Below are 138,593 nucleotides of genomic sequence, written 5' to 3' on the forward strand. Positions count from 1 at the left end.
GAGTCAGCCACCCCAGAACACGCCCTTGCCGGCCAGGTGGCCTTTTTGTAACAAAGTTTCTGTTTATCTGCTAAGCCGCTCACCTCCGGGAGACGTGGCAGCCAGGAAGTAAGCAGCCGACACCACCACGGGGATGTTTGCTCAAGTTACTCAGACTACAGCTCAATTACAGGTTCTTCGAAAAAATGATGACTGTCAGACCGATCTCACCGAGGGCGCAGGTGTGTGGAGCTAGACATCATGCTAGGGAGGGGGCAGGTCAATTTCAAGCGACAGGTCTGGGGAAGGAGGGGAGGCACCGAGAGGCCCTTTGGGGCCAGAGGATTCTTTCTGTCACCAGCACTTCTCCATCAAACACAACACTCATTTCACTTCCTCTGTTCTCAAGTTTAGCGAGTTCTCTCCTGCAAACCCCTCCTCCCACCCTCTCACCCTTTTGATTACAGAATGCTAGGAGGTTTTCACTTTCCCCTTAATTACACCTTCAAGACATTTCAACTTTTCCTCAAGATTCAGGCAGCAGGACTGTGGCCTGTTTCCCCAGAAAGATGTACTGAAAGTTATTTCTGTAGCTAGTCTCTCCAGTTCTCCACCCCCGCCCCCACCTTGGTATCTAGGTTCATTTTATGTTTGCATAACATTTTAAGCCAAAGTTACCCAAACACGGATATTCCACGGATAGCAGCCCAAATTTGCTCACAAGGTACACCTAGAACAGTGCTTGGCATGTAGTCGGTGCTTGATAAAGGTTTGCTCATTTATTCCAAGTCCTCAAAGACCACTGAAAATCAAAATAATACAGGACCAAACAAAGTTCAGCAGCTCACGGGTTTTTCACTGGAGGACCGCCAGACCCGTTGGGTCGGGTGCGGCAGGGATGTGCAACTGTTCTCCAAAGGAAGGCTCAGAGACTGCTGGCTCCTCCATGCCCAAGTGGGGGAGGGGGAGAGGGGAAGGGGGGAGGGGTGGCCCCAACGGTATTCCTGAAGGCAGGGCCCCAGATTTGAGGAGGGGGTGGTGAGGGGGTAGGGCAGAACGGTGGTTTTCCTTCTCTCCTCTTCCCACAGTTTGCTCCCCGCGGTAGGACAGCTACCCAGGACCACCCACATTCAACTTGCCAAGCCCCCGAGCTTAGGGTCTCCACCCCACCCCCTAAGTTGGTGGGTCTTCCTAATTCCCCGCTCCTGTGCCCCTGCCCCCAGCCGGGAAATCCTTGAAACAGCCCCTGCCCCTGCCCCACTCCTAGGCACCTCGGTAGTTTTCAGTGCCTTCTCAAGGTCAGGTTCACTCCACACCCGCTCCCAGGTCCTGCTGATTCATTCCCTGCCTCCTGGATCCTCCTCTTCCTCTCTCTCAAAACCGTCATCCCAGACCGCATCCTTATCTCCCCACATCTGGAGGCTCAGCAGAAGCTGCCTGCCAGCCTCCTCTGCCTCGTGCCCCTCTCCCTTCCACAATCTGAGCGGGTCTGTATTTGATCCATAGCAGAACCCTGGCCTAAGCAACAGACTTCTGGTTGTCACTTGACCCTCCCTGCCTTACCTTTTCCTCCTCACCACCTTTCCCTTATATTCTTGCTAAACAAGCAGTGTTCTTTTCTCTTTCAAATTCTTCCTCAGACTCCTCCCCTCCTCCAAGAAGCCTTCTTAGACTAAGGTGCATCAGTCTTGTCCTCGGGATCCCCCGGTATATTTGTTACTAAGTTTCACTGCCCACACTTCCCGCTGTGTGGGACTTCCCCACTAGATTTTGTGAGAGAGGGAGAACCAACAGGTCTAGACTCAGATTACCTAGATCCTGTTCGCCTTCTCCTTCCCTGTCTTTAAACGTCCTCATCCTCCATCTTTGGCCTCCAGAATGCTTTTCCTGACCAGCCCACCTGGCCTTCGCAGCCCCACAGCATCCTACAGCCCTGAGGAATTCAGGCCTGCTATTCCACGTCCTTGGTCCGTCTGTCCTTTGTTCTCTGTTAGAGGTAGAGCTGAGGATGAGGATTGGGTTTCTTCCTTCCTTCAAACCTACCTAGGGCTCAGGACCAGGTTGCACGGAATACAGGAGAATAACCTAGCCCCATGGGGCTCTCAGGTGCCACAAAAGAGTCTTCTAACCGTCCTCTTTCTCCCCAGACTGAACCCAACCTTGTTCACTGTGTGAGCCTTTTACACAGCACAATTACAGCATTGAGCTCAACACAGAGACAGGCACTGCCCTGCACTTGACCTCTCATTTATTCAAACCCTCACTCTCATTCTCATTGAATGAGAGCGGACATTTTGGGCTTTCCCAGAGTGGGACAGAATGCCGTGTGAAGGACCAAGTTCACCCGCAAGTCTTTGGCACGGCCCCTTGCTGGCTCCCTCCGGTACACAGACACGGTCTCTGACTCTCAGCTTCACTTCCAGAGCTGGGGAGGTCTGTGTGAGCCGGAGGAGGCTTGGGGCAATACCACCACCACGTTTGATATCACTGCTCACCCTGGCAAGTCAAGTGACCATTATGTTTTCCATTCTACAGGTAAGGAAACCGAAGCACAGGGAGGTTAAGCGACTTGATCACGGTCACATAGCAAGGAAGTAGCAAAGGTTGGATTTGCACTCGGTCCTAGGTCTGTCCAAAGCCCACTGTCTTAACCATGACACCACGCTACCTCTTACTTGGCTGTTGCTTGGAGCTTTGCCAAAGCATTTTCATGGACACCTTCTCATCTGCTCCCCACCCAGGGAATGTTTATGTGATTTGGCCAAGGTTAGACAGCTAAATTAGAGACAGAGCTAAGTCAGCGGCCTGGATTCACGATACCCAACTGCTTCCCAAGTTTTTAGGGTTAGCTACCCCTCCTATTCCTAACCTCCATTCTAGGCAATGGCTACCGGGACTAAGCCTATGGTCCTATGTCCTGAACCAGACACCTGAAATTGGGCTAAGATGTTTCTGATCTCAGAGGGGATCCAACATGCATCAGCACCTCCCCTTTCCAGGCGTGAGTTATTCCATGCTGCTCTGGGTGGGTGTGAGCTGTCCTGCCAACTGTGGGCAGTGATTACCAAGGATGAGGCCATCTCGGGCAGCTGGGGGTTCCCTCATGGTTCTACTGGCTCCAGACTCTCTCTTCTCTTTGACAGTCCCGCCCTTTCCGTCCTGATGCCCCTGAAAGTAGTTTTCTGCATGCTGTGATACTGGTTTCTGCAGGATAATAGGAACCAAATTATACTTCAAACCCCTCACCTTACTTTGTCCGTGAATTTGTCTGTCTCACCCTTTTTACACTTCCTCTGATGGGTAGGGACGGGGCTCATGTGCTGGAGAGGTGAAAAGTGCCTGTGCCGTGCATACACATCTTTGGTAAAATGAGCAGAAGCCTACACATCTCTTTAGTGGTCTAGAGTTGCTAACCTCATCCAGTGCCTGTAAACTGCATTTGTGGAGTCCGGAGGGGCAGTGTTAAAACCCTTACTGGGGCTGTTGCAATGAGCGTCAGCCAATAGAGTGGGTCCGTTTTAAGTTTTGCTGACAAACTGAGTCCCCTTTCCGCCATACACACAGGAGAGCCCTGTCCTACCCTCTGCAGAAGTCAGAGTCTGGGATGACTTGCTCTGGGGGCAAGTAAGGAACGGTTTCTCCTTTCAGTTAGCCTGGGGCTTGTCGGAGCAAGTGACGGGGAAATCGGGAAGTTGGTGACAGTCACAGTCATGAACACCCATGAGACTCCCTTCCCACAATGCCACACAGCTCCCACTCCCAAAAGGCCCACGACACCAGAGAGAGGTCATCTGAGACCCCACCTCTAGTCAGGAGCAACGTGGCACTGGCAGGAGGATATCTCTCCGAAAGATTTCCTGTACCGAGCACGTGGGGTAGCCCAATCTGGGAAGAAGGGGAACAGAAGGGATGTGGAGGCACGAGTGGGTAAAGGGAAAAGGCTGTAGAACCCTGGAGGGATGGCTACGGCTTGTCCCTCTCCTACCCACCCCTCCAAGTCCCAGAGGTCTGAGCCCTTCATTCATCTTCAAAGAAGGCGGGGGCGGGGGTCCTACCGAGGGAGGAGCTAGAGGCCACCACGACAGATCAGGAGCAGTCTGGCCCAACCCCTTCATTTCACTACGGGGGGTGGTGAGGAGGAAGTGGAAGAGGAGAAGGTCGGCGGAGGAGTGAGGAGTGAGGAGGAGCAAGGACCTGGCAGACGCGAGCTCGAGTGGGGGGAAGTCCCGAGAAGCCAGAGAGCTCTGCGTTCCAGGCCCGGGGTGGGGGGAGGTCGGTCGCGGGGGCCTGCGAGGGTCGCCGGCTGCTTCGGCCACTTACCTGTCGCGCCAAGACAGAGCAGCAGCCGCTCGACCGCGCGGCTCGCGGGTTTCCCGACGGGACGTCCTGGAGGGCGAGGGCGGGGCCGGGGCGGGCCCTGCACGGCCACTGGGGCGCGCCCTTCGCGCCCCTCCCCGGCGAGGTGCGGGCGGCCACCCGGCGCGCCCCCGAGCGCTGCCGCGGGCGGCGGAACGCCGGGCTACGCCTAGGGCCGCCGGGAGGCTGGCGGCCGGGAGGAGGGCGGCCCCGGCCCCAGGCATCCCCCGTCCCACCGCGGCTAGGAGCCGGGCTTCTCCAGCTTCTCCAGATCTCAGCCCACCCGGGGTGCAGTCTGGGCGGCCAGGCCCTCCGCGCCGAAGGAGATTGGAGCGACGTCGTCACCCCAAAGACGAGAGCTTTTAAGCCGAGCCACGGGAGGCGCGGAGCAGCGTGTGCAGGGAACCGCGGCGGGCGGCGCGTGGGCTCAAAGCGCTCCGAGCCGCGGGGCAGCGGCGCTGGAGGGGAGGAAGGCGGCCGGCGGATGAGAAGCCCCGGGGCTCCGTCCCAGGTTTGCTTCTCACTGGCGGGGTGGTCTTGGGCAAATGACTCCTCCCCACCCATCCGACGACGAGAGCAGGTGGCACCTGCGTGCCGCCGACCCAAAGAAGGGCTTCGTCGGCCAGGTCTCGAGTATACCCCCGGGCTCAGCAAACACTACGGTTGTTAGCCAGAATATGCATGGGGGACCGCTGAGCGCACAGCTAGAGTATGGCTCTAGGTGTGGTTCCCGGACCAGCAGCGGCGTCATTACCGTCTGATACTTTGCTAGAACCGTAGATGGTTGGGCCCCAACCCAGACCTGAATAATACGAAACTCTGGGGATGGGGCCCAGCAATGTGCATTGTTAAAAGAGCTCCGAGTGATTCTGATGCCTGCTCAACTTTGAGAACCACTGAACGGGTAGTGGCAGGGCTGGAATTAGAATCAATAAACTCAGTTGGGAAGCCCAGGCTCTGAAGCCTCCTGCCATAGCCCCGGGCTGCCCACAGCTTCTCTCCAGCTCTACGGTTCTGGGATGTCATCTTTTAGGTCCTTATCTCAGTCCTAGAGAAGTAACGGGGATGACTACAAGTAGATGGCAATTTGGAAATTTTCTATGGTAGAAGCTTGGACCACTGATTCGGTTTTCTTTTTTGCGTTATTAAATGCGCATGTATTTCTAAGTCTCTAAGACGTGGGGGCACGTGTGTGGGTGGGTAATTCTGAGCCAGGAGACTGCCCTCACATGAACTGGGAAGGGCAGAGAAGCCAACTGGGGGCTCCACAGTTGGCCTCAGGGAAGTAATCTTATTTTCTAATCTGGGACCCCGAGGTAGGATTGAGCTGTTTATTCAGAAAGCCGGAGGTTTTCTGGTGATGGAGTCTGGAGAGAGGAGGCAGGCCAGTGGAGCCTGGAGAAGACTTTGCCTGGCTACCCTAGATCAAGGGGCCTGGAAGGACGGACTCTCCTCAAAGGAGGAGAAAAGAGAGGTGTCCATAACGCCAATCCCTCCGCGCCACCCCCAGCTCCCTTGCTTTCACACTAGACTATCTCTGGGGTGTAAACTCCTGAAGAGAGAGACCTTCTCCAGAATTTACCCGGATCATCCCTTTTAGCCCTGTTACAGACCCTCACAGCCCCAGCTGCTTCCATTCTTGTCGCTGGCCTTTTCAACAGCTGTCTTACTCAGACTGAGGGCATTTCCTATGGAAGATTGTGGGCTGCTGCACCTGTTTTCGCTTTCTGGGGGCTAGACACTCATATGGTCTGAGCCTTCTGTCTTTGCTCCACCCATCCTCCAACTCGTCTCTAGGACCCTTGGGGTTGTGTGATCCCTACTGGGCCCTTGAGCCTTAGTCTGGACCCATCTTGACCTCAGGGTGACAGGGGAGGCTGGACTCACAGCCTCTGTTCTTCCCCAGGTCATGGCAGAGTCATGACCACCAACCCTAGCCTGGGGTTCCCGAGAGGGTGGTGTCCGGCTTCTCAAGGAAGCTGCATCTGTCTAGGTTGTGTGCTCCACGTTCCGGAAGCAAATTACTCATCTCATTTCACTTCAGCTGACTCAAATTTTAAACATGACTTTGAGTCCTTAGAATAATTAGCTGCCTATTTTGGAGGTGCATATAGACTGCAGGATATGTGACCCGCCCCTGATGTGTCATACACCGAGCTGTCTGCTAGCTGGAAGGACAGTTTGGGATCCCTGCCCTCCACTCCAGGAAGGTCTGGAGGTGAGCCACTGCACAATGGTGACTGTGACCTCAGCCTGTCACTGGTGGCAAGCCGCTTAAAAATAATAGTTTTCTTGAATTGAAGAAGTTATATAGGCATGTGGTCAAAATTTTTTTCAAGCACTGTAAAAAGGAAGAGACATTTTCTCCCTCCCTAGATGTTTAGTCCTCTCCAGAAATCATCTGTGCATATGCATGACCGAAACCTTTCCCATCATTAAGTTCTTCTGCAGAACATGCCTGAATTCCTTTCTCCTCGAGAAGTCCTATGCATTTCAGTGTTTTCTCAAAGTCTTATTTTTATTTCTTGGTTGTTTCAGATTTTGTGTCTCGGTGTTCTGAGTCTCGCCTTTTACATCAGTGTGCTTTAGGGAGTTTCCCCATAAGGCAGGAAACGTGGCGGGCAACAGATTGGTTGAAGCACGTGAGACAAGGGCCGCTCTGTAAGGCTATTGACATCAGCTTTGGTCCTTATCAAGTCTCTTCCTGCCACATGTAGTCCCAGAGGAGGGGACGCCCAACTCTAGATGGGGCAGAAGGAGGGAGACTTTCCCATTAGGCGGAGATGCTGCCTCCGCTCAGTAGACAAAGTTTACAGAGGAAGCTGCCTTGAGTTTTCCAGGCAGGTGGTTGTGGGGTTACAGATGGCCTGCCCGATAGCCCGCCCACCCTAGCTATCATGCCGCCCCACCTCCCCCACCCGCAGGTGGCTAGCCAGCAGAAGGAACCGAATGCTTTCCTTGAGCTTCTCTCTGTCCCCTTTCTTATCTGGAAAGTGAGGTTAATGATGCCTAGTGTTGTTGTAAAGCATGAGCAGATAACTGATGTGAAAGTGCGATAATTTGGTTCTCCTATGACATCTGTTTCTTTTCTTTACCCACATTTCCCCTTCCTCCTTCTCATTGCATTTCTCTCAGGCCCCAAAGAGAAACCCTCAAGGCAAAAAATGTTTTAGGAACCCAAGCAGAGCTGACCCAAGTTCTGCCATCATCTGCCTCATGCATTACAATTCACTCACCTCAGTGTGCCTCAATTTCCTTACCTGTAAAATGGATATAAATATATTATTTTTATTATTGAGCTGTTAGATTAAATAAATAAAATGTTTAACCCAATGCCTGGCACACAATAAGTGCTCAGTCAATATTAGAATGTTAGCCATTATCATTAGCTGTTTTCCTTCTTGTTCTACCATTAGTGAAACGACGGGGAAACTCACCCACATGCCAGTATCCATATGGGGTAGGACACAGAGATACAATGGTAAATAAACCCATTTCTCTGTTCAGGACACCCACAGTATGGGAAGGGAGGCTGATAAATGTACACATGTACACAAACCATTTTACAAAACAGTTTTATAAAAAATGAACTTTGTTAGTGAGACAGGAAAAAAATGTAAAAAGATCCAGGACTAGGGTAAAGTGAGTGAGGTATTAGCCTTAGGTGCAGAATTGAAGGGGACACTGAAAATATCAGTAATCAAGTAATATTTAGTGTAATATACACACACACACACACATATATATATATATATATATATATATATATATATATATAACATTCTGCCTGGCCACTTGTTCTTTTTTTTTTTAAGATTTTATTTATTTGACAGAGATCACAAGTAGGCAGAGAGGCAGGCAGAGAAAGAGAGGGAAGCAGGCTTCCCGTTGAGCAGAGAGCCGATGTGGGGCTCGATCCCAGGACCCCGGGATCATGACCTGAGCCGAAGGCAGAGGCTTTAACCCACTGAGCCACCCAGGCGCCCTTTAGTGTAATATTTTAATATACCCAAAGTAATACAAAAAATGTGTCTTGGACAAAATATCAACAATTGTTTTTTTTTTTGAAATATTAGAAATTTTAAAATAAGTATTTATTCTTATTAAGCACCAGATTTTTTAAAAAAGATTTTATTTATTTATTTGACAGAGAGAGACACAGCAAGAGAGGGAACACATGTAGGGGGAGTGGGAGAGAGAGAAGCAGGCAGGGTTCCTGCCCAGCAGGGAGCCCAGTGCGGGGCTCCATCCCAGGACCCCGGGATCATGACCTGAGCCGAAGGCAGACGCCCAGTGACTGAGCCACCCAGGAGCCCCAAAGTACCAGCTTAATATTGCAGAAAATCTCAGTTTATCCTTTAACAACCCCTTCTTCCCACTCCCAACCAAATTCTTGATAAAAAGCTCTTAAAGAAAAGATACCCTATCTTCTCTCTTCTGTATAAAACTTTATCAAATAAAGCCAAAGACCTGTGTATATCTTGCTATAAAAAGCTGCCCATGGCTGTGGAGATGGTGTCTGCCCAAGCTTCTTTTCACTATCCAGATCCTGAGACTCTTCGCTCACGAGACAGAAGGAAAAGGTGCACATGCCCCGTACACATTTTAAAATATATTTTTCAGTGTTATTTTTTCTAGAACATTAAAATCATTGAAAAATTGAGAAGTAGTATATTAAAATTCACATAATTTTCAGTTTAAATATTTAATTCATACCAAAAGAGAATTTACTATGATCTTACTTCAGTGGAAGTTAATTAAAATTTATTTGAGATGATCCCCTGGTCAAAAGAAATTGTCAAACATGACAGTCTCTTGGGGTGCCTGGGTGTCTCAGTGGGTTAAAGCCTCTGCCTTTGGCTAGGTCATGATCTCGGGGTCCTGGGATCGAGCCCCGCATCGGGCTCTCTGCTCGGCGGGGAGCCTGCTTCCTCCCTCTCTCTCTGCCTGCCTCTCTGCCTACTTGTGATCTCTCTCTGTCATATAAATAAATAAAATCTTAAAAAAAAAATGACAGTCTCTCAGGGGGAAGTGGAATAAGCAAGGCATTAGATTTTGAAAACATCACTGATAAGTTTGCTTGCACCAAAGCCAGTTTCCTTTTCCCTCAGGCTCCCATTCGCTCAGCATGGCCTGAGATTGGGGGCTGGGCAAAGAACCCGATGACAATGGAGCAGGGCATATGAGAGAGAAGGATTAGAAGAGTTGTAGGGGTGGGTAATATAGTGTGTGTTGTTTTCTCTAATTATTCAAATGTCGTATGTCCAACATACAAAATTTAGAAAACACAGAAAAATCACAAAGGCAAAAAATAAGCTATTCATAATTAGGATACCTAAATGTAATATGTTCTGTTTTTTTCTATGTATGTATAAGTCACATGCACATATGTATTTTTCATCAATTCTGAAATGCACGTTTTTTTCACTTTTTAACATTTCTCAGATCAGGATGTACTTTTTTTAAAGATAGAGAGAGAGAAAGAGAGAGAGAGCTGGGTGGCGAGGGGCAGAGGGAGAGGGAGATAATCTCAAGCAGACTCCCAGCCAACCGCAAGCCCGCTGTAGGGCTTGATCTCCCGATCCTGAGATTATGACCTGAGCCGAAATCAAGAATCAGATGCTTAACCAACTGAGCCACCCAGATGCCCGTAAACCAGGATGTATCTTAAATTGATGATGTCATAATTTGAATGAGGTGATGGCTGCGTGGTGGGTCCAGGAGACCCACTTGTATTGGGAAGGGGCTGTGATGACTACTTTCTGTGTCAGCCTGACTGGGCTGTGGTGCTCAATTGTTCAGTCAAACACTAGTCTAGATGTTGCCGTGAAGGTATTTGTGGATGTCATTAACATCTATTAAGTAAAGCAGATTCTCCTCTCTGATATGAGTGGGTTTCATCCAATCGGTTGAAGGCTGTAAATGCAAAGCCTAGGTTTTCCTGGGAAGAATCAGCTCTGCCTCCAGAAACCTTGCCTGAGTTTCCAGTCTGCTTCCCTGCCCTGTGGGTTTCTGACTTGCCTGCCCCCACAGTTACATGAGCCAATTCCGTAAAATAAATTTCTCTCTCTCTTTTTGTATATCTTGTTCTGTTTCTCTAGAGAACCTGACTAATATGTCAGCCATGCATGAGGTGAGACTGTGGACATTGGGCAAGTATGAAGAACCTGCTAGAAAATACAGCTTGGGGTGCCTGGGTGGCTCAGTGGGTTAAGCCTCTGCCTTTGGCTCAGGTCATGATCTCAGGGTCCTGGGATTGAGCCCCACATCGGGCTCTCTGCTCAGCGGGGAGCCTGCTTCCTCCTCTCTCTCTCTCTGCCTGCTCTGCCTACTTGTAATATCTGTCTGTCAAATAAATAAATAAAATCTTAAAAAAAAAAAAGGAAGAAAATACAGCTTATTCCAAGTTTAGGCCCAACTTGTCCAGGCTTCTGCTCCATTTATTGCAGAAAATGCTGGCATCTTTAGCCTCTGTGAAGCCTAGCACACCATAGACTACATCACAGGTAACAGTGTCCCCTCTCTGTCCCCTCTCTGTTCTTTGCTGTAGAGGGTACTAGGAACCCCCTCATTTTTACAAGTGAGCAGTTAATAAGCTCAGGAGGTGCCTGTGATGCCAGGGTCTGAGGTCTTTAACATTACTTTCTGCAAGTCCTTCCATTTATTCAAGGCCCTATTTTATGACACTCAGATTTTTTTTTTTCCTGGTGTTTTCCCACCCTGCACAGTTCTTAAAATTATTTCTTGGTCTTTTGTATTTTAGTTGCTGATGTACATGTTATCTATTCCAGGGGACGCTTGGTCAGTTTCCTTCTGTATAACAGAAGCCACCTTCTATGTTACAATGAATAGTTTTTCATTCCTTGGAAAATCACATAGGATTGGCAAACTGTGACTACAGACTCTTCTCTTTAAAAGCACTCGGGATGTCCAGGATCTATGTGTACCTTTTGCAAGAGAGAACTTTAATAATTGGAAAGAATAAAGCATCTAAATGCTCGTAATGTTTTACTGCAAAAACTCTTTCTGCCCCCAAATTAATACTATTTTATTGTTTAACAGCTTTTCTTTAAAAAAAAAAAAGAGAGAGAGAGATGCACCTTGAACCTTGTGATACAGAAGAAATAGGGGTAAGACAGAGGGAATTGTAACCTGACAGTCATTTTACCCAGAGTAAAGTAGTAACAGGAGTAATAAACTATCCCCCAGAGCAAACTATCCTCCAGGTAACAGTAAAACCTTTGTTAATCTATCCCTAAAAAATAGGAGAAGAGGTTTCTATCTTCTTAGATATTTGAAAAAACAGTGAATTTCATTAAGGGGTTGAAATGCTACCTGATAGCATTTGAGTATTGTTTAATATTATTTTATGTTGAAAATGATTGAGACTTGTTCTAATGTCTTGATGTTTCATGTCCTGTTAATATCCGGAACTTTCTAAAATTTTTAAAAAATATTTATTTTATTTTTTTTAGTAATCTCCACACCTAAGGTGGGGCTCGAACCTAGGACCCTGAGATTCAGAGTTGCATACTCCTTGGACTAAGCCAACCAGGTGCCCCGATATCCTGAACTTTTTGCCTCACTGCTTATTAATCCCACAGAATTTTGATTTTCAATAGATAACATGTACATATGGCAAAACAATCAAATGTTGACTAGTGAGGTGTAAGTCTTCCTCCTACTCCCATTTCCGGTCACTTTTTTTTTCCGGTCACAGTTTTTTTCCTCCCCAGGGCCAGCCTGGTTTCTTTTCTTCTCTCTCTCTCTTTTTTTAAAGATTTTATTTATTTATTTGTTTGTTTGTTTGTTTGTTTATTTATTTATCAGAGAGTGAGAGAGCACAAGCAGGGGGAGCGGCAGGCAGAAGGAGAAGCTGGCTTCCTGCTGAGCAAGGAGCTGGATGCTGGGCTCAATCCCAGGACGCTGGGATCATAACCTGAGCCGACTGAGCCACCCAGGCATCCCTGTTACTGGTTTATTTTGATTCTTTCTAGAAACATAGCCCAGAGAAGGAGTCACCCTGATTTTAGTGGGTACCTTAAGTAGCAAATTATTTCATTATATTGTCTGAAATGGTTAAAGTTATTTTAAAAGCAGTCAACTTACTGAGCTGCCTTTGTGGCTCTGATAGATTTTTTTTTATTTTAAAAGATTTTATTTACTTACTTGACAGAGATCACAAGTAGGCAGAGAGGCAGGCAGAGAGGGAGAGGGATGCAGGTTCCCTACTGAGCAGAGAGCCTGATGTGGGGCTGATCCCAGGACCCTGAGCTGAAGGCAGAGGCTTAACCCATTGAGCCACCCAGGTGCCCCCTGATAGGTTTTTAATTGATTCTCTTGGGTTTTATAAGTGGACAGACATATCAACAACATATAATTGTGGCAAAGTGAAAACAGTTTTGGAGTGAGACCTAGGTTGAATCCTGGCTCTTCCAGCTACCAGAGGTCTGATTTTTAAATCCAGCCTTTACAAAATGTAGCACCCTCCAAAGGCAGTGTGTAGGTATGAAGTGGTCCTTCCTTCCCAGATGTGGTGGGTAGAGGGGACAGAGGCCACACGGAGCCAAGCACCACCCTTCTGCTCTCGCCTGGGTTTGTTCTACCTGGACCAGCAGACGAATCTAGAGGGCTTTGATTCCGGCGATATCTAAACACCCAGAGATCAGGAGGAGAGACTGAAAAGGAAGCCCTAAACCAGAGTAACGTTTTTTCTCTCTCTGTGAAAGGACTGTGGCTCATATTTGCTGAAAGCAGGTTAAAATAGCTTTTATTGTTAAAAATTAGAGATTTACAGAAGCTCTTTGAAGAAGTACTGATTAGCAATATGGGCTCTAGAAACTCCCCAGAAGTAGTGGGTAGAACAGTTGGACACAGTAGGGAGGTGCATAGGTTTTCTCAGAGGTGGGACCTACTTCCAGCAGGGAGTTGGTATTTGATGAGGCGTGGTACCAAGAAAAATCTGTGCTTAGTGAGGGAAAGAAAAAACATATTCTTACTTGTCCATGGTGTCTTAACAACTTGAAGGAATGCTCCAGAACATCTCGGGGACCCCTGATCCATTTAACCACTCCATGGTAAAGGCAGTGTGGGATGTGGATTATCTGGTTCATTTCCATGACCTAATGATGTTACCAGAAACGTAGAGGAACAGGAATGAACTCCTTTATATCTTATGCTACCAGGAGAGGGCAGACCCGAAGTGGTGCCTTGAGGTCTCCCCATTCTGCCATATTACAGTAAGAAGTGTCAGGTATTTTTGCTGCAACAAAGGGTGAACTTGAACTTCAAAAAGATACTGGCTCCACTCATGAATTATCAAGACTTAAAATATCCTGGGGTTCAGCTGTTCTCGGAAGTGTATGAAAACTACTCCAGGCTTACCAGGTACAAAACAAGGACGTCTCGAGAATAGAAGCGTCACCTCTGTAGGGAGCTGGGGATGGAGTTTTAGGACCCCGATGGGCTCTGTCACGTGCTATCCTGTCCTGGCATTCAATACTCTGAGGAACACTCATGTTCTAAAGTTCAAGATAAATTAAGTTCTGGACCCACTTCTGACATTCTTGCATATATGTGTGCATGTGTGAAGCCCCCGCCTCCAATTCGAATGCCAGTTGCAAGCCCATATGGTTACCTATGCTTTGATAGACTGGTTATAAGCCAGAGGTTCCCAAGACCCCCTTTTTGGATTCGATTAATTTGCTAGAACAGCTCACAGAAAATCGTTTTGCTTACTAGATTACTGGTTTATGATAAAAGGATCTAATTTAGGAATAGCCAGAAGGAAGAGATGCATAGGGAAAGGTATGTGGGAAGAGATGTGGAGCTTCCAAGTCCTTTCCAGGCATGCCCCTCTCCCCAAATCATGTGTTTGGCAATGTGGAAGCTCTCTGAACCTTGTCCTTTTGAGTTCCTATGTAGGCTTCATTACATAGGCATGATTCATTGAAAATCACCAACCCTTGACGAAATGATTTAATCTCCAGTCCATCCCCTGCTCCCTGGAGGTCATAAGGTAGGACTGAAGGTTCTAACCCTCCTGATCACATGGTTAGCTCCCCTGGCAACCAGCCCCCATTTTTAGGTGTGGTCCAAAAGTCACCTTATTAACATAACACAAGAGACACTTTTAAGTTCTCCACACTTTCAGAAATGGCAAGGGTTTGGGGAGCTGTGAGCCAGGACCCATGGGTGAAGACCAAATATATATTTTTTATAAATCATAACATCTCATAAGGCTGGAGTGGTCAGGGGCGCTTACCTCTTGGCATTTATTGGTTCCTGGGTGATTAATCGAAGTTCAATATGGTGATCCCATTCTCCCTGCCACAGATGGGCAAAGAAGAGTGTCTGCTGGGGACCTCTGAGAAAGCTCTCACTCCTTCAAAACAAAACAAAACATAAAACAGTTTCAAAAATAAGCCCCTCAGAAGCCTCCCTGAGAATATAAAGCCCACACAGTGACAGGATGGAGCAGAAGGACACAGAACCTGGGGACAGTGCTGAGCTAGAGCTTCTACTTCTCATGAGGTCCACCCCACACTGGCGTCTCTTAATGGGACAAAGTTCAGTGGGTTGACTGGATCAGGGGAAAATAAGGGGCACCAGCGTACAGGGGCTCGGACTTTCTCTAAGGGCTTAACGATTTTTTTTTTATTAAAGATTTTATTTATTTATTTGACAGACAGATCACAAGTAGGCAGAGAGGCAGGCAGAGAGAGAGAGGGAAGCAGGCTTCCTGCTGAGCAAGAGCCCGATGCGGGGCTCGATCCCAGGACCCTGAGATCATGACCTGAGCCGAAGGCAGAGACCTTAACCCACTGAGCCACCCAGGCACCCCTTAAGATTTTGCTTTGAGTCTACCAGAACTAGAATTTTCTATAGAACTCAGAATGCAACAGGGAAACAATCCTACCTGGGGAGTCAAAGAACCTTAGAAGTGACCCAGAAAGCCATGTCTGAATGGAAACTGCTGTGGCCTGCTGCCCATGTGAGCAGCTTCTCTGAGACCTTGCAGAGGGAAAGGTCCCGCAGCTGGAGCTCATGCACTTCTTGCCCTTGGAAGCAGGGAGTTCGAGTCCAGGGAATGGTCTAGAGGAGCCAAGTCACTTCGTCTGGGTCACCCCACGACTCTGCTGTGAAGAGGGACATCTCAGTATATGGGACACAGAGGCCCTCATAGAACTCCCTCCAGTCAAAGGACAGACTCCGAGAGTGATTGCACGAGGTCCCTCGGTAGCCAGCAGTTCTATAAAGCAGGCACCCTGCTTCACCTCAGAGATGATGGGGGTCAGCTGGGAAATATAGATGAGATTACATATACAGATCACTAACTTGCTCAGAGAGGACAGACACTCCACGTTCAACAGCGACAACAGAGGCCCCTAAGGCCACGCCTGTCTGCCACCAAGGAGAGCCACCGAACTCTACTAAAGCATTCTACAAGCCTGAGTAGAAGGATGAGTGGAGCCCACGTGTAGCTTTCTTGGTGTGAGCCTGTAACTCCACCTGAAAGTTTTATTTACTCACTTTCAGAGCTTGGGCAGGAGCCATGCAGCTCCATGAACTTGACTGAACCACGAAGTCTGGTCTGGGCTTGAGGATGGGCAAGAACGACCACTTGGATCCAGTTCAAAGTTCTTTCATCTTGGTTTACTCCTAAAGCTGCTGAAGGCTGGGCCCAGGATGGAAATGAGACAAAAGCACAAGCCGGGTGTTGGGGTGTGGGGTGTGGGGCGGTGACTGCCACTCCCCACAGCCTTGGGCGTCAGTTCACAGAGAAATGCCCCACTCCAGAGTCTGGAGGCATTGGCAGTCGACCGGGAGCAAGGTGTCCAGACCAGAGCAGCACAGGACTGTGGGTTCATTACCTTGCTACCCTAGCCACATCACACCCAGGAACAGCAAAGATCTCATAAAGCAATCATGCTGATACCCAGTCCATGCCACTTGGGTCTAAGTCCAAGCCTTGAAATTCTTCCTGTGTCAGCCTTGCGGCAAGCACCCCTTATCTGTCCCTGTGCCGCATGTGGGGCTGTTAGCCTGTCAGAAGCCTGAGGAATTCTTGAAAGCTGTCAAAATCGTCCAAAGAGCCCCCTTCCTCTGGGCAGATGCAGACCCGGGTCAGGACACAGGCTACACGATGACGCATGCCAGCCACAGCTGCAGGGCCTGGGAGTCCCCCTTTCTGCCCAGGGCCTGCCACAGGCCTTCCGGTAGATAAGGGAAAAGGACTTGACTCAGGGTGAAGCCTGACTTATGGACGAAAGTCAGGACTCTTCGCTGCTTGGCCACTGTTGCCGTTTCTCTAAGAACAGACCCAAAGCTGATGTCGGGAGCTGCCTGGAATCTGACGACAGCTTTGGAACCTGGGGCTGTCTACTGAGTTTAACATTGTCAGTCTCTGGAAGTTGATTCCTGACCAGATGTTGGAGAGACTGGGGAGCTTAACACACAGGGATGGAGACGGTCAAGTGTAAAGAACCACCTTCCTTATCTAGCAGAGCATCAAGGGACTACCTCCCTTTGGTTCTTCATCCATGAAGTTCAGATGAGTCCCAATGCACTCCCCAGCACTCCCCAAGAGTGCACCTGTGATCCTTCGGCCACAAGCAGTTCAGGGTTAGGCACCGTACCCAAGCCGGACTCCTCAGAGCCTTCTCTGAGCTATTTCCTAGAACTAGCGTGGGGGGAAGAAAAAGGACCCCTCCCCCACCCACACTTCCTATCTCCCACCCCCAGGACTAGTATGGAATCGTTAGCTGGGACAGGGATGTCAGTTGAGAGCTGCTAATGGCTAGCTTGGCCATAGCACGAGGAAGGAGAGTCAGCCTGAGTGTAAGCCAACACTGAGAAAGCAGAGACTAAAGGTAAAGAGCAAGAGGACTCCAGTGATGTATCTTGGACTCCTGGATCCTGCTGTGCCTGAAGTCATTAATTCCTGGATGTCTCCTTTTTGCAACTTTCTTTTCTTTCCTCTCTCTTCCTTCCTGCCTTCCTCCTTCCTTTTCTTCTTCTTATTTTGGTTGGATTTTTTTTTAAAGATTTTATTTACTTATTTGACAGAGATCACAAGTAGGTAGAGAGGCAGGCAGAGAGAGAGAGAGGGGGGAAGCAGGCTCCCCGCTGAGCAGAGAGCCCGATGCGGGGCTTGATCCCAGGACCTGAGATCATAACCTGAGCTGAAGGCAGAGGCTTAAACCACTGAGCCATCCAGGCGCCCCTTTGGTTGAAATTTTTTGAGTGTGTTTTTGTTACTTGCAACCCAAAGAATCCGACCAACAGATAGTATGTGCACTGAATTAACTTATTGTGAGTGGGAGCAAGTAAAAGGGCTGTCTGTGGTCACTGAAAACCGGGACTGGCAGGGGGAAGGCAGAGAGAAACCCCCAAGAAAAACTTAGAAAATGGTGTCTTTGGATATCTAGGGAGCACAGAAGGGGAGCCGAGTGGTGACTCATAGTGGGGAAGGTGAGGACATATTGGATTGGGAGGGATGGATCACCTGTCCTTCTAGACTTTATCCTATGAGATGCCCTTGAACCAGGCCATCTCCCTGGTAGGGCTTAGAGATACATGAGAAACCAGGGGAACTGGTGGACTTGCCCTTGGGAGACAAGGTGACCCTGAGCCTAGAGAGGCAAGAGCCTGGTCAACTGTCTGGTTTATCTCCAACCCTCTCAGGGCGTGTTGCACCCCAGTCCCTGTTAGCGCCGGCTCAGCTGGGGACATCACCATTTCTTCACTTCGTGACAACCTTGGGCCCAGGCCCATTGATGTTCTGTGGCTGAACATGTCCCTCATGTTTGCTTTGGAAAGGTTACACCCGAATTCCCCTGTAGGGCCTCCACTGTCACATGTCAGTAGTGCTGCTGAAAACCCCCTTCGTGCACAGCTCTGGCCATTTTCCTAGGGTAACCTTCTAGAAGTGGAACTTGCTGGGTCAAAAGCTATGAACATTATTAAGGTTTTTGATTCTTATTCCAGGAGGAAATATTATTGATTACCAGAAAAGAGACATAAAACGTTTCCACCCTTGTCCACAAAGAGAGGGCCGATGGCTAAATAAGTAACGTTAAGAGGTGACCTGTTTTTCCGAAAAACAGACTCATGTCACAATGTCTATAATAAATTAAGACCATAAAATGTGCTGTGGATGCTGCCAATCACATGGCATTCAACAAATTGGGTGGCCTGGTTCCCGGGAGACACGGGCCAGAAAGCACCAGAGAGAAGTAATGGGGTTATCAGTGTGCTTCCTTGAAAGTAGGAACTGTGACGGGGGCAGCTGCTACGGTTGCATTTACGGAGGGCAAGTTCAGTGTTAAAGGGGGTTAGGGCCAGAGGAAGGCAAAGAGTAAGCCTTTCTCCCAGGGAACTCTTCATTTAATGAGGGAGATCACCAGCTACAAATAAAATGACCTCAGGAGAGAGATTTCGTCCTGGAACCAGCAAGAACGTTCTAAACTTCTACCTGCAGTTGGAAAGCTTAGTGCATTTGGAAGCACGGTGGAAGGCAGAGAGTGTTGTCAGTGCGGAGCGTGGAGTGCAGTGCCATGTGCTAGGGAGGCCGAGATGGAAGACATGGTCCCCCTCCATGGAAGGGATAGAAGACAGAAGTCCCTATCTACTGAACCATTTCTTTTTTTTTATTTTTTAAAGATTTTTATTTATTTATTTTGAGAGAGAGAGACAGACAGAGTGAGGGAGAACACGAGAAGGGAGGTCAGAGGGAGCAGACGCCCAATGGAGCTGGGAGCCCGATGTGGGACTCGATCCCAGGACTCCGGGACCATGACCTGAGCTGAAGGCGGTTGCTCAACCAACTGAGCCACCCAAGCGCCCTCTACTGAACCATTTCTTTTTGTTCTGTTGTGATTTCTTTACAGTGTCCAAGAAAGAGAGTGGGGCAAGCCACAGAGACCACAGGGCCGTCCTGTGGCCTCTGCAGCATCTGCTGCAGTGATCCCATTGGCCTCTTTCTCCTTAAAAACCGTTTCTTCCTTGTCCTTAGCGTCTTGATCCCGGGGCTTTTCCCCCTTATTTGTCCAAGTGGTCCTTCCCCACCAGGTTCGTTAGTTGGCCCCTTTCTTTGTGTACGCCTTTCTGTAGGACAGAACCTCATCGGACTTGATTCTTGGTTTTATTCCTCTTGCCTTTTACCCTGGAGTATATACAACATTACAGAATTACAACAGTCACAGAGGAACATATGTCGGAGTTCCGGGGGGCTGGGGGGGCACAAAGGAGGGAACCCTTCATTTCAGCAGCTGGTGGAGAAGGCGACATGACCTGGTTGGTGAGGAATGAGGAGATTTGCCGGGTGGGTGACTGGGAGAGATGCAGGGAGAGGGGCGTAAGTGTGACCCAGGTGGCCCTCACAATTTGGAGTACAAATAATGTGCCCAGCTGGCCCTCAGGATTTTGTGCTCGGGGCCCTGTGTGCAGCGAAATCCAATCCAGAAGTCTGGTCTGTGGTCCCCTGAGGCTCCACCCCCTCGCCAGGACCCCTGTCGTCAGGAGTGTTGAGGAAGCACAGAGCCCTTGCAGGGCTGGCTCCACAGGCTTGTGACCCCACAGGACTGGGAGCCCAGACCAGTCAGCCCTTAGGCAGAAGCTGGGAGAACTGGAGGCATTTGAAAGGACAAGGGTACTGGGGTGGTGCCGGGCTCTGAGGGTATGTCCCTCCAGCCTGGGCTCCTTGCTTGGGAAAGCATACTCCTAGCTGAACTGGTGAGAATCCTCTGAGGAAACCCCCTTGTTTTTCTCCTAGGCACTCGGTTTCCTGTCCCATTGGTGTGCAGGGCACAGATTCCGATCATAGACGTCTGTGTTAGTTTCCAAGGGCTGCAATGACAAAACACCATGAACGAGGCGCCTTCAAACAGAAATGCATTGTCGCATAGCCCTGGAGAGATCTTCAGGGCCATGCTCCCTTGAAAACCCGTGTAGGGAAACACTTCCTTGGCTCTTCCTGGCTTCTGGTGCCTTGCCAGCAATCTTGGTGGCTCCTAGGACTGTAGACAGGACAGTCCAATTGTGTGTTCACAGGGTCACCTCCTTGTTTCTGTCTGTGTCTTCAATATGGCTGTCTTCTCAGGACAACAGTCATATTGGCTCAGGGACCCACTCTACTATACTATGACGTCATCTTAAGTAATCACACCGGCAATGACTCTGTTCAAATAAAGTCCCTTTCTGAGCTACTGGGGGTTAGGACTTCAACATATTTGGGGGAGGGCGTGGAGGGCACAATGAAATCCCTTACAGCATCTCTCAAACGTGTGGCAGAGCTCTCAGCCGGTAAGGACCAGAGCCCTCAGGGCTCTGAAGTGCCCCTTGGGGTGTGGCCGCTCAGGAACTCGGAGTTTCCATGTCTGCTTAGAGACTCAAGGCTGCCCAGGATTGTGTCCGTGGGAAGGTGTGGGCTGCACAGGGAGCTGGGGCTGCCAGAGCCAGACAAGTGGGGGTGGGTCTGAAGGGAAGGGGTAGACTTGGGTTCCTGTCAAGGGAGCCGTTGCAAGGCCCTTTCTCAGCTGTTCTTCAGTGAAAGAGGCTCCCAATATGCTCATTCTGGAGCATATTCCTTCCCAGAACAGGTAAGGAGTGAGGAAGGGATCTAACCAGCCACCAGGTTTTTTGTTTTTGTTTTTGTTTTTTTCTGAGTTTCCCTGAATATTTTTGCTTGCCCTTCAAATAAATGAACGCAAAGGGTAATTTTATTGTCTTCAGATTTATAGATGAGTAAACGGAGAATTAACACCTTTAATAAAATAGAGTTTGTCCTACCAAACACAGGGTGTGTCTTTTGATTTACTCTAGGCTTTTGTGCCACTGAGCCTTAACTGATTTTTTTTTCATATAGTTCTTGCATGTTGCTTATTTGCCAAAACCTTTTATCTCTTTGCTTATTACTGTAACAGAAATCTTCTCTTGTTCTATGATCCAATCAGTTAAGCTTTGTGTTATAGGAAAGCTATTGATTTTTGTATAACAATCTTGTGCCCTGCCACTTTTCTGAATTGTCTTATTCTTTGTAATAGTTTTTAGTTGATTCTTGTAGCTTTTCCAGGTTTACATTTATAAGTCTCTTCTTTTCTGATTTTTGTATATTTTATTTTTTTCTATTATCAACATCTATTGGCTAATCCCTTCTTACCCATTAAATAGTAGAGGTGGTTGTGATCATTGGAATACTTGTAGTGTTATCCTGCTAAGAATAATGTGGCTTTAATTGTTCTGGTTAGAGTCACCTATGATTGGATCTGGGCTTGAATACATTTATCTTTTTAGTTAAATCTTGTTTTAGTTAGTTAGTTAGTTAGTTAAATCTTGTTGTCCCTCCCTCTCCCCACTGTCCTTGGTTTGGTTTTTCTGTTTCTTCTAATAATCTTTCTTTAAAAATTTTTTTTTAAATTAACATATAATATATTATTAGCCCCAGAGGTACAGGTCTGGGAATCACCAGGTTTACACACTTCACAGCACTCACCATAACACATACCTTCTCCGATGTCCATAACCCAATCACCCTCTCCCTACCTAATCTTTCTTTTTGTAGAGCATTTGCCATTTAATTGAACATTTCAGTTACTTACATAGAGTTGAGCAAATTTCCTTTGCATCAAAGAGATATTGTTATTTACATATCCTCATTTACTATTTCTTGCATTTATGCTTTTTCTCTACCTGCTCTCCCCCCTTGCTATGGTTTGGTTAGCTGATGGTTTATCTTTTCTTTTCCCTAAAGAATTAGTTTTGAATCTATTTTTTCCAGCTTTTTTGAGATATAATTGACATATACCTTTTTGCAAGTTTAAGGTATAGGATGTGATGGTTTGATACATGTGTATTTCAAAATGCTTACCATGATAAGGTTAGTTAACAAGTGTATCCATCACTTCACACAACTTTTTTTTTTAAATTTAAATTCAATTAATTAACATATAATGTATTACTGGTTTCAAAGGTAGAATAATTTTCAGGTATACGATATATAATATAGTATCATTAACTACAGTCACCACGTTGTGCATTAGATCCCCAGAACTTATTTATCTTATGACTGGAAGTTTGTACACTTTGATTAAGATCTCCCCATTTTCCTCACCCCAGCCCTTGGCAACCACCATTCTACTCGGTTTCTATGAGTTTGGCTTTTTTAGATTCCACATATAAGTGATACTATATAGTATTTTTCTTTTTCTGTCTGATTTATTTCACTCAGTGTAATACCTTCATGGTCCATCCATGTTGTCACAAATGGCAGGATTTCTTTCTTTTTAATATAATAAATATTATTTATTATAAACAATAATATTCTAAATAATATTCCTAAATAATATTTATCATATAATGTAATAAAATAATATAATGTAATTATATAATATATAATACAAATATATAATATACAATATAAAATAATAAATATTTATTATTTAATAAATATAATAAATATTTAATAATATTATAAATAATATGCTTCTTTCTGTGTGTGTGCCCATTACATATTCTTTTTTTAAAAAAGATTTTATTTATTTGACAGACAGAGATCACAACTAGGCAGAGAGGCAGGCAGAGAGAGAGGGGGAAGCAGTCTCCCTGCTGAGCAGAGAGCCCGATGCCAATGCCCGGCTGGATCCCAGGACCCTGGGATCATGACGTGAGCCAAAGGCAGAGGCTTTAACCCACTGAGCCACCCAGGTGCTCCCACATTACATATTCTTTATCCATTCATTCATCGTCTATGGATACTTGGGTTGTTTCTATGTCTTGGCTATTGTGAATAATTCTACAATAAACATGTGGATTCAGATATTTCTTGGAGATAGTGATTTCATTTCCATTGGGTATATATCCAGAAATGGGATTGCAGGATTATATGGCACTTATATTTTTAATATTTTGAGGAACTGCTATACTTTTTTCCATAGTGGCCATGCCAATTTATATTCCCACGAATGGTACACAAGGGTCTCCTTTTCTTCACATCCTCACCAACACTTATTTTTTGTCTTTTTTATAATAGCCATTCTAACATGTGTGAAGTAATATCTTACTGTGGATTTGCTTTGCATTTCCCTGATGATTAGTATTGTTGAGCATCTTTTCATACACCCATTGGCCATATGTATGTCTTCTTTGGAAAAAAATCTGTTCATGTCTTTTGTCAATTTAAAAATTGGATTATTATTATTTTTGTTATTGAATTGTATAAGTTCCTTATAATAGATTTTGGATATTAACCTCTTACCAGATACGTGGTTTGCAAATATTTTCTCCGATTCCCGTAAGCTCTATTTTTAGTTTTTTGGGGGAAATTTTTCTCCCATTGGTTGTCTTTTCATTTTGATAATTTATTTCGCTGCACAGAGAGGCTTTTTTTGTTTGACATAGTCCCATCTGTTTATTCTTGCTTTTGTTGCTTGTTCTTTTTGTGTCATATCGAAAATATTCATTGCTATAGACCAATGTCAAGGAACTTTCCCCTATGTTTTCTTCTAGGAGTTTTACAGTTTTAGGTCTTACACTTAAATCTTTAATCCATTTGGAGTTAATTTTTGTGAGTGGTATAGAAGGTTCACTTTCATTCTTTTTCATGTGAATATCCAGTTTTCCCAATTGCATTTATTGAAGGGACTGTTTTCTCCATTGAGTATTCTATGCTTTTGTTTTTTGGTAAGATTGATTTGTTTATTAGGGAAAGAGCACATGTGCATGAGCGGGGGGTGGGGTAGAAGGAGAGGGAGGGAGAGAAGTAGACTCCGTGCTGAGGATGGAACCCAATGTGGGGCTTGATCCCATAATCCCAAGATCATGCCCTGAGCCAAAATTAAAAGTTGGTTGCTCAACCAACTGAACCACTCACATGCCCCTATTCTAGGCTTTTTTTTTTTTTTTTTTTTAGTATTTTATTTATTTGACAGAGACCACAAGTAGGCAGAGAGGCAGGCAGAGAGAGAGAGGAAGAAGCAGGCTCCCTGCTGTGAAGAGAGCCCAATGCGGGGCTTGATCCCAGGACCCTGGGATCATGACCTGAGCTGAAGGCAGAGACTTTAACCCACTGAGCCACCCAGGCGCCCCTCTCTTCTAGGCTTTCTTATCAAACATTAGTTGACTAAGTATTCATAAGTTTATTTTTGGGTTCTTTTTGTTTGTTTTTTTTTTAAAGATTTTATTTATTTATTCGACAGACGGAGATCACAGAGAAGCAGGCAGAGAGAGAGGAGGAAGCAGGCTCCCTGCTAAGCAGAGAGCCCAATGCAGGGCTCGATCCCAGGACCCTGGGATCATGACCTGAGCCGAAGGCAGAGGCTTTAACCCACTGAGCCACCCAGGCGCCCCTATTACTGGGTTCTTGATTCTGTTGCATTGGTCTATGTATCTGTTTTTATGCCAGCACCATACTGTTTTGATTGCTATAGCTTTGTGATATAGTTTGAAAAGTTCTTGAATATATTTATAAGCTCTATTGTTTTTCTGTTTTCTCATCTAATAGCTTCTACTTTTTTATCTTTTAGGAAGTATTTAGTTTTTCTGTGGCTCTTTTTTAAAATTAAAAAAGAAAAGACTTTTATTAATTTGAGAGACAGAGAGAGAACACAAGTCTGGGGACGGGGAAGGAGCAGAGGGAGAAGCAAACTCCCTGCTGAGCAGGAAGCTGGATGCTCAGTTTAATCCCCAGGACTCCAGGATCATGACCTGAGCTGAAGGCAGATGCTTAACTGACTCAGCCACCCAGGTGCCCCCCCACTCCTTTTTTAACTTTTTGAGTGGGATGTGTAATTCGTTTTCATTTTCACATTTACATGTGTTATTGTTTAAATCAATAAAATATTTTTGATTCTAAGCTTTTGTAGTTTCAGTTTTTTATACTATTATTATTTAGAGAGGGAAAGTGAGGGGCAGAGGCAGATGGAGAGAGGGACTTAAAAGATTTTATTTATTCATATTTATTAATTTATTTGACAGAGAGAGACACAGCGAGAGAGGGAACACAAGAGGGGGAGTGGGAGAGGGAGAAGCAGGCTTCCCACCCAGCAGGGAGCCCCATGTGGGCTCCATCCCAGGACCCTGGGATCATGACCCGAGCTGAAGACAGATGCCTAATGACTGAGCCACCCAGGTGCCCCTTATTTATTCGTTTTGAGAGAGAGAGAGAGAGAGAGATGTACTTTACTCTGGGGATCTAACGAATACCTATGCAACCAAATACATAACAATGAAGTTCTCTGGAAAAACAAGAATCAACACATGTATTATTATAATAAGAGTTTCTTTTACCCTTCCCAGCTTGTGACAGAACAAGATAAAACATAAAGTTAAACACTTGAGTAATACAATTGATATGATTGATCTAATCGATAATATTGAACTCTGTATTTTGAAAACAAAAATATATATCTTTTCAAGGGCTTGAATCTTTACTGTTATGAAGTGCCTGTAATTTTTGCCTTGAAATCTGTATTACCAGAAAGTAAGATCATGCTTTCCTGCTTTTCTTCCTTCCTTTATTTTCTCCTTCCTTTATTCCTTCCTCTTCCTCTCACCCCTTTCTTTCTTTCACTTATGTGAAGGGCATGTTTCTGCCCTTCCTTTTTCTTTAAAACTGAGTCATCTTCCTTTAGGCATGATTCTTATATTATGGGGCCAATCTGTACTTTTGGCATTTGACCAGCTCAGGGCAGAAATGTCCTAAAGTAGTGTCTACTGGCCTGGGAATTTGCCTGCTTGATAGAGGTCTTTTTTTCTTTTCTTTTTAATATTTTATTTATTTATTTATTTATTTGAGAGAGAGCGAGAGTGACAGAGCACAAGCTGGGTGGGGTGTGGGAGCAGTAGAGGAAGAGGGAGAAGCAGACTCCCCACTGAGCAGGGAGCCCGATGTGGGGCTTGATCCCAGGACCCTGGGATCAAGACCTGAGCAGAATGCAGATATTTAACCGACTGAGCCACCCGGGCACCCCAATGGAGGTCTCCCCCACCTTTTTTGTTTCTCTATTTCTCTCTCTCTCTTTTTTTTTTTTTTAGGAAAAAGTTTTGTTTTGTTTTGTTGTAAGAGATAACAGTGTGTTGGGGGCACCTGGCTGTCTCAGTCAGGGGAGCATGCAACTATTCTCTTGATCTAAGGGTTGTGGGTTTGAGCCCCAGGTTGGATGTAGAAATGACTTAAAAATAAAATCTTTAAAAAAAGAGAGAGAGAACAGTGTGATTTTAATATTTTTAGAAACTGAAGTATAGTGGATATATTATATTAGTTTCAGGTGTACAACATAGTGATTGAACAATTATATAATTACTTCCCAACTTCTAATTATGAAAATGTTCAAATATAGAGAGAATATGAAAAACAAGGACAATGAACATCTGTAAAGCCTCCACTAGATTCCACAACTGTTAATGTCTTGCCATATTTACTTTATTCCTCTCTACCTGGACATATCTGTTTCTATGCCTATATTGATTTATCATTTAAAAGTAATCTGTAGACACCATGATATTCTACCCCAAACACTGAACCATGCATCTTCTAAGACTAAGAATCATCTCCTACATAACCCACAAACCATTACCGCATACAAATATTATCCATGGTGGAAGTCTCTTTAAATTCTGTATTTCATTGCTGGAAGTTCTCCTAGTAGTCTAAAATTAGAGGGATGCAAATAGGTTGCTGGAGACAGTAATCCCATCCTGCTCGTGCTCTTTAAGGAAGACAAGAACAAGGGGAGATATCACAAACTGCAAGTATTTGAAGGGCTGTCATGGGGGAAAGTAAGCAGATTTCCCTTTGGAACAACAGAAGTGAACACCTGGAATAAAAAAAATTGGATGTTTCAAGGAGGCAAATTGAATTTGGAACGGGACAGGTGGTCTCGTTCAATGGTGAATTCCCTGTCACTGGAAGTATCCAGGGAAATTGGATGGCCCTTTCTCTGAAATGTTGTGAAGAAGGATTGTACTGGCTAGAAAACTGGTCTATGGTCTTTTAGGTCACTTCCGACAATTCTTTTTTTAAAAAGATTTTATTCATTTGAGAGAAAGAGAGAGAGAAAGCATGAGCGGAGGGGGGCGGGGGGAGGGATAAAGGGAGAGGGAGAAGCAGACACCCCGCTGAGCAGGGAGCCTGCCATGGGGCTCAATCCCAGGATCCCAAGACCACAACACCAGCGGAAAGCAGCTGCTCAACCAACCGAGCCACCCAGGGGCCCAAACCTTAGCTCATTTTGCCTATCCCAAACAAAGCTGATTGTTTCTATATCTGTTTCAAGGTTGGACTCTTTTTTCTGCTATTCATTGGCTGCGCGTCTCATAGCTCTGATTGTTCTTGGTAAATCTAGCAAATATTCTCTTACGTTTTATAACTAAAGACCAGAGAGGAGACTGGCCTTTTCAATTTGGCAAAAGATTAGAGGTAAAAAGATAAACCAGGGAAATACATTCAAATTCTATGTCTGTTCCCTTTTGCGCCAGCCCAAATGTCTGAATGGGTTTCTTTTTTATTAACTGTGAAATGAAAGACCTCAAGGGATGTTTCCCAGGGAGTAAGAGTAGCTTGGACCGAATTTATATCTATGCCACATAACGTGCTTCTAGAGGTAAGAAGCAGTAAGAGTTATTTTCAGAAGTTCACGAGAGTTTGTTCAGTAAACTAATGAGTGGGTATCACTGACAAGCTTTCCAAAGTGGAAAGTATATGAAACTGTCATCTGAGGGGAAAGGGTAACAGAGGAGGAACTCTGGGCTTTTGCTATGGGGAGTTCATGTCAATTCTAAAGAAGAGGCACATTTTCAATTGAAATCAATTCAATTTTATGTAGGAAGTGGCTGAGTGGAATTATGTTTCTAGGAAGCCACACCATGAAGTGGAAAGTATTAGTAGTTCTTGACCCGGCTCTGCTATTAACTGGCCTGGGCAAGTCCCTGTGCCAGCCACAGTTCAGCTTCCTAGTCTAACAAATGTTCTGTGTACATTTACAGATCCGTTGAAGGGAAATGAGATAAAGTGATAAAAAAAAAGTTAAGGGGATATGGATTATATAAATGTGAGGTGTTGAATGTGCTGCCCCCTTAAGAATATCCTAGGCATAACAGCTAAAAGTGAAGGAAAGATTTCCATACATCGCTTAACAGGCTCAAGAGGTCTTATGCCCAAGCAGATAAGATGTGGAATGAAACCACCTGATCTCGGGGCAGGACTAGGTTTGGTTAGAAACGGATAAGATAGGTGTATTTAATTAATACAAATGTGTTTGGATCTGATACCAAGGGCTTGGCAAATGGTTCTTGGTTAACGCCCACTTCTCCCAAATTCCTGAATGATTGCCCTTCTGGATCTGGAAAGTCTGAAGGCTTCTTTCCTCAAAGGGCTGCTTTTCTCTTGTGTTCTGCTTCCTCTGTAGGTCCTTCCCCTTACCTCTGCCTCTGTCCAAATATTTTCCTTGTGATTCCGGAGAAGACAGAGTGTGGGTTTTTGCCATCGTATGTGGGTTCCATCTACTACAGCCTTCCTTAGTCTGGAACAAGGTGTGGATGAGTACAGTCTAGGGAATTTCTGTGGGTGATGTTGATGAGGACAAATGGAGGAGGAGTGATTTTCCCAGTCAGGAGTCGGTTTTTGTGACGCATTGTTGTTCTTCCCTGTGATGTGTAGTGTTTCAGCCTGCTGTGCCCAAAGAAATTGCATGTGTGTGTATGCTGTCACTTGGCAAAGGGCCGAAGGCAAATCATGCACCTGCACAACCTTGTTAGCTTGACAAAGAATCTTGGCTCTCCCCCTCCCTTCACAGGAAATGTTCCCAGAAGGCAGCACCAACAAGCCCTAATTAAGTCTTCCCTCGGATCCTGAAGCCTTTTCCTCTAACCTTTCCTTGGGTTTAGATGTGTAATTAAGAGGAAGGGTGGGGGAGAACAAAATCAGGTATACGACGCAGCTGGGAATTGGGAGCTACTTAATAGCAAGGAAAGACTAGAATCTCTGTTCTGGCGGCTCTTTTGACAGTTTAAATGGAGCAAGGCATACGGTAAAATGGAGAAATTAAGATGCTTTTGATGAAAAGATTGGTTGCAATTATATGAGAACATTTGCTCAGACATTTTGAGTTTCTTGTGTTTTCGCCTTCTTGTTGCTGAATAAAAGAATTTCAATGGTTTTTAGCCAATATTTAAGGATAATGTATGTAAGGTGCCTGGTGCTTCGCTGGGAAGGCTGTGAACACTCCCTTACAATTCAATGCAAAATTTGGGGCTTTGCGTACTTATTAATCGTGTCCCCAGTGCGTTCAAGACAGACACTCTTTCCCCAAAGTTTAAGAACCACTGGTATTAGAGAAAGATCTGGAGACAAAATCTGGAAGGATAGCCACATTTGGAAGCCATGAGGACAGGACGGAGCTTATAAAATTTAGGGAAGGATGGAAGCCCCAGACAGACCCATGGGAGGCAGTGAGTGGTTAAGCATGCGTCCCCTGGTATCAGAGTGGTCATTTATTAACTGTGCCGACTGTGTGACAAGGGCAAGTTACATCTCTAATTTGGGATGGGATGATGGAACCTACCTCATAAAGTTGTTACAAGGATTGGGGTCACCCACGTAGCATGCCTCCTTGCCTCCCTGTTGACGTGTGCACGCAAGTGTAGTCTCTGTTTCAATGTGTACTTTGCATTTTCCTGTGCATTTTATGCCTCCTGGGCCAAGCATCCTGTACAGGCATCAAGAGGCTCTGCATTCTATTCCACTATCTGTTTTTTCTGCTTTCTTTAGAAGAATAATCATTACGAGGCAGTGTCCTCAGCTGGGTATCCTCCTTCCAGCTCTTCCAGGGCCTGCTTGCTGGCTAGATTGAGAGCTGCATATTTGCAAGTTTCCAAGCCATCTAGAGAGCATCAGAGGCTGGAGCATGGAGCCAAGTGAGCCAGCCTCCTTTGGGCAGGAGAGACCAAAACTGTGCTGCGAGGGGAGAGCCTGTCTTCTGCTGCACCTCCAATGGCTGCCTCAGGCAGCTTCAGAGGCCGTTCTGTGGCCTAATTCCTTTTGTAATTTGCACAATAGACCAGAAGATGGGGCTCTCGACTTTGGAGTCAAGGGCCGGAAGTTCTGACTTTCTCTACATTTGAAGTGGTGGAAAATAGACCCACCCCAGCTCCCCGGAATTCTTTATCTCCTTAGCCCACTCCCTCCTCTGCCCACTCATGCCCACTCCCATGGCTAGGAGCTATCTTTCTGGGGACTGGGGAATTCGGGGCACACCTTCTCTTTGAACACCACCCTTGGCCGCTCCTGAATTGCCATGTTGCCAGAGTCATTCTTTCTGAACCCCCTGCCCAGCTTTCCTCCCTGGATCCCAACTTGCCCCGGTGGCAGATTCTGGCAGGATTGCCATAGTAGCCAAGAACTCTAGAGTCAGACAGACTCAGCCTCGACTCACCCCCTCAGAGGAGCTCTCCCAGATCACCCCATCTAAAGGAGCTCACCCCACCCCCCATGCCAATTAACCTCTATCACATGACCTTGCTACTGACTTCCTAGCAGCCATCATAATCTGTAACTATTTACTTGTTTACTATCTCCCCACTAGCCTGTAAGGCTCAAGAGGGCAAGACCCTGTTTTAGTGTTCTTTCCCCAACATGCAACCTGAATACATAAGTTCTCAGTAAATGTATTTTGAATTAATAAATTACCAAAGCCCAGCTGCATGACTGCCTTACATTAAGATGCTAAACTCTCCTAAGCCCCCGTTTTCTTACCAGTGAAATGGAGAAATAATGGAGGTATTATAACTATTACATAACACAATGCATTTATACAATAAAGCTCGGGTCCTGGTACATGGAAGTGTTCTCCAAAACTTTCAGCATTGTCATTCTATTATATGAGAAAAGCAAAATCTGAATTAATTAGCTGTTTTTCCAGGATGTGGCCATAGGTGTTTTTTTGTTTTTGTTTTTTAGAGAGAGAGAGTGACAGCATGCACCTGAGTGGGTGGGAGGGAGAGGGGGAAAAGAGAATCCTCAGCAGGCTCTAGGCACAGCTTGGAGCCAATGGTGGTGGGGGGAGGCTCTGTATCACAACCCTGAGATCATGACCTGAGCCAAAATCAAGAGTTGGATGCTTAACCTTAAGAAACCGAGTCACCCAGGTGCCCCTGTTTGCTTTTTTAAACCGTAATTTGTACTTCACTACTGGTCTTCTCTATAACTTTTTGCTTTGACTCAAATCATGACTATTCTGAATGGGCCATGTGTATTCCTATTATTATTGTTATTTAAAGATTTTATTTATTTTTAAAAGATCTTATTTTTTTGAAAGAGAGAGAGAGAGAGAAAGATAATGACAGAGAGCATGAGTGAGCATGAGGTGGGAGGAAGGGAGAAGAAGGAGAAGCAGGTGCTAAGCAGGAAGCCCGACACAGGCCTCGATTCCAGGACCCTGGGATCACAACCCGAGCTGAAGGCAGATGGTCACCCTGGTGTCCATTTTTTAAAAAGATTTATTTATTTTAGAGAGAGAGAGAGAGAGTACTTGCACGCCCATGCACACACACGAGTTGGAGGAAGGGCAGAGGGAGAGAATCTTCAAGCAGACTCCCTGCTGAGCATGGAGCTGGACACCAGGCTTGATCCCAGGACCATGAGATCATGACCTGAGCTGAAACCAAGAGCTGGATGTTCAACCAACTGCATCAGCAAGGCGCTCCCATTCCTATTATTAAGTTTTCCCCCAATAGTTGAGATGCTTGTTCTCCTTACCTTGGCTCAATTATTTGCAGATTTAGGTTTAACCCATGTCCTCTGTGTCACGGTCCTGAAGTGTCCCAAGTCATAAAAATCATTTTCTCTTCTGAATTATAATCTTTGTTGACTACATGACTCATATGGTTCTTATTCTATGTTTTATTATCCTGTCATCATATTCACATGTCTTCTGTTTTTCTGATTAGACTATAAGCCCTTTGGAGATTTGTATTATATTTTAAATTTGCCCACATCTTCAGTGACATTTGGGCCTGTATATATTAGGTGTTGATTATGTTTTTGATGGAATTAAAAGCACATATAGGGGCGCCTGGGTGGCTCAGTTGTTAAGCGTCTACCTTCTGCTCAGGTCATGATCCCAGGGTCCTGGGCTCGAGCCCCACGTCAGGCTCCCTTCTTGGCAGGAAGCCTGCTTCTCCCTCTCCCACTCCCCCTGCTTGTGTTCCCTCTCTCGCTGTGTCTCTCTATGTCAAATAAATTAATAAAATCTAAAAAAAAAAAAAAAGTTAAAAAAATCAAAGCACATATATATGTTAACTACTTTCTATATGCCCAGAATTCTTTGAGGTTCTGTGGAGTACAGAAGGACATAAAAAAAATTGCCTTCGAAACACTTAACAATATTATAATAAGTTTAGGTCAACGTATAATTAAAGTACTTGAATAACCACAGCATGGTAACTAATATAAGAAAGGTATGAAGCACTGTGAGGCTTGAGAGAAGGGAGAGATGATATCTCTAAGAGCTGTTGGGGAGAGTGGGATAAAGAAAGGTTTCTTGGAAGAGATAGCCTTTAAGTTTGACTTTGAAGCATGGTTTTTGATGGGCAAAAATGGGGGGTGGTGAATTCCAAATTCAAGGATTCAAGGGTTAGCCAAGAGATAAACAGAGACGGTGGCAAAGAATGCTAAGGCTCAGAAACAGGACCAGAGGCCTTAGATCAGAAATATGTTTCTGTCCCAGGGACACTAAAGCACAACCTTTTGTCAGATTTCAGGGCCAATGCAAGTTGTGGTATGTATGGACATATGAATTTAACATACATCCAACTATGTTCTCCAAATGTAGTTTCTTTTGAGGCAAACAATCATTTGGACTGTTTTTTTCCCCCTCTAATAATATGGACTCACCTATAGTCTGATGTGACGGTGCATGAAAGGCAAAAGGCCCCTTGCCTCCTCTTGGGGACAGAGGATTGGTTGGATTGTGGCCAACCTCTCTTTTGCTTTGAAGCCCAAATCAAACAAATCATTACTCATGATTGTCTAACCTTGCCTCAGATCAGTAGTACTGTTGTTAAATAATAATTTGCCTTCGGTCATTTCTCGGAAAAGTTGGAAGCTCTTTTGTGGAATTATTTCAACAATCAGCCTGGGCTCAACTCTGTGCTTTTCTCTGCCAACCTAAGACCCAGGGAGAAGACGAAGTCATAGTGAGTCTGTGGAGGGGGTCTGATCACTGCCTGCCCGCTTCTCTTCAATGCACGTTCATCTGGCCACTAGTTCAGAGATTAACAAGTAATTTTAGAAGGCCCTTCCCTTTCATCCTCTGGTACTTCCTTCTTCAATCCCAAGGGCCTTTTCCTCAGAATTTGAAAACAATTACCTAAGTAATAACATCAGAATTAGACAAAACCGACGCTTTCTCAGTTTTCAAGGGTCAGGTGCAGCCGCAAATAGCACGAGATTTTCAATTTCTAGCAAGCAGTTGGAAGGACCTTTAAGCCCAGAGGCCCCTGAAGGGAGGGAGGCGGTTTCCATGGCAACCGGGCCGGGAGCGGTAGCCTCCCCAGGCTCCCTCCTCCTCCTCCGCCTCTCGGTAGCCCGGGGTACCGCCGGACAGCGTCCTCCCGTGCTCCGCGCGCTGATTGGCCGCACAGGCCGCACGCTGATTGGCTGCGGCAAGGCCTCGCGGGCCGGTGGCAATGGAGGCGGCGGCGGTTGATGGTTGACCGTTGGCTCCGGGGTAGGGGTCGCCGCTCGGGCCATCGGCTCAGAGCGGACCGGAGCGCGCAGGCTGCTGACGCTCGGCCTGGAGCCCTCGCGCCAGAACTAGCTGGGTTCCGCCATGCCGGCCGGCAGTAACGAGCCGGACGGCGTCCTCAGCTATCAGGTAGGGCCCCGCCTCCCGCCCCTCCCCGGGGCTCAGCCTCCTCATCCTCTGCCCACCCTCCTGCCTCTGCCCCCGAGCCGGGCTCCGCAGGCCACTCCCTGAGGGCGAGGGGAGGCCCGCCCGGGACACCAGGGGGCGCTCCGGGCGGCTGGGGATCGGACCGGGGCCGCGAGAGGGTGACCTTGGGCCGAACCCGGGAGCCGGCGGATCACTGCCGCATCCCTCGCGCGGCCGGCCCGGGGAGCCCGGACGGCGGCGGGCGGTGACCTCTGTTCTCCTCGGGTACTCCCTCTTGGGAGGGAGGCTGGCTTCTGGCCTCGCGGCGTCATGTTGGAATGGGGGGTGGGGGGGGGGAGGAAGGGTGGCCAAGGACCTTGCTCTGGTGGGGCAGGTCTCCTCTTTGTGTTTTTATTTCTGGAGACTTCTGCTTCCTCCGTGGCTCAGAGAAAGAGCTGGAAAGACTGGAGGCTGGGACCAGACCCCGTCAGTGTGGCCAGCTTGATGACTTTCTCCATCCCATTGAGCAGACAGCTGGCAACTTCTGGGAAGGGAAGGGGAAATGGGCTGGGGAAGTGTTGAGAGGTCAGGAACAGGTGTTTAATTAAGGGAATGAGGAAACCGGATTTAAGTAAGTGATAACTCATCTGTTGGGGTGGCAAATGTCAGGGAAAACATTGGACTAGCTGTCAGAGACTATAGGCTCAAATCCTACATCTGCTTTGCACTGGCTTTGTGACCTTGAGTAAGTCACTTGCCTCCTTGAACCTCAGTTTCTCTGTCTAGTAAAATGGGAATGGGTAATACCTGCTTAGCTTACCTCACAGGATTGCTTTGAGGACTAAAGGAGGTGTTATTTGTGAAAGGCTTTAGTGTGTGACAACCAGTAAGTGGGTGGTAGCTCAATGAATTCTCACTCCCCCCTTTCCTGTGCAGTCAGGTGGTCTAGTTACTGCTATGGAAAGAGAGATTGTAGGGAGGGTGGTTCAAGTCTGAAGTGGAGGGGTGTGGAGAGGATGATGGGAAGGATCATCCTCTTGGAAATAAATACCATGTTGATGTCAGTGATGGTTTCTGTAAGGAAGCAGGGGAAACAGTCTGAGTTTGTAGCAAAATGGGCATCAGACACTGACTCTTTCTTCTTCTTCCTGGTAATAGTTTGCCACTAGACGATCCACGATTCCTTGTTTGCTTGCTCCATCAAAAAAGGAATGCTAGCTAAGCTTTTGGAAAATCTTTCCATATCTGATCTTCCTAAGGCCAACTAAGTGTACTCAATATATGTTGGGGATACACTGATGAGCAAAAATAGGCAATGTCCTGGCCCCCCTGGAGCTTCCTGTTTTGGGGGTGGTGTGGGGAGAAATAACCATTTGTAAGCAAATAATCCCATAAGTAAATGAATTATTATGAACTGTGATAAGTGTTTTATTATTCTAAGAAAGATAGGGAGTGCTCTGAGTGGTTCCAGCCCATTCCAGCCCACTTCTCCATCTTAGATGAGAGAAGAGTTTGCTAAGGAAGAAAATTAAAGATCTAAAGAGAAAGTGTCAACTGAGAGAAGAGGGAGATCAAAGGACCTTGGAGACAAAGAGAATAGCAGAAATGAGGCACATCTAGTTAGAGGGCCTGAAAGGAGGCCAGTGTGGCTGGAGACATAGAGAGCAATGGGGGGAGTGGTGTGAAATACACTGGGGGTCGTAACACAGAGGGCCATTATGGCCCATCCCAAGAAAGTTGGGATTTATCTGAGGAACAAGGGGAAGCCACTGAAGGGGTTTATTAAGCAGGGAGGGGAAGGAGAGGGAGAGAGAGAGTGTGAGAGAGAGCATAAGTGCGTGAGAGCGAGGGAGGGGGGATGAAAGAGCAAGCACCAATGAGATCATGATCAGATTTTCCTATTGAAAGATTTCTCTGACTGCAGTGGGGGGAATAGAATAGGCTGGAACGACTGTGAAGAGACAGTGTCCTTAACATGCAGAATGTGTACTGTTTATATTGTCAAGATCATAATAACGCATAAGCTTCTGTTAGTGCTCTGTGAAATTGATAATTCCTGAAGTACTTCTGGGGTAGAATAGAAAATAATTATCTCCTTTATATCTAGTTCATGTAACTTTCATGAGTGGTGGGGTGAGGAGAGGAAAAGGAATAGAGCAGAAACAGTAGGACCTCATGAAACCTGAGTCAGGTGATGGGCAAATGGGCACTTGAGATATAGGGAGGAAGAGAAATGAGGGTAGGGGGAGGAAAGGAAATAGGGATGACCTGGAGGACACACAGTCAACTGATTGAAAATTACCAATGAAGACTCCTATGTCCTAGTTAGGCTGTGTGTGTGTGTGTGTGTGTGTGTGTGTGTGTGTGTGTGTGTTGGGCAGGGGGATGGATGTTGCAGAGCGAGGAGATTGTGTAACTTGGTGTAAACAGAGATTCTAGGCATCACATCTAAATGTCATAAGTCTAGGCTGTTTCTTTGGTTTGGACTACTGCACTATCCTCCTACACTTCCCTCTGCTCTCTCTCTCTCTCTCGCCCTTCTACAGTCCACTTTCCACATGACAGCCAGAGAGAGCTTTTAAAAATACAAATCATGCCTGATCCTATCTTGAGACCCTTCAGTGGCTTCCCAGTGCATTTTCGAATAAGATCCAAACTCGTCATGGCTTACCAAGCTTCAGTGTGCTCAGCACTGACTGCCTTTCCTCCATTCTCTCAGCATGGACCCCTGTACTGGCTTTCTTTCTTTCTTTTTTTTTTTTTTAAAGATTTTTTTATTTATCAGATAGAGATCACAAGTAGGCAGAGAGGCAGGCAGAGAGAGAGAGAGAGAGAGAGAGAGGAAGGGAAGTAGGCTCCCCGCCGAGCATAGAGCCCGATACGGGGCTCAATCCCAGGACCCTGAGATCATGACCTGACCCAAAGGCAGAGGCTTTAACCCACTGAGCCACCCAGGCGCCCCTTTCTTTCTGTTTCTTTGATATGGCAAGCTCCTTCATGCCTTAGGACCTTCGTTCCTGTCCTTTTCTCTGTGTAGGATATGATTCTACCCAGGCTGTTTTGTGGCTCAACTCAAATGCTACCTCCTCAGAGTGCCTTTCCCTGATCTCCATCCACAGTCACTCTCTTTCATATGATCCTATTTTATGTTCTTAATAGCACTTATAACTCATCTGAAGTGTTCTTGTTTGATTTCTATATTTTCTTTTTGAATGGAAGCTTCATGGGGACAAGGACCAGGTGGAAATCTTATTATACAGCACAGTTCCTGGTATAAAATAGGTGCTTAGTTGCATGAGTGAATGAATGACTTTCCTATATCCAAAGCCAATGTGCTTCTCCTCAAGGAACTCCTGGTTTTGTCAGGATTAGCACAGAGCATCAGGTGTCCGTTGCTTGATTACACAAATCTCTCCCTTGTGTGCTGCTGTGCCTTTGCTTGGGTGTTCCTGCTATGAAATCTTTCCCTTCCTCTTCACCTGGAATATTCCATTTAGCTTTCAAGGTCTGGCTCTATATCACTATCAGAATTCATCATTTGGTCTTCTCTGCTCGCAATGCCCGCCAAGTGCTATCACTGTCTCCAAAGTACATGCTTTTAATCACTCTGTATTACGGTAGCTTGTGTCTTTGAAACCTACACCAGTGCCTGGCTTGGAGTGAGCACTTAATAAGTTTAGTGTTTGGGAAGGTATGTGGCAAGGTATACAAAGGATGTGTTGGATTGGGAAGAGACTGGACTGAGGGAGGCCAGCTAGGAGGCTATAGTTTAGGATGACTTTTTTTTTTGTAGGATGACTTAATGAAGGTCTGCATTATGGAATTTTAATGAGATCTCTGGAGGTGGTTACTGATATTTTGAGTCAATGAGCTCTTACAGGGGTTGGGTAGAAGGGAGGAGGAAGAGCAGAAAGCTTTAGGGAGAGCCTCTAGTTTGAACTGGAACTGAGGACATCTTGTGTCTTCAAAGTTCTCCTGATCAGCTCTTTCAGAATAAGTGACAGAGAGGTGAGCAAGTGAGTTTGGGTAATTACCAAGGCTTTTATGTGAATCAGGCCTGCTCAGAATGGAAAATTCTGCAGAAATCTTCAGAATACCAAGCCCTGGGAAATGGGTGATAATTGGAAAGGATGGCTGATGAGAAGGACTGATGAGAAGACAATCACATTCCATATCTTCTGTGGACCTGGAAAAACTCGTCCAAACCAAGACTTCCTGAGGGAGACCCGAATGCTAGCGCCTAATGACAGGCATGCGTCGGAGCCCAGTTAACATTGGCTGGATGTTACCGAATTTCTCCTTTCGCCACATTGCAGCATATAATCCATATCCCTTCACCCTCTCCCGACATCCACTAGGTGTTCTTTTCCTATGTGGGAATGGGGGAAAGTGTGAGCATCCTCTGTCCCTGGTTTTCCCAGCTCTACTGGGGAGCTTCAGTAGGAGCAGTGCAGGCTGTCCTGCCAAGCAGAGAAATTGAGGTAGTCTTCAGGATGATTCAGGTTGCAAATTAATTCCTTCAAAATCTTAGATAATTGCCATGGCTCAGGTTTGCCTTGGCAGGGTAGACAGGGCTCTTAGTCAAGACTGCCATAGTACTAATCAGGACACAGAAAGCAACCATGTTTATTCTAGATCTGCTGCTAGGTAACAGCAACAAATCTTAGATAACGGAGAGGTTGGTTGTTTCCTGTAAGTAGTAATAAGTTTACTCTGGTCTTGGTAGTTAGGGAACCATAATGTGTGTATTAGTTTCTGTTGCTGCCATAGAAAATGACCACACATTTGGTGGCTTAAAACAACACAAATTGATTATCTTATAGTTCTGTACTTTGCAAGTCCAGCGCAGCTCTCACTGAGCTATATCAAAGTGCTGACAGGGCTGTGTTTCTTTCTGGAGGCTCTAAGAAAGAAACTGCTTCCTTGACTTCTGCAGCTTCCAAAGGCTACCTGCATTCCTTGGTGCCTAGTTCCCTCCCTCCACTCAAAGCTAGCAGCGTAGCATGTCTCCAACCCCACTTTTGGCATCACATCTCTTTCTCGGACTCTAGTCTTCCACCGCCCTCTTCCACTTTTTAGGGATCCTTGTGATTACGTTGAGCCCACCAGATAATCCAGGATAATCTCATTTTAAGTTCAGCTGATTAGGAACTTTACTTCCATTTGCAATCTTACTTTGGGAGGGGGGCATTATTCTGCCTACCCACCATGTACTAACTAATTAGTAATCTGAATACTGAACAGGAGTGACTGTAGGTGAGGTTCAAGAAAAGAATCACTGAGAAAGAAGCCAGAGCTACTGGAGGTAGCTGCTGGAGTTCCCCTCAGACTGTTGAAAAGTTGGAATAGGAGGCTCCCGGGTGTTCAGGAGTTCACGGCCACAGAGAGGAGGTCTGGCACAGCTGTACAAATCCTTATGGAACCTTTTTTTTTCTCACTAAAGCAGTCTGAATTCAGTGAGGACATTAAATAGAGGGCATTAGGCAAATGGCATCTGTGGGCCAGATTCACTGACAAGGGTGTACAAGGGGGCAGAATTGAGAGACTTTGCTGGCTGAAGAGGAAGATGGAAGTGAATGAGATGGAGAACTATTGGAAGTCCGGTCACTAAAAGGGCAAAGTACAAGTGTCAATTTCCAGGGTCTGGCACACTAAGGATTTAAGATGGTAATAATGTGGATCTTGAGCTGTGGATTAATGCCCTGACTAGGTGACCTGAGCTCTCTGAAATGACTGGGTTGTTTGCTTTTGGCAATATTAGCATACAATGTTAATAAGAATAGAGAAAGGCTTGAATTTGAGTTCCTCCTATCCCACTTAGCTCTTGTGAGACCTTACTTAGCCTTGTTTTAAGACTGCTGTAAGGATTAATTTGGGCAATCTACGTAAGGCACAATGCTAGGTATATAGGAAGTACTCAGTAAATATTTGTACCTGATACTCGTATCAACTCAGTTTGCTGATTAGAAACCCTGGAAGTCACTTCTATATTTGTTGTTTTATTGACTCTTTTTTGTTGGGGGTGAGGATGGGAGAGAGGAGAGGTGGAAGGGTGTTATAAACATTGGATCCTTAGGAAAAAAGATAAAAGGGGTCTTTGGAGGTGAAAAGTCTGAGACTAACGGCAGGAAAGGAGAGGGAGTTGAGTTTGACTGGTCCAACACCCCACAGGTCTAGAGTGGTGCTATAGGGGGCATGAGTCAGGGAAAGGGCTCAAGGTGGTCTCCATTGTCTGCTGCCTTCCCCCTCCCCTGCAGCCTCTGGGGCTGCTTCCAGGAGCTGGAGCCATTATGTAAGGCTCAGCCCTGCCCCTGCCTTTTCATTTGTCCATTAACTGTAAGTCAGAATCTGGTCTGCTACTCAGGTATAATTCATTCATTTTTCAAGACTCATTACAAGATGTGCCTTGCAATTTCAGTGTTTTAATGTGTATTTAACCTCCTTAGTTCTTTTTATCTTCTCTAGTCCTTGAGGTAGGCACCCAAATCAATTCACATTTATATTAGCGGGTCATTGTCAGTGAGCTGGGAGGAAGTACAGAAAAGAGGAGACTTAGAAACACCACCTTTTCTCTAGTTCACTCTTCTTTCCTTCCCTTCTTTCTTTCCCTTTTTCCCTAAAATTACATAATGTGGTTCTCATGATTCCAATCTTTTCTGAGTCACAACTTCCCTGAGAATCTGATGAAAGTTATGGACCCTCTCAAGAAAAATGCGTATTCACACATAATCCTGAAGGCCCTTCATGGGAACCCTAGAAATCTATGGATAAGAAGTCCTCTCTGTCAGAAATAATGATGGTATCAGAGGAAATAATAGCCAGCTGGTGAGGACTCGGCAGCAAGCACAGACCAATGAGACTTGCTATTCTTTTCATTTTTTTTTTTTAATGATCTTAAACAAGGTTTTTATATACTTAAAATTTATGGAACATTTCAAGCAGATAACAAAATAGAAAGACTTGTTAAATTGACTCGTCATTCACCTGTGACCTGGCTTCAACAGTGAACACATATCTATTTTGTTTCATTAGGTCCCCGCCCATTCTCCAAATCCCAGACATCATATCATTTCATCAGTAAAAACTTCAGTATGTATCACTAAAGATTAAGGACTTTTTAAAATGACATTAATACCAAATCATAATAATATTATTTTTGAAAATTAACAATAACTCCTTAATATAATAAATAACCATTTAGTTGTTTAAGTTGATGTGGGTGCCTTATAATTTTTTAAATAGTTGGTTTGTTTGAACAGGGATCCAAACAAAGCTTGCACATTCACTTTCAAGCCTGACATTTCAAATGCTTTGGCTAATGGGGTTTGACTGTGGCTCTGTTTTCTTTGGCAAGACAAAGGAAGTGGATGAACGATTATTCAATGAATTTAGGCTGTGGTTAACTAATCTAAATTAAGGAAACAAGTCAATTTTTCAACCTGAATATTTCAGATGTTTGACCTTGCTCTCTATATTTTGTTTTTATAGTTCTTAGAATCATAAAATCAACAATCCCACCCTCCCCCTGCCCGCTTCCTCCAGATTCCTGCTGTGTTCTATCCTGTGCCAGGTATCTGTGGACAGTGCTAAGCAATGTAACTAATTGATCCTATCCTTTGGATATTATAAACCTGTGGCGAAGCCAGCATGAAAAAGTATTCATAAATATACGTATATATGAAGTTTCATTGGAAAATATGATGACCAGATGATAAAAGAGTTCACAACCCTAATAAATATTTATTCATCACAATTTTTGGATACTTACCACATAATGGACATTATACTAGCTGTTAGGTGAACGTAGTGGTGAACATAGGCACGGCACCTCTCCTTCTGGGACTTACAAGAGTGCAAAGTACTTATAGTGGTAAGCTACTGTATTGGGCTCTAAGAACATAAAGATGACAAATTGTGGATGCTGCCATCAGGAAATCCATGGTTTAAAAGATGAGCTAGATAAATAACAAATCTGAAATAAAGGCAAGTCTTTCTGTCTAAAAGCTATTCCTTTACTTTATATGAGTCTTTACATTGATGTTAAAGATGTATTTGAAGATTTTGAATACTTTTAAATAATTATAAAATGTGAAAAAGTAGTCTTTCTAAGTTAATATATTATTTTCCATGTCTATAATCTTTCAGTTTTATCTGTAAATATTTCTGTGTGTAACACTAAGTGATAAGAATTATTTTCCTAATTTAAAATTTTATTTTAATTTCAGTACCATTAACATACAGTGCTATATTAGTTTCAGGTATATAAGATAGCAATTCAATAATTCCATACAAAAAAGATAAGAATTCTTTAGAAAATGAGTATAGTATCACCTAAAGAAAAAATAGCAATTTCTTTAATATGATAAAAGATCTAGTCAATATTCAAATTTCCAATTGTCTCAAAAATTATTTAAAAAAACCCTGAAGATATTATTTCAGTTTGTTTGAATCAGGATTCAAATAAAATCCACACATTGAGATTGGTTTGTTGTCTTTTTTAAACTACTCTTTTCACCTTCTTCTTTCTCTGTCCGTCTCCATTTCTGTCTTTCTCTTCTTGCAATTATTTATCTTAGAAAAGGGGTGCGGGAAGGGAGAGGATTTGTTCTATAGTTTCCCACAGTCTGGATTTGTTGATTGTATTCTCATGCTGGTGTTTTTCCATGGAACTGTGTTTCACTGTATTTTCAGTAAATTGGTATTTGAATTTAGAGGCTTGATCAGATTCTGGGACAATTTACTTGTTAAGATTACCTAATGGGTGGTGATATGGCCTCCCATTAGGAGACATATAATGTCTGGTTGTCTCCCTCTGTGATGTTACTGGCTGTTGAAAATCAATGCAATCCATTAGGGATTGCGAAATGGTGATGTCCTAATTCTAACATTCCTTTTTCATTTATTCTTTTCTATAATAAGAAACTTCTTTCATCTCTTCTATGATACACTCTATGGTACAATTTATATAGGAAAGCCAAGATAAATTTTTAATAATTTTCAATTAATGAGTTGGTTTGTTATCATTATCCTCTAATGGTGACCAATTAATTTTTAGAGTGACACTGTGAACTCATGGATTTTAACATATTTGATATAGTTCATCTGTTGCAGTTATTACTCTTATTGATGCTCAAATTGTCCTAAAAAGCAAGGGATCTCTTTAAGTTGACTCCCGAGTCCTTTTGACACCACCCTAGTTGTCTGTGGGTGGTTTTTAGCAGAAAATGATATTTTAAGAGACCACAATCTAGGTGCTAAAGATGCTCATTGCTTCTGGCTGTTCATTTTTTCTAGGGCTTTTGAGTGGACAGAGGTAGAAAATGTAAATTTATAAATTTAAAAACACTTAAAGATAAAAATACGTGTTCTTGTTGATACATCCAGTTCAAATTCAGGACTCCATGGTTTTTACTTAACTTCTATCTTAAGACTGTATTTCCTTTTACCCCTGCTGAGAATGCCAGTTCTCAATGACATTGAGAATGACAGAACAAGTTTACATAATCATTCATTTGTTTATTTCACAATGCACAACAGTCTCAGAGTGATAGCAACAACACTACCACCGATAGATAACAGGCTGTTTAAGATCTTTTTTTTTTTTTTTTAAAGATTTTATTTATTTACTTGAGAGAGACAGAGAGAATGCACACAAGCAAGGGGCAGGGCAGAGGGAGAGGCAGGCTCCCCACTGAGCAGGGAGCCCAACATGGGACTCGATCCCAGGACCCTGAGATCAAGACCTGAGCTGAAGGCAGACGCTTAATGACTGAGCCACCCAGGCGTCCCAGTTTAAGATCTTCTTAAACTCTTTTTGTCATTAGGATATATGCCATTAAGGATGTTCAGTCAATTTATTATATCTTAAAGTTACATGAATGATTTCTCTTGGAATAGTTATGCCATCAATTCGACCTTTGCTTTCATTTTGTTTCTCATTTCTGGGAATTGCTTTTAAAATTTTTAGTTTTGTTTTAAAATTATGTAAGATATTTATAAAATCAGATATATTCCAAGAAGTCTAGTTTTCTGTCCTTGTGTCCTCATCCAATTCTCTAACTCCTCTGTAGGTAACTATTAAAAAAAATTGTTCATGGCTTATTCTTCCTTTAATATGCTTTTAAGGATAAACAAATACTTATGTTCCAACACTTTTTCTTTTACATATATATGCACATATATATGGGGTCCTGGGATCATGACCTGAGCTGAAGGGAGCTGCTTAACTGATGGAGCCACCCAGGCACCCCCAAACCCCAGACTCTTAAATACAGAGAACAAATTGGTGCTTGCCAGGGGGATGGGTGAAAAAGATAAAGGGAATTAAGAATACACTTACCTTGATAAGCACTGAGTAATGTATGGAAGTGTTGAGTCATTATATTGTGTACTTGAAACTAATTTCACACTTAAGTTAATTATACTTGAGTAAAAAAAAGAAATAGCAGAAATACACTTGAATAAAAAAATAGCAAATACACACACACACACACACACACACTCACACATTTGACTTTCATCTACTTCCCTAAAAGTTGGTTTATTCAAGTTGTCCTCAAAAACTTTTTTGAGGAATACCTGGGTGGCTCAGTCGGTTGAGCTTCTGCCTTCAGCTCAGGTCATGATCCCAGGGTCCTGAGATTGAGCCCCACCTGGTATTTGGCTCCCTGTTCTGTGGGGAGCCTGCTTCACTCTCTCCCTCTGCCTGCCACTCCCCCAGCTTGTGCTCAGTCTCTCTCTCTCTCTTTGTCTCTCAGATAAATAAAATAAAATCTTTCAAAAAAAACCCCCATTTTTTGAGTCTTCTCATTAGGAAAATAAATTGCTTTACATTCAGGGTTGCCGTATTTAGGGACATTGATGATAACTGGAAAGGAAAAGAGTAAAATTAGGACAGTAAGCTGGAAATTTGAGCAGGATCTAGAAGATGCTTAGGATTTGGTTGAGAGTTGGGGATGGGGCACATTAGATGACAGGACATGTGAGCAAAGGCATGAAAGTGTGAATGTGCACAATGCCCATCAGATCAGTGAACTTGGCTGGAGCTGCAGATTTGATAAGAGGAATAGATTGGCAGGAAAATGAGTTCAGATTTTTTTTTTTAAACAATAATTCAGGGTCTTGGTAAGGTAGGTGCTGTTATATTATTTTACCAAAGAATTATTGAGTACCTGTTATGTGAAAATCTGTGTAGGATGCTGGGGAAACAGTGGTGAGGAAGACACACAGGGTCCCTCCCTTGAGCAGAGACATTTCATTACGAAGGAGAAGTACAGTGTGCTGTGAGGGCCTATAAATGGGGGTACCTAGCTTAGTTCAGATGAGAGTAGTCAGGGATGCCTTTCAAGGAAGTGCATTGAGGCTGAGATCTGTGGGATGATGAATAAGTATTGGCTGCTGGTGGTGAGGATAGGGAGAGGCTGATAGTTCAGAGAGGGAGAAACACTCAAAAAAGAAAGTAAGTGTGGTTCCAGAACTGAAAACATGTCCAGTATGACTTAAAGGGCTGGAAAGTCTGGCCTAGAGTGGATGAGACATGAGAGTGGATTCAAGAAAAAGTACAAAGGAGGCCTTGATAAGAAAGGAGAGAAAACGATTTCCGTGAAGACATACAATAGACACTCAATATACGTGGAATGGATAAGTCAATACATTTGAAATTTCACATGGTGGTGCCATGGGTGAGTGTAAGTAAATGAGCACAGGGTACTAGTTTTGGAAAGATTAATTTGGTTTTAGACATGTGGATCTTGTGGTCAGCATCCCAATGGTTTGTCGAATACTGAGACAACAGTTTCAGGCTGCTGTTGACATTGTAAGACTCAAGCAAGGGAAACAAAAGGTAGAGTGCTCCTGCTTGGGAATTACGGTTAGAGGAAGAAGCTGAGCCTTAGGTTGAGAGGGAGGAGATTTCATCAGAGTAGCAGGTTGGAGAATTTCAAGGACAAGGGGCTCAAACTCTGTAGAGAGGTCAAGGAGACCAATTTACACTAAATGAAATGATGTGGTTGACACCACTTACAAAATGCAGACCTATTATCCACTTGTATGAGAACTGCAGCCATAGGACTGCAGTCCCACCTCTGCCTTTTACCACATTTGTGCCCTTGAGCAATAATTACTTCATTTTCTCTGACTCCCAGGCTGCTCTTTTATACAATGAGAAAGAGAATGGCTGTCATGTTTGTGTCTCAAAGTTACTGTGCGGTTCAAATGAAAAACATATGTAAACCATTGTGTTTTCTCCTCTAAGAGTTGCAAAAAAGGGTCGGACATACACGTCGGACTTAAGTGAATGTTTGAATGAACATATGCATGTTACTATTGCTACTTCTTTGTATTTCAACAGAGACCAGATGAAGAGGCTGTGGTGGATCAGGGTGGGACTAGTACAATTCTCAACATTCACTATGAGAAAGAGGAGTTAGAAGGTAAGAACTGTGGTTGTGTGTGTGTGTGTGTGTGTGTGTGTGTGTGTGTAGAATTAATGAGAAGCAGCCTGGTGTGGGAGGAGAGCTTTGCCGTCAGGAGACCTGGGTTTGAGTTCTCTAACTTTTTCTTTAACTCTAGCTGTAAGACTTGGGGGAAAGTCACTTCATTTCTCTTAGGCTCTGTGTCCTCATCTGTTAAATAAAAGTAGGGATATTAATACAGAGAACAAACTAGTGGTTGCCAGAGTGGAGGGAGGTGTGGGGAATGGGGGAAATAGATAAAGGGGATTAAGAGGTACAGACTTCCAGTTATAAAATAAATAAGTCACAGAGATGAAAAGTGTGGCATAAGGAATAGAGTCAATAATATCGTCATAATGTTGTTTGGTGACAGATGGTGAGTACACTTACCATGGTGAGCACTGAGTAACTCATAGAATTGTTAAATCATCATGTACACCTGAAATGAACACAGCACTGGATGTTAATTATAATTCAATTTAAAAAGTACAGGTATTAATACCTTATTATTAGGATCCAATAGCATGTGAGACAGTGCTGTGAGCACTGTGAAGCCCAATATAAATATTAATAAATGATCTATTTCTTGAGAATGTAAAGTACTCTGATCAGTTTGTCAATTCTTGGCAACTGCCTTCAAATATAAGTGTAAATACATATACAATTTTAAAAGAAAATGAAATACAAATAGCTTTTAAAATTCAGTTTGGTTGTATTTGTTTTGGTTATATTATTCAGTTGTTTGGTTATATTATTCAGTTTCCCCCATCTCTAATATTTGCTCTTCCCATTCTAATTATACCCATTTCTGCCTGGTGTTCTCATCTACACAAGACAAGAGAAAACCTACACAACTGTAACATATTCTTTAAGATCTCATAGCACAGAGTTGTATTTAAAAAAACACCCAGTGAAAGTGGAAGGGAAAGGAGAGTCATTTTTATTGACCTTCTCTGTCTAGGTTCCCTTAACCTTCTTTTTTCCCCTGTCCCACCCCTAGGTCCCCACATGACCCTTGATGGCGTCCTTCTGCTTTCCTTTTTTCCATAGGGCCTGGTTTCCTGATAAGTGGTGATGTGAGAGAAAGGCTCATGTCCAGCATAGTTTTAATAAGAACCCACACTTGGCTCAAAGCCTTTGTGAAATCTCTGCATCCCCTGAAATGTTGAAGGCTATGATACAGCAACTTTGTAATGACTGAGACTGCATGTAAAATGTTCTGTCTGTACTGCTTGTTCCCGTGACTTTTTTTTCATCAAAGTTGTATAATCCCCAGAGAAAACTTGTCCTTTGGTTGGGGAGAGTGAAAGCTGTAGAGGCTGACTCAGCCTCTAGGTCTGTTACCATGAGAGCTTATGTGGGTGGCTTCTGGAGGTCAGAGGAGTTTGGAGATCTCAAGGTCAAGTTTTCCAAGTCATTCTGACCAGATGGAAGAAGAGCCAGTGTGGGTTTCGGCAACGGGGAGAAAGTGGAGAAGGAACGGGTGTGGAGGCGAGAGGCTAACATTTGTTGAATGCCCCCTGTGCCGTAAGCATTGGATTAGGCATTTCGCATTTTTCATCTTCCCAGCAGCCCGGGCGGGCAGGTAGGTATCATCGCTATTTTCCATGTGGAGAAGTTGTTTGGGGTCATTTAGCCTAATAGGTGAGACTGGGATGGAATTCCACTCTTTCTAGTCTACCACACTGCCTGCAAGGGAAGACAGCCCTGGGCATCAACCACCCAACCTCAACTTCTTGCTCCATCACATAAAGATTTTTATATGATATAAAGATCATGTGAATATCTATCATGTTGCCCTGTCCCCCATTCTGCCCTGGTAATCTTGGTGCCTCTTTACCCTCTCACTGTTGCTCTCAGTTTAGGTGTCCGGCCCACTAGACCTTTGCCCTCAGCAGGGAGGTAACGACTTCCGAACACTTTTGTCTGCTGGACAGTAGGATCATAAACACGGGCAGACTCTCTTGGATCCTGAGGACTGGGTTCCATTCACAGAGGTCAGCTGAGTAATTGGCAGCCGGAGCATCTTTTCAAGATGACATATCTATTCTTTATGCACTCACCATTTTGCCATAAAGGAAAGCTATCTGTAGTGTCGTTTAGAGGAAACAGTGCCTTGTCCTTCACACATAGAGCTTTTTGAAAACCGAATCTTACTTAGGTGAGCACTTTTTAAATAAAGCACAATTGGCAGCACAGGGAGGGCCAATGGTGCCCACTTCTCAGGCCTGATGTGGTTCTAGAGCAGCTCCAGAGAGGAGAAGAGAGTGTTGGGATTCTCTGTAGGCTTGGTCATGCTGGGAGGGTATACCCTGACTCACTGTGAGGCAGGCCCTAGGACTCAGGCTACCCCTAGGGTGAAGTCATTTCTTGAAGGCATGAAATAAAGTCAGTCCCACTTTGATAGAAGGTGGAAGTAAATTGTATTCCGATTCAAAGTGTACGCCATGACAGAGGGTTCTGTGGCTGTGGACGAATCTCAGGGTCTCCCTTCTCCTTTATTCTGTACCCTCTGCTCCACATAACACAATCCCTCCCCCTTTTCAGAACTGGACATTGTTACAGAGTTTTGTAAATGGGGGTCTTTTTGCATAAGTGAATTCCATCAGTAGAAGGTGCATAAAACCATGACGTGGCTTCTTTTTATGTATGAGAGGAGTCCAAAGCAAGTATTAGAGCAGATTTCCAAAGATAAACTCACAAAGAGCAACAGTCCATGATGTGCTTCGGTGGACTCTCCCACTCCCAGAAGGACATGAAACAGTTGCTTTTGTTATAGAACTGGTGTTTTCCATTTTTTTGTTGTTTTTGTTGTTGTTGTTTTGGCAGATCATTATTCCTGATTAACTATTAGCTTTAAAAATCCTAGACTAGGTTTAATGCCTTCTAATAAGTTTTTAACAGAGGTAAGAGCCGTTTGATCTTATTTTTAAGTTATAAAAAAAGGCTTGCATCTGCTCTGCATGTTCGACTGCCCCCTCTGGTTATTGACTTTGAGTTTAACCTGTAGCCCAGGGGGGTGGAATAATTTTCAGTGTGTGCTAATGAGTTCTGCGTGTGTGCTGGGTAAACAGTGTTTATGACAGGCACTCTATGTTGGTAGGCCCAGTCTCTGTCTGCCAGGTAGGTTGCAGCTGTGATTTCTGTCCTGATCCAGAAGATTCAGCCCCAGTTCACTAACAGTCGCTCTCTGTATGTGTATATATACTTATTTTTAAAACTATACACAAACATTACATCTCTCCCATAAGTTTTACTGAATGAATACTTGTATTTGGACACAGATAGATCCCAAAGCGCAGGTTTGACAATGGCTGGAAAGAAAGAATGGGGAATTAGATGGGGAGAAGGCGGAATCTGGGTGAGTTGGTAGGTAGATGAGGGGGAAGAAGACTCCTGGTGGGAGAGCAGCAAAGTGACCACAGGAAGAGTTTAGTGAAGTCTCAGGCTGCCAGAATCTAGTTAAATGGACTAGATTTTATTGATGCCATATTCATTTCCTGGTATCCATTTGTTTGTCATTGTTTCTGCTGATTTCACTCAGAAAATCCAAGTCCCTGCTTTGGAATCCTCAGCTTAGAAACTGAGGCCTAATTTTATGATAGCCACTTTGGTCCTTCTTAGCTCTGACCCCTGCTAGGGCTTGTTTTCATTTCTGCCTGTCTCCAGCATTTTCAAAAGGCAGGCACTCTGGTTGGTTAGTGTTTGGGAGAACTGACTGGACCAAAAAATTCTTAGAGAAAAAGAGTCTTCCTTCCCTAGGATTTAAGCTTTACCTTACTTTCTACAAAGCCACCAAAGGCTTTGGTGAAGGATGTCTTCCCCATTGGATAATGGCCTAGTGGAAATTTTAGTATCAGACAAAACCGTACGTCATTCCTCAATAAACATTTACCGAGCCCATACTATAATCCCTTTTTGCAGCAGTAAGAAAGAATAGTGGGAACAATCGAACCATCTTGTCTTCTCCAAAGAATGATCTTACCTGAGCCTTTCCTAAGTTTGTATATAGAACCTGGGCTAGACATGAGAAGTCATTTGGTCCGACCTCCTTGTTTTACTTGAATGGTGACAGCGAGCAAATTAACCAAGAAAATGAGATCTAATAACACAGGTTCTAATACCTAATCACTATACCTCAATTTCTATTTAGAAAATACTTAAAATTACATAATATTAGCAATATACTAACAAAAGCCCTATGGAAGTATTTGGAATGTGCTTAAGAAGAAGTAGAGGTCCTTAACCTGGTCAATAACTGCCTGGGGGATTTGTTGGGAAGAGGAAGCTCATGGTTGGGATGGCTCTGTTGAAGGACTGAAAGTTACTCCTCGGTGAGGTTTTTCTTTATCTAAGTCTCAGTTCTACCTAGACATACCTGATTTTACAACACCTGTTTTAAGGGCTGGCTGAAGTGGTTCTGTGGGAACAATTTATGCTTTTAACTGCCCATGTGTTCTTCATGATATGCCCCTGCCTGTCTTTTTGACCTTTCCCCCCTCCTCTTCTTTCCTCTTTTACCTTGCTCTGGCCCTACTGACCATCCTTTTGCTTTGGAACTCGCACATTCCCACTGTAAGGCCTGTGCATTGTTCTTGCCTTGTCCTGGAATGCTCTTCTCATGGCCTCTCTTCATCACTTAGATGTTGCCTCTAGTCATCTTAGCTACAGTCTCCCTTCTCCACCCTACCTTCTACCCCAGACACTTTATCCTTTTTTTAAAGATTTTATTTATTTGAGAGAGAGAGCAAGAGCGCATAAGCAGAGGGAGGGGCAGAGGCAGAGGGAGAAGCAGGCTCCCCTAGAGCAGAGAGCCCTCGGGTGGGGCTTGATCCCAGGATCCTAGGATCATGACCTAAGCTGAAGGCAGATGCTTAACCGACTAAGCCACTCAGGTCCCCTACCATTTTTTTTTTTTTTTTAAGAGAGAGAGCCATGTGCACAAGAGTGGGGCGTGGGGTTACAGTGGGAGAGAGAGAGAGAATCTTAAGCAGATTCCGTGCCCAGTGCAGAGCTCACGACCCTGAGACCATGACTTGAGATGAAATCAAGAGTTGGACACTTAACTGATGGAGCCACCCAGGTGCCTCTACCATGTTTTTATTCAGAATAATTATCATTACCTGAAATAATATGTTATTGTTTTCATAATGCCTGTCTCCCCTAACTAGAATATATGTCTGGAGGACAGGAACCTTGTGCTATTCACTACTGTATCCACAGCCCTTGGGGCAGGACCTGGCACAGTTAGGTGACTCAAGCCTGGGTTGGTCTCAGTGGTGTACTACAGGGAACTAATTAACATACTATAGTGGAACATTATTAGTTAATAGATGGTATTTTATTAAGACAGTATTCAGTTTAGTCATTTTCACACTTTATGGTTTTCATTGATAATGTCAGAGGTTTGGAATCCTACCTCTTAGCAGAAGACTTCTTCTGGTTCTATATTTTTGTCTCAATAAAGTTGTAAGATGATTACATTATGTTTGAAGATCTGCCTGTCAGAAATGTCCTGAGATGTGCGTGAGTCAATATAGGATTACCCTAAGACAGGGTGAGGAGGATAGGAGGTGTGATCCCTCCAGATACTAAATGTTTTATCCTTTGGCCTCTTAACATTCTAATTAATCTCTGATCAGTTTTCCCTCTAATCCTGTTCCTTTTTTCCCTTGAGGCATATTAACATATAGTGTTATATTATTTTCAGGTATACAATATAATGATTCAACAATTCTGTACAGTACTCAGGGCTCATCAGGATAAGTATACTCTTAAATCCCTTTATCTACTTCACCCCCACTACCTCCCTTTTGCGAACCACTAGTTTGTTCTCTGTATTTAAGAGTGTGTGTGTGGGGGGCGCCTGGGTGGCTCAGTGGGTAGAAGCCTCTGCTTTCGGCTTGGGTCATGATCCCGGGGTCCTGGGATCCAGCCCCGCGTCAGGCTCTCTGCTCAGCGGGGAGCCTGCTTCTCTTTCTTTGCCTGCCTCTCTGCCTGCTTGTGATCTCTGTCTGTCAAATAAATAAATAAATAAATAAATAACAATTAAAAAAAAAGAGTAGTCTCATCATTAGATATGCTAACATTAAAAAAAAAAAGTGTGTGTGTGTGTGCGCGTGTGTGTGTTTGGTCTCTTCTTTGTTCATTTGTTCTGTTTCTTAAATTCCACGTAGGAGTAAAACTATATGGTATTTATCTTTCTCTACCCGATTTTTTTCACTTAGCATTATATACTTTAGGTCCACTCATGCTGTTGCAAATGGCAAGATTTCATTCTTTTTGATGGCTGAGGAATATTCCATTTTTTGTGTGCAAATTGATAAAGCCACCCTGGAAACCATTATGGTTGTTCTCCCCAGAATGGAAAATAGAATTACATATGAAATATGTATGATCCAGAAATACATATGATCCAGTAATTCCACTAGTGGTATTTACCTGAAGAAAATGAAAACACTAATTCGAAAAGATGTATGCACCCCAGGTTTATTACAGCATTATTTACAATAGCTAAGATACAGAAGCCACCCAAGTGTCTATCCATAGATGAATGAATAAAGAGGATGTGGTATATATAATCCTGTCTTTTTATTTTGCTTTATCACTTGGGACTTTGGAAGGCGGGAGAGGACAACGAAAAGGAAAAAGAAGTAGAGAAAGGAATGTAGAGCAGCACTCCAGTTTGTATTAATTAACTGACTTGTGAGTGGAGAGCACTTATTGAGGAAGCCCCAGAGAAGTTAAGCAGAGTCTTAGGAAAACCCATTGCAATGGAAACAGGAAGAGTTGGCAACTCTTTCCATAAAGTCCCCTTATTCAGGAAGTCTTCCTGGATTAAGCTTTCCATTCTCAGGTTGGCTTGGATTGTCTGAGTCTTCTCATGCTTTGATAAGTCAACTGCCCTAAACATGTTCACTTTGTTTATACATTCCTTTTGTGGCTCCTTTCAAATGAGATGCCCTCTCAGGTCAGACTGAGGACTCCTGAGGAGGTTCAAAGGTGTTATGTTCCTGAGGGAGGCTCTTAGGAGATGTTCCATTTTCTGAACTTTTGTGGAACGATGATCATAGGTAAAACACTGTGCTTTGTGTGAGGGATTCCAAGAGGGAGAAAGTCTGACCCGGGACCTTGAGAAACTTGCAGATGAATAGTGAAGGTATTAATTTTAGTGCAAGGCATAAAATAAGTACGTAAGAGAATGCTAGCCAAGGGCTCTTGGGAGTTAGAGGTAGAAGGCGGCACTTCTGATCAGGGAGCTCAGACATAATACCAAGAAGGATGGTGCGTTGCCGTGAACCTTGGGGGATCAAACCAAGTCCGTGTCTGGAAGGCACTGGCACATTTGTTATAGCGGGGTTGGTTCAGGTAGAGGAAAGAAGATGATGGTGGGTGCAGCATCTGAGGCTGTGGGGAGGAGACAGCATTGCTGGGATGGGTGCAAAAGGCATACATCTCTAGATTTCCCTCTGCCCCTGGAATGTTTAATTGGTGTGAGCACATGTGAAATTTCCACTTCAGTCTCGCTTGAGCTGATAGCTCCGTTCTTTTAGACACCCTTCCCTTTGTTTTCCTATTGGATGTACAATTTGTCCTAGTGAAGAAAAACTAGAAAGGAGGCTGGACCTGGGCATGCAGGAGCATGAAGGGTGCTGACTGCACAGACGAGAGCTGTAATCAGAGGGGTGCTTCAGGAGGATTCGTCTGTAGGACTGAACTGGTGTGGGAGGCAGGAAAGAGGCTCCTGCTGTTGTCAAAGTGCAAGGAGAAAAATCCTTGACCTCCATAATCTGTAGGATGTAGCACTAGAGGGGCATGGGGAGAGCTGGAAATCTACGGTAACTCTTGAGGTTTCAGGCCTGGAATGTTGAGAGAATGGTGATGCCATGAATGAAAACATGGAAGAAATGGGCATGAGCTTGATCTGAGATGGAGGATAATGGGTTTGCTTTGGGATATGTTGAATCACTATAGATAAAGGTTTGGGGTTCATTTGTAGAAGTAAACTTTCAAATCATGAGAGTAGATACCAGTAAAAAAGGAGAAGGGGCCAGGACCAAAATCCTGGGAGCTTTCCTTTGGTGGACTGTGAAAGGGGTGGAGAAGTCAAGTCAGAGGTGTGCAGATAAGCCAGGGAGGGTAAGGGTATAGGAGCTAAGGGACCCTGGACTACCAATGGGAGGAAGGCAGTCAAGGGATTTGGATACTGTCTGGCACGTGGTGGGCTCTCAGGAAAGGCTTTGGAGTTGAACTGAGAGACATAAGATTATAGAGATTTGGTGACTAAGTGGTCCCTAATGAGAATACTTTGAGTGGGAAGTAGCCACATGCAGAGGCTATGGAACAAGGAGATGGTGAGGAATAGAAGCTAGGTGGGTAGATTGTTCTTGAAAGTGGTTGATGGAGAAGGAGAATGGACAGGTAGAAGCTTAGAGAATAGCACTCTATTTGAAAATTTCTTTTTAAGATAAGAGATAGACATGGGGCACCTGGCTGGGTCAGTTGGTAGAACATGTGACCCTTTGGTCTCAGGGTCATGAGTCCCATGTTGGGCCTAGAGCTTACTTAAAAAAAAAAGGTAAGAGAGATTTATAATCAGGAGAAAGCTGTGGAAGGGATGGATGGAAAGGAGAGACTGAGGCTAGCTGATGAAAGAGGACTCCAGAGGCGTGGGAAGCCATACTCATTAGCCTGTCAAAGAGGGGCAGCTGGGGAGGAAAGCAAGCCAGGCTGAGATGGAGGGAAGTCACATGCTTCTTAGGATTTGTCACTAGTCTCTCACTACTATTCTAGATTGTATATTCTACAGTGCAGAAGGAAAAGTAGTAGAAACTGGTCCTAGAATGCAGTGGCTGCTGAAAGTTATTCCAGGCATCATGTTAAGCATTTTACATACATTATCTTATGTACTACTCATGAAAACCTTCCGAGTTTAAATAATAAGCTTTTGGTATTAATTTTTAAAGACACAGAGAGATTAGCTAACTTGTTCATGGTCACTTGTTAAGTGAATGGTGAGGTCAAGTTTCGGACCCAGGCAGAACCTGAGCATTTAGCCACTTCTCTAAACCCCCTCCCTGCCAGGACTTGGCACAGTGACTATTGCTTTTTTTCAATTGCTCAAATTGTCGTAACAACAACTAGGATCCTTGTTGGCCTTTATGGTTTGCAAATCAAGTCCATGCACCTCATTTCCTTTGATCTTAATGCTCCTGTGAAGTTTGCAGCCCCATGCAGGGGGAAGGAGTGCGTCAACTCCACGATCTCTACATCTTTAGTCCTGGAGTCTTTGAAGTTTTGCCATTACAGAGTTGTGACCTGATATTTAAGAGAGGATTTTTTCCTCTCTTAAATTTGCTCGATTCCTTTTACTGAAAGTGTTATCTGGGGTGCCTGGCTGGCTCAGTTGGAAGAGCACGAAATGAAACTCTTGACTTCGGGATCCTTAGTTTGAGCCCCACATTGAGTGTAGAGATGACTAAAAAATAAATAAATAAAAACTTAAAAAACAAAAACAAAAACAAATTCCTTCTGCTTCATTCCAGGTCATAGAACTCTGTATGTGGGGGTTCGGATGCCGCTGGGCCGGCAGAGCCATCGCCATCACCGAGCACATGGCCAGAAGCACCGGAGACGAGGGCGGGGCAAAGGAGCCAGCCAGGGGGAAGAAGGCCCAGAGGCCCTGGCCCATGGTAACATTCTCAGGAGAGAGGGTGGGCAGGGGTCCATGGCTGGGACCTTGGTGAGGCTGAGGGAATGTCCATTAAGCAGTTTTGATTCTCTAGTCCTTTAATAGAGTTTCCAGAGTTTGCTTCCATGAACAAGAAATGCCTCTAAGAATGGAAAGTATCTTCCTGAAAAACTCTTAGTTCTGGCCCCCCAAATCAGTTACCATATAAGCTGAAATCATTTGTTAGCAAATTAAAAATTCTTTTTGATCAGATTAACCAGATTTCCAGTTCATTGTGGGTTTTCTTCAAGTGGTCTTAGTTTTTTCCTCCCACTAACTGTTTCCATAGAATAGCATTTTAAAATCTTTTTGATCTACCTTTCTCTGTGGTCAATTTTCCAGACACACCATCTCAGCGTGTTCAGTTCATTCTCGGCACTGAGGAAGATGAAGAGCATGTTCCTCATGAGCTGTTCACAGAGCTGGATGAGATCTGCATGAAGGAGGGAGAAGATGCTGAGTGGAAGGAGACAGCTAGGTGAGGCCCTAATCTATCCTGGGTCATGATTTGCTCAGGTAGGCAAACGTATACCTTTCAGCAAGTGACAGGTCTGCCTGCTTTTTATTTCTTCATGGCAGAAGTGATGACTGACGTGGGGACTGATGTTCCAGAGTCTTCTATGGGAAGTCTTGATTTTGGCCTCTTTGTGATGTCTCTGGTGACACCTATACCATTGACCTTGAGCCTGGGAAAGGTGACAGAAACAGAAGCTTTAGGGAGTCCTCTCATTTCTTTAGGGCCCAGAGTTGCTCATGGACCATCTTGCTATTATAAGTCTGGCTTAGAAGATGCCTGATGGGTCTATCTTGGTTCGGACCCATGCAACCAAGCATAGATGAATGTAGGATAGGTGAAGAATTTTCTGAAGGTGAACCATAGTGTTTTAATTCATTTGGGTTTTGATTCATTGGATGTTTTCATAATTTTTGAGATGTCCTATGGGACAGCCCAACCTCATGGAGACCCATGGGATTATAGGTAGCCTAATGGTGGACTTCCTGGGGTAGATGTGGAGTGACCATGTTTACCTGAGGCTCAAACCCCAGAAGAGCCCTCAGATTAGCTAGGACCATGTCTGGGCTCCTCTAGTAATTGACCAGTGAGCCTTATGGGTGGTAGAAAGCCAGCATGCCTGAACTTCAAGGAAGAAGGCAAGGTGGGTAACTAGCAAACTGTGGCTCTAGCTCTCACTGGAACATCTCTTTCTGGATCCTTGCTATATCCTTGGATGTTTGCCATGGGTGGAGAGGATTAGGCAAGCCAATCACCCTGATGCCAAGTGAAAAGGCAGTTAGTCTTGTTATTTCGTCTTTGCCAACTTATAAAGGCATAGAGGCTTTTTTAAAAAGAAAAATGTTGCCGTTTTATTAATCTATCCAAATGATATCGATTAGATCTATCTTTTTAATTGCACAAATAATATGTGCTCTTTATATGAATTAGAAAAGAAAGATAAGGGGTGCCTGGGTGGCTCAGTCATTGAGTATTTGCCTTCAGCTCAGGTCATGTTCCCAGGGTCCTGGGATCGAGCCCCGCATCGGGTTCCCTGCTTAGCGGAGAGCCTGCTTCTCCCTCTCCCACTCCCCCTGCTTGTGTTCCCTCTCTCGCTGTGTCTCTCTCTGTTAAATAAATAAATAAAATCTTTAATAAGAAAAAGAAAAGGAAGATAAGCAAAAAGAAGATGTAAATTATGTATAAATCTACTACCTCAAGGATAATGAGGAAGACACCATTTGGTGTCTTATACATGTGTTTGCATTTTTAAAATTTTCTTTAAATAGAAATGGGATCAAACTGTACTCAACTTTGTGCTGTTTTATAACCTATTTTTTCGCTTATCAATGAACCCTGAGAATATGATGAAATGATAATGTTCAATATGATTATTCACGTATCTCTCATTGTGGCTTATATTAAAAATTCTTTCGTGGAACTTCCTCATTTTCTACCTTTGACATCCAGTTGTTTGTAATGCTTTCAGGTGGCTGAAGTTTGAAGAGGATGTTGAGGATGGGGGCGAACGCTGGAGCAAGCCTTATGTGGCAACCCTTTCACTGCACAGTCTCTTTGAGCTAAGGAGCTGCCTTATTAATGGAACAGTCCTTCTGGATATGCGTGCAAATAGCATAGAAGAAATCTCAGGTATGGTTAGGTACGGAAAAACAAAGGAACGTTTGTGTAAATTAAATGTGGTGTGGAGGAAAGAATAAAGGAGCTGTGTTGACTCAGGTCGTTACTGAACCTTCCTGACCTCAGTGTCTTCAGTTGAGGGGGATGGGTTTTAAACTGAGAAACTACTCTACCTATTTCGCAGCCTTCTTATGGGATTCAAACAACAAGGTGTTCAGTCTTCCATCTGCCTGTTCATTTAGCACACGTTTATTTTGTATCTATTTATGCTTGATAGTGTGCTAAACACAGGGGAATAAAGATAAGGTACAATTCCTACCCTCAAGAAACTCACCTTCTAGTGGGGAAATAGCCACGGGACAATTTAAATAAGTACAACCACAGAGATATGTCTTAGTAATAACTAGAGAAAGGGGCAACTGGGAATTGTGCAGAGAAAAAGGTGTTAAGGAAAGATTTTTAAACACGGTCACTAGGGAAGACACAATAAGAAATTGAGCCAAAGTCCCCCCACGCTTCAGCAGAGTGTGAAGGGTGATGTCTGATGGGATTTCCTGACACAGTTGAGTATTGCTACTACGTTTTGGAATGATGTTTGAGAAAAACCTGGGTGCATGTGAGGGTTCTTCCTCAGCTAAGCTCTGTTTCACTGGTTAAATAGATTTCTTCAAACTTTTCTGTAAGTATCTAAGTTATTCTGCCTCTCTGGGATCATGTGGGAAAGCAGGGGAGGGATCAGCTCTGATGAGATCTGGTGTCCCCTCTGAAGGCTCTAGGGGAAAGCTGTTCCCTGCTTCTTTCAGCTTCTAGTGGCTCTAGCTATTCCTTCTCATGAATGCCTAACTCCAGTCTGTCTCTGTCTTCAGGTGGACTTCTCATTTTTGTCTCCCATGTAAGGGTATTTGTCAGTATCATCCAAGATGATCTTATCTTGAGATGCTTAGCTTACTTACATATGCAAAGACCTTTTTTACAAATAAGATCACAGTAACAGGTTCTGGGGGATTAGTACATAGACTTATCTTTGGGAGGGGAGCACCATTCAAACCATTACAAAAGCTAAGAGGAGAGAGAGTTTCAACTCATCAGTGTTCAGTGCTGCAGAGAGGTCAGGTAAACATCCATCAGATTTAGCAACAGGAAAGTTATTGATGATTTTTATCAAAAACAATTTCAGGGATGCCTGGGTGGCTCAGTCAGTTAAGTGTCTCCCTTCGACTCAGGTCATGATTTCAGGTTCCTGGGATCAAGCCCTGCATGGGGCTCCCTGCTCAGTGGGGAGCCTGCTTTTCCCTCTGCCTGCTGCTCCTCCTGCTTGTGTTCTCTCTCTAGTGCTCTCTCTCTCATATAAATAAATAAATAAATAAATAAATAAATAAATAAATAAAAACTTAAAAGAAAAAAAGCAATTTCAATCAGATAGCCAAAATGTAGGGCACTGAGAAATTTTTCTTTTGAGAACTTTAAATGATAGGAGAGAGAGAGAGGTAAATAAGGGAGGACCTAGGGTGAACATTCTTTTTCTTTCTTTCTTTTTTTTTTTTAAAGATTTTATTTATGTATTTGACAGGCAGAGATCACAAGTAGGCAGAGAGGCAGGCAGAGAGAGAGGGAGGAAGCAGGCTCCCTGCCAAGCAGAGAGCCCGATGTGGGGCTCGATCCCAGGACCCTGAGGTCATGACCTGAGTTGAAGGCAGAGGCTTTAACCCACTGAGCCACCCAGGCACCCCAACATTCTTTTTCTTATTAAAATTTTATTTTTTCAAGATACAGGATCTTGAAGCATGTTTACAATGTGGGGGCAGTGAACCAATCAATATAAAGGTTAAAGATAGAGAAAGAAACCATGGATCCTCAGCTTGAATATTCAAAATAGATTTTCTTTATTTAGTGTTTCTAGTACTTGGATAGTCATGGTTGGAGTTGGGGTTGAAAATAGGTTGAAATTTTGGGGAGGCTCGAGGATAGGTGTGTAGGATTGCAGTATAACCACTCTTGTTCTTTCCATTAGGGACCTGATACATTCGTGTCAGTAATAAGGTTAGGTAAACTGGCTCGTGTATCAGCTGAGAATCAGCATTTTGTATTTATCATTTCATTAATTTTCTATAACAAGCTTTGAGGATGGTTCGTAATATTAGCTCTGTATTACAGATGTTGAAATTGGGGTCTGGAAAAGTTGGGGAACTTACCCAAGATCACACAGAAGGTGGTAGAAGTGGGGTAGAATGTAGGCCTTTAGCTCTAGAACACACACTCAATAGTGGGTACGGGGATTCCCTCCCCCTCTGACTGCAATGGGCTTGACAGGTTACAGGTTGATGCTTGGCGGCAGTTGCCAGGGTGCTTAGTTAGCTTAACCATGTGCGTAGCTTCCACCTTCAAGTGGTCATTTGTAGTGTTCTACAGTTATAGCTCCTCTTGACAATCAGAGCAATGTTGAAATCTTGGAGGAAGGGACTGCAGAGGAACTTTGGCTAATGACAGAACAAAGTGGCTATTAATGTGGGCTTTTGAGTCAGACACCCTTGGGTTTGAATTGCCCTGCAGCTTTACTAGATGAGACATCCTGGGGAATTCTATAATGTTTGGGCCTCAGTTTCTTGATCTGTACAAATTGTTACAGTGTCACCTAAGTCTAGAGTTTTTGTTCAGATTAGATTGAATTGTCAATGGAAAGTTCATAGTACCATTCTGGCACGATAGTTTCTAATAAAACCGATTTGTTGCATGAATCAAGTATAACTTGCCACGGTTGCTGTCCTCAGATAACTCTTTGGGGCACTGAAGCATAAGTTGTACCCGATGGAACTGCTTTCCCCTACTCTGTGCCCTTCACCCCCTACCCCACCTGATGCTGGCCTCTTTGAGTTCACGGACTGTCAGTTGGAGTGTTCATGTTAGCGCCTGCTTTCCAGACCTGATCCTGGACCAGCAAGAACTGTTCAGTGACCTGAATGACAGCATGAGGGTTAAAGTGCGAGAAGCTCTGCTCAAAAAGCATCACCATCAGAATGAGAAAAAGAGAAATAACCTCATTCCCATTGTTCGCTCCTTTGCTGAGGTTGGCAAGAAGCAGTCTGATCCACATTCGATGGATAAGAACGGTAAGATTATCAGGAGCGACTATTTTCTCATTAATTAGATATTTAATAGATATTAATTCGATATTTAAGAACTAGTTGGAGATGCTAAGTGACTAGAGGGTACAGGCTGTATTTGTCTAATATGCTTCCGTTCTGACGGGCAAGATGGGGGGCTGGGACTGATGACATTGATCTTTTGTGGACTTAGGGATGCAAGCCTCAGAGAGACCGCAGATAGGTCTTAGATCAGGGAGGCCAAATATAGTAGCATAAGTTCTTCAGTCAGACTTCCAGGCTTGAGAATCAGACTTCACTACTTGCAAAGTGTGTGATCTTGGGCAACCTCCTAAATCTCTTTATGTCTCCCTTTCTCTTCTGTGGAATAAGGATAATAATAGCATCCACCCCATAAATTTATTGTGAGGCTTCAATGCGATAATCCATGTAAATCCCTTAACCAGGTGCATGGTGGATTATAAACACTCAATGAACTTCAGCTGCTGATTGGTTTCCTTTTCTATGGCCAGGCAGGGCCTAATCTGTATGTCTCCCTGTCTCTGCATACACTGAATCCCAGCGTGCAGGGATGTGCCTGGGAATCCACACACTTGAAAAGTTTTCTGCAGGTGCCTCTGAAGTGCACTGCTGGTTAAGAATCACTACCTTACTAGAGGAAGGAAAGGAAATCAGAAATATGTTCAGGAAAAGGTGCAGAAGTAGTAAGACGTCTGTCCTCCCTTTACCGCTAACTAGTGGGTAAGGCAATATGTATGTGTGGGTCTTAGCTTCATAGTCATTTGGACTTCTCTATATGGACTTTGCCGGAGACATGGTGGTAGCCAACCAATGATGAATGGGGTGTGTCAAAGGGGCAAAGGGCAGACACTCAGGGAATTGTTTCCTCTGAATAGGTCAAACTGTGTCTCCTCAGTCTGTTCCCATGACAAGTCTTGAAGTAAAAAATGGAGTGAATTGTGAACACAGTCCTGTGGATTTAAGCAAGGTGAGCACAGACATGGGAACTTGCCTTAGAGGCCTAAGTGCAGCCCTAGTGGAACTGAGAGTCCTCTTGCTGGAAGCTGGTAAGCTTTGGTATTTCCTCAGTCTTTGTCTAAGACCAGAACCCCCTCTGCAGGAAAGGAGGCCCCTCTGCTCAGGTCTTCTTCCTTTCACTCCAGCCTGGGCGGGGCCCACTCTGTTCTACCAGGTTCAGCGTGCTGGAACTGAGAGGAGCCCTTGCTAATCCTCACTGATGAAGACTTCCTGATTTTTCCACCATTTTTGGGGGGTACTTGCTCTTCAGCAGCTCCTTCTTACCTCCAAGGGTTTTGCTGGGACGATAATTTTTGCTCTTTCTCCTAAAACTACTTGGCAGTTGGGACTCTTCTTCAGGACTGTGACTTGGGTGCCTCCCTGCAGCTGCTGACGTAAACCTCAGTCTCCCCGCCTCCAGCCTCTTGCTGGCTGGGTCTATTCTTGACACGAGCTAGAACACGCATGGTGTCATGGCACTCCTCTGCCTGTAAGGCTCCCTGTTTTATTCAGAAAAGCTGAAATCTCTGACAAAGCATTCAGGTATTTTAAAATGGAAAAAAATGTGACCTAGCGCTTCAACAACAGTCTTTGAGAAAGCGTGGGGTAATGGGATTCAAATCAGAACAACTGGATTTAAATTCCCTCTCTTCAAAGCTCCATTGGGCAAGTCAGCTTCACCTCTCTGGGTCTCAGCTGCTTCATTTTTAAAATAAAAAAGTGGGGCTGACAAGGCTTGTTTGATCCACTTTACAGAGTTATTATAAGGATTATGTGAACTAGTGTAAGAAAACACTTGTTAAATCATAAAATGGCAGATGAATGTCAGGTACGAGAGGGTGAGTGATGTTTGAGGGGATGCTCCTAGGTTGTCAGAGAGTTCTTTTGGACTTGCAGGTGGATCTTCATTTCATGAAAAAAATTCCCACTGGGGCAGAGGCCTCAAATGTCCTGGTTGGAGAGGTGGATACTCTGGACCGCCCCATTGTTGCCTTTGTGAGGCTCTCTCCTGCTGTTCTTCTCTCAGGCCTGACAGAAGTGCCCATCCCAACCAGGTAAAGACAAGGACCGCAAAACTCCAGTACAGATTTGTGTGAGCTCTGGTGGAAGAAAGCAGCTAATGCCAAAAATCTAGGATTAACTGGGGAATGCTATTTAAAATTCAGCAGTGCTCTCACTGAAGGTATATTTGATTAATTCCATGCAGAAGGACTCTAAGAGTTTTAAGGCTGTGACTATACAGTACCTACAGGCTTGGGAATGGAGAACTGAAGAGCATCCAAAGGGCAGACCATGGGCTAATCACTTGTTAGGATGGGAAGCCTGAGTCTTAGTCTCCCAGTTCCACAGAGCCGTGTCCCAGGGAAATGTCTGAGCAAAGGTATTGATGTCTTTTTCCACGGTTCTGGCAGGATTTGTAATGGTTTGCAAATATGTCCACATTTCTTCACAAGGCTATTCATGCACTCTGAAAGTGGTGACTCAGGTGATTCAGAGCCCCATTAATTACAGAGTACCCAGATGTCCAGAACACAATTTAGACCCCTCTATTGGGCTTGATCATTTCAACTTCCTTATCCCTCTCCTCTCCCCATGATTTTCTTATTAGAGCAATGAATGAGATTCAGAAAACCTTGAATTTGCACTACAATGGTTTGTTTTGAAAAAAGCATTTTTTTCTATTGTAAGGAATTGTGTCTATGGAAACCCTAAGAATGGTAACCATATTATTGAATGGAGTATTGAAATAGCTTTCAATGCTCATAGTGGAGCTTTTAGGTCAAGGCAACTTCTATTGCCCCATCATTAGCCTGTCTCGTTTTATTGAAGTTATGACAGTGATTTCTCTTTGATAGGAAAGAGAAATGTTTTGTTGTTTAGAGAGGAATAAGATGACACTTCTTTATGTTTACTGACATAATTTATAATTTCATCCTCTGTATGTGTTGCCAGATTTTTGTTTATCCTGTTGGGTCCAGTAGGGAAAGGTCAGCAATACCATGAGATTGGCAGATCCATGGCTACCATCATGACAGATGAGGTATGTGCCACTTCTGCTTCCCACTCATGCTACAGACACTTACTGAGTATTTACTCTGTGCCAAGTCCTGTGCTATTTTTTGGAGATAAAATAATTACCATCCTGGGTAATTATCTTCAGGGAAACAGTTCAGGTCACTTCTCTGAATGCCTTTTGTAGGAGGACCAAACCTTCTTGGAGGTATTTCTTCCTATGTCATCTCTCCCTTTTTGAGAAATCAAGGATTCAGAGAATTCCTTTTCTGGGAAGATTATTATTGCCAATTAGGATACCTAGAGAGAAAGATACAAAGGCTGACAACTTTCTAGAGAGGATGGTTAATTCCGTACATAAAGGCTATTTACATAAAGAAACCTCACTCTTATTCCATGTAAACGAGAACAGTTTGCATAAAGGTCAGGGGTATGAACTTGGGCACTGTAATGTGAATGTCCCAAGAAAACTGGATATTTTGGCTGCCATGGTGCCGGATCCCCACTATATATACCTTAGTGAGGCCTGCACTGCTCATGTAAGCTTCAGTGTAATGTTTTTAAGGCCTGTCTTAGCAGGTAGAGTGAGGTGGGGATTGTGCTTTCTTATCTCTCTTTGACTGGGAAACTTATTTCATGGAAGAGAACTTCATTAGTAATTCCATCCAGTTTTTCCAACTATTATGATCAGGATATTTTCCCATGCATTTTGCCTTTTGTTCCATTCTTTGGAGGGATGACAACGATACAATGTTAGAGTCTTATCTCTTCTGTACTAACATACACATAGCTAGTCCTTCTTGACCCATCTCATCTTCGGGTTTATGTTTTTTATCAGTTTATCTCTACTTTTTTTTGGGGGGGGGTAAATATTTTATTTATTTGACAGAGAGAGACACAGCTAGAAAGGGAACATAAGCAGGGGGAGTGGGACAATCCCAGGACTGTGGGATCATGACCTGAGCCAAAGCCAGACGTGTAACAATTGAGCCACCCAGGGGCCCCTTATCTTTGCATTTTTTTAAATGCTAAAGTTTTCCACATTTCAGATCCCTATGACAGAGATAAAAATCATGAGGCTGTATCTGTCCTTCACCATATTCACTGGTGATTGTTTTAAGTAAAGTTATTTTCAACTTTCCTGAGGGTTTTTTCTTCCCTGTAGATTTTTCATGACGTGGCATATAAGGCAAAAGAACGAGATGATCTCCTGGCGGGGATTGATGAGTTCCTGGATCAGGTCACTGTCCTGCCTCCAGGGGAGTGGGACCCCTCCATTAGAATCGAGCCACCCAAAAATGTCCCCTCCCAGGTAATGTATGCACATTAGCATCCCCAAGCCTCCCCAACTGCAGAGAGGGGAGGGAAGGACATTTCTTGGGAGTAGATTGTAGACGAGGCCATGCAATGAAAGGAGCAAGGTGCAGAGTTGCAGCCAGTGGCCCAGGCTTGTGGCCTGACTAGAGTGGAAAGGGAGCACCTGCACACAAGCCACTGCGCTTGGTGCTTTACAAATGCTAGCTCAGCCTTGCTGGCAGCATCCCCAAGTCTGTATTTTTATCCTTAGTTTTACAAATAGATAAAACTATCTTCAAAGTTTTAAGGGAAAGTAAGATTACACAGAGGGAGATTTGAAATGGGAACTTAAGACAGAACTGATGCCGAAGCTTCCATATTTCTGTTTCTGGACAAGGCAGAGTTAGGAGTCAGGTACTAGTAGAGAGGGGGAGAAATTCTGTGTACTTGTTTGTTTTTCAGCAAAATCAAATAAACTGCCCCAAATCAGTAAATGCATTTGAAAACGACAAACCCTTGGGTGTTTGGGCGCTGCTTTTGGATTCTCTACTTACCACTACCCCCTGTTAGCAGGAAGGACAGAATAGATGGCTGACTTTACTAATTTGGGGGTCCTTTGTTAAAAGGAGAAAAGGAAAATGCCTGGAGTTCCAAACGGAAATGTTTGCCACATAGAACCGGAACCACACGGGGGCCACAGCGGGCCGGAACTTCAGCGCACCGGGCGGTAAGTCCGCGGACGTTTCACAGCTCGGACTGTTTACCCGGCTGAAGGTGTGCAAAGGATTGAGTCGGCCTTTTTGCTTTCAGCCTTCATCTCTCTAGTATACTGCCTGGGAATGACTTTCCAAATGGAACCACTGACTATAATAAGTATTGCAAATATATCAGATACTGTATTCATTCATTCAAGTTTCTCAAACTACCTACCACAGTCTGTCTCCCCTCCCCTCCTTTCCACACATTATTCCCTGATTTGAACACTCATCCTCTTCCTCATCTCCTGGCTGCGACTTGTCCTTTGTCTTGGCTTAGGTATCACTTCCTTTGGAAAGCCTTCTAAGACTCTACAGATGAGGTTCGGTATTCCCGCTATGTGGTGCCACAGCTTTGAGTTTTGTCCTCACTCGTCTGTCCCCCTCCCCGGGCCCCTGTGCCCCCACCCCCCCACCCCGCCCCAGGTTCCAGCCGTTCTCATACTTTATTATTATTGCTTAATTTGTTGTCTTCCCGTTGGAACGTTTGCCCCTAGAGGGCAGGGTGCCCATTCTATTCCTAGCACCCAGCACCATACCCTGCACAGACTAGGCACTCAATATCTGAAGAACTTATGAATGAATACTTTTAGAATGATCCCTGTTCTGTAGCATGAGTGGACTAAGTATAGATAGATACCGAGTAATTATTTGAACTTAAGAAACTCCCTTAGGGTAGGAATATAGGTAGTACTTGAGAGGTGTGTGTGTCTCAGAATAGTCAACCTACTCTTCTAGGCCAGGATTCTATGGACAGATGCCCAAGGAGAAGGTTCTCTATGGAAGGTTAGGGAAGCAGGTCTCCAGACTTGGTTTTATTTGTCAGGAGGGAAGGTGGTAAAGAGGATGATTTTTTTTTTTTAAGATTTTATTTATTTATTTGAAAGACAGAGATCACAAGTAGGCAGAGAGGCAGGCAGAGAGAGAGAGAGGAGGCAGAAGCAGGCTCCCTGCTGAGCAGAGAGCCTGATGCAGGGCTCGATCCCAGGACTCTGGGATCATGATGTGAGCCGAAGGCAGAGGCTTTAACCCACTGAGCCACCCAGGTGCCCCAAGAGGGTGATATTTCAGGTTGGAGTGACATCTAGGGTTTCCCCCAGATTGTGGGAGAGGGTTGAGACCATAGTTCTGTCTCTGTAAATTGTCTAAGCAGGAGATTCTCAGGACAGGACTCTGATCATGGAGAAAAGCTTTGTTACATCCTCTACTTCCTCACTTTCACCTTATTTTTTCCCTCTTTGCTTGAAGTTGCTTTCCTTATTTTTCTCTCCTCAGTACTCTATGCAGTGGAAACTCAGGGTTTTTTTTTTTAAGAATTGTAGACAGTCATCTATTTTTCCACTCTTGGAAATTCAGGGAAGAGCTGGGAAAGGAGACTGAGAAGCAGCAGAAGAGGCACCTAACTAGCAGTTTCCAGAGGGGAAGTGTGTTTCCTGGCTGGAGGAAGGTATTTGAGGTTGGGGAAAGATAATTGGGTTCTGGGGAGTTCTCATGGAGGAAAGGAACAGCCCTTTGTTGGAAGGGAGTCACTAAAATGAGGGAGCAACCTCCATAAGTGAGTTAAACATTTTCTTTAGAGTTGGGAGAAATCTGAATTGGGTGGGAGGCCTGGTATTGAGAGGTAGTTCAAGGGAAACATCTGTCCTTAGAATAGGTTCCAGGATTGAGGCTGTTCTGGAAGAGGTGGTGGTTTTAGGGAGAAAAGTCTTAGGAATGGCTTTGATAGTATTTCAGACTTGTGATTTATCTTTTGAATATAAATGATGTCCACACCCCAGGATTTAAAGTTTGAAGGTAGTGGAAACGAGGGCAACAGGATTTCCTCCAAATGATATCCATGCAGGGGTGAGATTTCAGGGTTCTTTTGGTGTCAGATGAGAACAAACTAGAGTCTCAGGCCTTTTGAGGGGGTCATTTATCATCAATTCCACATGGGGGTTGAGGAGAGCATTAGATCGGATCTCAACAATTATAGATTCTCAACAATGGTGCAGGACATCCCAAAAGAGAATCTCATACAGCCAGAATCATCACTTGCTTTCTCATGGTATCAAAGTACCCTTACTCACAAATTCACATAGGGTTTGAAGAAGTTCTCCCTTTGTGTCTTGTCAGAAAGTTATGGAGTAGCTGAGACTGAAAGGAAGGGTTATGTAGGCTCAGATCCTAGTCTGCTTGGTGAGGGAGATATTTTCTCTTCCTGAACTCCTAAAGTTTTCCTTAGAACCCTTCGTAGAAGACCTCAAGACACATGACCTTTCTCCCATTGTAGCCTTGTAGTGGCTACTACAAGGTGACTTAATGCCTGCGTCAGAGATTATGGTTCTGTGCCAACTCTTGCCCCTTTCCCAATCTCAGAGTAATGAGATCACTCTCAAAAAGTGAACATAAACCTGCCCACACAGATGGACATCATAGAACTTTCTGGACCTGCCTGGACTGCACAGACTAAAAATACATTAGCAGCCTAGGTTTTGGAGTTCTTCATACTGTTAGTTTTGTTTCTTTGAGGTGGAGAACCTGCTTTATGCCTACCATGTTGTATAGCCTCAGGCAAAACTTGGAGACTTTGGGGATGTTCTACTTGTTGGATGGTGAGGTATATGAACATGGGGGAGTGTAGACTCTAAGAAGGTGGGAAAGAGACAGGTGGAAAGGAATAGTCTGAGTTCTGTATTATGTGGCCCACCATGCCAGGGCTAAGACAGTGTCTTTGGGCCTCCCTGGGGTTGATGCAGGCAATGACGCTGATGAATTCCTGTACATAGTAATGAGGAAAGTCTGACTAGGGGCACCTGGGTGGCTCAGTGGGTTAAAGCCTCTGCCTTCGGCTCAGGTCATGATCTCAGGGTCCTGGGATCGAGCCCCACATTGGGCTCTCTGCTTGCAGGGAGCCTATTTCCTCTCTCTCTCTGCCTGCCTCTCTGCCTACTTGTGATCTCTGTCTGTCAAATAAATAAATAAAATCTTAAACAAAAAAAGAAAAAGAAAGTCTGACTAGAGTGTTCCTAGGCCAGAAGCCTCACCACAAGGAGGATACTCTGAAAAGGGCTTTTCCAAGGTGTATTTATGTACCTTTTTGGGGTATTGCCGCTTTGGGGAAGGGTTAATGAAGAAAAAGAATCAGGAGCTGCTATCTCGATGATCCCCACCCCCCACACTTCAAACAGGTTTCTTCCAAAGCACACCAGACAGAGGATGGCTGTCCTGTCCCTAAAGCCCTCCAGAGAAGGGCTCCTTAAGTCAGTGCTCCAGAGCCTAGTGACCCTCTACACGGGTAAGTCCTGTCTTGCATCAAGCTTAAATTCATATCCCTGTGTACCTCCTATCCCAGCAAAACTTGAACATCAAGGGTAGTTTTGAAAGGGAAAGGAAGTCTCAGATGTGAAGAGAAGCATCCGTGCCTGATCTTGTGGTAGATGTGTGATTATGGTCTGATTTTATGCATGAGTGAGATATAAGGCTGACTCTGTAAACAGTATTCAGAAATTATTAATTTATAGTTATATTACCAATAAGAGCCTCAGATATTTTCTGTCCTTAATTATTTATTTATTAAAGATTTTATTTATTTGACAGAGAAAGACACAGCGAGAGAGGGAACACAAGTAAGGGGAGTGGGAGAGGGAGAAGCAGGCTTCCCGCTGAGCAGGGAGCCCAATGCAGGGCTCAATCCCAGGACACAATGTTCATGATCGGAGCTGAAAGGAGACACCTAATGACTGAGCCACCCAGGTGCCCCTCTCTTATTTATTTTTTAAAAAAGATTTTATTATGTATTTGAGAGAGAGAGAGCATATGAGCAGGGGTGAGGGGCAGAGGGAGAGGGAAAAGCTGACTCCCTGCTGAGCAAGGAGCACCACACAGAGCCCAAGCCCAGGACCCCAAGACCATGACATGAGCCAAAGGCAGACACTTAACCAACTGAGCCACCCAGGCACCCCTTCTTTCCCTTTTTAATCACCGCTAGGAAAACAGATGTCCTCCCTTTCCATTGGCTTCTCAGGAATCCATTTCACATAAATGGATGTTACTCACAGACATTCCTCTCTGAAGGTGCCTCCTGCATCCAAGGGGGGCTGAGCAGTCATGGCAGCATCTCTGGTTGCCTAGTGGGGTGAGGCTCATTATTGCAGAAGGAGATTATTTTCCCAGAACAATACCCTTCCGAGGAAGGTCATCAATGATTAAGAGGTGATATTCATACGGTACCAAGATTCTGTGTTGGTAAAGACCCAGAAACGCTTATATTGTGCCCTAGACTAGTCACAATTGCCTATAAGGTCTTATTTACCTAGAGGACAAAGCAAAACAGAGTGACACTTTATTACAAATTGGAGCCTTGATTCCAAACCCTGAGGTGGAATTCTCACACTCTGGGTTAGATCCTATAGATAGCTCCTTACCTAAGCTAGGTTTGCCAGATAGACGAAAAACAAACCTATCTTTGCCTCTCTTCCCTAAGCCAAGACCTAGATTGTGATGTTACTGCTGTAAATTAAAGAATGGTGAATCCCAACTACACCCAGCCAAACTAGAGGAAAAGAGCAAACGGGCAAGACAGAATAGCATCTGCCCTGTGTCCACCTGTGCCCTCAGTGCACCTGGCTAGGGGAGAGAAGGCATTCACATGGAGAGAGAGCGAGAGCTGGCGTGGCCTTCTCCCCTGGCGCCCACGTTCCAGCCTCCTGGTTCTCCTCCAGGCTCTCAGGCAGAGAGAAAGAAAGAGCTGGCCAAGCCTCCTTTCATGAAAGAATAGCTCACTTTTTGTTTTTAGCTTTTTATTATAGAAAATTTCAACCACATAAGACAGAAGAGAGAATGGTACAATGAACCCCTGTGTGCCCATCAAGAGTAATGAACACTTTGCCAATTATGTTTCATCTATTTCTCCCCACTTAATTGTTTTATTTTTATGTTTTCTAGATTATTTAAAACCAAATCACCGGTATCATGTCATTTTACCTGTAACTACTTCAGTATGTATCTCTGTTTGATGAGGACATTTTAAAAAACAACTATTATGCCGTTAAGAAATCTAATGCAATTAACACTAATTCTTTAAATTGTCTAATGCTCAGTTCATATTCAACTTTTCGTGATTGTCTTAGCAACATCTTTTTAGAGTTATTTGCTTGACATAGGATCCAATCAGGGGTTGCATTTAGTTATTATGATCTTATTTTATAACAGTTCTCCTTCCTTTTTTTCTGTACCACTGATTTGTAGAGGAGACCAGGCCATTTGTCCTGTAGAATGCTGAGTGACTCTTTTTGCGACTCACCTACCAGCTTTCACTCTGCTGCAGGGACTCCACTCTCAGAAAAAGTGACCCCGTTTGAGAACGCTACTCCTCCTTGGTGTGGGATATCTTGCTCTTGATCCGTCTCACCCTTGGGAAGTGCAGAAGGGTTCCCAAAGTCCTGCCACCTAGTCCTGTTGATTCTACTTCCCGATTAAGCCCTTGAATCCGTCCACTTCTCCTCGTCCCAATCCACTGCCTCCAGTCTTGCCCCACATTCCATTCATTATACCTCTGCCAGACAGATCCTTCCAGAATGCATGTTTATGTTGTTCTCCTGTTTACAATCCTTCAGTGATGTGACATGCCATTAGCATAAGGTTCTAATTCTGTAAAACAATTTACAAGGCTCTTCGTGACTTGGCTTCTCCAGCTTCTCCAGCTTCTCCATCCTCTCCTGTTGGCATTGGCTCCTCACAGTCTCCCCCACAACCCCCCTCTCCCTGTAGTTCTGGCGGCCATGTGCTCTCACCTCTAGGTGGCGCCCGTGCTAGCCCCTCTGACTCATCTAGCTGACCCCTGATCTGTTCTCTGAGTCCCTGCTGAAATGTCCCTCACTGTCCTATGCTGCCCTCGGGGGCACCCTCACTGCACTGCCTATCTCCTGCACTAGACTGTGGGTCCTGGAGAGAAGAGCTGTGTTGTCTTGCTCACTGCTGCCTCTCTAGCCCCTGGCATAAGGCCTGGCACGAAGTTATCTGCTATTACTTGCATGAATGAATTATTATGCTAATTTCTCAACAGGAAGGTGGGTAGCTGTTCAGAGCAGGAAAGTGCATGTGATGGGGCTTTTAATGTAGACTACATATACTAAAACTAACAACTTTAATACTTTGAGTTGGTTTTGTACATTTCCTCCTAACAGCTCAGGATTTGAAATTTGAAGTTATTACTTAATTTCACGTTAATTTTTTGGAATGGGTAACATGCACACCCAAATTCATCCTTTTTAGGCTTGAGATAATCAGTCAAACTCACGCCCTTAGCTGCAAATAGAATCTGTGCTGACCCCCGAGAGATCTCTTGTACTTGGGGTCAAATTGAAGCCAAAGTATGTCTTAGTACAGAACACATTTGAAGAGCTTTTCAAATGGGTGCTGTTCAGATCCTTTCATGGAAGAGGGACCATGTCAGAGGTCTGTCTGCCATGTTTCCACAGGCTCTTTGGGGGCTTAGTGTTGGACATCAAGCGGAAGGCCCCCTGGTACTGGAGCGACTACCGGGATGCACTCAGCTTACAGTGTTTGGCCTCCTTTCTGTTCCTGTACTGTGCCTGCATGTCGCCTGTCATCACCTTTGGGGGATTGCTCGGAGAAGCCACTGAGGGACGCATAGTAAGGACTTTCAACCACTTCTATGGGTCCCAAACAAGACTTAAAGTACTGTGTTGCCAGCCAAGTCCGCTGAAGGGGAAAGCTCCCGGGCTAGGACCAAGGAGATTAAATCCTTCCCACTGAGTTACTGTGGTCTTCTGACTTCATACCGTGCAGCAACAGTTTCCCCTTTAGAATAGACTCTCTTCCACTTGAATATCAATTTCAGTGGTTGATGGCCCAGTTGAATTACCTGGTGCTCAAAGGATGGAAAATGATACATCAATGTCATTTGACATTTGAGGTGACTCAGTGACAGCTCGTCGTGTGAATGGTATCATTGTGCTTTCTGTGTATATTTCCGTATACTGAATGGAGTCACTGAAGAACAGGACTTAGTTAAGGAATCATACATGGTTGGATTTGGGCACCTGAATCATCACAGTAGTACCCATTTACAGGAATATTAGACGGTGTGTACTTTTCATTCTTGCTAAGATGAAACACAAGCAAATGGCTTGTCAGGGCACACAAGAGATCTAAGTCAGGAATGTACAGGCCCACATTACTGGTTACAGACGGGTTATGGACTCTGATGATTTCTTTTCCCCCCTCAGAGTGCAATTGAATCCTTGTTTGGAGCCTCCATGACTGGGATTGCCTATTCTTTGTTTGCGGGACAGGCTCTCACCATCCTGGGAAGTACGGGGCCAGTGCTTGTGTTTGAAAAGATTTTGTTCAAATTCTGCAAGTAAGACATTTGGTTTTCTGAAAACTCTAACTCGATGTGTTATTGTGCTCTTAGGATTGAATGCCAGGATCCTAGGTGAGGGTAAGCAGGCAAATATTACTCTGGATTGTAAAAACCAGAAGGATGAATATCATTTGGTTTGTTGTCCTGCCCCCCGGGTAGTACTGTACCTAAAATAGTGCATCTCCCACTCTTAAAGAGCTTTATTAACATCCTTCAGCCATTATTGAAGTCTTGGCTTTTTATTTTTAAAAAAACTTTCCTAGCTAATTCAAATTCCTCTATTTTTATTTCAAGTTCACTTTTAATTTGGCTACTACATACATACATACATAATTAATATGAAGAGGGCTACTACACCCTCTTCATATTCTGGTTGCTAGTGATGTGTAGAGACTTGGCAGTGCCCTTATCTCCCTACTTTTCCTATAAAATCTTTTCTCCATTTTGTATTAGGAGTGGGAATTTGTGGAAAAAGGGCCAGCTCCTTTTTCCTAACTGCAAGAATAAGATCTGAATCACGTTGGCCAAAAATGGCAGGAATGGGTGAGGGCTATTCCCTCCTTCCGCTTCCCATGTCCTTGCTGTGGCAAATACCAGCTTGCAGAGCAAATCTTTTGTCACAGCTGTCCCTGGGCAGCATTGAGGAGGGAAGTACAGTCAGAATTAGGGACAAACTGGGTTGCAATACCAGAATGGGTACTATGAGATGAACTAACCACATTTCTGACCCTTTGTCTTGTAATTCATCCATCCATACTTTCTGATGAACCTTGGTCTTGTTTCAGAGACTACGCTCTTTCATACCTCTCCCTGCGAGCTTGTATTGGACTGTGGACCGCCTTCCTGTGCATCGTCCTTGTGGCAACTGATGCCAGTTCCCTTGTCTGTTACATTACCCGCTTCACAGAAGAAGCGTTTGCCTCCCTGATTTGCATTATTTTTATCTATGAAGCCATAGAAAAGCTGATTCACCTGGCAGAGACCTACCCCATCCACATGCACAGCCAACTGGACCACCTTAGCCTGTATTAGTAAGTATGGTTTCTACTTGTCTTTTCTTTCTTTTTTTTTTTTAATTGTGCAGGGGACCTGACTTTATGGGCTGAATGCAGTGTACTAGATAGTACTTGTAGCTTGTGTTAAGGAATAAGGAAGTGTCTTGGCCCTCTCGCTGGGAAATAGGCCTGGGGATGTGGAGGCCTGGAAGATCTGCCAGAGAGGAGAACAGTCAGGAGTGATGATGGAGAGGATGGACTAAGAGTGAAACTCAGGGCACATGAGAAATGCTTTCCAGAGCATGGCTTTTGGTTCAGGCATGAGACAAGAATGGGCTGCAAAGAGGGGTGGGGGGAATTCAAGTTAGTTGTTGGGAAGAACTTTTTACAAGGATTTGTGAGTCCTTGGAGCATGTTTTCAAGATTTTCTGAAAATATATACAGGCTATTCTTTGGAATCATTAAGTAGAGATATAATAATAATTCCTTAGAGATCCACAAGCCTCTTACTTTGTTTCCTAAAGATCTAATAATCTATTTACTTACCTAGATTTCAACCCAAGAGACTGTTTTCTTTGCATGTTTAAGACAGTTCAGATCAGCTGGAAAAGAAGCACAGTATTTGGCTGTGTTTTCAACCATCTAGGAGAGTCTAGTCCTATAAAACATTTCTTCTCTGGAATAGTATTCTCCAAATTATGACTAGAGACCCTCAACCTTTAGCTCTGTCCATCCAGTTCACGCCCTGCTGGCTGTACCTTTCTGATGTAGTGGGTCTGGTTGTGAAGCAAACAATTACAACCTGAAATTGTCTGAGCAGAGAGAGCACACTGCCAGGAGGTGTCTGCCACCTAGCTACGGATACACTTCCATAGATTCTGCTTAGGATTTATTAACCTTTTAAAGGTCTGAATTCATAAAAAATTTGTTAGAATTTTGAAATTACTATTTTTTTTGCTTTTTAAATTTTTTATATTCAGTTAGCTACTGTATAGTACATAATTGGTCTTTGATACAGTGTTCAGTGATTCATTAGTTAGGTATAACCTCCAGTGCTCATCACAGCACATGCCCTCCTCAATACCTATCACCCTATTATCCCCTCCTCCCACCCTCCTCCTCTTTGAAACCCCCAGATTGTTTCTTGGGGTCCACAGTCTCTCATGGTTCATCTCCCTCTCTGATTTCTCCCCCTTTGGATTCCCCTCCCTTCCCCTATGGTCCTTTGTGCTATTGCTTGTTTGGGATTTCATCAGATAAAAAGCTTCTACACAGCGAAGGAAATAGTCAGCAAAGCTAAGAGGCAACCCACGGAAAGGGAGAAGATATTTGCAAATGACATTATAGATAAAGGGCTGATATCCAAGATCTATAAAGAACTTCTCAAACTCAACACTCAAAAAACTAATACCCTAGTCAAAAAATGGGCACAGACACTTCTCCAAAAAAGACATACAAACGGCTCACAGACACATGAAAAAATACTCAACATCATTAGCCATCAGGGAAATTCAAATCAAAACCACAATGAGATATCAACTTACACCAGTTAGAATGGCAAAAATTAATAAAACAGGAAACAAGAAGTGTTGGCGAGGATGCAGAGCAAGGGGAACCCTCCTACACTGTTGGTGGGAATGTAAGCTGGTGCAGCCACTTTGGAAAACGGTATGGAGGTTCCTCAAGATGTTAAGAACAGAGCTACCCTACAACCCAGCAATTGCACTACCAGGTATTTACCCCAAAGATACAGATGTAGTGAAAAGAAAGGGCACATGCACCCCAATGTTCATAGCAGTGATGTCCACAATAGCCAAACTGTAGTAGGAGCTGAGATATCCTTCAACAGATGAAAGGATACAGAAGATGTGGTCCTTATATATAATGGAATATTACTCAGCTATCAGAAACGGTGAACACCCACCATTTGCATCAACATGGATGTACCTGGACGGGGGGATTATGCTAAGTGAGATAAGGCAAGCAGAGAAACAGTTATATGGTTTCACTCATATGTGGAACATAAGCAGTAGCGTGAAATTATTTTAATAATTACAAAATAACAACCATTAGGGGGTATGGTCTTTAAAGCCTTGTGGATTGCTGATTGGCATTGGGGTAAAGTTCATTCTTTGACCTTTTTAAAATTCATATATTCATTTAACAAAATTTGTTGAGCACCTTCTATGTGCCAAGTACTTTTTTAGGCGCTGTCATAGGGCATGACAGACAGAGGATCTACCTTTATGAGGCTTATATCCTAATGAGAGAAGACAAACAAAAGTACCCAGCCTTGGATTGAGTAGACTTTGTATCTGGATACTGTAATTCTGTGTTAATAAAGCTCAAGATGGTATTTTCCATATTTGTCTTCCACTGTTGGCAGCTAGAACTCTCCAACTCTTTAAATTATTTTATGTTGGTATGTGTGGAACTGATTTTTAAATTTTTAATTAATTATTTTTTATTTTATTTTATTTTTTAAAGATTTTATTTATTTATTTCTCAGAGATGGAGAGAGAGCACAAGTAGGGGGAGGGGACAGAGGGAGATAGAGAAGCAGACCCCTTGCTGAGCAGGGAGCCTGAACTGGGGCTTGACCCAAAGACCCTGGGATCGTGACCTGAGCCGAAGGCAGATCCTTCACTGACTGAGTCCCCCAGGCATCCCTGGACTGATATGTTAAGAGCAGTTTAGGTTCATAGCAAAATTGAGCAGAAGGTGCAGAGAGTTCCCATCTACCCTCTGCTCCCACGTATGAGCAGTTTCCCCGCTATCACCGTCCCATATACCAGAGTGGTAAGTTTGTTGAAGCAATGAATTTACATCAATACATCATTATCACCCAAAAACCATAGTTTACATTTGGGTTCACTCTTGGTAATATACATTCTGTGAGTTTTGATGAATCTGTAATGATATACCTCCCATTATAGTATCATACAGAATAGTTTCACTGCTTTAAAAATCCTCTGGGGGGGCTCCTGGGTGGCTCAGTGGGTTAAAGCCTCTGCCTTCGGCTCAGGTCGATCCCAGGGTCCTGGGATCGAGCCCCACGTCGGGCTCTCTGCTCAGCGGGGAGCCTGCTTCCCTTTCTCTGCCTGCCTCTCTGCCTACTTGTGATCTCTGTCTGTCAAAAAAAAAAAAAATCCTCTGTGCTCTGCCTACTCATCCCTTGTTAACACTCCGACCCCTGGTAATCACTGGTCTTTTTAGTATCTTCATAGTTTTGCCTTTTCCACAATGTCATATAGTTGTAATCATGCAGTATATAGGCTTTTCAGACCACTTTTGTCCACGTACTATTATGTCCTTAAAGGTCTTTGATGTCTTTTAATGCCTTGATAGTTTGTTTCTTTTTAGTGCCAAATAATAGTCCATTGTCTAGGTATAGTATAGCTCACCCATTCATCTACTGAAGGACATCTTCGTTCCTTCCAAATTTGGAATTGATTTTTTAAAAGATTTATTTATTTACTTGAGAGAGAGAGAGAGAGAAGGAGTGCGTGGATTGGGGTAGGGGAGCAAAGAGAGAGGGAGAGAGAGAGTCCCAAGCAGATTCTGTGCCGAGCGTGGATCCATGACCCCTAGATGACAACCTAAGTAGAAGCCAAGAGTCTGATGCTCAATCAACTGTGCCATCCAGGCACAGCTGGAATTGATTTTTCATATGTAAATATAGGACTTTATATCTCTCCCTATTACTTTTCACTTTGTTGGTTTCCACCTCTTACAGTCTGTTGAGATCTTTTTGTATTTTGATTTTGTCACACTATATCCTTAGAAGGCATGCTCATTAAATTTACAGATGATACAAAGTTGGTGGGAATGGCTGTGTTTGTTGTGTATCCTGGGAGCCAGTTCAAGCATGAAGCATGTTGGGACTGGGAGGCAACATGGTGGCCAGTGGGTGGGCAGATCCGGTCTAGTTAGATGGAAGAGGAGGCTGCTGTGGTGGGATATTTCCGGGAATAAAGCAGTGTCAGGAAGAGCTTGCATCACAATTTCAGGAGACTGATTTTTATTTATTTATTTATTTTCCCCAAAGATTCTATTTGTTTATTTGACAGAGAAAGAGTATAAGCAGGGGGAGCAGCAGGCAGAAGGAGAAGTAGGCTCCCCACTGAGTGAGAAGGACCCTCGGATCATGACCTGAGGTGAAGGCAGATGCTCAACTGACTGCAACACCCAGTCATCCTGAGACTTTGATTTTTAGAATAAGAATGTGATGGGATATAAGGAGCAGGAGATATCTAGGCTTGGAGGAGACTGTTGAGAGCCGACTGGGGTACCAGGTCCTCCCTGCTCTGTAGATTGAATTTCATGGAAAGGGCCTGAGAGGAAGAAACTAAGCAGGAACCCACCAGGGCTCATTCTGGGCATGTGAGGTGCTGAGCTTGGTTGTTGGCACAATTTAATTCAAGACCCACATGCTGATTTGTGTCTGTCTTTAGTAATGGCTGACTGGAAAATAAGGATGTGGTTGGGCTCACGAATGGGCCTCAAGCAATAGGACCAATCTCAGGGATCTGAAGGGGCAAAAGAGCAACAAGGCAGGCTCTGACAGAACCGTTAGCCCACGCATGGCTAAAAGTATTTAATGGAATACTTGGCTGCTTTCTTCAGGAATCTTTTTTCTTTTCCCCTTAGCTGCAGGTGTACTTTCCCAGAAAATCCCAACAATCATACCCTACAGTACTGGAAGGACCACAGTATCGTGGCGACAGAAGTCCACTGGGCCAACCTGACTGTTAGTGTAAGTCTGGGAGCTGCGTTAAGGTGCTGTGACTGCCGGGGGCGGGGGGGGGGGGGAAGCGTGGCAGCCCTTCAGCAAGGTCTGGTGTTTTCAAAAAGAAAGTTCTTTTTTATTTAAACTATTCTTGCTGACCCTTTCCCCCTTCAGAAGTTCTGTTGTCTATAAAGGGCAAAGAAGATTGCCTTTCTCTTCTCTTCCACACACCCCATATCCGGTGCCCGCTCTAAGGAGATATGGGGCATGACACCAGGCAGGGCGGGGGCCACACCCAGTATGGTGAGGCTTGAAGAACATTCAGATTGGCCAGTGCTCTGTAATAGAAACAAACTGCCAGGCCCTCCCAGAACTGCGTGCTTGCTTGGGACCATCCTGGTTTCATTTCCAGAAGTGCCGAAGGATAAGAAGTTGTCAGAAGGGGCCCCTAGAAGTGGGAGCACCACAGCCCCACGGAGGTCAGGAGGATGTGGCTGGTGGCCTGCGCTCCCCCGCGCATCCCTGGCCACTGTGGGGTGTCACTGTCGTCGTGGGGTGTCGCTGTCACTGTGGGGTGACAGCGAGTGGCAGGCTTTGAAGGCCAGAGCTATTGATTCCCTTGTGCCTGCCTCTCATCACCCAGAATGCTTGTCCCTCCAGGAATGCCAGGAGATGCATGGAGAGTTCACGGGATCTGCGTGTGGCCATCACGGACCCTATACTCCCGATGTGCTCTTCTGGTCCTGCATTCTCTTCTTCACCACCTTCATCCTCTCGAGCACCTTAAAGACATTTAAGACAAGCCGTTACTTCCCAACCAGAGTAGGTAGCATGCTCACGCATGTCTTTTGCGTTAGAATTCTAATGTAACAGTTGATTCTCTGCGCGCTGAGTGGAGCGGCAGGTAGCCAGCCCCACACGTTCCCATAAGCCACACTATGGCATTCTCCTATCTTAGTGTCTGGCAACCTTTCCTCAATGTGTGGTGGGGGATGAGGGATTAATACTTAAAAATTTTGTTTAAAAGTGCCAGGTGACAGGTACCTTGCTGGCTCATTCAGTAGAACACATGACCCTTTCTTTGTTTTATTTCTGCGCTCAACGTGGAGCCCAACCCAGGGCTTGAACTCACAACCCTGAGATTAAGACTACAGGTGAGATCAAGAGTCAGACATCTAACAAACTAAGCCATCCAGGTCCCCCAGGCATGAGACTCTTGATCTCAGGGTCATGAGTTCAAGCCCCACATTGGGGTTACAGATTACTTTAAAAAAAAAAAAGTATCAATGGTAACTCTCATTTTCAGAGTGCTATTAAGTTTCATTTCCAGAATTCTGGGACATGTAGCTTAGAGCTGGCTCCTAAATACAATAAATTGGGATGATCACTTTGGATACATAAAGGACCCCAAAGTCTCTTCCCAGGGATGGCCCTTGTGGCAGCTTGTGAAATCAGCAGTGACATTGACTGCAGCAGCCAAAATGCTCCTGAGTTGATTAGCGTGACTGTTTGAAGGCTCAACACTCTTTCCTGATGCAGATGGCACTGTTTGATCACGACCAGCTTTAGTAGGACAGAATTAGAGGCTGGGTGTAGGGTGGCTGAAAGGGGCAACTTTTGCTTTGAAAGGGAGTTCAGATCAGGAGAAATGGTGGTTTTCTGTAAGGGAGGGTTCAATCAGGTGCATTTGCAGAGCAGGAAGTCCACATGGGTGGGGAGCTCAGTTGATTAGATATTTATGGTATACACATGCATGACTAAAACACGTTCTTAGATATCAGCGAGACCACATAGTTAGTTGTTAAGGGAAACACATATCATATAAGCTCCGGGTCACTGTTTCTGGTCTGGACAATAGTTAGTAAGTGGTGGTTCTCTACTAGCTATTTGCCCAAGCCTGGGTTAAGTGCTAGCGGGCATATAAAAGATGTTTTTTCTTCTTCTTTTTTTTTTAATGATTTTATTCATTTGAAAGAAAGATAGTGCAGGGGCAGGGGGAGCGGCAAAGGGAGAAGCAGACTCCCTGCTGAGCAGGGAGCCGGATGTGGGGCTCGATCCCAGGATCCTGGGATCATGACCTGAGCCAAAAGCAGACAACTGACCGAGCCATCCAGGAGCCCCAAAAGAAGTTTAGAACATGGTTTCTGCCATCGTCTAGGGAAAGGAAACATATGAAACATACAGGCCCCTATGAGACAGTAATAGAGAGTTGGGTGTCAGGGCCATAGACGTTCAGAGGGGAGAAGGGCCACTGGACCCCAGGCTGGTCAGATGAACCCAAGATGGCTCACTATGGGGGCGGGCAGGTGCAGGTGTGGAGAATATGTGTAACATTCAGAAGAGAACTAATACAACCAGGGGCAGGGAGCTGAAAAGTTCAGGTTTCAAAGTCAGGTTAAGATATATTTTGGCCAAGATATATTTTGCTCGACTTCTGTTGGAAGTTCAGATTAAGGCAGGCACTGGGCACTTTAGAGACTTTTTATTTTATTTTATTTATTTATTTTTTAGAGATCAGATTTTTTTTTATTTAATTTATTGATTTGACAGACAGAGATCACAAGTAGGCAGAGAGACAGGCAGAGAGAGAGGAGGGGAAGCAGGCGGCCGACCAAGCAGAGAGCCCGACTCGGAGCTCAAGCCCAGGACCCCGGGATCATGACCTGAGCTGAAGGCAGAGGCTTTAACCCACTGAGCCACCCAGGTGCCCTGAGATGTTTTATTTTATTACAGCTACACTAAACTATAAAGCCCTCTGGGGCACAAAGCGGTGAGAAGTGTTATAGAGAAAATGAAGTGGGAAAGGAGTAGAGGGGGTGCTAGAGTGGAGGATGGTGACCAGCATCAAGTAGCATCATGGGGGAACCCCCAGGGGCAGGAGATGCCTGCGTGAACACAAAGGGGGTGAGGGAGCTGCCTGACAGGTTACCCGGAGGAAAAGCATTCTAGGTGGAGGCATGAGCAAGCACAGAGCCCCTGAGCTGGGAGTGAGTCTGGCCCGAGTAAGAAATGACACAGTGGTCTGCGGGACTAGAGCAGAGCGAGCAAGCAGGGAAGCCCTACAAGCGGGGCTCAGGGACGTGATGACTGCACTGTGGGGGCCTCAGCGGCCAAGGCCTTTTGGGTGTTCGCCTCAGTGAAATGAGGCACCATTTCAGGGTTTTCTTGGAGGAGTGACCTGTTCCAACTTCTGTTTTCAGTGATTAGCCCGGCCGCTTTTGAGAAGGGCAGAACAAGGTTAAGGGTCTGCTGTACTTACCGGGACGAGAGCTGATGGTCACATTGATCCGGGTAGGAACAGTGGAGGTGGAGACAGGTGCTCAGATCCGGGCTCTGTTCTAAGGGGGAGCCAATAGGACTTGCATGCAGGTAGATAAGCTGTTAGACATAAGGGAGAAGAGGAGTCGAAGCTGCCGCCAAGGTTCTTGGCCAGCACAAATGGACCTTGACTGGTGTAGAAAATCTTATTCCAAGTTCTCAGAACTATTGTCTCCACCTGGGCATAAATCCTCCAAACAGAACTCTTCCCAGTCAGGGCGGTGACATGAGAGCTTAGTGAATAGTTCCTTCTCCCCATCATATCCATGCTTTTGGGGTGAGCCTGGGCATAGTAACATATTCCTATTGTTGAAATATGCTTATATTAATTCAGTTATAAAATGAAAGCATGCTTCCGAGGACTTTTAAAACTTGTATAATACTAAATTCTTTTCTACTGCATTTAACCTAATAAAACACTTTTCCAATCCTTTCTCACGCCAGGTACGCTCTATGGTGAGTGACTTTGCTGTCTTCCTCACTATCTTCACAATGGTGATCATCGACTTTTTGATTGGAGTCCCATCCCCAAAACTTCAAGTTCCCAGTGTGTTCAAGGTAAACAGCTTTCAGGGCACTTGGTGCCCTCGCGTGGTTTCCCAGAAAAGTTACTCCCCAAGGCCGTACCATACCTGAATCCTGTGTTCCGCAGTGCCCTCCATCTAAACTTTGCTCCTCATGCCTTACCTTTTAGAAGAGCAAACTCTGCAGGGTTAGCTGAGTTTAAGCCCAAAAAGTCTGAGAACAGAACCCTAAAGTGGTTAAAGAACGGAAGGTTAAGATTTAAAACAACGGAATTCACATGTTTACTTAACTACATACGACATTCTGTGGAAATATGGGGTCCCTGGAACAAATCTGGTTAACAGTGCTTTCATGGAGCATCAACTCTCTAAGGGCAGTAGGAGGGATAAAGAAGCTGGATTAGGACTTGGCACCTGTCCTCAAGGATGGTGCCGCGTGAAGAGGTGAGTGGGCCAGAGGGCCTTGCCCACAGGGTAGTGCTCCTACCAGAGTAACTGGCACAGCTCTTCAGCCCTGTTTCAGTGTTTCTTTGTATAACTCCCTATAATCTATAATATTTTGCCCAAAATGTATGCAAAAAAGGCAAACAAATGATCATATGTGGGGACTCTAGATCTCTTTAGGGGCACTGAGTAACACAGAGGATGGGAAGCTGAGGGGAGGGAAAGCCCTGGTATACTCAGTGACCTGGGAAGAATCATACAATGAGAAGACAGGAGAGGCTAGGGAGGAGAAGGAAGACAGGAATAAAGGCAGCCCCTTGACTTACAAACATCCCTATACCATACGATTTTATCTTCCCTTTCTTTTTCTCTCCCTCCCTGAAATAGACCTAGGTAAAAATATCTTTTTCCATAGTGCCTGAAAATTTTTTATTTTGTTAAATGCACTGTAATGCCATCAGTTAGAAATTTGTAGATTAAAAAAAAACCAGCCTCTTTAAAAATATAATTCCTCCGAGAATATGTCATTCTCACCTTTGTTTGAATAAGTACAGTCAGCTTTCTCTCTAATACCTAACTAAGGTCAACCCTCCAGGAGGAACGGATTTGGTGTAAAAATAAGTAATTTGAGAACATTAAGCAGTCCTTGGAAAGGTTCCCTGATGGGTAGGCTTAAGATAATCAGAAGGTACTGAATTTCTGGGACATCTGGGAAGAAGGCCTCTGGGAGGTGGGAGAGAGATGAGAAGGGAAAATGGGAGAATGTCAAGGAAAATGTTGCTCATTGGCAGGCCTCCCTTTCAGGAAGCGAAGAAGAAATTTTCTTCCTTCTTTCCTTCTCTATTATGTCACATGGCCCCTAGTGATTAAGACCTGGTCTGAAGGCTAGTACTGTTACTAATGTGTTAATGTCAGTCAGAGGTTTGTTTTTGTTTGTTTTTTTTAAGATTTTAAATAAATTACTCATTTGAGAGAGAGTGAGTGCAAGCAAATGAGAGCATTATCAGGGATTGGAGGTCAGAGGGGATAGGGAGAAACAGACTCCTAGCAGAGCAGGGAGCCCAATGACATGGGGCTTGATCCCAGGACCCCAGGATCTTGACCTGAGCCAAAGGCAGATGCTTCATTGACTAAGCCACCCAGGCACCCCATGTCAGTCAGAGTTTAATAAATTTTTATGCTGACTTGAGAATTTAACTTAGAACATTGTTACTAAGGAGACATGGATTCTATAAACTTTCAGAACTTAACCTATTCATAATTTGGGATTTGGTGGCATTATTGATTAACATTTGAAACCTATAGTCATGACCCATATGGACCCAACTACTTTGGATGTAGCAGTCTTTTCTTTGAAGATTTTTTAAATTATTATTTATTTATTTGACAGAGACGCAGCGAGAGAGGGAACACAAGCAGGGGGAGTAGAAGAGGGAGAAGCAGGCCTCCTGCTGAGCAGGGAGCCTGATGCGGGGCTCGATCCCAGGACCCTGAGATCATGACCTGAGCCGAAGGCAGATGCTTAATGACTGAGCCACCCAGGCGCCCTGCAGTCTTTGCTTTGTTCATTGAGTTTGAGTCAATTCTGGGCCAGTTTGTATCCCTGGCCTTTTATCTTCCATTACTACTTGCCAGACAAGGGGAACTTTTCTTCCCTAGAATACCCTGGAGAGGGTTTGAGGATCTAGGAGAGTTTAAGTATGTCAAAAACACCCAAACAAGATTTATGAACAGTAGTGGTCTTACAGGGATATTGGAGAGGGTCCTAGACCTAACAGGCCCTCAAGTTCAATAGTCTTGGGCTCTTCTCTCAAGTCTCTCGTACTTGGGCTCCATTTTCACTGCTGATGGGAGAAGGCCCCTGAACCAACACAATCTGAGCCCCTGAGCTCTATTTTGCCTTTATTTGTGCCGTGATATGTATTGTATGGCTTCTGGGGGGACCAGTCTGAAATCTGGAGGTAGATAGTAAAAATTATTTATATTTACCTTGATTATAATTGTATTAAAATTCTTTTTTGACAATGGATTTTGTTATTTTACTTGGGTTAATGTTCAGATAAAGTTGCTTTCTCTGTATGTGGGTTTGGAGAGTAGGAGAAGGAAGTGAAGGATTAATGAATATTTCACAGGAAGTTGATAATTGAGGATTGACTCAAAGGGAATTTGGAAAAAGGTCATAGATTTCTTAAGGAGTTGCTGTATTTTTTTACTTTTTTTTTTTTTTTTTAAGATTCATTTACTTGAGAGAGAGAGAAAGCAAGTGAGACAAAGAACATGAGCAGGGGAGATGGGTAGAGGAAGAGGGAGAAGCAGACTGCCTGCTGAGCAGAGAGCCCGACGTGGGGCTTGATCCCAGGATCCTGGGACCATGACTTGAGCTAAAGGCAGACGCTTAACCAACTGAGCCACCCAGATGCCCCACATGACCTTTTTTTTTTTTTTTTTTTAAGGATTCTCATGTAAGAATAATGTGAATATTCTGATTTAGTTTGATCTGCTTTGCCCTAATGACCACAGTTAAAATACAAAAATAAAACTTCGTTTTTTTCCCCTTCAGCCAACAAGGGATGATCGAGGGTGGATTATTAGTCCCATTGGCCCCAATCCCTGGTGGACTGTGATAGCTGCGATTATCCCGGCTCTTCTCTGCACTATCTTAATATTCATGGACCAACAGATCACAGCTGTCATCATTAACAGGAAGGAACACAAGCTCAAGGTAATAGAAGTTCTGACCTAGAAGGACAAATAGCAGTCTGTTACTTTTTTTTTGATTTTTTTTTTTTTTAAATTTTACAATCAGCCCATTTAGACCAGGAATTATAGAACTTGGATAAAAACAGTCATAGAAGGAGCTCATAAAGGGTTTTCAGGGGCTTCCAATCCCTCCACTAGTGACAAAGATTGGTTTGGAGATGAAACCAGAGTAGAGCATGATGGAAAGATGTGAAGGGAGATTGGACTCCGTCACTGTCCTCACAGACCTGTGGGGAAGGAGGTGGGCACAGTTCCTTATAGTCCCTATACAGGCTTATCCTTCTGAGGGTCAGTTCAGGGCTTGAGGTGCTGTTTCCTAGAGTCAGATAGTCTCCCCCATGGTGTGCATTATTGGGGTTTTCAGACTGAACCTTGAGCCCAAGGGTTCTAAGGATATAGGGTTGATTTCAGCACATTTACTAGTGAAAGGCTCCATGCCTTCATCTCTGTTCTCTTGTGAGAACAGAGTAGACAAATCCATATCTGTCAAGAATCTGGGGGTGTTTGTAAGAAACCATTAATCTCCAACTCCTCTATTGTCGATCATCTAGACACTAGGATGGTCAAGATGTGGCTTGGTCTCTGGATACTCTGCCAAGAAGAGATGAATCTTTGAATGTATGAGACTCCGGGTGAGAGCTGGGGTGTGCTTGAATAAAAAATGGATATAGCATGTATAGGACAGGCTAAAGTTTCCTTTTTTTCTTCTCTGTTCCCTCCAAACCAGGAGGGGCTGGAAGACCCATCTGGGATCCCTGGACCCCTTCTTCCTTACTTATACACCCCTTCATGCTTTGGGCCTGGGACTCTTAGCTCACTGTTCTATGCCCCACTACCACCAGCCCGTGGGTGGTGACGGAGACTCTGTTTCCCCACAGAAAGGCTGTGGCTACCACCTGGACCTGCTGATGGTGGCCATCATGTTGGGTGTGTGCTCCATCATGGGCCTGCCTTGGTTTGTGGCTGCAACCGTCCTGTCCATCACGCACGTGAACAGCCTCAAGCTAGAATCTGAGTGCTCTGCTCCTGGAGAACAACCCAAGTTCTTGGGCATCCGAGAACAGAGGGTGACAGGCCTTATGATCTTTGTGCTGATGGGCTGCTCAGTCTTCATGACGGCCATATTAAAGGTAACCGTTCGTTCCCACATTAGATAAATATTTAGTGCCTGATTTATGTCAGGAATTCTGTTAGGTCCTGGGAATACAGTGATATGCCAAAGAGATACACATCCAAATTCCTGCTCTGGGAGAGCTTACTCTATCCAGGTAAGATGGATAAGATGTATTTAAAGATGTTAGTCAAGAAAACAAACATGAGGGGTGCCCAGCTGGCTCTGTCAGTGGAGCATGTGACTCTTGATCTCGGGGTTGTGATTTCAAGCCCCATGGTGAGTATGGAGATCACTTAAAAATAAAATCTTAAAAAAAAAAGAGGGGTTCCTGGGTGGCTCAGTTGGTTAAGCTTCCAACTCTTGATCTCAGCTTGGGATCTTGGATTCAGGCCCCTCATTGATTCAGGCTCCATACTCTGGGCATGGAGCCTACTTAAAAAAAAAAAGAAAGAAGAGGAGGGAGAGAAGTGTACAAAAAAAAAAAGGAAGAAAGAAAACAAACATGATAAATATAGAATATGAAAATGATAAAAGGAAATAGTGTTCCATGGTGCTATAGAGAATGAGGGGAGTGCTGTTTTCATTCATGTGGTCAGAGAAGGCTTCTATGGAGATGGTGTTTAAGATGAGATGGAGCCAGGGGCGCCTGGGTGGCTCAGTGGGTGAAAGCCTCTGCCTTCAGCTCAGGTCGTGATCTCAGGGTCCTGGGATCGAGCCCTGTATTGGGCTCTCTGCTCAGCGGGGAGCCTGCTTCCCCCTCTCTCTCTGCCTACTTGTGATCTCTGTCTGTCAAATGAATAAATAAAATCTTAAAAAAAAAAAAAAAAGAAAAGATGAGTTGGAGCCAGCTGTGCCTTGGATGGAGAGAGATGGCATGGGGGAAGTGAGAATAGCAATCTAGTCAGGCCCGAGATTGGAAAGAGTGATATGTGTTCTAAGAAATATGAGGGCCATGTGGCTCAAGGGCATTGAGTCAAGGCAACAGCATAGTGAAATGAGAGTGAAGAGCAGGTAGGGGCAGCTCATGCAGGGTCTCATGGACTCTGGTAAAGTTCATCTCTGAAGGGTTAACTTTCAGGCAAGGGACATGATCCATTTAGTATTTTTATTTTTAAGATTTTTTTATTTGGGAACCTGGGTGGCTCAGTGGGTTGAAGCCTCTGCTTTCGGCTCAGGTCATGATCCCAGGGTCCTGGGATTGAGTCCCGCATCGGGCTCTCTGCTCAACAGGGAGCCTGCTTCCTCCTCTCTCTCTGCCTGCCTCTCTGCCTACTTGTAATCTCTGTCTGTCAAATAAATAAATAAAACCTTTAAAAAAAAAGATTTTTTTATTCATTAGAGAGAGAGAGAATGAACAGTGGGGAGGGGCAGAGGAAGAGAGAGAGAGAGAAAGAAAGAAGCAGACTCCTCACTGAGCAGGAAGCAGATCCAAAGTCTTGTTGGTTGACTGGATGTGGGATGGAGTGTGGAAAATGGAAAAATCAAAATGCCTGCTAGGTTTCTTATTTGACCATCTGGGTGGAGAGTAGAGACAATCTAAGATGGAGAAGACTGCATGAAAGAGGGAGTGATTTTGTGAGAGGTGGTGGGACTATGGTCAGATTTGTGTGAGATACCCAGCAGGCAACTGCATGAAGAAGCTAGAGGAAGGTTCTGGATTAAAAATATAAATGTGGGAGTCAACAGCACTTAGTGATATTGAAAGCCCTGGGAGTAGATAAGATCACTCAGGGAGAAGGGTAGATATAACAGAGAAATAGGCCGAGAGGCAGGAGCAGAGTCTAAGGAGCTCCAATATTTAGAAGTTGGGTAGAGGAGGAGATAGCAACAGAGACTCAGAAGGAGCTGCCAGAGAGGTAGGATGGAAACCAAGAGGGTGTGGTATCAGGGAAGCCAAGCAAGGGGAATGTTTCCAGAAAGAGGGATTGGTTAGAATCTGTCTGTCTAGAATGATAAAGACTAAACCAAGCCATTAGATTTGGCAACACGGAGGCCTAACGTGCCTCGACAAGAACAGATTCATTGGAATGATAAGGCTGAAGTTAAATTTCAGGGAAGTGAAGAGCAAATAGGAGGTGAGAAGTAAAGAGAGCACAGGCAGACAGCTCTTTCAAGAGATTTTTTATGTTAAATGGAACAGAAAATGGGCAGTGGCTGGTGTGGGATGTGGGGTTAAAGAGGATTTTTGGAAAGACAGAAGATGCCTTGAACGTGAGAAAAAAAAATTTTTAGTTTTATGGGTGTAAGACTTGCTTTTGGAAAAATGGGGTGAAAAGGAAAGTTCTCTGGCTGTATTGCCAAGTCCCAAACACTCTGGAGCATTCTGGAAACGAGGCTCCCTTGCCTCCTTTTCCCCTCTTTTTGGTGACTCTTCAGCCACCCCAGCCTGCCCTGTGAGTGCTATTTAAGGGCGATAGTTGAGAGAAATGGGAGAGGACTTGGAACCATCTTCCTGGCCCCTTACTTTCTACCCAGTCCACCTCTCCACACTCCCCTTCCCCACTTCTACTCTCTGTCCTCAGCCCTGCCCCCACTCCCTCCTCTGGTCTAGCCGTCATCTGGAGGAGCCCACAGGTTGCTGCTCCTCCAGGAAGCTAACCACGAAGGCATGGTGGTGGGCATTGCCTGGTCTTCCTAGAACTGCCTCAGAAGGCTTCTTTCAGGACACCATTCAGTAGTTCTGTAAGCAAGGTTAGCAACAAACTGAGATGTCTGCTCACTCTACGGTTGAAACAACATAAAATCTAATGGGGATTTTCTAGTTCTGAGAGGAATTATGTTTGGAAATTTTCTTTAGCTTCAGAATAAAAGCAAGCCAAGTTCAGTCTTCAGCTACAAGACTTCCCTTGCCTTGATTCTGCAGGCCTCATTTCCCTACCTCATAGAGTTGCCCTGAAGATAGCTGAGATTGATAGATGTGATCTGATAGGTGTGTATGCATATTCAAGTGCAATAGAATGATACTGATTTTTCTCCCCAAATCATTCCCTGATACCTCCCCATTCCTGCCCTCAAGCCTCTGGTTAACAGAAAGGAAACTTTTTAGTCCGTGTTAAAACACACCGAATCCCTGAGATGATTGATTATGTAATTAGTGTAAAAAGATGTGTGTGTGTGTGTGTCTGCCCATCCCCATGGAGGAGGAAGAGCCAGACAAGGGTAAAATGTGAGGCCTGTGATTTAACTAGGACCAGATTACTCTTATGTGTAGTCATTTCATCTCAGAATGAAAGGATATTTGATCATTGTCAGCTTCTGATTTTGCTTCTCCTTCTAAATCATGCCAGAGGCAGCCGGAGCTAATGAGGTGTTTATGCCGTGGTTGGGGGACTCCGTTTCCTTCTTGGAGATTTACAAGTTTATGATAGCTAATTTAATTTCTGGTCTTTCTGTCCTTTTGTCCTCAGTTTATCCCGATGCCAGTACTCTATGGAGTCTTCCTCTACATGGGAGTTTCCTCCCTACAAGGAATTCAGGTATTGCACGGTTCGGCCTGGGCAACGACTTTGCACCACGAGCTCATCCATCCTGACCAGAGAGGGAGTGCTCCCCCAGGGGTGCATGAACCTGTTCTCGTGGGAACCCCTTTCCTAGGCTTGCCGCTTAAAGCTATTTGAGGATTTAAATGTTGGATTTAAATGTTGCCTCTGTCACATACCAACCTTAGGGAAATTACCTGTGTTTCTCTGAGACTCAGTTTCCATTTTTGTCTAGTAGAGACAGTAGATCACCTACTGTCTGCTCATGTTTCTTTCGGCATTGGGCAAGTCATTTGAACAGTCAAGCTGGCATGAGAGGACAGAGACTTTTGGGATGGCCTGGCTTGATGTCAAGGTACCAGACCTTCATTAGCTATGTAACAGACAGATAACAGGCTTCCACACATGGATCACACTAGTCGCGCCAGGCTACGGTGTGAGTGAGGCAGACGACACTGGCTGTAGTGGGGGCTGCTCCAGGTCAGCGGGTACTACTTCCTGTCGTGCTCTGCCTTTGCCCATCTGTCAACTCATTCCTCTGAGTCCTTTGAACACAGAAAATCAGGAGCATGCCACAGATCATGTGGGCACCCCAGATGAATATCCTGGGGTCACTCTAACCCACTGAGTTTTAATGTGACCTTGGGCAGGTATTGAATCCCTCTGGGTCTCTGGTTTCCTTTTTATTTATTTTTAATTAATTAGTTAATTAATATTTTATTTATTTCAGAGAGAGAGGGAATGAGAGAGAGAAAGCACAAGCAGGGGGGCAGAGGCAGAGGGAGAGGGAGAAGCAGACTTCCTGCTGAGCAGGAATCCTGGCTCAGGGGTTTGATCCCAGGACCCTGGGATCATGACCTGAGCCTAAAGCAGACAGTTAACTGACTGAGCCACCCAGGTTGCCCCTGTTTTCCTTTTTATAATATAAGGATGGTCATATGTTCTATATCCAGAATGTTATGAAGTTTTATCTTTTTACTATAAATAATCAATGGAAAGCTCCAAACTCTTCAAAGAACAAGTAAGAGATAAGGTTTTGATAATAAGCAGAAAGGTGGAACTGGCTTATTTTGTTCTCAACAATCCCCGAGAAAGATCTCTCAGGAGTCAGTGTGAGAGAGAAGAAAGAAATTTGAACCTAGAATTAGAAAAGATGGATTTAGGGGCACCTGGCTGGCTCAGTGGCTAGAACATGTGACTCTTGGTCTTGGGGTTATGAATTCAAGCACCATGTTGGATATAGAGATTACTTAAAAAAAAAATCTTTAAAAAAAAGAAAAGAAAAGAGGGGCACCTGGGTGGCTCAATCAGTTAAGTGGCTGTTTTCAGCTCAGGTCATGATCCTGGGGTCCTGGGATCCAGCCCCACAGCAGAACTCCCTGCTCGGTGGGGAACCTGCTTCTCTTTCTCCCTCTGCCTGTTTCTCCCCCTGCACGTGCTCAATCTCTCTGTCTCTCTCCCTCAAATAAAGAAACAAATCTTTAAAAAAAGAAAAGAAAAGAAAAGAAAGATGGGTTTAAATGTTGCCTCCGTCATGTAACAAACTTAGAGAAATTACCTATGTTTCTCTAAGACTCAATTTCCATTTTTGTCCAGTGGAGACAGTAGGTAACTTACTGCCTGCTCATCAGAGCAGGTGATGTAAGAGACATGAATGGGCCTCACAAGGCTTCTGACCCAGAGAAACCTCCTGAAAATAAATGCCAGTTCCCTCCTTCCAGTTCTTTGATCGTCTGAAGCTCTTCGGGATGCCTGCAAAGCACCAGCCGGACTTCATCTACCTTCGGCACGTGCCCCTGCGCAAGGTGCACCTCTTCACCCTCATCCAGCTCACCTGCCTCGTCCTGCTCTGGGTCATCAAGGCATCTCCAGCTGCCATTGTCTTTCCGATGATGGTGAGTTTCCAGCATTATGGTTGATTTTTAAAAAGCGCGATGAAATGTACAAACAGAAAGTTTATCATCTTAACCATTTTGTAAGGGTACACTTTATGTTGTGGTACAACTCTTGCTACCATACATTTCCAGATCTATTTTACCTTGCAAAACGGAAACTCTGTACATTAAACAATGACTCCCCACTGCTCCTCCCCTAGCCCCTGGCAAGCATGAATTTGACTACTCCAGGTGCCTCATGAGAGTGGAACCATGAAGTATTTGTGTTTTTGTATCTGGCTTGCTTTACTTATTAGCATAATGTCTCCAAGGGGCTCATCTATGTTGTAACATGTGTCAGAATGTCCTTATGAAAGGCTGAATAATATTCCTGTGTGTGTTTATATATATATATATACACACACGTACCACCTTTTGGTTATCTGTACATTCTCTTGTACACACTTGGATTGCTCCCACTTTTTGGCTATTGTGAATAATGCTGCCATAAACATGAATTGTACAAATAATTGTGTTCCACTTTCAGTTCTTTGTGGTATATACCTAAAAGTGGATTGCTGGATCATATGGTTATTCCATTTTTAATTTTTTGAGGAACGGCTGCACGATTTTATAAGTACATGGGGTTCCGATTGGTCCACATCTTTGCCAACACTTATTTTCTGCTCTGGGCCTTTTAGTTTTGTTTGTTGTTTTCTGGCGATCAGCCATCCTAAAGCGTGTGAAGCTTGTGGTTTCAATTTGCATCTCCCTACTGACTAGTGAGCTTGAGCCCCTTTTCATGTGCTTATTGACTGTATATCTTAAGACCTGTCTGTTCAAGCCCTTGCCCATTCTTTAATCAGTTTGTTTGTTTTTGGTTGTTGGTGTTGAGTTTCACGAGTTCTCTATCATTCTGGATATTAACCCCTTATCAGTGGCGAGTCTTCTGGTGGCTTTTGCAGGAGCAGCTTTATTTGCGGACCTTGAGGTGTGGGTACACGTGTGAGGCAGCTTGGCCTCTTTACTTTCAAGTCTATCCGTCTATCCTTTCTCTTCTCTGTGTCTCATGACTCTGACACGGAGAGCATTCTTCATGTTTGCAATAATTTGCATGTTACTTCAGAGCAACAGAGATCCGGTTTAGAATTCATTTTGGTCAGAAGTGCTTGGAGTGGTGGAAATGCACTGTTTTCAGCTGCTGGGAGAGGGGACAAAGTTGGCCCAGCACTGAGAAGTGACTGGGACATCCTCACCTCCTCTTGAACTGAAGCAGAGACTTTGGAAAAGGGACTAGGGAAGCTCAGCTGTGTGTGGTACTACAGATGACAAGCTGCTTCCTGCCACTAGGGTGAGGATGAAATTCCTGCCACCTGACATCCTCCCAGTCTCATCTTCTCCTCCTGTTACCTTCTCCTCCCTGGCTCACCCTGGGTCGTGAGGCTGCGGAGCATTCTGTGGGCTCTTTGAAAGTGACCCAAAGGGTGGACTTCTAGGGAGAAAAGGCAGTGAGGTTAATGTTTGGTGCTTATTTCAGGACTTTTTGGGAGAATATTCAAGGGTGAGGAAAACGGGGGTCGGGGGGGCCTCTTCTCCCCTCTTCTCTTACACATGTACCTCCTGATAGATCTCTCAGTTTTGTCAGAGTTCATGTAGATTTCTGCATTTGGGTGTTATATTCAGGGGTTGACTGTTTGGCTAAATTAACAGCAAATGCCTGACAACCCCTTGGAAGGGACACTATTATTTTGGATTTATTGAGAGAGTAGTTTTGGACATGAAGGAGAAACGTGGTTGAACATAAGCCTGATTTGCCTCATTGCTGTCCAGCCATCAGACGTAGCCACTGAATACTAGTCACTCCAAGCTGGTCATTCTGGGCTATTATTAATTCCCCTTTGGCAAAAATGGCCTTTTATGGGAAAAAAAGTGGAGCAGCAGCTGAGGCATCCTATCCTATGTACAGATGAGGAAATTAGCTGTCAGATTTTAGGCAAGTTACTTTCTCTCCCTGGGCCTCAGTTTTGTCAATTACAAAAAGAGTGTCAGGCCAGTCCAGGGGGCAGAACCAGAAAACACTAGCGATTCATGATGCAGGCATATAGCAAGGATTTTGTGGGGAAATGTAAAGGCGAAAGATTAGGGGGAATTCTGATGATCCTTCAAAGTCCTTCCTGCCATGATGAGGCGTGCTTGGGCTGGGCGTGCCTGGTCTTGCCATAGCTGGGCTCTGGCAAAAACATTCTCCCCCAGGACTACCCTGCAGCCCTTCCTGCTGGTCCCACCACAGGGAAAGGCAACTCTGGGCCTTCTGAGGATGAGCGGTGTCTCTTTTCTTTTCTTTTCTTTTAAGATTTTATTGACTTATTTGACAGGCAGAGATCACAAGTAGGCAGAGAGGCAGGCAGAGAGAGAGAAGAGGGGAAGCAGGCCCCCTGCTGAGCAGAGAGCCCAATGTGGGGCTCGATCCCAGGACCCCGGGATCATGACATGAGCCGAAGGCAGAGGCTTTAACCCACTGAGCCACCCAGGCGCCCCACGGTGTCTCTTTTCAATGAAGGAATTAAATCGGTTGCTCTCCAAGTTGTAGGGCTGTTATGATGATAGTCACATAAAATGCTATACAGAAAGCCCTCTCCTTAGTATCTGATACAAAGAAGGCACTCCATAATAGGCGACTATTATGATTACTATGCATTTGCTTTTCCTTGAAATGTCCTAGTGTTTAACTCCAGGAAGGAAATGAATTCCTTTAATTCCCTTTCTTTATTTTTCTTCAGGTATTGGCGTTGGTCTTTGTCAGGAAAGTCATGGATCTCTGTTTCTCTAAACGAGAGCTGAGCTGGTTAGATGATCTCATGCCTGAAAGTAAAAAGAAGAAATTGGATGATGCCAAAAAGAAGGCCAAGGAGGAAGAGGTCATGGTTCTTGCACCAAATGTACACTTCGGGCAGCCTCAAGTTAATAGAACATAGGAAGGGCCACAGGAGAAGTCAGCATGTCAGGAATCCCAAGGGTTATATTCAGGAGTTGGGAAGATTACTCCAAAGGTGTTCTTAGCTGAGAATGGATGAAGGATTCTTGTCCCTATCTGTCTTTTATTTTTGGTTCCAATAATCAGGTTTTTTTTTCCCTTTGTTTATCTACAGTCTACTTAGAATATGAACATAGAGTCTGCTCTTATTATCAGATCTCATGGTTCGTGTTCTCCCAAAGGGCCTAATTTGACAACCATACAAAACCTATCATTTGTTATGTACCTAATTGCAGATGGTGTCGAGGTTGGCACCATGCAAAGATAACTTGCACAGGACTTTCTGTCCTTCCTCATTTCCCTCAGCACTTGGCATCTGCTGTCCGCACAATGGACGCTCAATCAATGGTCTATGCGTGCCAAGAATGGATGTGTAACAAAATGAAAATACCAGACCAAGAAATGAATGAGCCGGAAAGTGTTTCCAAATACAGTTAGTGCCTGAAATAGTGTCCTTTGAAATATATTTTAAATGACATTTTCCCTTAATATCTTGAATTTTTAAAAATCTTGTATTATTTTTTCCCAGCTCTATTGACATAAAATTGACCTATATAACACTGTGTATGACATAATGATTCGCTATATGTATATATTGTGAAATGATCACAATAAGGTTCGTTAACACATTCATCACCTCACATAGTCACATTTTTTTTTGTGATGAGAATTTTAAAAATTACTCTCTCAGCAACTTTCAAATACACAATACAGCATTGTTAACTATAGTCATCATGCTGAACATTACGTCCCAGAATTTATTTATCTTATAACTGAAAGTTTGTATCCTTTGACTACCTTCACCCATTTCCCCCTCCCCAGGAACAACCAATCTGTTCTCTTGATTCTAGAACTTCAGATGTTTCTTAGGTTCCACAAATAAGTGAGATCATATAGTGTTTATCTTTCTCAGTCTGATTTATTTCTCTTAGCTTAATGTCTTCAAGTTTCATTCATGTTGTTGCAAATGGCAAGATTTCCTTCTTTTTTATGGCCACATGATATTCAATTCAATTCAATTCAATTGTATATATATAAACACACAATATATATTACCTTTTCTTTGTCCATTCATCCCCTGATGGACTCTTAGGTTGTTTCTGTGTCTTGGCTATGGTAACTAATGCTGCAGTGAGCACGGGGGTGTGGAGATCCTTTGAGATGGTAATTTCATTTCCTTTGGATATATGCCCAGTATAGTGCAATGGCTGGATCATACGGTAGTTCTGTTTTTTAACTTTTTGAGGCCTCCATGTTGTTTTCCAGAGTGGCTGCACCAATTTGCATTCCCACCAATAGTACAACAGGGTTCCCCTTTCTCTGCATTCTTGCCAGCACTTACCTCTTCTCTTTTTGGTAATAGCCACTCTGATAGGTGTGGGATGTTATCTCATTGTGGTTTTGATTTAAATTTCACTGGTTATTAGTGATGTTGAACATGTTTTCATGTACCTTCCAGCCATTTGTATATCTTCTTTGGAAAAATGGCTGTTTTAAAATTGGATGATGATGATGATTGCTATTGAGTTATATGGATCCCTTATATATTTTGGATATTAACTACTTACCAGAGATGTGGTTTACAGATATTTCCTCCCATTCCATAGTTTCCCTTTTCATTTTGTTGCTCATTTCTTTTGCTGTGCAGAAGCTTTTTAGTTTGATACCGTCCCATTTGTTTATTTTTGCTTTTGTTGCTTGTGGTTTTGGTATCATATCCACAAAATCATCGCCAAGAACAATGTCAAAGGACTTTGTCCCTATATTTTCTTCTAAGAGTTTTAGTGTTTCAGGTTTTACATTCACGTCTGATAACATTTCGAGGTGATTTTTGTGAATGGTGTCAGATGGAGTTCCGGCTTCATTCTTTTGCTCGCGAATATCCGGTTTTCCCAGCAACATTTATTGAAGAGACTAACCTTTCTCCACTGAATATTCTTGGCTCCCTTGTCAAATATCAGTTAACCATATATGCTTGGGCATATTTCTGGGTTTCTAAGTCTTGTCACATGTGTCTTTTTTCTATTATTAAATGAGCTTTAACAATTATAAGCACAAAAGCATTGGAGGAAAACTTTAAATAGAAGATTGATAGAAATCACTACATAAAATGTGAAGTTTTCAAGTGTCCAAAAACTCTATAAACAAAATTTAAAAATCATATGTACATATGTGCATGTGTGTGAACGCACACAGAAGCATACCTCATTTTATTGTGCTTCCCTTTATTGTACTTCATAAATATTATGTTCTTTACAAAGTGAAGATTTGTGGCAACCCTGTGTCAAGTGAATCTGTCAGCACCATTTTCCTAGCAGCACTGGCTTTCTTTGTGTCTCTGTGTCATCCTTTGGCAACTCTGGCAATATTTCAAGCTTTTTCATTATTGTTATAGTGATTTGTGATTAGAGTTTATGATTCATTGAAAGCTCAGGTGATAGCATTTTCTAGCAATAAGGCATGTTTTAATTAAGGCATGTACATTGTTTTTAAACCTAATGTTCTTTTAGACACTAAACAGACTAGAGTATAGCATAAACAGAACTTTGATATGCACTGGGAAGCCAAAATATTCATTTGACTTGCTTTATTGTGATAGTCTGGAATCAAACCTGTAATGTCTCCAAGGTATGCCTGTACGTACGTACATACATACATACATACATACATACATTTACTGATTTATATAAAATTTTAGGTAGTGATATGTTTGAAGAAGAACACAAGGAGTGAGGGGGTTACTTTATTTAGGGTGATCCAGAGATGACTGGAAGGAGACATCTCATCCGAAATCTGGATAAAGTGAGGGCAAGTCATGAGACCCACTGAGCCACCCAGGCACCCTGGTTGATATGTTTCTTAAATCTCTTCAGGGTTCCCTTTGTATCTTTTTTTTTTCTTTTTGTTGAAGAAACTAAGTCTGTGACCTGTAGGATTTTCCACCATTTAGGTTTTATTGTGTCCCTTGGTGTCATTTAACAACATGTTCTTCTGTCCTCTATATTTCTAGTAAATTGGTAGTTGGCTCTAGAGGTTTATTCAGATTCATTTTCTTTCTTTTTAAAAAAAATACTATTCCATAGATACAAAGATCTGGTTGTCTCTTTTTTGGCGATGAGCCAAATCTATGCAAGAACATAAGTGCACTCTTTCAAAATAAGTGTGAGAAGAATTAGGTAGAAATTGTGAGGAGAGAAATATGGGTGGTGTAGACTCACTGTTTTACATGGTCTAACATAGAATAATGTCTTCTTCTCTTGCAGGAGGCTGAGAAAATGTTAGAAATGGGGGGAGACAAGTTCCCCTTGGAGAGCAGGAAGTTACTAAGTAGTCCTGGAAAGAACAGCAGCTTCAGGTAAAAAAAAAACCTCCCTGCACACCAGGGAGATTACTGTTTCAGTTATTCTGTAAACATGTGGCATTGTGGTGGGGGGTGGTCACAAACACAGCTGCTGGCATGAAGAGCTAACATTCAGCCTTCTGGCTCCAATCTGGGAAAACACCTTTACCTTTCATGGTTTCCTGAGCACCTGCTATGAGCCAGGCACCGCACCAGGTGCCAGGAATCACAAGAATGGAGGTAAAGCAGCCTATGTACTGAGTGCCTTCTCCGTGCGAGGAAGGTGTTGGAAGCTTGATTTAAGCAGTCTCCTTTAATGTTTACAATAACTCTCTGATACAAGTCTCATTATCCATGTTTGTACAATGAGGAAACTGAGGCTTGGAGGGTTTTAGGTAATTTGCCCAAGGTCACAACGCTGCTAAGTAGGAAGTTTAAGAGTCAGGCTTGTCTTTGTATTCTTCAGGTCAGCGCTCCCTCTCCTTTCTCTGCCATTCTCCAGAGATGACTAAGATATGGCCTTTGTTTCCAGAGGGTCCTCAGTGTGGGGACGTGGAATTTGCATGCTTGGGCCAGACTTTGGGGAAGGGACGAGGCAGCCCCTCCAGTTTGATTCATGGCATCTGGGGTCCTAGGAGCCAAGGGTTCCCCAAATTCCTTACTTCTGCCACTGATGATGGCCGCCTTCTCCAGCGAAGTTACTGCTCACCACAGATCACAGGATGCTGAATTGGTCCATCTGTGGCTTCAGTCCCGGCATTTTGTTTCCACTGTGGAAGAAGTACCCATAAGCTGAAAGAAGCCCAGAGGCTGAGAGTGGGGAGAAAAGGAAGAGAGAGGGGGTCTGGATCATCTAGATCCTGGATAATTATTGCCGAATCATTGAATCAATAGTGGTTTATACTGAGGGGGAAATGAAGGACATCTTTGGTATTTAAAAAAATTAGATTTATTTATTTTGATAAATAAAAATATATACTTAAGGTGCACAATGTTATGTTTTGAATATAGGTACACATTGTGAGATGATGGTTACAGTCAAACTAATACCATATTCGTTACCTCCTATAGCTACTGTTCTTTTTTTGTGTGGTGAGAACACTTGAGATCTACTTTCTTAGCAGACTCAAAGTGTACAATACATTACTGTTAGCTGTGGTCATGCTGTCTATACATCTTGAGAACTTATTCATCTTACAACTACAAGTTTGTAACCTTTGATCCACATCTCCCCTTTTCCCCCACCCCCCAGCCTCTGTTCCTATGAGTTTGACTTTTTGTGTGTGACTGACCCCAAAGAAATGGAATCTTTGGACCTTAATAAGCTGTCTACAAGTTGTCAAGGAAAGTAGCCGCAGACTTTGAATTCTCTGGCAGCAAAGTAGGAGCAATGTTCCCTTTCTACTGGGATGCTGCCTCCTTTTCCGGCCTTTTAAAATGAGACTGTCTGGCTGGTAGAAAATTTCCCAGTCCTCTGGGGTGCTAGGAGACCAACCAAGGACTGGATTCAAGGCCTTGACTCTCCACTTACTAACCTTTGACCTTGGTGATCACTTAGCTCTGGGAGCCTTGGGTTCTGCGCTTTCAAAATGAGGATGGTGAGGGGCACCTGGGTGGCTCAGTGGGTTAAAGCCTCTGCCTTCAGCTCAGGTCATGATCTCAGGGTCCTGGGATCGAGCCCTGTATTGGGCTCTCTGCTCAGCGGGGAGCCTGCTTCCCCCTCTCTCTCTGCCTACTTGTGATCTCTGTCTGTCAAATAAATAAATAAAATCTTTAAAAAAAAAATGAGGATGTGAATAACCTCTGATTTGGTAGCTAAGATAATAGATTGTAAGCATTCTTTGTAAACTACAAATGGAAACCATTTGGCCATGTAAGTGAGAAAACATATGAAGAATTCTTATGAGCACCATGCCTGGCACATGGTGAGCCTTGCTGGGGAACACTTAGTAGGTGGTAGCTCCCTAAGCTGTCACCAGCACCCACAGAGGGGCCTTTGAAGGGGCACATTTGTGGGGGCAGAGCTGCCCGCACTTGGCACCCCGGCCCCATCCTCAGCTGCCCCTCATGGGCCACCTTGCCTCGCTACACTCCAAACACCTGGCTCCTGGCACTGCCGAGAGCTGTCAGCTGAGGTCCCTCAGACTGACTCTCTCCCATCCGGTAGCCTGGTGATCGTTACAGATGGAGATGTGTCTTATATTTGTATGTCCTCCATTTACTGTCCTGAGCATTGATTTCAGATGTGACCCCTCTGAGATTAATATATCTGATGAGATGCCGAAAACCACGGTCTGGAAAGCTCTCAGTATGAACTCTGGCAATACAAAGGAAAAGAGGTAAAAAAGACTATAATTGCTGATTTTTATTTATTTCTGGCTTTTAAAAGTAGCAATCATGTTGACAGTGAAATATATCGTAGTTGCAAAATTGAATTGTCTAAAAAATATCACTTCCGGGACTGCTGCTAACCCCATGAGACTTGCTAGAAGCCTAAGAAAAGGAAAACAGGTTTTCTAACTATTTGAACAGATGTGCTGTCTGGAACTGCCCATTTACACAGCCCCAAAGTCAGGATGGGATTATCTGGGGAATGTAAATTTGCTTTATCTATTTAGTCACCTTAATCCTCTTTCTAAAATTCCCATTTCAGGGGCGCCTGGGTGGCTCAGTCGGTTAAAGCTAACCTTCCAACTCAAGATTTCAGCTCAGGTCATGAACTCAGGGTGGTGAGGTCAGCTCCGCACAGCCCGGAGAACCTGTTTAGGATTCTCTCTCTCCCTCTCCCTCTGCCTGTCCCCCAGCTCGTGCATGTACTCTTTCTTTCAAAAAAAAAAAAAAAAAAGAAAGAAAGAAAGAAAGAAAAGAAAAAAAACACAACCATTTCAAAATCTCCCTGGTTACTGGAACTGTGCAAACTGGAAAATGGCTAAAATGTACAGAGAGTGTCAATAGTATTGATACAGACATTTAACTCGTTCCATAATGAGAATTATTGTGAAGAAAAGGTTTTGAAATATTATCACAGTTTTCTTATTTGAGAAACAAAATTCTGTATATCATTTGCCAATAGATAGATCAATTTTCATCAGGTTATTGAAGAAAATGGAAGGACTTGAGGCATCTTTGCCTTCACGGAGGTAGGCTATGCACCCAAATTACTTGAATAATTTAGTCCAAACACCACTTTAATTTAAGAAGTCAGAAAACTAAAAGCAAAATCTTAGGTCTATACTAAAGGCAACTTTTCTAGTTAAGGAAAAAAAAAGCAGTAGGCTAGGAATTAGGGTACTTGGTCTAGCCATTCATTCCTTGTATAGACTGGCAGGCCATTGTTTCTTGGACTCAGTTTATTCAGCATTAAAATGGGGATAATAATGACTGACTGCCTCACTCCTTCTGAGGAGGAGCTGAAGTACTTTGAAAAGTCACCAGTGGGTGGTAGTGGTAGGCTGTTTCTTCATCGAATGGGTTAAAATAAATCTGTGCTGAATGTGAGTGAAATATAGAATCTTGTTTCCTTCAGAGGAAAATCCAGGCAGCTGTCGAAATGTATAACGCACGTGGTTATTTTTAGTCGAGAACTAGTCTACTTGTAAATGAACTTAAAATATAGCCAGATCCAAATTGTGGTGACATCTTCAAAGTATTGTGTTAAAAGCAGGAATGAATCATGTGTTCCCTTTTTGTCTAATTGTAACACTTTTATTCAGTCTCTTCAACTAAAAGTCTTTGCTGGGAAGGAAGATTTGGGCTGTGAGGTGCCTCAGGGAAGTTCTGGTTACAAAGAAGATGGTGAGTCTCTCGGAGAAGAAGCAAGACCAAATCTGGCCCTGTCCGCCATCACGTCAAAGCCATGCTGAAGCATTCAGTTATCCGTGCTGTGCGTTGGAGGGCAGCCAGCCATCCCCATACCAGCAGCCCATCACCAGATGTGAACGGGGAAGCAGAAGACCACCTCCTGCTGGTACTTCTCTTCTCCCTTTCTCTTTCTCTTCAGAACTGCCACCCGTGAAGACCCAGCTTCCCATCTTCCAGACATTTTCTCTGAAACTCTCTGCTGGCCTGCAGAGCCATATGGATCCACCTTGCCCCTGAGGATTCCTTCGATGAGCTCCCTCTTCCTGAAGGATGGGGCTGGGGAATCAGAGGAGAGCAGAGAGAAAAGGGAAGGCTCTCCAGTCCCGTAGAGTCCGCAGGCTCTGAGGCAGTCCTGGGCCTTCGTTTGATGCCTCCTCTGGGGGAGGCTGGTCAGCCCCAGAGGCTGTCGGGGATGTCCGCCACTAGGAGGGTCAGTGACCTGGGCATCGGCAGGGCCCACCACCACGGCCAGAAGATGCCTCTGCCCCAGACATGTCGCTTCCTAGCATCAGCCTGCATAACTCGGCAAGAACCGTGGGTGATGACAGGGCCACGAGGGACACTGGAGTTGTTTAGCTCAGGAGAAACTCGGGGGAAGATCAGTAATGATAAGTGAGGACAAGTAGCTTCTCTTGGTTTCATTGAGGATGGACTAAGAGAATGAGCTTCAGTTGTTCCAGAAGGAGTTGGTTTAGACACCAGGAAGGGCTTCCTAGCCTGAAGATTTGTCCTAGTGTCTGCTTTTTAGACATCTGAGAAAGGTTCGATAATAGTTGTTTGTGAGTGGAAAGGGAGATACGGTGTTTTTATTGGACATGTTGTGGAAACATCCATATTTTGCTGCTGTCTCTTAAGGATACATTCTGATTCCACTCCAGGAGAGATCCAAATGCTTACGTAATGTCTCCTTAGCTGCCTTAGTAGCGAACCATCCTCAACTCAATGGACCCAAACCACCTTCAACCAGGTGGTTTCTTCATCATTGTGAATTTCTTTTGGTTGACAAGTGTTTTGGCTCTCAGATGTAAAAAGCCACACTGGGAAATGAACCGTAAGTGGTGAAATTAATTTTGGTATTTAGTTGAAAACTATATTTATAGTTTTTTCTCTTCTCTAACGTGATGAATATCAAGGGTTTGGTCTCCAGTGCGTCTAGGTCTTCCTTTCTTTTGTGCGCAGAACGTGGCAAGTCTGTGTCGGTACCCAGGGAATTCGATCACATCAGTTTTCCATCCTGGAAAATCTTTGTACAGAGGTATGTTCCTACGGGTTGCTCTCCTTTTGTAGGTGAAGAGTTGGTGACAAAACTTTGTGGAATTTTGCATTCCTTCGACTCTTAAAATACATCAGTGTAGTCTAGTCTTACTCTGAAGTCCTTTGAAATTGAAGGAATCCTGCATTTCTTTAACATCGCCCCATCCCCCAGAACCTCACCTATTTCAATACGCAGACGATTGTCAGACTACTGAACAGCTGGCACAGGATGGACGCCAACCACTCAGAACGGATGCCGGCTGTAAACAGGCAGGTATGCGCGGCACAGCCACTGCCTGTGGGCTGGTCGCCATGCTGCTTTCAAACGTTAAAACCACATCCCTTGGAATTGTGGGTATTGTTCCTGGCTTGCCTGATTTCTGCTCACAAGGCTGTTTCAGGGATAGCCTTGGCTTCCCTTTATATGGTGCAGACAGGAACAGGCACGTATCTTTGAACTATATGGGCATTAAAATCTCTGCGAGCCAAAGCTTCACATTTTATCACTTTGGGCGAAATGTAATGATTGTACCAATTTACCTACCTAATGTAGAAAAATCAAAAGGCAACCTGTCAGTGGGAAAAGCTTTCCTGCTGACTTGCCCTGTCTCTCTTCAGCTGCTTCCTTGAGCTTGCCTCTTTCTTCATCTTCCTTATTCCCTGAGAGCACTCCTGCTTTCCTCCTCCAACCTGCCCCTCCTATCATTTCTGGCCACCCCTGTGGAGGCAGGTTGGTGACTGCTTCTCCTGTTCCCTGAGCCTCAGCACAGCTGTGAGGAATGTGGCACAGAAAAGCCTATCATACAACAAGTTAGGTGACAATATCACTCAGAAAAATTTCTCTCCTAATGATCGGTGTCTCCTGATGCCTTGTATATGCTAGGCCTCTCGAGAACAGAAAACCTGTCTTTGTTAACTGTATGCAGCCAATCACTGGACCACGTGTGTACATCTGGTCCTTCCAGAACCAGACTCTCCAGGTTCCTGCGCCTTAGGAATGTTATTTACTTTGGAAGCCCGTGCCAATCCGTTAAGGCCATTACGTCTTTTCTCAACAATAGCCAGCCTCATTTCTGCTGCATCTCAGTGGTGGAAACCATTCCCTACTCTTCTTGTGTCTCTTTTCCCAACTCCCACCAAATGCTCAACCCCAGTCCTACCCAAATGCTTCCTCCCTCACGGCTGGTGGCCATGGTGGCAGAGGCAAGCTGGGCAGTGTTTGGGGTAGGAAACTGGGAGTGGAGGTGAATATGCGTGTATGTGTGTGTGTGTGCATGTATGATCATCGACAAATGCAAGTGTGTCCATAGATGTCCTTACTGCTATTAAATAGCTTTGTGTACCTAAGCTGGGGGGACATTAAAAAATACCATCATTCTCCTAACTAGGGTTTCTCAGAGTTCTCTGATAGAATAGCTTGACAACAAATATAGGCAGATTAGTCTATAGGAAAAGGTGTTTAAACTCAATGTTAAGAAGAAACTGACTTTGGGGTAGAACGCAGGTAGTGTGGGTCAGAGGGGCAGTCCACCTCTTTTACGACAAGGGAAATTTCGGGAATCTTGGCCCTGACGGGCTGGTTGTGTCAAGATAGGAAGGGAAGGAGGCCACGGGGTTAAGAAAGTGATAGTAGGTGAAATCTTGGTTCTAGTGGTAAGAGTGGGCATTGTGGGGTGGTTGGGTTACTTCTAGCTCATGACTTTGAGGGGAAGGATTGGTCCAGAGAGAAGGGAAAGACCAGCAGTATGCCATGAACTTGCCAGATCTGTTCGGTTGCGTAAAACCCAGACTAGCCCTTTGTGACGATATGTGATTTCCAACTTCTGATGATGGGATCATCAGGAGATCTGGTCTTTACGCGTACGGTTCCTGTCCGCACCTCCTTAGTCATAGAAATTTGCCTTTGGGATAGAGAGGTAAAGAACCATTTATTCCGAAAGATGGCATGAATAGTTGCTCTTTCTCTTTGTTTGGGATGCAACTGGCTTTTAAACTAGTCATAAATGTTTGATAAAAATCTGGTAAATGCTCAAAAGTCTCAGGCGGGGCTGACATCTCAGGCTATAACAACTGTGACTTTCAAGAGGTCTCTGATTTTAGGAATCTGTGCTTTCTGGTCATCCAAAGAAGATAATTCCCACTTTTACTTAATTTTCGACTTACTCGTATCTCTAGACTTCCCTCTTAGTGGAGGAATCAGCAGTTCTCCCTGCATCTTCTCTATCGACTTCACTGTCCATGTCCTGAGTCTCTACGTTTTCCTGAGGCATAGGAGAAGGTGTGACCCCGGGGCTCCCGGCTTTCCTTTTAATTGGCATCAGAAGTCCCATCCACTCTGTTCTCTCTGCTACTGTATCAGCTTCTCTAAATGTCTTCTGCAACAGTATTAGCACCTCCTCCTAGGACTTTAAAGCAATCTTTCTATTTGTCACTGCATTTTCTTCAGACTTCTCAGGTTTCCAAGCCACATCCTGGCAGGACATTCAGGAACCCTGCATTGAATGTTCTCAGCCTTCCTGACTTTCTTTGGGTTGTAGCTGTCAGACCTGCATGACGTAAAAATTCTTCCTGCGGGCCCCGACCGGCCAAATGAGACCTCCTCCAAGTTCCACCCCTTTTACTGATTCAGCTTCCTCTGGCGGTCTTTCTTCTCCTTTCTGCCTGGGCTTTCACGTTCTCCTCGGAGAGCTGACTGTTCTTGGTCGGGATCCTCAAAATCACCACCAGTCAGGGGTGGTGAGAGGGGTGAGGAGGCTGGACAGTTCTGGGGCTCCTTGGAAAGGGGACTTCCTGACTTGGTGTGAGCGACTAAGGATTCTCAAGCCCCAAGCTCATCCGTATTTCAGGGTCAACAGGAAAAGACACCCCAAAATCAAATCAAAGTGCTTTTTCTATCAAACCTGTTCTTTTTGATTCTTTTGATTTGGTGCCCTTGTTCTCGTACCTTAATCGTAGAGAATGGGCAGTTGACTCAGTTAACACTTCTTTACTGGAAAGGAGGCTAATTTTCATAACCGAAAGAGGTGTGAAGGAACCATATCCCCGCGTGAAGCTTGAGAAAGGGAAAGGAGCGTTATGTGGATCTCTTCAACAGGAAAAGTCAGAAAGCAGAATGATTCATCCACAGGCATAATTCCTTTAGGACATTCTGTGCTCAAAGGGAGTGGAATGGTTTCTGATCTTCTGAAAAGAAAAGATAGCATTTTTCTTAAGCCTAACCCACTTTCAGCATTGGAGAACACAGAACTTTTTCTTCTAGCTGATGGCATTGACATTTCCTGAGAGAGACAGACCCCCCTCCTCGGGGCACTCTTCCACGCCCCACAGACATCAGCAGATCTTGGGCTTCTCTTAGCAGATTCGCGACTGACGCCAGCGGGCAGGTTCTCACACACGCAACAATGTAGGAGACAGAAGTACCAAACTGAATGTGCAATTACTCCTTTTGCAAAAGAGGCCAAAACCCTCCTCCCCACTCCTTCCTCCCATATTCACTCCTCCAAGATGATAAGCCTCCCTCACGTGGATCTGTGTCCGTCTGTGTGATTGGTGAGCTATGGCTGCCCGAAGCTAAAGGCGTCAGGTGGAGAGCAGAGCACCTTCCCACAGAAGGGGGCAGCTTGAGGTGCTGGTACATTTCCCTGGTTTTCTATGTTCTTCTTTCTAGTAGGTCTCATGTAGAGATAGAGATATTTTTGTTTTAGAGATTCCAAAATATATATTTTTAGTGTAAGAAATGTACCCTCTCCACACTTCACAGTGTAAATAGAACCGAAAACAAACGTGTTGTGAGAATCCCATAGCAATCTGTGGTAGGAACAGGACCCTCTCCCTTGGCATCGAGTCTCACGGTCCGCGTCTGTGAACCAGGGGAGGTGACTGCGGCGCCTCTGCCTGCCCAGACCTTCCTGTGCTCAAGGGGGACAAATAAAGTCTGTGTAAACTGTTCACACCTGTGGTATTTTTTGAGCCTGAACCAAGGGGCCGAGCCAATGCGGATCAGTTTCAGAACGTGGAAGAAGAGTGAAGAGGAGTCATGAAGATGGTTGGGAGGAGGAGTGGGCTGTCCGCTGGGCTTGCCCTGAGAGGGGCACATGTGCTGCACTGCACAGTCCTTGCCAAAGAGAAGGACTGCATAGACGTCTGTCTGGGTGGGTGTGCAGGACAGCAGGAAAAGAGCCCATTTTGGAGATACAACCAGACTATTGAGAGCCATTGCTAACACTGAAGGACTCTCTACTGCCTAGAAGCCCAAATGGGAGAGCATTTGGGAGAGCATGTGACTGTTCATCTCAGGGTCATGAGTTCAAGCCCCATGCTGGATGTAGAGATTACTTAAAAATAAACTTTAAAAAAAGTTAATCCTCCCTTAAAAAAAAAAATCCGGATTTAAAAAATTGCTCAGTCAGTAGTATCTTGGGTTTGGTGGGGTGGGCGGGGTGCCTATTTATCTTCTTCCCAAATCCATCTCTTGGGAGGTTGGAGAAAGGGGGAAGAGAGAGGGAATGGAGTAAGAGTGGAGAGGCCAGTGATGGGGGGAAGGCAGGGGCGCAGGGAGAGGCAGTCAGCAAGCCTCATGGAGTTCCTAGAAAGGCATCACCTGAAAACACCCTGAACATGGACCGCAGTGTGGATATTTTATCAAGGAGAATCAGGCCTAGCTGGGCTGTAGACCTAGAACTCACTAGCTCTGAGGACTTTTGTTATCTTTGGGCTATTTTTTCAAATATCCTGATCGTAGACATGAAATGCCGCTTTGTCTCAGAAAAACATGCTTAGGTTGTATTTAGTTGGCGGTAGTGGATGGGAAGGCTGTTCATGCGGGCACGGGCTGGTTCTGATGTGGGGGAGCACTGAGCACTCTCACGTCCAGAGAACGGGCCTCGGGGCTCTGAAGGATCCCATTAAATAATAGGTGGAAAGTACTTAGAATGGTGCCTGGCGTGCATCTGGAGGGAGGGGTTCCTGGAGCAGTAAGTTCGGCAGCCATCATCACATCAGGACTCCAGGACTCTGGTCACAATCTCTGCAGCTCCCTGGGCTTTCCCCTCCTAGCTGTCACGAGATGGCTCCAGAAGCTCCAGGCATCACATCAGCCAAATGCAGGAAGAGAGAAGGGTATTTCTCCAGTTTCTCTCTTAAAGGGGAAAATTATTCCCAGAGAACCTCCCACCCCCACCCCGGCCATGTCAGTGGAGAACTGAGCCACCTTCCCTTCTGTAACATGGGGAAACAGGGATGGGATGACCTTGTTCGGCTTGGATCAATGAGGTTTTGTTCTTGGGGGTGGGTCCATTTTCCCTGACTCTACTGGTGCTCTAATTCTTGAACAGAACTAGGATTTTGCTAGCAGGGAATAAGGCAGGAGCTAGAAGTGATTAAATATCCCAGGTGTGGGCTGCAGACGCAGGAGCAGCCGAACCAGCGGCCCCGAGTGCAGCAGGAACCGGGCGCAGCAGCAGCCGGAACCTCGCCAAAGGTCAGTGGTTCTCCACCCGCCTTGACTGGAACTTCATTCAGGGGAGATTTTGAACCTGCGGGTGCCTGGTCCCCACTCTACACCAACTAAATCGAGTCTCTGCGGATAAGTGCGGGCACTAATACCTGTTACATTGTCTCCGGATGGTTCTTACATGCAGGCAGGGTCGAGGACCCACTGAAACGCTGCGTCCCCATGGTCTGACTCTGCTCCTCAGTGTCTGAGCCACTTCCGGCTGGCTGCGCCTCAGTCTTGACCGTGTAAATGTTCTTCCACGCCGTAGCCCTTCGGCCACGTTAGTGTCTCTGTGCCTGACCCGCCACAGCATTAGCCACCTCAGCATTCATTCACCCTCACTGCCTCTCTGGTTCCAAAATCGGATTCCCAAGATCAAGAACGTGATCGGTCCCTTGGCCGGGCACACTGTAGGTCCCTGACCGGCTTATCGATCAGGGGCCTCGGTCTGGAGCCACGCCCCGGCCAACCGGAAGGGCGTGAAATGCAAGCAGTAAAAGGTACGACAGTCAAGGGTGTTTCTTCAGCGGAGACTGTGACTTTTCAGTCCCTCTTAGAGGGAGACAAGGGCCATGGAGACACAGGAATTGACATGTTGGACATCTTAGTGATGTCCAGAGGCTGATCCCTAGGTTACAGACCTGGCCACAAATTTACCCCTTTTACCCCGTGGTTGTGTTTCATAACAAGGACACCCAGGCACACGTTTGCAAGAAAAAAAGTGCAAGCTAGTGCACCACTCCCTTCTTCCCCACTGCCCCAGACTTCCCTAGCCGAGCACAGTCCCCACGGTCTTGCTGGTCTGCTGCTCATGGATGGAGGGAAGCACAGAGCTGCTGTCAGGAGGCTAAGGGGGTGTGACCGAGGCTCTTAGCGAGCAGCAGTGTCCACACGGCTAAACCAGGAACAAGGCTGCCTGGGTTCAAGTCCCAGCTCTGCCTTGAGAGCTGTGTGACCTTGGGCAACTTGCTTCATCTGTGCCTCAGTTTCTTCGCTGCAGAATGGCAGCCATAAGGCCACCCACTTCATAGGGCCAGTGGGGAGGGCCAAATGAATTCCCAAGCAGGGGGAGGCCGGCCCTCTCTCTACTTGCTCCTCCAGGCCTTGGCTGGGCAGCTTGGTGATAGAATGGGGTCCTGGGGCCAAGGGTAAAGGAGTCCCAGCACTGTAACCTTTGTCTGGGGTGTTTTTATAGGTATTAACTCCTAGGAAGAAAGGCTTCACTGGGCTTCCTGGCCTAAGCCTTGTTCTCTAGTCCAGCTCCCACCTGAGCCTTTCATCTGGGGTTTTGGGGTATTTGCCCAGTGATCAAAAAGCTTGGTTAGTCTTGTTTGGGTACAAACTCCCTAGGTCCAGAGAGGAGAGACAAGAGTGACCAGGATGTTCCCAAGCCCCTAAGGGTAATGGCTATGTCTTTATTATTACCATAGTCTCCAATGCTTCCCCCCACCCTCAGAACTTACAGAATGAATTATAATCACCCGATTTCCTTAATAGACGCAGTGGATAAAGAGAAGATGCCCAGGTCTCTACTATCCAGGCAAAATCAAAAGTTTTCTAGTAACTTCGGGCTCTATGATTCTAGGGCTGATTTTGAGCCTTCTGCCCTCAGTTTCCACTCTGCCAGATGCAGAAGGCTCCTGTCCATGGGCTCTGCATCTAAAACACACACCTTCACGAGTACAGAAAAGTAAGCAGGCTTACTGAAAAATAAAAACATTCGAGAAATATGAAATTAGAGAACATAACAGTTACATCACTTGTAAATGGCGGTTGAGAAGATGAACTCAGTGTTCCAGCAAGAGTGCCTCAGGGTGGCCAGGGACACAAGTTTTTTTTAAGTGAATGACCAAGGGCAGTTATAAGCACTCCTGGGCAATCCCAGGAAAGTTTACAGGGTGCGTTGTGAAGATGTGAAGGGTCGGAACTGATCACCTCTGCCAGGAACTGGAGTAAACAGCTGCTGGTGGTCAGATGGTCTGGTTGGAGTTCCCTGCAGCCCCCTGCCTGCATTTGGCGCAGGCAAGCTGCGGTTTCCGTGTACCTGGTCCCAAGGAGAGGACCGTGCCCTCTTCAGACGCTGCTAGAAAACAGAGATGCCCAAAGCATGCCCTTGAGAGGGACATTGGAAGAAATGGGAAAGAGGCTCGGGGAGACTGGCAGCTGGGCTTATCTCATCATTGTCCTAGGAAGACTGTGTGGGAATAAAAGTTCTCAGAGGACCTACGATTGGCCTCACCTAGAAAACAAGGCAGCACATGTAAAGCACAGTGGTGAGGACCGTGGGTTCTGTGGGACAAGGTAGGCACCCTTGCAGAGCCTTGGAAACCAGGGGGGGCTCCAAAGACGGGACAGTATTGGAAGAGGGAAAGAAGAGGGTGTAGACCAGATCCCAGAGGCAAGAGTACTAATGGAACGTTCTGCAGACGGCAAATTTGGCTGGTCTGCTTCAGCGAAGGGTTTTGTGTACAGAATAATTGTACGGAAAATTGGAGACACAGGCAGGAAGACCTTAAATGCCCGGGGTAAGGAGTGAGGGGTTCCTATGGGCTTCCAATCAAGAGGGAAATGCACGTGTGCTGTGGTATGGAGGACTTTGTCCTGCTTGCTTCGGCAGCAAGGAAGGGCTCCAGGCCCGAGGCGCTGAGGCTCCGGACCAGGGCCAGGGCAGTGGTGACGGAGGAAGGGCAGACCAGGGAGATGAACTGAAGGAACAAAAGTCCCTGACTGGGGGCAGGGGGATGCAGGCTGAGTGAACACCTCTCTAACGTCACATGTCTGAGAGGAAAGCTGTCATGTGGGACAAAGAGGACGTGCCTGACTGAGCTTCAGAGGACACGAGCAGGACAACCTCTCTTCCAAGGAGGCCGATTTGGGTTCAGTGATAGGACTTAGAGGGAAAGCTGTCCAAGACTGAAACTCGCTGCCCCAGGAGCTGTGGCGGGGTGGGAGGGTGGTTGCTGCCCAGTGCTGGGTGCAGGGGGGCCTTGTGCAGGAGAGCTGCAGGTGTGGGAGGGTGGACACGAGGACCTTCGATGCTGCCACAGGGACAGGGCGCAAGCTGCAGACAGACGACGTTACCTGGGAGGAGGCTGAGCGATGGGAGGGTGGTGATGAAGGAGTGGGTGGGGAACAGATGTCTGAGTTGAGTAGACGGAGGGAACGGTGCAGGGAAGAGAGTGAGTGGGAGGCGGTTGTCTGCTTCTGAGGCCGAGCATGAGGCTGGGGCCTCAGCACTGGGAGTCCCCGCTGCATCTTTGGGTTATGTGGGTCCCAGGTTACATAGGTCTGGGTTAAAAAAAATCAGGTTCCAGAATGACATAAGAGGAGACTTCCCTGACTGTCCCCTGCCCCCCACTTCCTATGTATGATAGGACCTCCAGGCTCTCTTAAAAGACCCCAGAGCCCACTTCTGTCTGCTTTTGAACTTGGTGACCTCAGTGTTAACCTCTGTATCCCATGCCCTGGTTCCAGCTCTCTGTGCTATGCCTACTGCTGAGCGAGACCCTGCCACCGCTGCTGCCTTGTCACCTGCCACTGACATGCTGTGCCCATCCATGCTGCACTGGGCGACCCCCCCAACGTGCTGATGGCCTTGGCTCACCAGGGCCCTCTAGGCAGCAATGCTGAGCCATCCATCCTGAGCTGGGCTAAGGAGCCTTTTCTCCCAGCGTCAAGGCACCCTCTGCCGGTGGATTCCCAAAGCTGGCTGATTGCTTTGGCTCTTCCAGTGTGCCAGAAGAAGAGAGTTCGTAACAAGGTGGCAACTGCCTGGATGCCCATGTCCCCCCAAAGAAGAGGCTGGAACACGTTACCCTCTACTACCAATTCCTGACCCTGGTCCGACCAGTGATGTGCAATATCAAGTTCAATGCAGGCAGCAGAGGCCATGAGTGGGAGTTGCTCCTAGCCGGAGGGATGGGTAGAGCTGGCATCAGGGCTCATGAAGTATCCCTAATGTAAGAAGCTATCATACCTTGAGTGCTTAGCATATGTCAAACGCTGGGCCAAATCCTTTAAATGTACAGTTCATTGAACTCTCACAACAGCTCTTTGAGGCAAGCATTGTTATTCCTTTTTTACAGGTCTGGAAACTGAGGTTAAGAAAGTTAAGTGATTTGCCTGATGACGTATAACCTGTAGATGACGGAGCTAGGATTCTGACCTAGGTCTTTCTGAGTCCAAAGCACATTCATGCTGAAATCCACATCATTTTTTTTTCAAGATTTTATTTATTTATTTGGCAGAGAGAGAGAGAGAGACAGCAAGAGAGGGAACACAAGCATGGGGAGTAGGAGAGAGAGAAGCAGGCTTCCTGCCGAGCAGGGAGCCTAACCTGGGATTTGATCCCTGGACACTGGGATCATGACCTGAACTGAAGGTAGATGCTTAACAACTGAGCCTCCCAGGCACCCCTCAAAATCACATCACTGTGCATTGTTCTGACCACACTGGTCCAGCACGTCCAGTTACCTGGTTCCGGTCTCGTCCTGCCCACCCCCTTCTCCTCCAGCACCACCCCTCCGCACACCGCCAACCTCATTCTCCCCACCCATGGCTCCCCTCACACGGGGCAAACATGCCAAGGGCTGTCGTGTCTCCGAGAACACCATGGGGCCTCATCCTCTTCAACCCCCAGCTCCAGGTCTCACTTGGTTCCTGCTCCCGTGGACCCTCACAGTGCAAGCCCAGCAGGGCCCTCTCCTGCCTCCAGCTCCCCTCCCCTCTCCCGGTCTCACGGGAGAATCAGAGCTGGATGAGGTAGATGGATGCTGTTGGGCTGTAGGGAGTTTTAAGTGAAACATACCTTCGGGTGCACTGTATAGTAGGGATAATTATTCCTTTTTTATAGATAAAGAAACCGAAGCTCCAAGATGCTTAGTAATTTCCCCAAGATCGCCCAGCTATTAGGTGTCAGATATGACTCTGAAGCACTTTTCTCTTTCTGCTTCATTGATCTATCATCCAGAACCTCTGGAGGAGCCTTAAGCCTTTTAAACTGATGCTTGTTATCCAGATATGAAATTATTTCATAATACTAAACATGCTTTTTTCTACTCTGTATTCTGTTCCCTGCTTACCCCCCACCCAGGGAGGCTGGGCATATTCATAGGAAGGCGTTTTTACCACATGGACCCCAGGTTCCCAGGGCCATGAGCTACCTTGGAGTGGCGTGATTCCATTTAGGGAAAGGCCCAAATTCCCTTACACTCACCCAGAAGAGTGAATCCAGAAAGAAGGATTCACTGCCAGTGCCTTAGGATGGGAAGCCCAGGTGTGTCTGGGCTGGAATGAGCAGAAGCACACAAGAACAGCCCCTGGGGATTCACGGCAGGAACAGAGCCTGTCCTTCCTTTCTCCTTTGCTTGGGCCATCTGGGTCAGAAAGAGTTCGAGTTCCCCAGAGAGCAGCTCTTCTTCCACTCGGCTTGTCCTGCACTGGAGGGAACCGATCGGCCCAGCGTCCTTCTTCACAGCAGTCTCTGCAGACGGCGTCTTATTTGATCCTCAGAGCTTCCTGTGAGCAATTATTCTTATTTTCTTTTTTAGAGATGAGAACATTCAGGGCTCTAGGGCCTGTTAATGCTGTCCTTGCTGCCTCCTGCCCAGGTCTGTACAATTTCACACCCTGTCTTTTCAGAGTGGACATTTACCTGTAGTTTGTCTCATGGATCAGATCTTAAAAATATACCATGAAAGGAAATCACAGAACTGTATTGTCAAAGATGCTCCCATTTGCCACGTGCGGCTATTTAAATGTAATTAAAATTAAAAATTTAAAAATTCAGTCCCTCAGTCACACTGCCCACTTCTCAGGTGCTCCCTAGCCATACGCAGCCAGCAACGAGTGCATTGGACAACACAGAGGATAGCATTTCCATCATTGCAGAAAGCCCCATTTGACAACGCTAGTACCGAATATTTAGAAGGTACAGAAAATGATAAAGTCACATAGGAGTATAAATGTATTCACTTACCATTGCCGTGTAATGAGTTACTACAACTTTCGTGACTTGAATAACGTTTCCTAACTCAGTTTCCGTGGATCAGGAGTCTGGGCACGGCCGTCTGGTCCTCAGCTCAGGGCCTCCACAGGCTGTAACTGGAGTGTTGGTCAAGGTTTCTGTCTCATCTGAGGCTCAACTCCTCCTCCAAGATCCTCTTCCTCCAAGATCATTCAAATGGTTGGGAGAATAGAGTCCCTTGCTGTTCACGGTGGCCCTCAGCTCCTAGAGGCTACTCATCTCCACAAGCACTTTACAACGTGACGCACTGCACCTTCAAGGCCTGCAGGAAAGCAGCTCGTCCCTCTAGACCTGCTTTGAAAGAGCTCACCTGATTAGGTCAGGCCCACCCAGAGTAACTTCCCTTCTGATTACCTTAAAGCCAACTGATTAGTCAATTTAAATACATCTGAGCAATTCTTAAACTTCACTGTGTAATGTCACATAATCACAGAGTGACGTCCCCTCACCTTTGCCATAGCTCGTTGGTCAGAATCACTTGCCCCTAATCTCACGGCTTCTACCCACACTCAAGGACAGGGGATTGTACAAAAATGTGGATACCGGGGGCGGGAATCCCAGGGGCCATCTGATGATTCTGCTCACTACAACCAAGTGCAATAGTAGGAAAAGACAATTAAAATGAATGAGGATGAAAAGACAAAAACTCAATAAATCCATAATTCTGCCACTGAAGGGAACCATTGCTAACATTGTTATATCTCCTTCCAGTCTTTTCTGAGCATGGTTCTTTTCATACTACTAAAATCATGCTGTATGTACAATTTGAACCTGTTTTTGTTTTGTTTGTTTTGTTTTTACCACTATCATGTAATGAGAAAGTCACTGCAAACATCGTTGATGACTGGATAATCCCTTACCACAGATATATTTATGATTATGTAACCAATTCCCTACTGCTGGACAAATACGTTAATTTTTTACCTAATATTATCAAAGCTGTGACATACAACTTTTGCATAATTTTTTGTTTAGAATAGATTTGACAAAGGAAATTATTAGCTTAAAGCATATAGCGATTTGTAAGACTCTTTTTTTTTTTTAAAGATTTTATTTATTTGGGGCGCCTGGGTGGCTCAGTGGGTTAGGCCTCTGCCTTTGGCTCGGGTGGTGGTCTCAGTGTCCTGGGATCAGCCTCTCTGCTCAGCGGGGAGCCTGCTTCCCCCTCTCTCTCTGCCTGTCTCTCTGCCTACTTGTGATCTCTCTCTGTCAAATAAATAAATAAAATATTTTTAAAAATTATTTAATTATTTATTTAACAGAGAGAGATCACAAGTAGGCAGAGAGAGAGAGACGGTGCCCGCTGAGCAGAGTGCCCAATGCGGGGCTCAATCACGGGGCTCGATCCCAGGACCCCAAGATCACGACCTGAGCTGAAGGCACCCCCCAGGCACACTTGCAATTTTTAAGACTCTTTTTCTTTTAAGATTTTATTTATTTTTTTGACACAGAGAGAGTGAGAGATCACAAGCAGGCAGGCAGAGAGAGAGAGGGAAGCAGGCCCCCTGCCGAGCACAGAGCTGGATGCGGGGCTCGATCCCAGGACCTGAAATCATGACCTGCCGAGCACAGAGCCGGATGCGGGGCTCGATCCCAGAACCTGAAATCATGATCTGAGCCAAAGGCAGAGGCTTAACCCTCTGAGCCACCCAGGCGTCCCGCAATTTTTAAGACTCTTGATACAACTGCTTTCCCCAAGCGTACCAACTGATATGTCCCCAGCAGGGGGCGCGCGTGCCCATTTGCTGTGTGGGTCATGGTTTGGGACCTCTTGGTTTTGGTCCAGTTGAGATGGTTGAGCCTCCGTGGGCAGGACTGCAGGATCTCTGGCTCAGCGATACCACCGGACTGATCACCTCCTCCAAAACAGGTAGGGGTATCCCAGATCCTGCATCAGCCCCCGGGACTTGAACAGAACCTTTACTAAAAAGGACAACTTTTCTCCAGGCTGGAGAAGCTGATAGTTGTCAGTGTTTTAACCGCAATTTGAGCACGGTGCAGGTGCAGGTCAATGGCAAGCTCAAGAAATACTTTGAAATTTAGAAAATCTGTGCCCAGATTCTGAGGGATGTCTTCATGCTTCAGGGAACACCCTCCCACCCCACCTACCAGTTTATGGGAGGGCAGCTTCCCCCTTCTCTCTTGAGATTCATATGACGGAGAAGAGAGGCTACTTTCTGGCCAGTACCAAGTGTGTTGGTGAATAGGAAAAAGTCTTCTGCTTTTCTATTCAAAGTCGCAATGCTCCCGACACTAGATGTGTGGGTTTTCCACAACAATTCTGAATGCCTGGAGTTTGCACAGACACCATGGTTAAGGGCTCAGTCCCACAGGACTGCCCCCGCCCCCCTTTCCCAACACACACTTCAGATGCCACTGGTCAAGCAGTGGGTCTCCAGGTTACCCACAACTTCTGTCCAACTCGGCTACAAACCAGAAGTTCCCAGACCCCCTCTGTCAGGTTTGATAATTTGCTAGAGTAGCTCCTAGAACCGGGAAAACAGTTTACTTACTATCGCCAATTTATTTTGAAGGATATTTTGAAGGATACAAAGGAACAGCCAGATGAAGAGCTGTACAGGGTAAGGTCTGGAAGAGCCTGTCCATTAGCCATGTGCAGCTAATGTCCCCACGGATTTGAGGTGTGCCCCCCTCCCAGGAGGTGAATGTGTTCACAGCCTGGAAGCTCTATGAACCTGTACTTTGGGGATTTTTATGGAGGCTTCATCACTTAGCCACAATCAATTATTAACTCCATTTCCAGCCCCGCTCCTCGTTCTAGAGGATGGGGGTGGGGCTGAAAGATCCCAGCTTCTAATCGTGGCTCAGTCTCTCTGGTGACCACCCTCCATCCAGGAGCCCTCCAGGACCCACCAGAGTAACCTCATTAGAAACAAAACATGCTCCAATCACCTGGGAAATTCCAAGGGATTTAGGAGATGTGTGTCAGTTGCTTCTCTGGCTCCAGAAATGATAAGGTTTTAAGAGCTCTGTGCCAAGAACTGGGGGCAGACACCAATATGCATTTTCTATTATTTCATACTCAGCGCTGTCCTTTGTGCTTTTGCACTTCAGTCACCCGAGACACGGGCAAGGGCCCGGTGTGGAACACTAGTGAGTCTTCTCTCTGCATGCCAGGCCCGGACTCCACTCCCCGTCTTGCTGTCACCCCAGCTCTCCGTCCAAGCTCTGCCGCTCACCAGCTGCGTGGCCCTGGCTAAGACACTTCCCTATTTTGGTATCAGTTTCCTTCTCTGGAAAGAGACGATGCTGCATTTCAACGAGTTTAAGGTCATCTCTGTCCCTATTGCTTTATAATACATTTGAAATTACTCTACTACAACATGACGTTCATGATCTGTATTTATAGTTGATTTTGCAGTATGTAAATATCATGCAATGCCATCCACAGAGAGAACGGGTCTGTGCGTTTAATCCACAAGCACTGACCGGCTGCGAGTGGAGCCAATGTTGAGTCGAGAGACAGAAATGCTGTAAAGTAAGAGAATCTGAGGAGTTGGCGGTGTGGGACTTGGGTCGCAAGGAGGGTGGGCTGAGCGGGGGAAGGGGGAGACCAAAAGTAATGACATGGAGATCTGCCAGCCTGGCTCCCTTATTCTTGGCTCCCAGCAGCCATGGGACCCCAGCATTAGGCTGGAGCCCTACACTTTCCTCATTCTTGCTAGTTCTGGGACGTGGTCCCAAGGTCTTCCTTTCCTGGTAGAACCCTTGCAGGGCACTGCTCTGAGGGCCACCAGACTCTGAAAACAATGGCAACCTAAATTCCACTGCTGTGTCTGCCCTGCCTTTTGGAATGGGATGCTGGGGGTGGACAAGTTTACCAGCCCCCCCTTCATAGGGTCTGCTGGTCTCTCCTGGGGAGGAGAACAGAAACGGGGCTACTTCTCCTGCCCTGGGACTCCCCAGGGCCACTCTGTGACTCTGGAAGTTGCCCACTGAAAGGGGGAATGTGAGTTGGAAGTCCACTCGCCACGCTAATGCACACAACTGTGCCCTAACACCTCTGTGTTTGGGTGGGAGTAAGAACACCTTTTTCAGATTTGCACAAAGATACCCTACAGGCTAATGGTGGCTTTGGGTTTCCCAAGTGCCGGCAATTCCTCCTGTCACCCCCTTGGTCCATCATCCCTTGGCATGTGTCTTAGAGTTCCTCACCTCTCCTCACCCACTGAAATGTGACTCTGGGACCTTGTGACCCGCCGGTGAATCCCTGTTTCCCCCCTCATATCTGCCCTAGCTTCACACTTCAGACGGATTCCATCTGAATCACTGCTGTCTCAGACTTCAGACCGATTCTGTCCCTGGCTCAATGATTACCTGAGCTGGGAATCAGGGTATCTGGGGAAAGCCCGGCTCCTGTGGAAGAAAGTGCTAGAAGCATTAAATAGAAAATAATAATTCTGATTATATAATATATAATTATATAATAATTCTAATAAAATAATAGTGCAGAAAAGAAAATAGGGAAGTATATTCCAAAAAGAGAGGGGTTCCCTAAGGACAGATGCAAAGGGACCAGTTAGAGAGAAGCCAAGGATGACGTGAGCCTGGCATGGAGGGCTAAGCTGGTGGGCACGTGAGAACAGGAAATCTTGATCTGGAAGGGGCCTCGGGGGCAGAGCAAGTGCTATCTGCTGCTCTCCCCGAGACACACAATGCACCAGGCATCAGGGAGCTGGGAGCTGCGAGCTTTATCAAGGGGTAGTGGTGGGCTGATATCTAGAAAATGCCTGAAGCCGTGCTTGGCTCACAGTAGCTGCCGAATACGTGTTTGATGCATAAACACGGGCTCAGCATTGACGTTCCCTGGTTGCTCTTTCTCTCAGAAGGCAGCCTTGCTCAAGCAGCTCTCCAGTGCCCCAGACAAGCCACAGGAGGTCCCTCGGGGTCTGCAGCAGTGGGTTCAAAGGGCAGAGCTGACCCTACGTAGGAGCTTCTCACCCACAAGTCTGTTATCTTTACTCCATGATCCTCTCTTTCCCCTTTCTGCCTGTGGAATGGGTTGTCCTGGAAGAATCCTATACATGCCAGTCCCCAAACTGCTCTCTAATGAGATTGGACTATAAACACCTTGAAGACAGGACCCCACTCTATCATGTCCGTTTTCATATTCCCAGGAAAGTGCCCAAGAGATGCTCATTAACTTTGTTAAATGAACACATGGCCCAGAACTATATGCTAATTGGGTATGACCACATTTAAGGAGAAGTCAGATCTACACCAAATAGACAAATTACAGAGCAGGCTCAGCTGGGTCCATGTCGAGGGTCTGCTTCCTGGTGTAGGTGTGAAAAAGGGAAAAATCCCTGCACAGTCCCGAGAAAGGCCCGCCTTCACGACATGTCCTTGACCGGGCTCCTCGACATAATGTTTGAGCCTGCACATGAAGCTTCGTCCCACTTGACCAAAAACAGAGAGACAATTCAAACACCAAAGCAACCTGTACCCTGGGTCACAGTGCTTCGGAAGACGGGACGAAGTGAGAAGTGGGGAGGAAAAGCTGAACTTGTTTCCATGGCAGCCCGGAGAAGCATTCCTCTCCCTGCCCCCAGCCTGAACTGCCCAAACCTGCCTGGTCTGGGTTGTCTAGAAAGGACATTGCTAGTGCCCAAGGAGGAGTCGCGCCAGGGTTCAAATTGCCCCAAAGTCCAGGAAACTAATGAAAAATGCAAACGCAGTATCAATTCCAGGCAAAACCAAAGGTCTAAATCTGGAGCCCAGACTTGGGGCAAATAACTTCCAAACTCACACAGAGAGGACTCACCCTTTATAGCAAGCCTAGAAAGCTGTCCAGACAGCTCAGGGCGCTGAGACCAAGAGAGCTTGTCCAGACTATCTGTCCCATCTTTGCTCAGCCTGCCCTCTGCTGGAGAGACTCATGTCTGGTGGGATGGAGCCGAAGGAGGTTCCAGAATTCTACTCACATCCTACTCATCCTTCAGGGTCCAACTTAAATGTCATCTCCTCTGGGAAGCCTCCCCTGGTTCTTGCAGCTAGAAGCAAGTTCTTTCCTGTGAGCTCTCGCCAGACCTTAATTTACACTTCTCTACCCGTCTATCTTGCAGAGACAGGTGTTTGTAAGGTGCTGTCTTATGTCATATCATGGTTATACAGTTTATATGTTATTTCTCTGATTAATTTGTGAGCTCCCAGGGGAAAAGGATTTTTTTTTTTGAAGTTTACTCCCAAAGGATTTTGTACTTGCCAGAAATGTCTCTGACAACTAAGCCCTGAATTTACACCATTAAAGACAGACTCTTGGGGGTGCCCAGGTGGCTCAGTGGGTTAAAGCCTCTGCCTTAGGCTCAGGTGATGATCCCAGAGTCCTGGGATCAAGCCCCAGATTGGGCACCCTGCTTGGCGGGGAGCCTGCTTCTCCCTTTTCCTGCTGCTCCCCCTGCTTGTGCAATCTCCCTCTGCCCTGACAAATAAATAAAATCTTAAAAAAAAAAAAAAGACAGTCACTTGAATTCAAGTGCATCTCCAAAAAAGACCCAGTTAAAACATATCTATGAAAAAATGTAAACACGTTGCTTGCTCTGTGCCTCATTAACCACTTACGGCATTAGCACACTAACAGAGCCCAGAGCTCAGAGCCATGGTGTTATGGGAGATGTTTCTGATGGCAAAGAGGGGAGGAAAGGAAGAGGGTAATGAATAAAGGAGGAGAGCATTGAGCATGGGGCACCTCTGAAGACAGTTGCCTGGGTAAGGTTGGGGAGAGGTTGGGGCATTAGAGGGAAACAGAAAGTGCTCCTAGGCACTCACCCTGAGACAGACAGGAGTAGGACACATATCAATGGGGCCATTGTATCATTGTAACATGAAATCATTGGATCAAAATGCCAAAAGAAAACAGTAAAACAAAATTAATAAATACTTAATTACATGTCAGTAAAACATAACATTATGTCAGTATCACTAATTGCTAAATTTAGCCTTTTAAGTATTCCTTCTACATGAAAAGGACTTGTGGGTTAGATTTTCTCACTTCCTGGGTAGGATTCCTGAGTAGAAACAGTGATTCCTTAGAACTCGTAACCAACTGCAAATTAAATATTACTCATAACCAAAGAATTTCCAAAGCAAAATCATAAAAAATCCTTTCAAATTTCCAGGGCAAAATTGTATTTATTGTAGGATATGAGCACATATTAATATATTTGACATAATAAAAGTAGGAGCCCCTGGGTGCCTGGGTGGCTCAGTGGGTTAAAGCCTCTGCCTTCGGCTCAGGTCATGATCCCAGAGTCCTGGGATGGAGCCCTGCATCGGGCTCTCTGCTCAGCAGGGAGCCTGCTTCCTCCACTCTCTCTGCCTGCTTCTTTGTGATCTCCGTCTGTCAAATAAATAAATAAAATCTTAAAAAAAAAAAAAAAGTAGGAGCCCCTGGGGCTTACAAAGTTTTTAAATGGCCCTATCAAAGATGGATTTCATTCACCCCCTTCAATTTCCCTCCCGATGACATCACAGGGTTTGCCTGCTGCCGTCAAGCTGCTGGCTTCTCTAAAGGCAAATTGACCTTCTCATCCACCTGTATGGGCCTATCCCTTACAACTAACTGAGCGATTAAATGCTTGGAATAGATGACTGAGAAGTTTCCCTGTTTCCAAGTGTTATCAATTTCTTACCTGCATTTACAAACAAAAACTGGATACATGTTCTCCACCTTCCCCGTTTCCATAGCTATTAATTTCTTACACCACCACGTTCCTTGTCCTTTCTGCTTAACAGTTGAATATCTTCCTTTTAAAAAAGATTTATTTATTTATTTTAGAGAGTGGGGAGGAGCAGACAGAGAGAGAGAGAGAGAGAGAATCTCAAGCAGACTCCCTGCTGAGTGAGGAGCCCGATGGGGGCGGGGGAGAGGGGCTCTATCTCAGGACCCTGAGACCACAACCTGAGCTGAAATCAAGAGTCAGATGTCCAGCTGAGTGAGCCACTCAGGTGCCCCGAATCTCCTTCTCAAAACCTATAATTGGAAGGAAAGTACTAGCAGCCCTCCCCCAAAAATGGTCCGAAGGGGGGAGAAACATGTACAGCCCTTCAGGAGGCAGAAGCAGTTTGCATCTAGTCAGAAAACACTGAGCTACAGAATGTAGTTAAAAAGAACCCAAGTCAGGGCCCCTGGCTGGCTCAGTTACTTGAGTGACTGACTTTGGCTCAGGTCATGATCCTGGAGTCCTGGGATCGGGTCCCACATCAGGGTCCCCGCTTGGCGGGGAGTCTGCTTCTCCCTCTGACCTTTCCCCTCTCATGCTCTCTCTCTCACTCTCTCTCTCAAACAAATAAGTAAAATCCTAAAAAAAAAAAAAAAAAAAAAAAAAAACAAAAAAAAAACTCAAGTCATTTTATGCTGAAACAACGTAGACTACAGGACACAGAGGATGCCAAAGTCATGGGATATGGCGGGAGTGAGCCCCAGACAGGCCTGATGGTCAAGAATGAGCATTTTTTAATTTGCAAGAGAGACAGTGATGAGGATCCTTCTCCTTCGCTTCCTTGTCTTCCTCCTCCTCCTTTCTTTCCTGTCTTACTCTTGCTAGAGATGGAAAAGATTGCCAAGAAGTCTGTAAGGATAGCCACATGGAGCAAGGAGAGGCCAGGGATTCAATGAAGGCAGAGCAGGCAGTGGGGGGTTGGAGGGCCTGGTCACAGTGGGGCTGCAGGGAGCTGGACTCTGATGCACCAGATCAGAAAGGCGGGGCTTAAGTCCGTAGTTAAGGGAGGAAAGAAGAAAATCCAAGGCTTCGTAGTGTCTTCTCTGTTTGCACCTAAAAACCTAGGTGGGCCCTTGAGTGGCTCAGTTGGTTAAGCGTCTGCCTTTGGCTTAGGTCATGATCCCAGTGTTCTGGGATAGGGTCCTGCATCGAGCTCTCCACCAGGCGGGGAGTCCGCTTCTCACTTTCCCTCTGTTTTCTCTTTCTTTCTCTCTCTCCGAAATAAATAAAATCTTTTAAAAAAAAATAAAAATAAAAACCTAGAGAATGCAACAAAGTGATTTTTATTCAGGGGCTGCTCTGTATCAGGCAGGAGGACACAGCAGTGAGCAAAATAGATCGAGTGCCTGTTTCATGGCACTGAGTTTCTAGTCTGGGAGAAAGACCACACGCAAATATACGGCAAATACATGTGACGTGATCCTGGGTTACGATCCCTGCTACAGAGACACAGAAAGCAGGGAAGGGGGACAGAGACTGACAGGGTTATGGGGGGAGATAACTTTAGATAGTGTAGCCAGAGAAGGGACTGAACTGTTCCAGTATCTGCATCAGGAGTGTCCCAGGGAAGAGTGACAGCACACGTGGCCAAGTGCTGGGCTTGGAGGGAAACAGAGTTGGGGACCTGGTCACGTGAGCAGAGTCCCGGGCTCAGTAGTGTGGGGAGATCGACAGGTAAAACGCCGAAATGCAGTACAACAGGAAGGAAAACATCAGAGGGCACTGTGAGACCTCCAGTAAGTATCGTCGTGGGAAATATTTGTTCCAAATACATACGTGTACATACATGAAGTCATAACATACACAGTATTTCTTACACTAGGTTTCCTAGTCAGAAAGTTTGAAAGCCACTGATGTGAAGTTACTTAATCTGGACCTGGATTGTCTTTACACACACACACACACACACACACACACACACACACTAATCTATATAATATACATATATGGTTGACCCTTCAACAACACAGGTATTAGGGGTGCCAACCCCTATCCAGGTATAACAAAATACTTAGAAGTTAACTACTACTGGCCTATGGTTGACTAGAAGCCTTACTGATAACACAGTTGATTAACACATATGTATATGTCCTGTGTATTATATACTGTATTCTCACCATAAAGCCAGCTAGAGAATACCAAATCTTAAGAAGAAAATCACAAGGAAGAGAAAATACATTTACAGTATATACTGTATGTATCCAAAAAAATTCGCTTATAAGCAGAGCCACACAATTCAAATCCATGTTCAAGGGTCAGCTGTACACATACACAGTGACCAACTTTTTATTTGGGAATAATTTTAGAAAAGACAATTTATAGAAAAGTTGTAAAGATAAAGTACAGACGGTTCCCATATGCCTCTCGCCCAGTTTCCGGCAATGTTAGCATCTTGCATTACCCACAGCAGATTTGTGAAAACTAAGAAACCAACAGTGGTACATCACTATCTGTCATTTTTGCAGTTTTCTGGGTCCAGGATGCCCCCAGGATGCTGTGTTGCATGTTGGTGTCCTGTTGCCTTAGCATCTCTGGTCTGGGATAGTTTCAGGCTCTCCTCGCTTTTCATGACCTTGACAGTTTTAAGGAGTATTGGTATACGGTGTTTTGTAGACTGTCCCTCCATCTACAAACCCTCCAGAGACTTGGAGGATTCATCTGGTGTTTTTCTCCTGATCAGAGTGTTGTTGTAAGTCTTAGGAAGAATCCCAAAGAGGTCAAGTGCCCTCTTCATCACATCCTGTTGAGGGTATGGGATGTTGATGGGATGGTAACCTTGATTATCTGGTTTAAGTTGTGTTTGCCAAGTTCCTCCACTCTAAAGTGACTGTTTTTCCCTTTACATATGGTATTTGTTGGATGTGAGTCACTAAGTTCAGCCCACACTCAGGGTTGGGGGGTGGTGTGGGGTGTGGAAAATCAGCTTTACCTCCTAAGGGTGGAGTGTCTACTGATATTATTCAGAATTTTTCTATAAGGAAGATTTGTCCTTTGTCCTCCATCTACTTGCTGAATCATTAATTTATACCAATATGGACTTAAGTGTATTCTATATTTTGGATTGTAATCCAAACCCACACCCATTTGTTTTGTTGCCCAGAGTATTCCAGCTTTGGCCACTGGGATTTTTCAAGTTGGTTTCAAGTGTCTCTTCGATAGCCTTCTCTTTTCTGAGCACCTCCTTGCCTTCTGGCACTCCCAGCAGCCGATCTTTATATTTTTAAAGTCCTGCTCTGCCACGTACCACTTTGTTGTTGTTTTTCGCCTGCAAAAATTTGCACATTTATGCTTTGATGTTAGACATGAGCAGGAAGGGGGGGGCGGGGAGTGCGGAGGAGCAGACTCTTGCTGTCCCCCAAAATCCATCCTCCCTTCCTCCAAAATGACAGAGGTCACCCAGGTAAACCCACGCCCTCTGGCATTGTGCAGCCAGAGGCAGCCGCGACAAGGTTCTGGCCAACGATTTGTAAGAGACGGAAGCCACGCCCAAATTCTTGCCCTTAAAAAGATGGAACAAGGAAGGCGCTCCCGGGGCCCTTCCTTCTTCCGGCCGCTCGACAAATGGCGGGGCCCACAGCCACCGTTTGCTGTTAGCTGCCGCAGCGAGAGCCCAGACCCGAGTCAGGGCCTGGCTCCCCTGCAGCTGCCAGGAGGGGTCTCCCCCCTACCCCCCACCCCACTCTCTATCTCTAGGAGTCGTTCTGACACCGCAGCAGCACACAAAGCAGACCATGCCAGAGCAGGCGTCCCCTGACACGGCGCACGGCCCAGTGGCCTGCTCAACCCAAGTGCAGGGCAACCGTGGCCAGAGGTGGGAGGCCCGAGCAGGAGCAGCTGTGAGCCTCCACCTACCTCCACGCGCTCTCAGAAGGAGGCTGGGCAGGGCTGGTAGCCTCAGAGCTCGGCCGGCAGCCTGGTGAAGGTCTGAAGCCCAGCTCGTCGCTGTCACTGGGGAGTAAGTTGCCTTGCTTAGCTGCCAAAAAGGATATGGTTCCAATTTCACCTTTTTCCCTTCTCTCTCTCCCCCTCTCCCCTACTCCCTTTAAGTTATGACAAATGCCCAATGATCAGACACCATGAAATGTTTGAGAAATAAAAAGAACGAAGTGATATTCTGAACCCCTGGGTAAGGATCAAGGAAAACGAACACCTACTGAGTTCCTACTATGTCCTCAATGGTGTGTCATGCGGATTTCTTGGTGGTCAGAAAAGTTAAGTAACTCTCCTAAGGTTGCACAGCAGGAATCCGGCAGAACTAGTCAAGGCTGCCTGTCCCCAGCTCTTTCTCTTATCTTGTCATCTCTTGGTGGGGGTGCTCAAGGCCTGCTGTACATTTTGTGTTTTGCTACTTGACCCTGTTCTTTTGGGGGGTGTGATCTGTTGGATCTCTGCAGAGGAGGCTTAACATCCAGATGTCTTGGCTCCTTTTCCTTCTGGGCATTCATGAGGGACTCTCTCCCGCTCTGACACTGGACCTTTGCTGGTGTTATGTGTCCCCTGGTGCCATTCTGGAGTCCGTCTAGACTTCCCCCCATATCAGCACCTGTGAGATGTGTCTGGAACTGAGGGGAGAGCTGTGGGCAGAGCCCCCAAACAGAAGCCACAGAGTCACGGCCTGGTAAGGTAGGCCCAGGTCAGGAGTTGGAGAAAAACATGGAAGATGCCAATGGGTGGTTTGATTTTGTGTTGTTGACCTGAGGATGGCTGCTGACATCACCTGAGTAGCCTGGTATGTAAGTGGATGTGCTCTGAAACCAGATGGCGTGGGGTCATCTCCAAGCCTCGCTACTACTCCCGGTATCTGTTTCTCTGTAACAGACTCTCTTGAAGCGTTGTGGCAACCATTTTATTATATGGCAAGCTTTCCTAAAATGGAAATCCATTGGGAATCCAATGGGAATCCAGACTTGGCTGGATGATTCTTGTGTCCACCTGGCATCACCTGAGGTGACTCGGTGGTATTCAGCTGGCAAATGCACAGGTCTGAAGGGTCCGAGATGGCTTCATGCACACATCTGGTGCATTGAAGAGTCAGCTGGATGGCTGGGCACAGGTGGGCCCTTCGCTCTTTCCATGTTATCACAGGGTCCCCCCGCCCCGTGTGGTCTTTCCAGCAGGGTGTCAGATTTCTCATACGGCAGCCAGTGCTCTGAGAGACCAAGATGTCAGTCCTCTCGAAGTCTGTGTCTGGGGGCGCCTGGGTGGCTCAGTTAGTTGAGCGCCCGGCTCTAGATGTTGGCTCAGGTCATGAACACAAGGTCATGAGATGGAGCCCCACGTCAGGCTCAGAGCTCAGCTCGGAGTCTGCTCTCTCTCCCTCCTTCTGCCCTTCCCCTCGCATGCTCTCTTTATTTATTTTTTTAAAGATTTTATTTATTCATTTATTTGTTAGAGAGGGAGAGAGAGAGAGAGAGAGAGAGCCCGCCCAGCAGGGGGAGCAGCAGGCAGAGCAGCCAGAGGGAGAAGCAGGGAGCCCAATGTGGGGCTCGATCCCAGGACCCCAGGATCATGACCTGAGCCAAAGGCAGACCCTTAACAGACTGAGCCACCCAGGCATCCCTCGCATGCTCATGCTCTCTTTAAATAAATGAATACATAAATGCATTAACAAAATCTTTTTTAAAAGGTCTGGGTCTGGAACTCAGATATCACCCTTTTGGCTTGTCCTTGAATGTAAGTCAAGGCAACCAGAGGCCAGTTTTAAGAAGAGAGAAAAGATTACATTAAATGTGTAGATCGCTTTGGGTAGTATAGACATTTTAACAATATGTGTTCTTCCAATCCACGAGCATGGAATGTCTTTCCATTTCTCTGTGTCAACTTCAATTTCTTTCATCAGCGTTTTATAATTTTCAGAATATAGGGCTTTCACCTCTTTGGTTAAGTTTACTCCGAGGTATCTTATTGTTTCTGGTGCAATTATAAATAGGATGGGTACCTTAATTTCTCTTTCTGCTGCCAAAGCAAAAAGAGAGAGAGGGGCAAACCAAGAAACAGAATCTAACTATAGAGAATGGACGTGGGTGGGAGGATGGGCGAAATAGGTGATGGGGATGAGGGAATGCACTTGTACGGGGTTCCTTCTGCCACTTGGCACCTGTGATCTTGAGCTGGGTTACCTGACTTCTCTTCACCTGCATACCTTCCTCTCCCTGGGCTTCAGTGGCAGTATGAGTCTCTAGGTTAAGAACTTGGGCATTCTTCTTCTTTTTTTAAATAAGATTTTATTTACTTATTTCACAGAGCGAAACACAGCGAGAGAAGGAACACAAGCAGGGGGCGTGAGAGAGGGAGAAGCAGGCTTCCCACCAAGCCCAAAGCAGGGCTCGATTCAAGGACCCTGAGATCATGACCAGAGCCAAAGGCAGACGCTTAACAACTGAGCCACCCAGGTGCCCCCGCTCCTTTTTTTTTTTTTTTTTTTTTTTTAATTTTTGAGCTTGGGCATTCTTAAGGAAAGTGAAGACAAAGTAGAAGGGCCATGTGACGCTGTTCGCTGTCAGGGGTTCTCCTGGTGGTAACTGTGAGCCAGGTACCAGGTGAAGCGGTATAGAGGGCTACTTTGCCAAGGCGATGATGATCCCACAATGGAACGGAACAGAAGAATCAGTGTTGTCTGTTGTCTCTGGGCCTCAAGAAACAGACCCATCCTGGACAGGGGAAGACAAATCTTTTCCACCCCCCTGAAAAAGATCAGAAAGAAATCTCAGAACACAACTGGAGTGAAAGAGCAAAAGTGTCAGGGGCTTCCAGGAAGGACAGGTACCGGGTGGTGCCACCTAGCTAACATTTGGGGGTTTTGCAGACCCCAGGGAGTGGCCGGAGAAAGGGAGACTCGAAATGGCCCGATGGACTGATAGTGACCACATCACAGAAGCCCGAGGTAACAACACAAGGAGAAGGTATCATCAAATCTCAGAGTTGAGAGGCATCCCAGAGGCCCTGCCAGATGCATGAATAGCTTCCACATTCTAGAACAGTGGTCATCAATGTCTGCCTGCATACCCCAGAGAGAAACGGCTTCTTATGTCTCACAGTGGTTAGTTGCATTCATGTCCATCTCTTAATTTAAAGAAAATCTGCTTTCCTGGAATGCTTACCCACGGGTTCTAGTTCTGGTCTCTGGTAACACACAACCCAGTCTAATAACACATACTAGTCTTCTAGACATTTTAAATCAATTCCCCACCCCCTTCTCTTCTCCAGCACCAACAGCCCTAGCTCCTTCTGTTGTGTTTCAGTGATATGCTCTGAACTCTTTCCAGCATCCTCCTGTTTCTTCTCTTGACCTTCTCATTTCAAGAAATGAAATAAAGGGGCACCTGGGTGGCTCAGTTGGTTAAGCATCTACCTTCAGCTTGGGTGATAATTCCGGGGACCTGGGATCAAGTCCCAGGTTGGGCTCTTTGCTCAGCGGGGAGTTTGCTTCTCCCTCTCCCTCTGCCTGCTGCTCCCCCTGCTTGTGTGCTCTCTCTGTGTCAAATAAATACATAAAATCTTAAAGAAAAAAGAAAAATAAAATAACCCACGTGCCCCACAGCCAAAAAACCCCAAAACCAACTTTTAATCCATATGTGTCCCCATCCATTCTTTATCTCTATACTGACATTTTCTTTTTTTTTTTTAATAAAGATTTTATTAATTTATTTGAACAAGAGAGAGAGAATGCAGGGAGGAGAGGGAGAGGGGAAAAAAAGAGAGTCCTAAGCAGACTCCATGCTGAGTGTAGCCCCATGACCCTGAGATCATGACCTGAGCCCAAACCCCAGGTGCCCCAATGCTGACACTTTCTTTTATAGTGTTTGGGGGTGCTACTTTGTTCCCATCTTGTGGAGGATTGAAAATGGCCACAGACTCTTTCTGCTCTTCCCGCCAAGAAACGGAGGCTTTTCCTCCACCCCTTGAATCTAGGCTGGAGTTTTTATTTGTTTTGGCCAATAGAACATGGCAGAGGGGAAGTTGTGTGACTTCTAAGCCAGGCTCACGAGACTTAGCCGCTCTCACTTTGGTCCTCTTGGGATTCTGCCCTGAGGCCATCATGCTGAGAGGACACCCAGGACAGGAGAGCTAGGGGAGAGACCAGCCCAGCTATCTGACACTCCAGCAGACTCTACTGACCCCCCAGCCACCCTGTGCCTTCCAGCCAGAATCCAGTTGCGTGAGCAGCGCCAGGAAAGACCAGCATAAGAACTGCCCCTGTAACCCACAGAATGACTGAGAAATAATAAACTGTTGGTGTTTGAAGCTACTGAGTTTGGGGTGGCTTATTGTATGGTGGGTAACCCATACACTGACCACAGAAGTCGCTTTATTGAGTGCTTTTGCTCTACACTTACCCAGAGGTTTTCTTCCCTTGCAATAGTAAAATATTTTTCTAGTACCTTCGCTCCAGGTGTCCCCAGCTTAGGGCCACCAGCCCTGGGGGCAGAGAGTCCACCCAGCTGTCTCGTTGGGCCACTAGCCACACGACTGCTAAGAATGCATGCCCAGCATGGGAATGAGCTCCCCAAGTTAGGAAATTAAACCCCTGTCTGAAAGGACAATTGTCACAGGGAAACAGGACGTCTGACATTGACATCAAAGAAGGGCACCTTCCCCAGTGGCTGGTATTCTCCCCACCTGACTTTGGGAGGAATTTGGCAAGCCAAGGGGAAACACAATGGTGGATAGAAGAGGCCAAGTGGTAGCCTTTCTGGGGAGTCAAGAGAGGAACAAAATAGCCTCCGTTTCCAAAAAGTTGTTTTGTTTTTTAAATATCTTTTTTGGGTCTTCGGATTTCCAGAGAGTGAGACATTAACAGAGGTATGGAAATCAACTCCCTTCAACAAACAATTCTGAGCCCCTATCAAGTGTCACACCATGTGCCCAGGGATGAAGCAGAAAACAGCACAAGCCCTCAAGGGGGTCAGTTCTGAGCTGCTCAGATCCAGAAGCCTTGGTTGCAAGTGGCAATGAACCTAAGTATTTCTAGATATTTGCAGCAGGCGTGAGGTGACCTGACAAAAGCTGTGATTTCTATCAGACTTGTTGCCTACATTTATAGTTGGAGATACTTTGATTTTCAGGTACTAATCAGAAAAAAGTTTTTTTCCCCCATTCAAGTCCCCAGGCCCCAGGTTGAGACCCCCGTGTCCGGCCCGACAACTAAAGGGAACAACTAAAGAGAAAGCAAGACAGTTGTTCCCAGATTGTCGCAACCCAGGTTCTGGCTTCGCCACACAAGAAGCAGAAATGGTCAGCCTCGCTGGGGGAGACCAAGCCTCAGAAGTCCCTACCCCCTTTCCCCCGCCCAAGCACTGCTCTCCCTCAGAGCTCCCTGCCTCCATGTCCCCTCAAGGAGCCCACACCGATCTCTGTGCTCACAGGCCCCTCGCTGGCCCTTAAGTTCTGCTCCTGTGCCACTTGGATTTGCAGTGGCCTTGGCTTGCCATGGTATCTTATTTTTTGAGGTCTGAAAGACATTTTATTTGAAAAAATTTCAAACTTACATTCAAGTTGCAACAATGGTGCAAGGAACTCAGAATACTTAATTCATGTTTGCCAACTTTTAACAGTTTGTGTATTTATCTATATATGTATATATTATATACATATCTAGGTATATAGCTACATCTATCTATATATGTATATATTATAGGCATATATGTATGCATATGTACATATAAACACACATAATATTTTTCTAAACAGTTTGAGAGGATGTTGCATACATCATGTTCCTTTACTCCTAAATACTTTGCTGTGTATTTCCTAAATATGGATATGCTCTTTTGGTTCCATACCATGGTGATCAAATTGAAGAAATTTTTTAAAAGATTTATTTATTTATCAGAGAGAGAGAGAGAGAGAAAGCACCAGAACGTGTGCTCCAGCATGGCAGGAGAGAGGAAGGGAGAGAGGGAGAGGGAAAGCCAACTCCGCACTCACCACACTCAGCACCGAGCCCAACTCGGGGCTTGATCTCAGGACCCCAAGATCACGACCTGAGCCGAAACGGAGAGTTGGACACTTAACTGACTGTACCACCCAGGTGTCCCCAAATTAAAGAAATGTAACATTGATATATTACTTTGATCTAATCCATGATACACATTCCGATTTTTGCAATTGACTCAGTAATGTTCTTCTTAGCAATTTTTTTCCCTATGCAGGATCGATCTGGGAATCAGTATTTCACTTGGTCGTCATGCCTTTTTGGTCACCTTGATTCTGGAACAGTCCCTCAATCTGTCTTCATCTTTCTAGTCATTAATAATTTTGAAGAATACAGACCAGATATTTTATAGAATGTCCTTCACTGTGGGTTTTGACAATATTTCCTGGTGACTGGATTTAGGTTGTGCGTATTTGGGTAGAATAATACATAAGTTAGCTACTCTTGTTAGGGAAATCATATCTGAAAGTTTGTGAAATTCATCTGGCCCTTATTGGTGATGTGAATCGTGATCACTTACTGTGTTGTCCGGTTTCTCCAGTGTGTTTTGACTATTTTATCTCTTGTAATTAATAACTAATGGGTAGGTAGAAATTTTGAGACTATGTAAATAATTAGTCATTCATCAAACCCATCCCCATTGAATTTACATGCATTGATGAATCTTGCCTGACTTGATTCTTACTATGATGGTTGCAAGAGGGTTACTTTTAAAACTTCATTCCTTCCATATTTATTAATCAGTATTTTAAAAACGTTTTATTTTAATTACAGTTAGTGAACATACAGCGTTATATGAGGTGTACAATACAGTGATTCATCACTTCCACAGATCACCTGGTGCTCATGCAACTGCTCTCCTTAATCCCCACCCCTCCTCCACCCTGGTAACCAGCAATTTGTTCTCTATAGTTCAGAGTCTCTATGGGGTGCCTGGGGCTCAGTGGTTTGAGCATCCAGCTCTTGGTTTTGGATCAGGTCTTGGATTCAGGTCAGGTCATGATTGCATGATCTCAGGATCTTGGGATCAAGCCCTGGGTTGGGCCCTGTGCTGAGCCAGGAGCCTGCTTAATATCTTCTCTCTCCCTCTCCCTCTGTACCTCACCCCCAACCTGTGCATGCTCTCTTTCTTTAAAAAAAAAAAAAAAAGGAGTCTCCATATTTATAAGTCAGTATTTATTTATCTGCTTATCTGTTTTTTTTTTATCACTATGGACTCGTGGATTTTTATTTTATTCAAGGGACTATAATATACAACTCTCCTTGAGTATTTTGATGTTCAAAATTTTGATGTCCCAGATTTTGCCAGTAGAAGCCTCATAAAGCTGATTCTTGTGTCTTTTTCATATACCCTCCATAATATTTTATCTTGTTGTTTTTTAAAGATTTTATGTATTCACTTGACAGAGAGACCATGAAAGAGGGAACACAAGCAGGGGGAGTGGGAGAGGAAGATGCAAAGGGCCCAGAGTGCCATGCTCTCTAAAAGGCAGAGTAGGCTGCAGGGGAAGTTTGTAAAAGTGGTAGAATTTCAGCTGAGCCTTGAAGGATGGGGGGGCAGGGAGGGCAGGAAGTGCCAGTTGCTCCCCAACATCTGTTCTTCCTTTCTTCTTTGCCAGGGCTCATGGTCTTCCAGACGTAAGATAACTTTTTATTCTCCCTTGCAGTTTCACACCGTCATATGACAAAGCTCTGGTGTGTGGGCTATTATGAGAAGTAGTGTTCTGAGCATTTCCTAGGTTGTACCCTTAAAGAGAGGGGGCAGACTTTCCTGTTCCCTTCCTCCATCCTGCTGCTCATAAAGTAGTTGATGTGGTGCACCATCTTGGAACATGAGGTCCAGGAGGCTCCGTACAAATGGCCAAGCAATAAGATAGAAGGAACTGGGTTGGATCCTGGGTGTCCTTCTAGAGGCCACTATTCCAGTCGTAGACTGCAATCCAGCTGTAACAAGAACAAGGAGTAAACCTCTTCCACTGATAGAGCAGCTGTGGAGATGGAAATGTTAACCAGGGTCTCCGTTGGAACATCTGATGTCTGCTGGCGCTGAGAAATACCCTGGAAGGGAATCCAATTCAATGAATGTAAGGACTGTAAAAAGTGTCAGGCCAGGGAAGTGTTTCAGTCATTTACACATGGAGGAAGAAGAGGAGAGGGCAACCAGAAAAATCTTCCAAAGTCTGTTAAATGTAGGGTTACCTGGAATTTTTGAAAAACATTAACTCTCCTGGTGTTTCCATGCAGTTTACTCAATGTAAGAATCAAGCAAAACGTGTTTGTTGCATTAATGATCAGAAGGCCTTTAAAAAGTGAAATGTTTTCTATACTATTTTTTGCGTATTTTCCTATATTATCTTGTAGAAGCTTTAGCATTCTTTTATTCACATTCAGATTTGAAATTCACCTGGAATTGGGTTTTCTGTATGGCACAAAGTAAGGACAAAGTTTCAGTTATTTTAAAAACCATCCTTTTGCTTTTGTTCTACAACTCTGTCACAAATCAAAGGCATTTGGCAGTTCCTACTAGAATTGAACCACAAACACCCTCTGATTCACTACGTCCCTTCTAGATATACACCGAACAGAAATGCATTCCTATGTACATGAAAGGACACACTGGAACATGTTTATAACAGTGCTAGTCCAAATAGCTCAGGAGACAACACCATTGTATTAAAATCATCATGAACAGACACCTCTCCAAAGAAGACATGCAAATGGCTAACAGACACATGAAAAAAATATTCATCATCATTAGCCATCAGGGAAATTCAAATCAAAACCACATTGAGATACCACCTTACATCAGTTAGAATGGCAAAAATTAACAAGACAAGAAACAACAAGTGTTGGAGAGGGTGTGGAGAAAGGGGAACCCTCTTACACTGTTGGTGGGAATGTAAGCTGGGGTAGCCACTCTGGAAAACAGTGTGGAGCTTCCTCAAAAAATTAAACATAGAGCCAACCTATGACCCCACAATTGCACTACTGGGTATTTACTCCAAAGATACAAACGTAATGAAAAGAAGGGCCATATGCACCTCAATGTTCATAGCAGCAATGTCCATAATAGCCAAACTGTGGAAAAGAGCTGGGATGCCCTTCAACAGATGAGTGGAAAAAGAAGATGTTGTTCATATACACAATGGAATATTACTCAGCCATAAGAAAGGATGAATTCCCAACTTTTGCATTAATGTGGATGGGACTGGAAGAGATTATGCTAAGTTAACTAAATCAAGCAGAGAAAGTCAATTATTGTATGGTTTCACTTAATTGTGGAGCATAAGGAATAACATGGAGGACATTAGGAGAAGGAAGGGAAAAATTAAGGGGGATGGAAATCAGAGAAGGAGACGAACCATGAGAGACTATGGACTCCAACAGACAAACTGAGAGTTTTAGAGGGGAGGGGGGTGGGGGAATGGGTTGGCCCAGTGATGGGTATTAAGGAGGGCATGTATTGCATGGCGCACTGGGTGTTATATGCAAGCAATGAATCATGGAATACTACATCAAAAACTAATGATGTACTGTATGATGACTAACAGAACATAATTTTTAAAATAGATAAATAAATAAAAATAATCTAACTTTCTGAAAGACTAGAACTTAATGATTTCAACCTCTAAAAAGAAAGGATCATTATATAAGTGATAGAGATGCTAATTATCCCTATAATGGCAATCATATTACAATACAGATATCTCATTCACATGTTGGACACCTTAAATTTGTCCAATGGTATATGTCCAGTATATTTCCATTTCTTTAAGAGCTTCAAAAAACACCAAACCATCACAGCCCTAAAATGAAAACAGCCCAAATGTCTATCAGCAGTAGGGTGAAGAAATCATAGTATATTCATGCAATAAAATAGCACTCAGCTGCTAAGACAAGTGAGCTAAACTATACACAATAACTGATAAATTTCACAAAGATGTTGTTGAGTGAAAGAAGCCAAAAGTAAAATAATACAAACTATCTCAATTCTATTTATACAAACTTTAAAAATGGGAAAAACTCATCTGTGCTGTCAGGTTATCTCTGGGGAAGGGGAGTGGATAGTAACTGGGGGAGGGGCACTGAGCAGAATTTCCAAGATGCTATTAATGTTCTATTTCTTCATCTGGGCAGTGTTCACTGATAATGCATTGCCCTGTATGTTTGTAATATGTGCAGTTTTAAAATATCATACATCAATCTAATGTTATTTTATACAAGAAGCTGGTCATTATGTTCCATGGAAATACGGAAGTAAAGACCAGAAGTAAGACTGAAGGGAGGCCTGTGGAAGTGGACTGCTTTGGTTTTAGATTAGCTGTTGCATTTCTCTAGCAAAACACCAAAACATACAAGATCCTTGATATACATGCAAAGTATTGTATGATATTTGATACAAAATGATGGATAGAAGAGGGGCATCTGGCTGGCTCAGTCAGTAGAGCATGCAACTCTTGATCTCAGGGTGGTGAGTTTCAGCCCTACATTGGGTGTAGATATTAAAAATATTAAAAATAAAATCTTTTAAAAAATGGTGACTAAAGGAGGACAATGAAGCTGGCAGTCAAATTTCAGCAAATCTCAAATGCCACTGACTCTAAAA

General features: G+C 44.9%; 1 protein-coding gene across 1 annotated transcript; it reads left to right on the top strand.

Annotated features, from left to right (window-relative positions):
* Positions 1-34,005: 34,005 nt before the first annotated feature.
* SLC4A8 (solute carrier family 4 member 8) lies at positions 34,006-104,681 on the top strand. Its single transcript, XM_080811643.1, has 25 exons — positions 34,006-34,205; positions 46,552-46,633; positions 56,200-56,346; positions 56,727-56,862; positions 58,367-58,527; positions 61,434-61,622; positions 62,513-62,604; positions 63,531-63,688; positions 64,587-64,674; positions 65,812-65,958; positions 66,569-66,669; positions 73,159-73,333; positions 73,930-74,063; positions 74,852-75,097; positions 79,712-79,817; positions 80,451-80,612; positions 83,553-83,666; positions 86,637-86,798; positions 87,715-87,966; positions 91,358-91,426; positions 93,151-93,324; positions 96,084-96,221; positions 99,601-99,692; positions 101,921-102,016; positions 103,391-104,681. Exons 1-25 carry the CDS (start codon positions 34,161-34,163, stop codon positions 103,401-103,403), a joined length of 3,279 nt encoding a protein of 1,092 aa, XP_080667769.1. The 5' UTR covers positions 34,006-34,160; the 3' UTR covers positions 103,404-104,681.
* Positions 104,682-138,593: the final 33,912 nt, after the last annotated feature.

This window comes from Martes martes, assembly GCF_963455335.1.
Source record: "Martes martes genome assembly, chromosome: 8".
NCBI lineage: Eukaryota > Metazoa > Chordata > Mammalia > Carnivora > Mustelidae > Martes > Martes martes.

Excerpts from the sequence above, each read along its gene's own strand:
- SLC4A8 (XM_080811643.1), top strand. The coding sequence starts at position 34,161 with ATGCCGGCCGGCAGTAACGAGCCGGACGGCGTCCTCAGCTATCAG. Across the intron at positions 87,967-91,357 it reads TCATGACGGCCATATTAAAG|TTTATCCCGATGCCAGTACT; the intron begins GTAACCGTTCGT and ends TTTTGTCCTCAG. Across the intron at positions 96,222-99,600 it reads AGAAGGCCAAGGAGGAAGAG|GAGGCTGAGAAAATGTTAGA; the intron begins GTCATGGTTCTT and ends CTTCTCTTGCAG.